Source organism: Centruroides vittatus, unplaced genomic scaffold (assembly GCF_030686945.1).
Source record: "Centruroides vittatus isolate TY-2023 unplaced genomic scaffold, ASM3068694v2 contig_1074, whole genome shotgun sequence".
Taxonomy (NCBI): Eukaryota; Metazoa; Arthropoda; class Arachnida; order Scorpiones; family Buthidae; genus Centruroides; species Centruroides vittatus.
Genome location: NW_027120692.1, coordinates 505,280 through 633,100, shown reverse-complemented (window position 1 = coordinate 633,100; position 127,821 = coordinate 505,280). Strand labels below are relative to the sequence as shown.

General features: G+C 29.2%; 1 protein-coding gene across 3 annotated transcripts; it reads right to left on the bottom strand.

Annotated features, from left to right (window-relative positions):
- Positions 1 to 9,616: 9,616 nt before the first annotated feature.
- Positions 9,617 to 110,041, bottom strand: LOC136973199 (ATP-binding cassette sub-family C member 5-like). Of its 3 annotated transcripts, none has more exons than XM_067267909.1 (30): positions 109,881 to 110,041; positions 105,920 to 106,174; positions 94,410 to 94,502; positions 94,159 to 94,315; positions 83,593 to 83,739; positions 78,121 to 78,268; positions 74,644 to 74,729; positions 72,450 to 72,623; positions 64,947 to 65,094; positions 62,537 to 62,793; positions 55,853 to 56,101; positions 55,156 to 55,227; positions 54,009 to 54,133; positions 53,251 to 53,323; positions 44,927 to 45,130; positions 41,556 to 41,706; positions 40,531 to 40,554; positions 31,069 to 31,116; positions 25,659 to 25,852; positions 25,386 to 25,580; positions 20,607 to 20,736; positions 16,945 to 17,227; positions 16,659 to 16,845; positions 13,749 to 13,838; positions 13,490 to 13,679; positions 13,009 to 13,168; positions 10,987 to 11,065; positions 10,794 to 10,907; positions 10,543 to 10,707; positions 9,617 to 10,471 (listed from the first exon to the last, which is right to left on the bottom strand). In XM_067267909.1, exons 2-30 carry the CDS (start codon positions 106,096 to 106,098, stop codon positions 10,379 to 10,381), a joined length of 4,215 nt encoding a protein of 1,404 aa, XP_067124010.1. In that variant the 5' UTR covers positions 106,099 to 106,174; positions 109,881 to 110,041; the 3' UTR covers positions 9,617 to 10,378. The 3 variants fall into 3 exon arrangements, with proteins under 3 accessions (XP_067124010.1, XP_067124004.1, XP_067124016.1); XM_067267903.1 differs by lacking the exon at positions 109,881 to 110,041 and adding an exon at positions 109,506 to 109,663; XM_067267915.1 differs by lacking the exons at positions 40,531 to 40,554; positions 109,881 to 110,041 and adding an exon at positions 109,506 to 109,663.
- Positions 110,042 to 127,821: the final 17,780 nt, after the last annotated feature.

The window sequence follows — 127,821 nt, the reverse complement described above, 5'->3', positions numbered from 1 at the left end:
TACTAGCACTGTTAACGAGTGGACTTATAGGAAAATCTTTAAAGAAGACTAATTTACATTTCTATCGGCTGCGAAGATACTTGCCAAAAATGCAATCTTTTAAGCAAAGTTGAGGCCAAAGTTTTAAATGCAAAAATGTGTACATTGGATATTTGGCACCGCTTTCCTGTAAGCCTAGAAGTTTGACAATGGTGTTTGGAAAGTCAATGGAATCATGCTCGACATTCCAAATGCCACTGTCAAACTTCTAGGCTTACAGGAAAGCGGCACCGAACGTCCGACGTACACGTTTTCGCGTTTAAAACTTCGGCCTCAACCTTGCTAATGATGAAGAAAACACAAACCTTATGGAAGAACATGATGCTCATTTAAGACAGGCAGAATTGGCAAGAAAATCATTAAAAAAGACCAAGATTTGGCATTAAATAATCCTGATCACTATTTTGGTTTTTCTTTTGACTTGCAAAAAGCATGCCTTACCAAAGTTAACTACTTCAGTTGTGTATTACAAGCATAGTTTGTACATTTTAAATCTGGACTTTCACAACTTCCATGACAATAATGTTTACATGTGTGCCTAGGATGAAACTGTCGCATCCAGAGGTTCACAGGAAGTAGCATCATGTATCCTGAAACATCTAAAAAATCTTACGAATGAAAAGCACATTATAGCTTACGGCGACATGTGTCCAGGACAAAACAGAAATATAAAAGTCGCTTTGACGTAGTTAAAAATTGTCCAATCTGCCGAACACAATGTAGATGTCATTGACCATAAAGTTCCTATTATCGGGGCATTCATTTCTACCTGATGATAGAGACTTTCAGATTTTTAGAAATGGCGTTAAGGAAAAACAATTTATTGTTTGTCCCTAAGGAATATTACAAAGACAAAAAAGTGTCCAAAAAATAAGTTCATTTTAAATGAAATGAAATGAGAAGATTTTATTTCAACTAAGCCTCTAGAGAATGCAATTTTTAGAAGGTTAAAAAATAGTGCATCGGGGGAGAGAGAAACTTTAATAATATTCAGTTGACACCATTGTACGAAAAAACAAGGCCAATCGCAATGCTAAAATACAACGGTTTAATGGATCTATTATACTATATACCACCTGTACACCATAATTATTTTAAATCTCTCCTGTATATGAAAATTTGAGAAGAATGAATAATTAGTTGCAAAATATTATTATTTGTAATGTAACATTTCTTAATTTTATAACATAAAATAGTATATATTTCTTTTTATTTCAAAGGAAATTTATTTTTTCCACGGACTTAACTTTTCTAATTGTTAAAAAGGCATATTCCATTAATTTTGAAAGTGGCTTAAGTCCATTTATAGCCATCAAAAACATACCATTTTAGTAAAGTAAAAATAAATAATAACATTCAAAATAGTTTGATTCCATATAAAAATTAGGAGTTATCAGTGATTTAATGATGTATTACTTGGGAAGTGAAAAATAGTTTCATATTTATAATTATTATGTCATATAGTGGAGAGAATATTAAAACATCTTTTGTTTTAAGAATAAATTTATAAGCTTTTAAAAAATTTCAATAAACTATAACAATTGACGATGTAGAAACTTAGAACTTACCTCTTCTTGTAGGCTATTGTCAGAGCCTGATTTTTATTCTCCCTGTACTTAATTTCTGAGAGAACTTAGTTATTAATTTACATAATAACAATTTACAAATATTGTAAAAGGACTTCATCACTTTACCAATATATTAAAACACTTGAAAATATATTTTAATTACAGTAGCCCCTAGTTATATGAGCAATATATCAGATAAATATATTGGTTATCACGCTATCTATTTTATTGGCTAAAGCATTTTTATATTTGGAAAAACCTCTGAAAAAGAAAAGCAATATATCTGAATGAGCAATGTAATAAGGGACTACTATAATAATCTTTTATATAGAAAACTAATTCCAAAATCCATTAGAAAGCATATTCAATTAAAAAATAACAATATAATGATTGTAATTTAGCTATTTACCTATTGATCGTCCTTTAACAAATGTGCTCATTAATAATATCAAACATTTTAAATGAATACCTGTAGCTATCTGATTATCATAACAGTCTGCTGCTACCACTAGTTTTTTTTGTCAAAAGGACACAACTCAGATTTGGCTATAAATTTCATTTACCTAATTTGCCAGAGGCCCACCAGTGGCCGAACGGTTCGGTCGTGGGTTCGCGCCACGCTCGGATGGGCTGGCCACTTGGAGTTTTCCGGGTTTTCTCCATGTTTGTAACACTTGAATAGGGGCGAGTTTCCCTTACAAGACCTCCCGGAAGGCATTTCTCCTCCCGTAACATCGTGCCCTAGAGAAGGCAATGGGAAACCACTCTGGATGTAACTTTCCCTAGATACACTTCGGCACATTACTAACCTACGCCAGATGTTGCCGACATCAGGAATCTGATATGGCGTACAAAGAAGAATTTGCCAGAAAGAAACTATATTTGTAATATAAAACTAAGTCTTTATTTTTAAAATAATAAGAATTTTAAAAACTGAAAAAATTATTTTATGCTATTTCAATTTAGCTAAACTTTTTGAGACCAATTAGCCAAATTAATACAATTTAAATTTGTAGCTTAATTGGATTGGATTTATTTATTTAGCATATGGCTACACATCTAGTTAGTAAAAAGAACAGAAAGCAAAAAAGAACACAAATCATAAATGTAAATATAAATATAAGTCAGAAACATAGTTTAGGACACTTTCAGACACAATCGGGAAGTCACTCTGTTGTCCTGGATAAGATCTTATTGGACAATCTTCCAAAATATGACATATAGTCTCTCTTTCAGCACCGCAATCACAGTGTGGGGATGCAACTTTTCCCCACCTAAAAAGACTCTCCCTACATATCCCACGTTTTGTCTGAATTCTATTTAACATACTCCAAAGATTTCTGGATTGGATATACAGTAGTACAGACTCGTAAATCGGACCCCGGTAATCGGCACGATTTTCAGTCGGACTGTGTCGTGCTGAATCGAACGTTTTTTGATACTAAATTTACTTCTAAAGTATAATTTTCATGTTTTTATATTCTTCAATATATTTATTTTGTTTGTACAAAATGCAGAAATAATTTTTAACGATACGATAGCCTCGATTATTATTATAAAAATTTTCGTTAGGCTTAAAATCGACGAAAATTCAACACAAAGCGACACGCAACGGAGAAAAATTTGAACATCGGACAGGTTAATATATTTTTTCGTACATAATCCGTAATCGGAACAAATCCCTAATCTGAACAACCCCAGTCCCCAATTGATTCCGATTTTCGGTTCACTACTGTATAACTAGGACATCGCACAACTCTGTTGTATCGTGATAGAATTGAAGTGGAGCTGAAAAGAAAGAAGTCATCCCTGCACCAGTTAGGCATAGAAGAGGTGATCATTGTACCTGACAGATGCAGATAGGTGAACTTTGCACTTGCCGACCATAGGAGACACGATCTTTGTACTTGCTGACACAAAGATGCGATGTTTTCATACCTATTTTCTGTTAGGCACACAATGCTGATTTTATTTTTGACCCCTAGGCCTAAATTCTGTTAGGTGCACTCAGTCTCATCAGAGAGCATGGACATTGTCACTTTAATACTTCTACAGTGGGGACCAAGGGGCCCTGGCACCATCCCAAAGTTAAAGGAAAACAACACTAATAAATTTTCCAAACACTTTTCTTAATTAATATAAATAGAAGACACAATATAAAATTCAATTTTTATTACATATCAATTAGCAGTCACATAAAAAAAATGTTTAATGTGAATTCAATAAACTTTTCACCTTATCTATTCAACTCTGCTTCTCCAAGATTAAGTTTTGAGTGCATCACCGTACCTCTGTATATGAAAAATGAAATCATGGACTCCTATGTTTTACATTTAAATGGACCCTTGTTACATTTTTGGATTCCTCATTGCAATTAATGGCAAATGGCAAAGTTTAGTCAAAATCAATCCAACAGATTTTGAGAATGAACACAGTTCTGTAAGTCACATAGAAGAGAAGAGGCTTTCCTAACACTTCACTTCAATTAATACCGGATTGCCAAGTGGTTACTATATATCCATGTATACATTATTCAGCACTGCTTCCAAGTCAGCTGTCAATCTTTAAAACAGTAAGGTGCAAGATTAGCCCTAAAAAACTAGTTAATTATAAACAAAATTGTATAGAATCAAAATGTTACACAAAATATAAATTAATTGCACCTTCTTAAGTTATATTTGTTTTAATACAACATAGAAAGACTTGCAAAGCTTTTCCACTTGCGCAAGTGGAAAATCTTCGGATGTATGGAAATGAAATATCACTTGTGCAATGATATCGTGTATTATTCTAACTTATCTATTAAATATTGTATGAAATAGATTGAAAAAGAAAATATATACTTACAGAATTGGAAGAATTAAAAAGATTTTATTGATACTATATGTATACATTTCATTAAATAATAAGATTACAAATATATTTGATGTTCTGATATTATTTCAAGAAAGAACAATTAAAACAATCATATAGAATTATTACTAATAAGCATTTAATAAATGGCAGGCATAACTTTCAATTCATTTTGATTACAAAATTCTTTTGCATATCTTTTGCTCGATTTTTATGCCGACGTGATTGTCTTTTAAGCACTAACAAAGACGTTTTCACAAAGCATTCGTCTTAACTTAAAAATTTGTTCAAAACACACCTTTGATTCTTTTAAAATTTAAATATTTTCATCAAATTTACACGAAGGAAACAATTTTTAACAATATTATCGGATATAACAACTTTCCAACTGTTTGGCTCGGATGGAAATGTTTAAACTAACGACGGAATGTGCAGTTTGCGGCAGTTTTAGCAGCGATAAAATAAAAAATTGCCACAATTTGACGGATGAAAACAATGCAATGCAAAAGTATTTGTTCTTTTTTTTTTTTAGGTAGAAGAATTTATAAAAATGTTTTAAACCAAAATGTTCTATATCTGAAAAAAGCTGTCTTTTGACAATTAGAATTTTGTTGTATAATTTTTTTTTATATGTATAAAAATAGTAATATGATAAGATTTCATTGTTATGATTGCAATTAACGTATAATGAGCAAGACAAGGGATTATTATTATTTGAAAATGCTACATTTAGTAATATTACTTTGTGAATAAAATGAAACATAAAAAATGTTAATAAATAGATAAGTTACACTGTTGCAATAAATTGTTTTAATTTGTGTTAATGGCAGTTTTATTTCATCTGATAATGATTTTATAATTTAATTTAATTGTAAATATATTAAAACAACAACAATAACTCGATATTTAATTAAAGATATAAAACTATCATCAACAAAGTTTTTGATTTTGATTATATGGAGTCATACACCATTTATAATTGTTAAAAAAAACCCATTTCCAATTAATAATGAAGATAATTTGTTCATTGGAAAGATAAAAATACAAGAAGGATGATCCGGCCACTGTAGTTATTCGGCCAAATTAATCAATGCACCTTTGACTTTTTTAGCTAACATTTTTAACTGGTTACTGGTTCTACAAAACAATAAAAATTCTTGGAATAATGTTTCATTCTAATTATACACACTGATGCTCAGTAAGAATTTGGGCAATACCCTCCCCTCTAGCTGCCGCACCACCAAGCGTCAGTGTGTATAGAAGATATGTTGACGACATCTTCATTCTAATTAAAAAGTTTTTTCTAATTGGGTCAAAAACATCATCGAAGTAAATGTTAATTCTCTTAATTTAAGAAAATAATATTAAATATACACTAATGTAACTAAACAGTAGGAAACTTATTACAATTCTGCTTTGAAACAATCAGTATAATTTATTTCCAGTTATTACGATCTTTTCCGATGCTTGATGACACAAAAGATAACAGAGTGTCGGAACAAAAATATTTAAATGCTTATTAACTGATATGTATTCTCTTACTGCATGTAAATTATAAGATTACCCAAACTATGTTTGTATTTATTATAAATTTACAAATTTTTAAGAAATGTTTATATTTATTCACTGACTAAATCAGATTTAGTTCTATATTTTAAAGTTTTTTCCAGTTTAAAGATCCGAAAATTTCCATAAATCATATTTATAACTGATAAATTTGAAACGCTTTGAAAAAATACACGATATTGCTTATTGTCAGAGAGAGTGAACCAAAAACGAGATTGTTGTCCACAAAAATACGTAGAAACACTTGAAAATTCAACAAATGTGATACATTTTTGTCGTATAAAAATTCATAAAGTTACAGATAATATATATTTCGAGAAGTAAAAATGCTTGCAAATGAATTTCCTTCTAATCAAAGATAATACTAATTAAAATGTTACTCACGAAAAACCCGTAACCAGTGCGTAACATACAATATCAGTCACTACGAACATTTTCAAAACCCCTCCTGGGTTCTTCTTCGGGTTAAAAAATTGACTGGAACGATTTTTAAAGATGAAAAAAGGAACCAAATCACGTGCCGAACAGCATCGAACGTGGAAATTTTACGTGTGGCCGAATATTAATTTTAAAAATTTATACCGAAAAAAAATTGAATTCTGTTCCATATGCTATTATTTTTCGTCCATATTTATATATTTTAATCTATGACAAAAAATAAGGACAAATTTTTATATTGAGTAAGTTCAAGTAACCTACTTAGTATAAAAATATATAGAATTTGCATTTATTAAAAAATACTGTTATTCAATTTGCTGGCAGTCTTTGATTTCAATGTCCCGTAGATATTCTACATCATTTTTATTTAAAGAGAACGAATTTATAATTATAGTTATTACGTGAAATAATTCTTTACAAATTGCAAAATTTTGATAAATTGTGTTTTAAATTTAACAGATTTTTATCGTAACTGATACAAAGACTTTAAATATCATTATGAGACTGTTATAATGATTTTTTTACGTGAAATAGACTTTCTAAAAATTGACAAATGCTTCAGCTGTTACCAAATTTTCAACATTATTATTAATACTGTGATAAATTTTGTTGTAACTTCATCTTCCAAAATGACTTACACTAGCTGTAATGGACATTGAAATTCGTTATCAGCATTATGGTAAAGAATTTTCGGTTAATGTTACCCTAGGTATACAAAATGGTGGTTCGTCTCCGATTCCAGCAATCAGAAGACAGGGAACGGTGGGGACGCACGTTATAACCTAACCTAACCTATTCTAATAATTTGGTTGCTAATAATTATGGTGATTTATTAGAATAGGTTAGGTTAGAACGTGCGTCCCCACTGTTCCCTGTCTTCTGATTGCTGGAATAGGAGACGAGCTGCCATTTTGTATACCTAGGGTAACATTAACCGAATTTTCATTATATAATTTTATATTAATCCAAAATATCAGTTTATTTGTATACAAAACAGAAATACAAAATTTCCGAATAATTTTCCTGTAAGCAATAAATGATAAGTTTTGTTATATAACTATTAATGATTCACTTTTCATTTAATAATTCAGTAATATCACAGGATTGTGTAACAGAAAGAATAAGTGTGCTGTTTTCTATTGAATAAATGAACCAAAACAGCAAAAAAAAATAATGAAAACAAACTTACAAAATGCTTTTCTAACTGCACGCTTCAAGAATATAAACATTCAACATTAATTAGTAAATAATGAATTAACAGATATTTATTGAAAGACAGAATAAAAGGTTTCAAATCAATAATGAATAATAATTCCCTAGTAAAAATTGCTCATTAATTTATAAATATTTTTCTCAAATATTATTTATTTTAATTATTTTGATTGATATTATAATTTTACTTCCATATGCAGAGAAGTTGTATGTGATAATATAACTAGATTTAAAACATTTTGTATGAGCATAGAAAAATAATTGTTTTTTTTCAAGTATTTTAGACATAGAACATATTGGTTTAGCTTCTGAAAACAGAATAATTGGACATTTTGTATTATAGATGCACATCTGATTATTTACACTGGAATATGAACTATTACATCATCAAGATTTTAAAAGATAAAAGTTAATAATAGCTTATGATTTGAGATCTGAGAAAAGATCTATCAAGGCACTAAATAAAGTAAACATTTTAACAATTCAACATTGAAAATGGACATGAATATAATTCAAATGTTGCTAATCTTTCTGTTTCACATCTTATATTCTGTTCTCTTATTATCAAATAAATCAATTTTATTACCAAAAATGCAGTGGCATGCCGTCCTTGGAAGCGGTGGAAGCGCCGCTTCCCTTGTATTTTCTAAAAAATGAAAATAATCGCACAATATGTATTTATATTTGAACCTATCTTATTACAAATTTCTATACTACATGTGAAAAAAACAATAAGATTGCTATTGTATATTCAAATATAAATTCGTTTATGGATATTCCCAATGGAAGCGCAATATTGTCGAATATGGGACAACTTCCACGGTGAAAATATTTGAATGGTGTAAAGCAGCCAGATTATAGGCATTCGCGCATGCGCTTTACAGAGCACCCAACCCTCACGTGATTTAGCTGGTGGAAGCTATACACCAAAATATCGTATAATGTTTCCAATGATTCTAACCAGGATCGGTTCTGGGCTATTAGCCACCTGCCTGCTAGATATTTGGCTGCCCTCACCCCATCATGTGAATCTCTAGTAGATTTATAATTTTCTTTAAAAGTATATTCATACAATTGAAGAATATTTTGTACCAGGTATGTATATTCACCACACATTTTATTTCACCGAGTAAGTTTTTATAATTTTATTTTTAATTTTAGCCCTTTTATCATGGCTAGCGACTCAGAATGTAATTGCGATATTAAAAAGTTTTGGCTCAAGACCATATAATGAAAAAGAAAACATTACTAAAAGAGAAAGACCAATGCATAGATTCAACACTTCAACAAAAAAATTTGTTCAGCATTTTCACAATAAAATTTATGAAGACATAAAATGGCTCTGTAGATGCATAAAAATGCAAAAATTGTTTTGTTGGCCTTTCTTACTATTTTCAAATGAAAGTAGTGTGTGGAATAAGAATGGCTTTGACAATTTGAATAATTTTAGTAAAGCTGGCAAAAGACACGAAAATCGTAAATGTCAAATCAATTCTTTTGATAAAATTGAAGCAATTTGGAAATCAAAGCAGAATAGAATTTAACATTAGTAAATAATATAAAATAAATACTGAAAATTATAACGAGATATATTATACCTATTAGCCATAACTATCTAAATTAATAGTTTAAATAAAATTGCCAGGACAAATAAAAAAAAAAAATATTCCTTTAGACTATACATACGACGACGAGTTGAAGTCCATTCATCCATATTCATCCTGGCAATTTTATTTAATGTAATTATTAATTTTATTGTTGTGCCACCGATAGAGGATTATTTTAACTTTTTTACATTTTATGGCGGACAAGTAGCCTACAATAAAAGGTTGACTCCGCCGATGGAATCGTTATTACCTCAAACAGTGTGTGAAAGGACTGAATGGACTTCGACTCATCTTTGTATGTATAGTCTAAAGAAATATTTTTTTCTGTAAATTAATAGATGTTATATGTTTTTTATCAAAGCAAGAATTGGCATTTAGAAGGCATAGGGAATCTATTGAATCTAATAATGGAGGTAATTATATTGAACTTGTTTATTTATTAAGTACGTCAAATAATCTATTAAAAATACATTTAGAGAAGTCTACGGTTTTTACTGGCTTATCGAACAAACGAATACGAATAACTCTAGACCATCATTGATGCAATTAACCGATTGCCCCTGGAAGTCTGCTTCTTATAGAAACACAGCTTCCCTCTCATCAAAAGTCACGGCACACCACTGCAAAAATTAATATCGGATGTATGGAAATAATCTACAATAAATAATCTTTTAGAACTTTAAAAGATTTAAAAAAAAAACTTGGATATAAAAAATATATGTATATACATATGCAAACACACACACACACACACACAGAAACAACTTTCTTCTTATCATTTTATAAACAATATGGAAATTTTTAAGGATTGCACTAACTGTTAAGATTTTATCACATAAATGATTATCACAGAATTATGTCTATAATAAATAAATGGTGGTAATATATTTGCAAAACTTCAGCACCAAAAAAGTAAATTTTCAAATATAACCATTACCTGTTTATAGTTGAACTAGATATTTATATGAGCAATCACAATGTTCGTAACATATTAATATTAAAAAAAAATCTAAAAAACATACTACTAATAATCTATAAAGATAGAGAAATATTATAATACTGTTATAGTTAATGGCAGAGTAATTTACATAATCTTTATTCATTTGATTTTCTCATTGCATTTATCATGGAACGAAATATTGATCCTTCCTGAGATAAAAGATTTGTTGGAGTATCAAATTCCACAACCTATAAAAATTTTTTAAATTTAATGTAATGCATTCTATAATAGAGTAAATAATCGTATTTGAAAGCCTTACTTTTCCAGAATCCATAACAATTACTTTATCACTGGACCAAATAGTGTTAAGTCTGTGTGCAATAGTTATAACTGTACATGCTTGAAACATTTCTTTGATCGTTGCCTGAATCAAATGATCTGTCTCTATATCCACTGATGCAGTGGCTTCGTCCAGCATTAAAATCTTTCAAAATAAAAAAAAAAGAGCTTTTATTACTATTACAAATTCATTTCACATCTTTTTAAAATTATAAGAAAAACAAAACATACTTTATTCTTCCTTAAAAGAGCTCTGGCTAAACATAGAAGCTGTCTTTCACCTATTGAAAAGTTTTCACCATTTTTCTCCACTGTAGCTTCCAACTGTTTTTCTTCTTGACTGATCTAGGTATAAATATATAAAATTATGATTAATGTTTAGACTGTCAAATGGCTAGAGACAGATAAGAATTTATTTTTATACTTTATACTTAAGATGTGCTCTGTCCAACACTTCCCATAATTGATTGTCTGTATGTTCTGAAAAAGGATCCAAGTTATACCTGAAAAAACAAATTGAATTTAGTAAGAGTTTGCAAGTTTTTCCCTTAAATAAGAAAAATTATCCTACAAAATTAAATTGTAAAAAATTATAGACTTAAGTTCAAAATCTTAGTTTAATAAACATCTACTGTGATTTGTGAATTTAATAAGCATTATTAACATGCTGTAAAATTACTGATAATTCTTGTTTCTTATATCTACGTCGCATTACTCAAAACTAATTTTATAACAGTTCTTTGTTAAACAAAAAATAATTTTTATCTGATTACTATTTTATCTGTTAACACAGCTCTGAAATCATTCATTCTCAACTATATTTTGCTTATATGTATGATCATACTTTTTACTTTGACACAGTGGGGTAGCTATGGTTCTCCGGGCCCAGTGAGGAACAAGATTTGCGGGCCCCCCAAAAAAAATTTTTTTGGCAGGAGTGTCCTTTTTCCGTAATGGTAATCGGGAACATCCAAACGAAAACAAGTAATTTTTTCTATAAATTTCGGCTTTTGAATTTATTTATTCCATTAAAAACATTGCATTTAGATGTTCAATTTCTTTTGTTTGATGAATGATGCATTAGGTATTTTTTTGTTTTGTTTATGTAAATGGACTAAAATATTTTTGTGTAGTGGTTTATATAGTGTATAACTAGATTACAGTTCAGTTGCTGGTTTTCCTGTGTTACAGGGGCTTCAACTTGAGCATCCACATGCCAAATTTTGTTTTGTTCTGATTGCCACAAAAAATTTTTCGGGTTTTTCTTTTCTTGTGATTTTGGGACCCAGTGCGGACCGCACCTACTGCACCCCCTAGCTACGCCACTGTTTTGACAGATTATTTCTCAATATTTTAATAGGGTGTTATCTCTTGGTAATGTCAGAATCCTCTTCCTATTTTCTATTTTCATCCTAACAATATTATGTCTCATCTTTATGCACATTTATTCTTAACTTGTTTCATCATTTTATTTACAAAAAAGCAAGATTAATTTATGATGTTGAAATCATCCTATATTTAAGTTTCTAAATATTTTTAAAATCTTTGTAAAAAATTTATAGCATACAGCTTAATTAGTTTTTATTGTTGTTATTATTCTGAAGGCATTTTGTACATTTTGAGATAGCCTTTCTTTCTATACAAGCATTACCAGATATACAAGCACTACCATTAAAGCCAGATGAGGTTTATTGAGTTGTTTATATACAGTATATATATACCGTATTTTACGGACTATAAGACGCACCTGAATTTTGGAGGCAATTTTTCGAAGAAAAAAGTGCGTCTTATAGTCCATAAAATACGGTATATATATACTGTATGTATATACACACACACACACACATATATATATATATATATGTGTGTGTGTGTGTGTGTGTGTGTGTGTGTGTGTGTGTGTGTGTCTGTATACAGTTTATGCATTTATAAAAAATGAATGAATAAGTAAATAAATACATTAATTTTCCAAAAATCCATTTTATTATTTTCATAATACTGCTTATATTACATACCTGATAATATCACACAGATTAATATGAACAATATTATAAAATGGAATAATTTCAAGCTTATACATTTACACTAACCCTAGACATATTTATTGGTGCAATGTCCAATTGAGTAAAAGATAATGAAAGAAAATATTATTTATTAATTATAATACTGAATATAATTTTAAGTAAAGATTTCATAGCAAAAAATAAATAATTAAAATGGTTTAATACTTGTTTTATTTGAAAAATAAAGCAAGTATTAAAAGTTGTCTGAATTTGTCCTATATACTAACAAAGAATGTATCAATAATACAATTTTATAATATAAACAATATAAGATAATGTTTTTAGTATATATTTATATACTTAAGAATTATCTATCTTAAGTCATTTGCAATACAAATATTTTTAATTAAATTTTAAATGCTAGTATTAGATTTTAAAGTTACCTGACAGTTCCTTCAAATAATACTGGATCTTGAGGTATGACTGCTAAAGAGGAGCGTAACTGTTTCAATCCTAAATTTTTTATATCTATACCATCAATATGTATACTTCCAGAATTTAATTCAACTAGTCTCAATAAAGATGACAACAATGATGATTTCCCTAAAATATAAAATACCTTTTGAACAAACTGAAAAACTTTATATGGAGAAACATTTGATATTTACTTGACAGATAAGGCAACACAACACAAAAGTGATCTACCAAGAAGGGTGCCTTCCAGGAAGATTTTCAAGTGGAAAAGTGGCCCCTATTTAGGTGTTAGACAGTGAAGAAAACACAGAAAACTCAACACAGCCATCTATTGGTCAGATACAAACCCAGGACCAATTACCATTGTTCAATGGTTTTATCCGTGAGCCTCAAGAGAAATATTAAATATATAGATATTATATACATTTACGTACATACATATGCACATACCCGCTCCAGTCCGACCTACAACTCCTATTTTTTGTCCAGCTTCTATTTTAAAATTAATGTTTTCCAATACTAATGGAAGATCTTCTCTGTATCGAAGACAAACATTTTTAAATTCAATTCTTCCCATTTGAGGCCAAGTACATGGGGCAGTGCAATGTACATTATATTCAGGAGCTTCTTCAGCTATTTCCTAAAAACGTCATTCAAATATATTATTTTAAAAAAATCTAGCTTAAAATATAATTAAAAATATTATTACCAAACAATAAGAAGAAATTCTTTCCATAGAAGTAAATCTTGCAAGTAACTCAGATTTCATTCTCATCACGTAGGGCAGAAAAGTGCAAACCTAAGATAAACATTTGCCATTAACGACATAGTAAAAATTTTTTTAAAATATACAGTAATTAAAAATATGTTTTCTATTGAACCTTTAAAACTATGAGATTTTATTTCAAATTAATTTATCGTCATCTACATCAGGTAAAAATGGAGACTAAGAAGACACATTTGTTAGGCTGTCAGTAGTATATTTTTAGTGAAATTTAAAATATTTGGTATGATAAAAAGCACCTATAGCTATAAGTTGAAAATTTTTTATTTTGTATGTTCCATATAATGCAGTAGCAATGAAAATAAAACATAAAAATACAAAGTGTTATATACACATTTTAACATATATTTATTATAATATGACAAGTGTTTAACATCAAATAAAAGCTACTTGAAGCTATGATTTTCAACTAAACTATGTTCTAATTATATAAATTTTAAAATTGTATTTAAAGATTAAAAAAAAACAGCTTTTTATTTATTTTAAAAACTCTCTAGTCAACACATTGAAAAAATTAGTTAATTAACCAATTCTAGGAGAAAGAAAAGCAAATTACTGAACAACTTTTAGATTTCTTTTTAGTGTAAACAGTCAATTTTCCATAAATTGTTTATAAAAGCAACAACAAGATTAAAATAATAGTATTATCAATTTTATTACTTAGCGATTAAGAACTTGGAGTGTGACTGGAGGGTCGGTACCTCCTTGGTACCTTGTCAGGACTGACATCACCGTGTCCCAGGTGACAAGGAAGCCGAGATAGCATGTTAATTCGGCCATGCAAGCAGCCGCATACACAGGTGATCTGGTTCAGGATGGAGATGAGATGAGAGACAGCGAACCGGAAGTGAATCACTTGGATACCAGGTTAACAACCAATAACGATTTAATTTCAACAGAAAGGAATACATGATACAATACAATAGACCTATCGGGATAGATATACAGTTTAACCTGATTATAACGTCATCGGATGTAATGACAACCCTAATATAACGTCAAATTTTTATCGGTCCCACGATTTTACTATACTAGATAATGTTAAAAAACCCACTTGTAATGACATAAAACCCTGTTTTAATGTCATATTTGAAGCACTCTCAAATTTACAAAATTAAATTACATATTTTATTTAACAAAGAAAAACTACGTGTTCAGTCCTAGGGTCAGAGTTCACTTCCTAGAATGACTGTGGGTGGTGCTTTCTCCATCTGACTTCAGTGGGGTGAAATTTGCCACTGTTAAATGATGTGACAATTGGTTATTACATACTCATTTTTAAATTACTTTATGCTAAATTGTTAAATATTCTATTGTTTTTAATATAATATATTATATCAAATAGTTTATAAAGAAATAATTGAATTATTTTTAATTGGCATACATAAATTTAACCTTTTGTTGCCTTTTGATTCAACATTATTCTCAAAACCGGAAGTTCTGCCATTATTGAAACTTAAGACAAATAGAAACGATAATAAATTATTACTATCATAATAGATACAGTATACTGCATTACCATTAAGAAATAATTTTACGATAATACATACGAAATTAAATTAGAATAGAGTTTATAATAGATTCTTAAACACACTTGGTACTTTTTATGGGACTGAAATTATGACCCAGCAGATAACGACACATGGTTATAATGCCGAAAAATTGCCGGTCCCGTGGATGACATTATAAATGGGTTAAACTGTATATAGATTTAGCCTATCAAACTAGCAGTTGCAAGAGAGAGCGTTTACATGAGGTTCGCATGGCGATAAACACCTGTCCAGTTGTAGTCTTCCTGTCGGAGAGGATGAGAACAGTTCTGGACACCGGGTTTGAAGATGAGGTTATTCCAATTTGGCAATGATAAGATATTCTGTTCGGAGGCACGACAGATTCGGGTCAGAGTAATATAATCTGTTTCAGAGGCAACAAAATTAACGTTATCTGGTGAGTGACCAGTGACGACTAAAAACGGTGGTTCGAACCCCACACAAACTATACAAATTGTGTTGATGATGACTCTCTCACTTGTCATCACCTCCTTCCTTTTATTAGGGGGCTTCTTTTAGGTTTTTCCGATGACTTTGCTAAAATTTTAGTACATCGGGGCCAATAGTTAAAATTTCACTCGTAGGTTCTGGGTGACACATTGAATGTGTCACCCAGAACCTTTGTTGGAGGTGACACATTCAATGTGTCACCTCCAACAAAGAAACAAGTCCTTGGGAAACAGTTTTAATTGTCTTTCACTAAATTTTTCCATTTTGTCTTCCTCTAAATTTTTTGTAGAAAAACAAACATCAAACAAAAGGGCCCTACACCACATTCGGCTCTCACAGGAATATGTAATGAAAGTTACACTATATACTACACTTGTTTATTACCTTAAAAATTAGATAATTAAATTTTTAAAAATCTGAAAAATAATGATCCATACCGAACTTGGATCTATGAATTTTATATGCAAACCAAATTATAAATTTAATTACATCAAATATAATTGATAACTTTTGATATATTATTCAAAAGCAAAAATCACCACATACGTTAATTTAACTTAATTTTTTTTAAAACTGTCTGAATTTTAATATTTAAAATGGTTTCATCTATAAACATGCAATTACAAAATGTTTTAGAATAATCAATTTTAAAAGAATGTTGATATTTTATAGCTAATATAGTATGAAAAATTAAAGTAACTGTCATACTAAAAGATGAAAATCTAAAAGTTTTTAAAAATTAAACTTTGAGAGGCAGTTTGAAGTGCATTAGAACATCTGTACAATATAATATGCAGTATATTAAAAAATCTTATATTATTAAAATAAAAGTTACCTGAAAAAGTGCAGCAAGAACTAAACCTGCAGATCCTGCAGATGTATGATCTTTCATAAAAACAACAGTTAATGCTGCAGCGCCCATAACAGAAATTCCGACAATTTCCATTCGAAACGTAAACCATCGATTGGCCAGATAAAATATTAAGTGAGACAAAGAATGCTGATTTATAAAAGAATAAAACCTGTCAAAATATTAATTTGTATATTTCACAATATCACCTTGTAAACATACAAAAAAAGAGATTAGTTTTACCAAATTATAAAAAAAGAAAATCATTTACCTTTCTATAAACCATGATTCACAGTTATATGATCTAATTATAGAGAGCCCTTGGAGAGTAGTGGTCAAATGAACAATGACAGTTGATCGTAAAATATTATCGAGCCGTTTAAATTCCTGTACTCCAGTATTTAACCACCAGTCCAAAAGTACAAATAAAGAAATAGCCAGCAATAGTGCAATTATAAACATGTGATAGATTGCCACTGATATAACAAATTGTAAGAAAATGAACAACAGGCTCTGAATTACTAATTCCAACAAGAATGGAATATGAACATCCACTACAGAAAAAATAAAAATAAATTAATTAACTTGTTAAAAATACTTCAGACAAATTGTATGCAATGCAATTCATACATAAAATAACATTTACTGAATTTTAAATTAAAAGAAACATTCCGAATTTATAAACTATTTTAAAATATAAAATACAAGTAATTCATTTAAATAACATTTAATATAATTGTTATGTAACAGTCATCTGCCATGAATTATATGTAAATATAGTTTAGTTATAGTTATTATTTGTAGACATTTCTGGAATGTTCTCTGTTTTTACTTTTTCTTGCTAGTTTATTGCTTACAGGGAATGAACCCAGTGGAAATTGTAGGGGAGCTGTAAAAAATGGGTGGATGGAAGAATGGGGACATTCTTTTTCTCTTGAAGGTGCTTGAGTGTGCAGAAGGAAAGCTCAATAAGAAGACAACTAAGTCATGGTGACTCCAAAGTATAGCAAAGATCAAGACAATGGAATCACAAAAAGAAAGGAAATTCAATGACATGATGGAGGATTGCTGACATTGCACTATCCCCATTTTATGTTTATAAAGACAATGATCTTGCCTTCATTCATTATTTTGGGCTTATGGCTATCTCTCTGACAATGAACCTTCTAATTTCTCCTCCTTTCTCATATTTCCATCTTCTTTAGTTTTAAGTAGTTTTGTAGGGATTGCAAAAACGCGTAAAAATGGTGAATAATTATAGAGTTCCAAAGTCGGGCAATTTCGAAGAGCAACTCAGGTCAGGAACAAGTGTTGGTGATGTAAACCAGACACGAAAGAAACTTTCCTAAAACTTATCTTGAAACAAACACGACACAATAATGAATGATTGAGGGGATGTCAACCGAAAGAGAGGGAGCTTTGTCCAGATGCTTATGTACGAGTGTCAGAAACGGGAAACAAAGAGGGGTAAATGGCCACAGAGACGTCTGGCAGACCACTTGGGGACAAAATGTCAGAGAGAGGGCCATAACAGCGGAAAATACGAGCACGAACTTCAAAGGCTCTGTCAACACCTCTCGGAACTCTCCCGACCCAGATCGGTTTCGGGTTTCGCATAGAAACAAAGAAATGACCAATCAGGGTAAGGGAGAGGATGAACAGGACAATCAAAAGGGTGAGATTCGGGGGGGAAAATCTTATAAAACTCCCGAGTTGCAAGGTCAAGGAATTTGCTCCTCCGGTCATTCTTGGAAAAAGTGCGGCTGTTCTCCTCTGGACCAGTGTCACCTCACGGATGCCAGGACCTACGTTTGCCAGCTGACCACACCATCCAAGCCTCCTGTCCAGTGCAGCAGACCTTTAGCCATCCAAGCCCCAGGCACGTATTTTCGAAACACGGACTGCAGCCAACCACGGACAACCCAAAACCATTGTCACCAAGTTGATCTAGATCGCATTGTGTAACAGTATTATGCAAGTTAACTTAGTTGTTAGAATAAACGGTTTTGTGTAAGACATTTGTCATCTTTGTCTCCTACCGCCACCACCCACATACGATTTCAACCCTAGGTTTTCCTGATGCGTGATTAACTGTTTTCCCCTGGAAATCGGCGACCTTACAGTTTTAACATAGGTTTTAAGATTGAAAGCTTATGCATTAAACATTTGTCACAATTATTAAAATTGTGTAACAGAAATCATAAAATAGATTTGTGTTTTTATATGACAATATTTTTGTTTCTTCAGCATGTGCTGAAAAAACAAAGTAAATAGGAAGACACGGTTTCAAATTTATTAAGTGACAATATTTGTTGAATTCACTTGAAAATCCGAACATATAAAATATCTCACAGTTACATGTATATGCCTTTAAAAAAAGACAAAAATTCACCATAACACAAAACTTATATAATAATTCTGTTATTAAAGTGATATACTGTAATGATAATCATACTTGATGCTAAAATTGTAAAAGCAATAAAAAGCACTGTCTTTCAGCATTACACTACTTTAATCCAAACAAAATAGATATGCAAGTAATTTCAACACTGCATTAATGTCATCTTCAGACAGGATAACATATTGTAACAGAGGAAGAGAAACTTTAAATTTTACATTCCTTATAATTAACTTGGCCAATAGGACAGAGAGAGAAAAGCCCATAGATACACCTTGTTTTTGCAGGTAAAATTGGTTGTTCAAACAGAAATAATAATGACCAAACAAACAATTTTGGGTCAATTAAATCTTTTATCTGATAAAAGTTGCCATACAAGTAAAATTTTCAAATTTAGAAAATTTTAATAAAAATATATTAGCTGGGACATAAACATACTTCAGAAAAAAGTCATAAAAGAATTCTTCTTTGGACATACCTGTATAAGTGTCTTTCATCCGTTGTCCCTTTGTATGCCTTTAGGATTAACAATTTCACCGGTGGAGATGACCTTTCTTTTGGGGCTACTATTCCCTGCCTCAATATGTAAAACATTAAAAAAGTTCCCTCTGGCAGCAGCTTGCACACTTTTAAAAAATAATATATTTAATAAAAATATTTAAATAGAAAAATATAACTTTTTCTAAAGTACGTTTATGACCCCACTAATATATTTTAATTAAACATATTATATTTTTTAAAGTGTGCAAGCCACCACCAGAAGGAACATTTTTTAACATTTTACATATCGAGGCAGAGAGAATAGTAACCTCAAAAGAAAGGTCATCTCCGCCAGTGAAATTGTTAATCCTAGAGGCGTATGAAGAGACAACAGATGAAGGACACTTATACAGTTATGTCCAAAGAAAAATTCTTTTGTAAATGTTTTCTAAAGATACAAAATTTCATTTGTCCTGGCAATTTTTTATCAAATGTATTTATTATTTTTTTAATTGCTGTTGCCAGAATGATGTTTTTTACGTTTTACATATTGAGGCAAACAAGTAGCCTCAAATGAAAAGTTGACTCCACTATGGAACTGTTAATTTCCTCATGTGCATGCAAAAGGACAAAGTGAGAAGACACTTTTATGTACAGGGTGTACAGAAACTCGCTGTGTACTTTTCTAATCTAATTTAATTGTCCCAAAACTGTTTGTTTGGTCATTATTTCAATAAGAAATAATTGTGCTTTTACTGCTGATATGCTATAAATTATCAGGAATATCTGACATTTCAAAAACATATGAATGACGGGAATCACAATAATTAGAAAACAAAAAATAACTTGAATTAATATGCTCAAATTTATAAACTAAAGAGGAATAGCACCTGAAATAGTCATTTTACAATAAAAGTAAATTTCACTGTAACAAAATAAAAACTGTTGTTTTGTTGCATATTAGAATAATTTGAATAAAATAATTTAAATTAAATTAAAATTAAAGTTAATAAAGATATGCAATTTACAGATAATAAACAAAAAAAAGGCATTACTTTCATCAATATCTTTAGAAAATCTGTTTAATATTCTTCCTGAGGGTGATGTTTCAAAAAAACTAATTGGAGATCTCATAATTCTTTGCAGCATTTGCTCATGAAGTTTACTGGCAGCTCTCAGAACAATCTAAAAAGTAATAATATTTTCTTGTATATTACAGTAATAGTTAAATAAAATGTTAATATAGAATACATTTCAGTTTTATATTTTTACAATTGCTTAGCATTATATCTTCATAAATTACTTACAAAAATTGTGTAGAAATTAAAATAAACAATTTATTAACACAAACTTCTAGTACGTCTAATGTAATGCTAGATTCAAAACTACCAGTGAAATTAATATTAATTTTACTTATTTTAGATGTTTAAGTACTGTATTTATAAAAAATAATAAATAATTCTCAGGGAGATAAGGTGTTGTGGAAATTAATTAATACCCAGCTAGATGCTTCTTAAGTATTAAGTAAAATGACTTGTTTATTAGAAAATGGTTTTTGTTAAGAATTACAAAACATTTATTTAAATGTTTTGTAATTCTTAACAAAAATTAAGTCTAATTACTGTATTTTTATTAAATGAAATATTTGTTGCACTTCAAATTCGCTGTTATTTTGTCATATTTACGAGCACCAAAGTCAAAGTTCATCTTCTTGGTCCGACATGTAAACTCAGGCCATCCAAGGCTTACATTGATTATTTCTTATCTTCACAATGTGTTTATTTTACAAAATTTCTTTCTCCAGTGAAAAACATTTAAACAACACAGTGAGAAATTTGGACCTCAAATGGAGCCTCATGCACACTTTCATATCCAAGCTTTCAGCCAGATTTCAATAAAACAAGAGATGTTGGATATCAACCATAAAGTGGACATTCAAGAGTCACCACACCTCAACAGGACTACTATTTGATTTCAGCAGTGCATTGTGACAGAAAAATATCTGGTAGGTAGTTCTCTGCAGAGCTGTTACAGCCACCACTTTCTTGACAAATTTCTACAGGAAACTTGACGCAAAAGGTCTTCTTTCTGGTTGTCCAAAACATTGTGTTCCATTAACTCCCGTAAAAAGATATTAGTTTATGGTAGTGGTATCATGGCTTGGAGTAGCAACAAGCTTAATGGCTGCACTGAGCTCTATGTTCTTGTAAGGGATGCTATTGCAAGAAGTTAGAGAGACAAGGTTTAGGAATCCCATATGAGACTTTACAGATGCTGAGGGTGAGATTTCATTTTCATGAACAATAATGCTTGGGCATACAGATTGTACTCATCAATGACTTTTTTGACAGTAAAGATATTCATTGCATAGAATAGTCAAAATCTTTGGACCTAAATCTTATATAGAATATGTAGGATAAACTTTGCTCTCAACTGAGTCAATAAAGGCCATGAGACACTAGGCAATTTCTTGCTTGAGAGACATGTCTCTGAACAACAAAAACTTGTTGATGTTCAGCAATGTTTGGGCACATGAAGAGACAAATTGTCAAAGTCATACAATCAACAATTTTTACCTGGTAATCCTAAATCTTCATTAACAGCGTGAAAGCATGTTTCTTTGAGTACCTTGTCATGATATTCTTTAATAATGTGGTTATAAATTGGTTCATACAACAGAATTAATAAAATGAAATGTCGTATCCTATCAACTGTCCATGACCAACTATCGTCCATTTTTATTTTTGTGTTGTAAACAAGAGCTGTACTCATGTGATAAATCTACATGTGCTTATTGGTTACAGCAAGTGACAGGACACTTTTTGTCTCCTGTCACTTGCTGGATCAAAGCAATTTGGCTTCCTGATAACCACTCCCTCACTGCCTGGGGGACACATTTTTCTATTGCCTGATGACATGTCTCTTACAAAAATTGCTTAGTCTGTCACAGCCTTAAACAACATTACAATAAATATGAGCAACCACTATACAGAATGTGTGCAAGAGACAACCATATATCATATGAATCATTTTCTGTACAAAAGGGTCTATGATAATGTTTAATATTTTCCTTGTTTTTGTTAAAGATATAGAATTCTGATGTGAACAAATATAAATTAAATATGACACAGAGAACAATATTATGAGCTTTTTATATTAAAGAGTACTTTTGTCTACTTTATTTTAGGGTTCTTCATTTACAAGATATTTGAAAAGAATAATCTGCAGCAGAGGTATTTAACCTTTTAGCTTCCTCAGATCACATTTGAAGAAAGAAAAAATTGTCTTGGGTTGCACAAACTATAAAACTACATGTAAAGATGACACGAGTAGATTTGCCATTCCACGCCAAAACAAACGATGAAATAATTTATGTAGCCAAGTCAAATTTTTGTATCCCAAAAAGTAGCCAATGCACTAAATGATCTTTTGGGTGCAAAACTAAAACATGGGCAGCCTATTTTGGTACAATGTAGCCAAATCTTTTCATTTGAGGTACAGTACAAGATATGCATATAATTTATGGTGGCAGCCATCTTAACTTCTGTCTTCAGTATTTGCGAAACTCATGCACTAGTAGTACAGTACTAACTTAAGATGGAAATAGCTTAACTGTCTTTTAACATAGAAGCTTTACTAGGAAACATGCCCAATATATATTTTTAAAAACTCTTTATGAGTGTATACTAAAGGCATCTTGTAATACTTATTAAAAAAAAATTGTCATAAGACCATGCAAATTTCAAAAAATTAAAAAACAAGTACATAAAGATCTCAATGTTTTAATGAAGTTTACAATTTTATTTTGGGCTGCATTCATCACAGCATTGAGCTGCATGCAGCCTGCAAGCCATGGGTTGAAAAGTCGTGGTCTACAGGGTAATAGAACAAACTTTAAAAACATTCAAGAGATTTTTTTAATACAATGTTTGAAAAAATAATGAAAAATGAAATTCCTTAAAACCAAACCTTCCAGTAGAGTTATTAAACTCCATCAAAAGTTACCTTTTTCTAATTCAAGGTACACAAATCAGACAAGCCTCTTTTCTCACTGCTAAATAAACATACAAATCCAACTTCAAATAATTCTGAAGATTTTTCTGGTGAAGTGCTTCCTCAAACATGCCAGATGGTCAGAGAAAACTACACATACAAAATATACTATGACTATGCCATAATCCCTGATAAAACAATCTATCAGAACAGACCAGACATTACATTCATTGACAAACAAGACAAAATTATACACATCACAGACTTAGCTGTACCAAACATCTACAACATACAAAATTTGTATGTTAAAAAAATTAGCAAATATTCAGAACTTGCCCATGAAATAAAACATCTAAGGGGAATGGATGACATGTATTGTGCTGGTAATCCTTTCTTACATGGGCCTCAGACCATAAACACTACACAAGTCTTAAAACACTAGGACTTCACAATAGCACATACATTGCTCGACAGAAGACTGCCAGACTAAACATATATCACGTAGGAAGGAAATTCTTAAGCAGAGATACATACATGAACAGCACATAAACATTTGGTTTTGGTAGTTATGCCATAACTTCTGGCATTGCACTAGACACTGCTTCACATACCTTGTAGAATATACTCCACTAATACAATAATAAAAATAATAACAACAAATGTGCTAAAAAAATTAAATAGATTTTAACATGGATGATATGTGCAGTATATTTGATATTTAAAAAGCTGTTGAGTCAATACGAATTTGGCAATGAGACCAGTGTGGCTCCTGGCAAGAATAATTGCAATATGCATGTAGAGTAAATAAGTGAAATAAATTAACTGACATTAAAAAGTCATTATTATTAATTTTACTAAGAAAGTTGTATATAAACTCTATAATATCCAACAATACAAGTTCAAAAGTTAATTGTTTAGCTCTTATTTACTTTAGAGAACTAACAAACCATTAATTAAAATCATCAGTTATCTTCTAAATAGTTCTCAGAGAGTCATTATATAGAAAAGGGTAAAATTATTGGAAATTCTTTAGCTTTTAAGATACAAGTTTAAATAGAAGTGTCTAATGTTATCAATTAAAATATGGATTGACTTACAGAAAATAAAGGCCAATTAAAGATCAAGCATAATATAAAAGCTTTTGGCAGTTTATGGATAATCGGGTTGCAATTTGAAAAAATTTTAGACCTAAAAACTCCCACTGTCATCTGTTGTCTGTTCTTCCTTCCATAATTTCTGTTGGTATGTAGTTAATTGGGCCTCCTTTACCTGCACTTTCATGTTATCTTATTTCATGTTATTTCAATTCAAAACTTTCCCTGAAAGCATTTAATAGATGACTGGCACGACTCTATTGATAACAGGAAAAGTATGATGTACAGGGGCAAGACATTACTAACTTGAAATGGACTGCACACATTTAAGATTAAATTAAAAAAATGATTAAAAATTGCAGCCTGGCATTGTGACGATGTCACAATAAATAATTGTTTGTTCATAATAAATAGGAATATGTATAGCATGAAAAAGATTTTTCATTATTTTTAAAAATGCTCTTAGTAAGTTTAAGCAAAGGAAAAGCTGTTAAACGAGGTAGTAATTGCAATTTAAAACTGACAGATAACCTGCAATGGCACATGTCCCACACTCCCTTTCAATCTGGCAGAGATAACCCATGGATTATTCATAGGAATTTACCATAATTATGTAAGCTTAGAGCAGCTAATATTTATTGTTTGACTGATGTTAAATCTATTTGCATATTACTATTTATATTTATATAAAAATGTAATAGTGTTCTATAGCAATAAAATAAATTAAATATTTTCATAAAAACTTACCTTTGCACAAAAGATTCCTTTTATTATTCCAAGAATTAATACAACAACAACAGACAAAGCATAGATTAACTGAAAATGATGTTCTTCTAAATGTACTGCATTATCATCTTTAAATTCAGAATTGTTGGACTGTAATGAAGGCAGAGACTCATTAAATGTAAAATTTTGTTTCCAATTTTTAGGAGAGCTCCGAAACTGAAATTGAAAGATTTTATTTTACAATAAAAAGTTATCATTTATAATTTGAGTTACTATGAAAAAACTATTACTTACTGTATCCATCCAATATCTCAACCAAACAAAACTAAATAACAGAGAAGAAACAAAAGCTAGGAAAAGAAATAATAATAATCCAACAACAAAAGGACCTCCTGAAGATCTTATATAATGACGATAGGATTTCCAAGAAACAGCACCTCTACCCATATCTTCAGCAATGACAAGTTTGTCTGTATCAAAATTATCATCTATGCAGAAAAATATATTCTTTCAATTATTTTGATTTTTCATATATGTAATGATTATTGTTATTTAAATTAATTATATTAGTAATATATGATTTCAGTCAATTTTTTCTATAATAATTTAAGAAAGAAATATTTCAATTTTTATTTCTAAATTACAACAAAAATAAATAAATATATATTTCAGAATAAAACTGCTTTTTACATAAAAGAGTACCAAATTTATTGTAATAAAATCTAACAATCTTAATAGAAAATCATAAATTTATGGCATAATTTCAAATACAAATACATCAAGCAAAAATGATCTAATAACAAAATATAATTTCTAAATAATTCTTAAGAAAATTTTGTGTTTTATATTGTTGATTACCACAGAATGTTAAATTTGGGCTGAGTTTCCAATTTTCAAAAAGTTTACTGGGCCTCTGTATTCTGACTCTTTCTAATATATATAGAAAACATATTTTATAAGGATATATTTAGAATATTTCTAACTATAAATTAGAAAATATTAATTGCTTACAATATATATGTCAGATCATGCTGTCTTTTTCATAGTGTATAAATAACACGAAGGTGTGTGAAACTAGTAAGTTTTTATTTTCTTAACACGAAGTTGAGTTTTCACGACAATTATGTATTAGTCTATTCCATGAATTTTCTTCACAATCCTACCATCAGTAGACAATCAAAAATACAGTCAAGAGGAGCAATAACAGGAGAAGTTCCTCAAATTTTCGTGTCACATATAAGCTTTCTCCTAATTGTTGAGTCAATTGGAGCAGAGTCCATTAACTTTTATAATTCTTCCCTTGCACACTCCCAACATCACTGGTTGCCTTCGTGTTCTTCCCATAATGGCACCAAAAATAAAAGAAAGTCCTTCTCTCAACCACAAGTTAATATATACCACCTCCTACTCCCCTGCCCCTCCGGGCAATAACAGGCAATGGAACATTCTAGAAGCTTATAAACAAAGGCTTTGTAACTGACAATATAATTTTTATATACGAAAATGACAAGCGATTGTCACATTATTGCTGTGATAATTAGTCCCTCTTTGGCAACTATTTTGTACATTTTTGTGTGTCTGTATCAGTTTTTAGTGAAATACATAATGTTATAGAGTTGTCTAAAGAATATATTCAGGCATATTATACTATATAAATATAAAGGAGGAAATAATGCAACTGTTGCAACTCAAAATATACAAAAAGTTCATGGAAACATTGTTATTAGTGTAGGCCAATATATATAATGGTTCACAAAATTTTCTTCTTGAAATTAGGATTTAAAATATGAGCAAAATTCAGAAATCTAAGCTATAGTCAAGCCATGAATCTTTAATAGTTATTATAAAACACAGAAGAAAAATCTAGCAATAACAATTGAAGAATTAGCCATAACACTCTAGTCAAGTCACTTGACCATCCACTTGACAGTTAAAAAGCATTGAAAAAACAGTCAAACTGGGAAACTCATTTTTATAGTTGCATGGTTTTTTCCATGGTTTTGTTAATTTCCATTAACAAAATCATCATAAAAAATCAGTATGTGTTTCCTTTTTTTGATTGAGCCATTCTAAACTGAAGAAAAAAAGTGAATACTAAGCCACAAACAAGTATTAATTAAGTACTGTAGACATTGGCTAGTCCAGGAAATGAGCTCAATCTCAACCAAAACAAGATTACATCTACAAAAGATTTTAGTGTCTGTTTGGTGAGATATGAGAGAATGATACACTGAGTTTTTACTTCCAGATTACTAATGAAAACAATTAAATTGAATTGACTGGTTAAACTACTGTTGAGTTTCTGATATATGTAGACACTCAGACTATGATTTATGACTGACAAATCACAGATCATGTAAACAATTGTGTCATATTGCAATACAAATGGCAGACAATCATAACAGCAGAAGGAAATATGCTATACTGAAGCTGTACTTAGAATTCTCCATAGTATATAAAATCTGAGTGATCAACTCTCCATTCCTTGTCATTGGATATTATAGATAATAAAATTACTTTTTATTTAAGTTTTTTTTTTTTTTTGAGTTTATTTTATCATTTATTATTAACCTGGCACTATTTGTGGTTGGATTTGTAATGCTTATACTTGAGGGTGAGGGCTGCATTCACTCTACATATTTTTGTATTCTTAATGAGAAATTTTACTTATTTCAGAAAGTTTTGTTATGAGTAATACACATTTTAATATTTTCCTTACTTTATTTCAGTTAGAATACATTATAAGTAATTTCAATATAGAAACAGAAAATTGAGAAAAATTCAGGAATCTAATCAGATCAATAAGATCAATAAAAACAGAAATTTGATATCTGAAATTATAGTTAAACTTAATTATAATTATAATTTCTATTTAAGTTCTGAATCTGTTTAGTCTGAATTTTTAAAATGGCATTGTTTGCAGATTTTTATCACTTGGTATCTGCAGATTGATGCAGTAGTCTACATGTTATACTCTTAGATGCTGTTTTCCTATTCTTCTTTTTTGGGGAATATGCACTTTTTATTGATACTGATGCCTGTGATGGATCTAGTTTCTTTCTCAACACTTCCAGGATTTTCATATGGAGATCCTAACTCTCATTGTTTGTGAGGAAAGAGCCTACATTTTCTTTTTGAAACTCCTCATCAAACCATTTCAGAAATATTTATTATGTTTTACGATAGTACATATATACAGTAGAGCCCCACTAGTCTGAACTAATTGGGAACAAGCCTTGTTCGGATTAGCCGAATAATTGAAATAATGCAAAAGCAAGCAGTAAAACAGGTCTGGTTTATATAGATCCAACACCATCAATGATCTCAGTGCCCCACTCTTTATTTCATCTGACTTGCACTCAATAAAGGGCACAAATAGTTAACAAAAACAAGTATTGTAACTTTATGCTTTAGGAACAACATCCCAGCACTTCACTCACAGACTGCATGTTTATGAGGTGGTTGCGAAACATAGCATCTTCTAGCTGACTTTCATCGATTCGTGAAAAGAAACAAACAGACTTTGTTATTTCTGAAAAATGACTTTCGTTCCTGTTTTTGTGTATAAGTACTGTATAGATCTGCCATTTTAATAGGCATGTCAAACACTGATTTATTAATTTTGTACAGTATTAATACAGTACTACAATAAAACAATTCATTTTGTGGAATTCTAAATGTTTTTGTAGCATTAATACCATTTAAATTTAACTGGTAAATACAAAAAAAAACGTATATTTTGTGAGCTAAAAAAATTTTTATCCACCAACTGAAACATGTTTGGATTAGGTGGACATTCAGATTAGCAGTGTTCAGACGCTACTGTACAATATCACTTTGCAATTAGAATTGTATCACCCAGAATGTGAAAAAAAAGACACAGGATTACTCATGAATGAGAGCTGAGCTAACAAAAACAGTATTAAGTGTTAGTGATGACTATTATTTACGATTCTGGTATATTGTTGAAGGGGGTACTTGGAAAGGAAAATAGACAAGAGTTTGTCCACAAAACTTCCAAGAAGCCCAAGTTACAAGTGCTTGAATATGAAAGGTGAGTGCAGCACTCACCCTCAACTAACAGTGGGTTAAGTCATCATTACTATATATTTTATGATTATTATATAAAAATAGAACGAAAATAAATTAATATAATTTTTAAAAATTTACATTTGATAGTTTTGTATATAACCCAAATATGAAATTTATGGAATTTCCATTCCATTTTTTCATTTTACTTATTTTAGAATTATATCTACAACAAAGTGTAATAGAAAAACATTTTAATGTTTGAGATAGCACTTTCTAAACTGCATATCAATAAGTGCCAGGCTTTCAACAGCTGTTCTGAAGACACAAGATATATGGTAAGGTGGATTATGCAATGATTTTATTTTCATTTTAGCAATTTTCTGTAAGATATATGCCATTGCAGGTTATACATACAAAAATGTGATAATGAGTAGATGGTCTTTACTCATTGTGAGATCCCGGGGGGAGGTAAGAGGAAGGCTTATTTCACTTTCCGGTGACAGGTCGAGGGCCCGCTCACTTGTCTAGGATGGCTGTTACGTTGATGGCGCATTAAGCGTTATGCGAGTGGAGGAGGAGGACGGATGGGGTCAACAATAAGGCGAACCTGACAGTCAAGAAAGACACCATTTTATAACAAAACAAGATTTATTAAAATCGAAACGAACAAAACTACACTTCTACCCTTATATACAAAAGGGGGACCGGAGAAAGAGAGTTTACAAATATTCGTTCATACCTTTATAAATTCCGTAATAGACAGAGTCTGGTGAATGTCCCAGTAGGTAAATATTCACTCAGAAGTGATAATAATCTTCGGGATGATGGAGAGTCAGTTAATTGGGCGGTGGAGAGCCCCTTGGGGGGGAAGGAAGCATCTTTTATAGATTCTTGATGAGAAAATCGGTCACGTGATCGACAGTGAATTACAATTAGGGACATAGGTGTTCTCGGGATTCAAAACAAAATGACAAATTCAGACGCCAACTGTAAATTATCATGCAAGTTGATCTACATGCTGCAAGGGAACAATGGCTTATTGACAGTTAGGGGACAATTGTTGCCAGTCAAGGGTCAACATTTTCTTGGTTATGGAATGTTGTCAATTAAGCCGTTGTATAAGAGGAGTGAAATAATTTAGAAATTTAGATTCTTAACTTCCAGATTTCACACTCATTATCACATTTTTGTACAATTCTATAGGTGTTAATTTATTAAAAATTTACTGTAACTTAACCTAACCTACACAGTTTTACAAAAGTTACAGTAACTTTCGTAAAAAAGTGTACGAGTTAGGTTAGGTTACATTTATTAATTCTTAATCTCCTACAGATATAAAAATCAATAAGCTATTAATTAATGTAAGAAATTACTAAGATAAATTTATTACTTTCTTATTTATTTCTATTTTTAGATTTGTGTTTATCATTAAATTAACACGTTCAGACAGATTATTTATTTTTTCCTTTATTTATTGCTTTAGTTATCATTTTTAAATTTCTAGTTAATTCTACTATTAATTAAACAATAGTAGTTTGATAAATAAATTCCGTAACTTAATTTTTAAAATAATTACTAAATATTTAATAAATTAACTTATTAAAAATTTGCTATGAATGATAATTATGTTCATTATATTAAAAAGAGAAAATTGTATTCTATTTTTACTAACCTGTTTTATCATCGTTAGCAACATTATCCTTCTGACCCGATTCTTTAGCTGTTTAATAATTGTCAAAATTATAAAATGTAATCAATGTTAAATTTTAGAATATTTAATATAATTTTTTAATTATTACTTAATATAATATTTATATATTAATGACTACTGTAACATATTTGCTTATGTTAATTATTATATTAATTATTTAAATTAAAAATAAGAAATCATGTTTCTGAATACAAATGGAATTAAAAGTACTTCAAAAATATTAAAGTTAACATTGTAAAGTAATTCTTGTTGCTACAAGACAGGTTAGTTTTATCTAAAAAGGACTGAGGTTAATTATCTAAGAAGAATTTTATTAAATCAAAAAAAAGAGAAATTTTTCCATCATAACGAATGAAATTTTTGATACCACAAATGTATACAGAGTGAGTAAAAAAAGGCATAAAATCCTTAAACATTCATAAAAAATAGAAGAATTATCAGAATTAAATGTGGTTTGTGTGGTAAGTATTGTTAACATTTTTGTCAATGGAAAAAATTAGTTCCAAAAATTATCAATAGGTGGCATTGACATACAAAATACAGTAGAGCGTCGTTTATCCGAATCAATTGGAGACTGTGGTTGTTCGAATAACCGATTATGTACGAAAAATATATTAACCTATCCGATGTTGTAATTTTTCTCTGTTGCGTGTCGCTTTGCGTCGAATTTTCATTGATTTTAAGCCTAACAAAAATTTTTATAATAATAATTGGGGCTATTGTATCGTTAAAAATTATTTCTTTATTTTGTACAAACAAAATAAACATATTGAAAAATATAAAAACAAAAAAATTATACTTTAGAAGTTAATCTAGTATCAAAAACGTTCGATTCAGCACGACACAGCCCGACTGGAACCCTTTCGATTAACCGACGTTTCGGTTGACCAGCTTTTGGACAAACGACGCTCTACTGTAAATTCAAATGACAATGACAACAGATATGACTTTCAATGTGTTTATTAGACAAGTGTTCAACTCCACCAGAAGATATAACACAATTTAGCCAAGTAACAATGCCCAAACCTGTAGAGTGCAGCATTTCCAGATGGATGTTGTCTCATGACAAATAGCATTTTTCAATTCCAACAATGTGGAAGGACCTAATGAAAACACTTGAGAATTTAAATACCCTCATAATCAGAAATCACATTGAAAGTCATTTTCATTGTCATCTGCATGTCTACTTGTTGTCTTTTGTATGTCAATGCTACATATCAGTGATTTTTGGAACTATTTTTTTCTTGCAAACTACCCTTCCATGCTCCCATATAAACCACATTTCATTCTGATAATTCTTCCATTTTTTTTGTTAATGCTTAAAGTTTTTGTGGACTTTTGCCTAACCTGTTGTTATGTTGTCTGTAAGCTGTAAGTTACTACAATTGTTTCGTGTTTAATAAACACATTATAAAAAGGATGTTAAAACAAAAATTCACACAATGGCAAAAATATAATTTTAAAAATGCTTTACATAAACAAGTTTTTGATTAAGTAAAAATATAGTTTATAAAAAAAATATTTATAACAATTTTCCAATAATAAAAATCACACTCCAAAACAAATTATCAATCAATCAATCAATACTTTATTAATATACACGTATATACATCATATAGTTTAGTACAGTATTAGTTAGTATTAACAATAGAGAACAATTTCTCTGTTTAGGGGGAGTTTTACAAATTATTTAAGAAAAATATAACTGGAAATAGTAAGTTTAAATTTAAAAATATAGATTACAAATTAGTTCTTATTTTGTTTAAACATCAATTATGTTTACAAATGTAGTGAGTTATCTGCTTTCCCATGACAGCAGATAATTGCACAGACATTAATTTTGATTTGACAAATAGTATCGTTCTGAAACTTTTACAAAATAATTGTAAATTTTATATAAATCCGTTTTATTAAGATTTGATTTAAATTCCAGTTCTGAATTTGTTTGACATATTTGGTTTATATTATAGTAATTGCGTAGTTTTAGAAGATCTTTACAGCTTTGAATTAAGTGGAGTAGTGAAAATTCTTTAGATTTGCATAAAGGACAATAGTTTCTCGTTAGGTCAATATATTTATTATTAATAAACACAGAATATTATTTAAGCGGAGTTGAATTATTAGACGCTTCACATTAAGATTTATTGGTAGAAACATATAAAGTTGTAAGGATGGAATTTGCAATAATTTAATATACCATGAATGCTAACTGCTTTGATATAATGAATCTTGATCTCTTTTTATTGCTTGTGAAATTGCAGAATCTATCAGAAGGGAGTAACCAACTTTCCAATCATTGATATTATCATTGAACAATAGTATTGATGTACCAGAACTATTTAAAATATGATTTAATTTGTATTGCCATAGTTGTTTGAATTTTTGGTCTTTACTATGAATAATATTTTGATGGTGAAGATATGTTATTGTACTATCGTTTTTAAATTTAATTCTATAGTAAAATTTAATAATACGTTTTAAAACAAAGGGAAAAAACCAAATTCTATTTACTTCATGTCTCACAGCGTAACCTGGAGTTGTTCTCTCCAATTGAAATAGTTTGCGTAAATAATAAACATGAAGCATTTCTAATTTATAAATATAATCTAAACACCATATTGGGCTTGCATAATATATTATTGGAACAATTGTTGTGTTAAATAGTTTAATGTGAATTTTCAAGTTTGTAGTTTTTAACCTAGAACATAGAAATAACAAATTATCAATAGCTTGTTTTGCTTTTATTTTTATTTTATTAAAATGTGCCCTAAAGGATAAATTCCACTCAAACCTGACTCCCAAATAATCTATTTCATTTACCGTATGTAGAAGGATATTTTCATGGTATATTTTAGTATTACTTTCAGATATCTTACAGTTGTTACGAAATATAATTATTTTCGTTTTGGAAGGATTTATTGTTAAATATAATGATTGTAGAAATTTATTAAGTTGATTTATTTTCCTTTGTAGTGAAATTTTTGTTGGAGCCAGGAGCACGAGGTCGTCCGCAAAAAGAATATAATGATAAGTTCTATTTCCTATTGTAATTCCATCGGTTAGTTCAGTAAATAGACGATCGATACCAATAAGATAGAAATTAAATAAATATGGAGATAAGGGATCACCTTGGAGGACTCCACGAAGTAAATGTAAATTTTGAAAAATATTGTTGTCTTGTTTTATCTTAATAATATAATTTAGATATAATTTTGAAATTACTGAAGTAAATTGAGTACTTGCACCACTGGATTTAAGATTGTGTATCAATAAAGGCACATATATTGAATCAAATGCTTTTTGGATGTCGATAAAGGCAGCATATATTTTCCTATGTTTTTTTAAAAGATAGAGTTGAATTATCATTAATAAAGTAAAAATTGCAAGTTCGGTTCCTTTATTAGTAGTAAATGCATATTGAAATTCAGCTTCCAGTCCCATTGTTCTAGTCCATAACTTAAATTTATTTGCAAGAAGTGAAGTAAAACATTTTCTCATTACTGGTAGTAATGCTATTGGTCTATAGTTGCTGGGAGAGAACGGATCACCCTTTTTATATATCATTGTTATAATGGCTGAATTCCAGGATTCAGGAAAATACGCAGATTTGTACATACTATTAAACAAATGTAGTATTATTATTCTAGAACTAGTTGATAACATTTTTAAGAAATCGATAGGAATATTATCACATCCTGGTGTTGTCTTGCTTTTTGATTTTCTAATAACATCCTCCAACTCAGTTATTGTAAATTCAGAATCCAGGATATCATCATAAACTTTTATGCTTGTGTTTAACGGTATTTCCATATTAATTTGTGGAAATCTATTATAAAATTGTTTCCAGGTATTAAAGTCTATTGTAGCAGTATTCCCATTTAGGTATGATTTGGGCCGAAATCTTCGTATTGTATTCCAGAATATGCTGCTGTTATTATTATTTTTAATTGAATTTTGTTCTATTTTCCGAAAATAATTTAATTTTTTAGTTTTAAGATTATTATACATTCATTTAGTTTTTTTTATAACTGTTGAGGTTAAATACTGTTGAATTTTTCCTGAATTTTTTCAATGTTGCTTGTTTTGTTAATTTCATTTTATAGCAATCTGAATCAAACCATCCTTGCTTAGGTCTAGTATTTTTATTTATACATTTGTATTCGTTTAATATAGTTATTATTAAATTATATATTTTTTCACTATTAGCAATTGTAATTTCTGGAATTGCTTTAAGTCGATTGTCAATCTCCCTCCGATATTTTGAGAATTTATATTTTATTTTTGAAGTATTTATATTTTGCTTATTAGTTCCTTTTGTTGAGGATATTCGAAATTTGGTTATTGTGGGAAAATGATCTGATGCATCCATTAATGTTGTCGTAAATTCCGTACAATAATCCAGAAGTAGTTCAGAACATATTGTAAAGTCAATTGTTGATTTCCCCAAATGAGTTAAACAAGTATATTCCGCAGGAAAATCAGGTTTAATACGATCATTCAATATATAGAGTTTATTTTCTTTTATGAAGTTTAGCAGCTTTTTCCCCAAATTATTAACCTGTTTATCCTTTGATACTCGATTGTTACTAATTAAATGATTTGGTCCCTTATATCTGGAATCCATTTCGTCACCAATTCGAGAATTAAAATCACCCAATATAATAATATATGGAGTTATATAGAACCATGATTCTATAACTTGAAAGATTTCATTTAGAGTATTTACATCCCCGGGAGGAATATAAGTTAGTAATATCATCATTATTTGATTATTCTTATTTAATTCTTTGTTTCCAATTATTGTGATGAGAAGTAATATATAGTTTCTTGATTTTTTAACTTGAATTATTTTACAGTATTCCCTTTCCATCAATAAACACAAGCTGCCGCTTGGTCTTACGGGGCCAACTGGTTTACTTGCAATTGAAGATTCAATTAAAAATTTATTCAAGAAATTTGTAGTATAAAATTTTTCCATTGTTATCCAAGTTTCCGTTATACCAATAATAGCCGGCCTATATCTAATATGCAAAGAATTGATAATTAAAGTTTTGTTTTTTAGACCTTGACAATTCCAATTTAATATATCAAAGGAGCAATCATTATTAGGTTTATTCAAACTTTGGGTTTGTGTTTGATTTGTGTTATATCAACTTCCCAAAACTATCGTTTTACGGTAAGGTAAAAAGTATCAGCATATACCAAACTTTTCAGATTAATGTTAAGTAATTTTCTCAGGTCCTGATATTAAGATATCATTATGTAGTTTAGCCTGTGCATTCTGTTTCTGTATTTCGTGTAACACTGGAAGTAGATTTTTTCGTCTTATTCTTGTATTTTTATTAAGATCTGGGGATATTTGAGAATCTCTCCAATCTTCTAACTGATTTTGCATTTTTTTCCGAATAAAAGCAGAAAAGATTCGATTACGAAGTTGAGTATTTTTAAAAATTACTTTAGTAGTAATTTTTGGTGATTTTGTTAACTGAATCACATCTAAAATGTCCTCTTGAACTATATCACAAATTTCCAATAAGGAGGTAATGAAGTTATAAATTACTTCTTTAGAAACAGGTTTCAAATTAGGATAGTTATATATTATAATATTACTACGATTATTGTCATTAACTAAAGAATCTAGTCTATAATACGTAAAGTCCTTCTCATTTTGCATAATGTTTATTTGTTGTCGTAAATTCGTAATTTGTTCTTCCAATTCTGCCTGTTTTTCCTTAGCTTCGTTCAAATTTTCATGAATTAAATTTATTTCCTCCTTAAAGTCTTTTATTTGCTTAAAAAGCTTATCATTAGATGTTTTTATTAGGTTAGATATCTTATTCCATAAAATGGCAGATGAAGTGTCCAATAACTCATCCGGATTATTTAGTAAAGAATCAAGTACATTTGGCTCACCTGAATCATCTTGAGTATTGCGTTGGTCTGATATTTCATTAGTTTTCTTAGCCTCCATATTCGTGTCTTGTAGATTTTTATCCGGTTGTAATTTATAGTCAGTAATTAATCGGGAACTTGTTGTAATATCGTCATTACGTTTACCTGCTGATTTGGTTCTGGTGAGCGGTGGTCTTTCACGTTTAACTGGAGAACGTTGCATTGCCGTTAGTATTAAACTTATTGTTAATTTTATAGTCCTATAGTTATTAGTTCCTTTTCAAAATCAAATTTGATTAAATTAATTATTTAACTCAAAAAATTTATCACAGATGAAGTGAGAAAAAATTTTCACCAGCAGCATCAAGAGACAAATACGCCCCCTTTCTCCAAAACAAATTATTTCTTACATGATAAATGATAAAAATGTAATATATAATTAACTAATTGTCTTATAATCAATTCTAATGGTTTTAAAATAAAAATAATGTCTTGAAGTTGTTGAATTTTAACAAGCAGTTTTTCACTAATAGAATACAGAAACATTTCATAGTTTTATAATTTCTAATGTTAAATTTAATATTTAGTAATTTGATGGATTTAAATTAAAAATTATTTTTTAATGTATGTTGTTATTTTTATTTCTTAAAATCATTACTGATATCAATAAATACAGTTAATGTTTATTATATAAACGTCTACTAGAACATATCGTATTAGTATGATTTACTATACTGGTGTCCAGGTTCTGCAAATTGAGGAAACTTATTTAGAAAAAACAATCTTTATTGTTCGCCTGTACACACTATTTTTGTGTTTCAGACCTCTTGGTCACTCATCAGCAGGTTTACAGCCTCTAGGTGCTAAAACAAGATTTTATAAAATTACAAAACATGTTATAATATTTTCCCGACAATAATATGATTAAAATAACTTAGTTTTTTGGTGGATGATTACATTGAAATTTAAAAAGAACAATATAAAAATTCATATCATTTTCAAACCATTTACTTGTATACAATAAACACAAATTTTAAAAATTTAAATATTTAAAAAAGGTGGTTAAAACTTATTTTCTCTAACTTACATATCCTTTTCTTTCCTTTGTTTGTACAATTATCATATCACTAAATTCGTTTCCTTTATAAATCTCTCCAGCTATTACTCCCCCTGTTGATGATACTGTTCCACGATTGGTAAATTTCTCTTAAGTTATTATTGATTCTATTGTTTTCTTATTATGTAAATATGTTCATATAGTTGCCTTTTAAAATTATTACTTTCTTTTTTCTTTATTTTAACAGTATTTAAATCTATTTTGCATCCTTTTTTATTACAGTGTTCTACTACAGCCAAATTTGCATAATTAATGGCTCTTAATTTTTAATGGCTTGAATATGTTCCTTTACATGTATTTTTAATTTTCTTTTTGTTTCTCCTATATATGTTTTTCTTTGTCTATAACTGCAATTAAACGAATATACCATGTCTTTTTCTTCTATTATTTCCTGTTTTTAGTATTTCTCTAATATAAATATTTTTTGGTTGAGTCCATTTTTTCTGATATTAAATTTATTTTATTAGCTAATATATTCTTAACTCTTTCAAATAATTTTGGTATATACATTAATTTCACAAAATATTTTTCCTTATCAAATTGTCTTTTTCCCTGTACAACATTACAATTTCTTCTATTTCCTATTGTAAAAATATTCATACTAAATGATTACACAAAGAAAATACTGGAAAAATGGATACAGAAGATAGTTTAGGAAATAACAGGAGAAAAAGAGGTGGTATATTCATTTAATTGCAATTATGGACAAAGAAAAACATATATAGGAGAAACAAAAAGAAAATTAAAAATACGTATAAAGGAACATATTTGAGCCATTAAAGGCAATTATGCAAATTCGGCTGTAGTAAAACATCGCAATAAAAAAGGATGCGAAATAGATTTAAATACTGTGAAAATAAAGAAAAAAGAAAGTAATATTTTAAAAGGCAACTATGTGAACATATTCACATAATAAGACAAAACAATAGAATCAATAATAACTTAAGAAGAGAAATTCACCAATCGTGGAACAGTATCATCAACAGGGGGAGTAATAGCTGGAGAGATTTATAAAGGAAATGAATTTAGTGATATGATAATTGTACGAGCAAAGGAAAGAGAAGGATATGTAAGTTAGAGAAAATAAGTTTTAACCACCTTTTTTAAATATTTAAATTTTTAAAATTTGTGTTTATTGTATACAAGTAAGTGGTTTGAAAATGATATGAATTTTTATATTGTTCTTTTTAAATTTCAATGTAATCATCCACCAAAAAAACTAAGTTATTTTAATCATATTATTGTCGGGAAAATATTATAATATGTTTTGTAATTTTATAAAATCTTGTTTTAGCACCTAGAGGCTGTAAACCTGCTGAGAGTGACCAAGAGGTCCGAAACACAAAAATAGTGTGTACAGGCGAACAATAAAGATTGTTTTATAAGTTTCCTCAATTCACAGAACCTGGACACAGTATAATAAGTCCTACTAATACAATATGTCCCAATAGACATTTATATAATAAATTGTATAATAAGGACACAAAGGAATATGAATTAATACAGTTAATGTGTTTGTCAAATCTTACTAATAGTTACTATAAAAAAAAATGAAGAGAATGATAATCTTAAATGGATTAAACTTCACAATTTTAAAAAATATTCAAAATTTATATTGAAAACATTTAAAATTAAAATATATTAACAAAATTTCAAAGCAAATTCATTTAAAATTTTTTTATTAGAAAATTGAAATTCAATAAATTTTAATTAAAATTCTTGGCCTTTAATAATACAATGAAAACTTTCAAAGATGGACAAAGTTGCAGCCATTTTTATAAAAACTGTATTCAACTAATGCAACATTTTATATTTCTAAAACTCCATTTTACTGAAATAAATCTTTTGCACATTGATGTGCAAAAGATTTATTTCAGTAACTTAGAAACTTAGAACATCAATGTGCAAAAGAAAATTTTCAATTTTAATTATATTTTATAGTATTCCTTTAAATTATGTAAACTCGGTACTACAGTAGGCTTATACTAGAGTGGTCAGATGTCCCCAGTTTCTGGGGACTGTCCCTAGTTTTGTCGGTTTTTTAATAAGAGATTGTAAAATCAATCTTTGAATAGAACAATTTTATTAACATGCTAATATAATATCATCAGTTTATAGATCAATAAATAAATAAATTTTAAAAAATAGTTCAATCAGTTTTTGACCTCATTGTCACTGTTTCTGAAATGTATCCCCGGTTGGATTGTAATTTGTAAATGTTACGGTCAGCCTACCTATACTATAAAATATTATTATTATTGATCAGTTCTTTATTTCAGTTTAAATAATTTACCATATAAAATAATAAAAGTAAGTGAACAATGTGTTAAAACAAAATTAATTTGTATTTATATTCTATGAGGTAATTATACCAAATAAACTATTTATTATAAATTTATATAATGATTACCTACCTAAAAGAATCCTTAGAAATAATGCTTTGCAATTAAAATCAAAATATTAATTTAACAAATAGTATTGATTAATTTTAATTTATAAAATAATTATACAAACTTTTATTTTATTCTTCTTTTTAAATAAAATATAAATGGGATAGAATGTATTATTAACTTATATTTTAATTATGAAATTTTGATATTAAATAAATATTGATAGATATAATTTATTAGAAAGAAATCACTAAGTTATAGATTAAAAATAAATTAATAAAATATATAATTAGGTTCAAAACTTAAATAAATAATATAAATTTCAGTTAATGTTACCCTAGGTATACAAAATGGTAGCTCGTCTCTGACTCCAGCATACAGAAGCGAGGAAACAGTGGAGACACATGTTTTCTAAACCTAACCCATTCTAATAAATTATCATAATTATTAGGAACTAAAATATTAGAATATTTAAGTTTAGAAAATGTGCGTCCCCACTGTTTCCTCGTTTCTGTATGCTGGTGTCAGATACGAGCCGCCATTTTGTATACCTAGGGTAACATTAACCTAAATTTCTAAATAAACTTTTAAAGATATATTTTTCCATGCTAAAATCTTATATTAACCATTTTGTGCAAAGCTTTAATACATTTTGCTGGAGAATTTATGCAAACACACTTTTGGACTCATAACTTGTGGAATGTTTCATATATTCAAATACAATTGAATATAAATATTAAAATTTATTTATAGAAATAAATTTGGTTATATATAGTGATTTTATTATGTTCATATTTTCATATAAAAAGTCATTTACATTTAAATAAATGATGAAACTTTGTTATTAACTGGCAGGACTTAACTTTTTCTAAACAGTTAAAAGTGAAATTTCCCACTAACATCATATCTTATTGCTGATGGTAATTAGAAAATAAAATTATAACTTTAGATCTTTAAAGAAAACAAGTAATTATGTTCACAATACAAACTATATAATTAACTTAACTTTAAAATATTTCCTTATGACAATAACTTTAAAAAAAAAATACCTTCTGTTCCAGCAGTATTTTGATATTTAGCTTTATCGAGATTAAACATACGAGCGTATTCTCCATTCTTGTTCATTAACTCTAAATGAGTTCCTCTTTCTGCAATGTGACCCCTTTTCATAAAAATAACTTCTTGACATTTTTCTAAAACCTTGTAAAAATGTTTCAGTTATAATTATTATTATTGCATTTCAAGAAAATATTAAAAAGACAGCTATTACCATATTTAGATAATAAAATATATTGATAAAATGTTAATTAATAAGCCAGTGGAAAATAGAATAATCTTACATTCAAGGCTATAGTCCATAAAAATTTGAAACAGTGTGTGAGGTTTGCCGACCAAGAAAAGGGGAGTTAGTTAAACTCGCATCAGCATGTATGAGGAGGTTTAGGACTGTTTGTGGGTAGTAGCATTGGGGATACTGATATTTACATTTACATTTACCAAAGGATTAGAAGGCCTTGCAAAAGGAAATATGAAGAGTTATAGCAGAAGTAAGAAGGATGAAGAAAAGAAAAAGAATGACAGGAAAGTGTGAAACATAAAGCTTCACAGTGCCTGGCCGAGAGCCAATTATTTAACACCAATGAATACAAATTACAAAAATACAGTTGTATACAGAATAACTGCCTCAAGTAAATGCTTATGAACAACCCCCTTGGGGGAAAAAACAAACAAAGCCCTCCATGGTTTAGGAAGTAACAAGATAAAATAACAAATTACTTTGTGCTAATCATTTAACTAGCCATATTGTAGCCCGATATTTAGGCAATTATTTGGTGATGTAAAATAAAATAAAACAAAACAAATTAAAATGGTTGCATATGTACAAAAGATAAGACCTCCATAGCTTTGGAGGTAACAAAAGAAAACAGTTGCATAAATACAATATAGCCAGTACATGAGAAGAGGCCCCCAACCTGACTTGCCATGGGACCAAAACAAAAAGCGTATGAAAAACCCCCTCTAATGAGAGGAATCACTGGATAGTTCACACATAGCTGGCAGTCCTGTAGCTCTGATGAAAGTTTCAAGAGCCTGTAGGGTCTTTTGTTTGGTGAAAAAGGCTTTCAACTAGCACAGCCAGTGAAAACCATGGTCATTCAGTGTGCTCACTAAAATTCGTTTTTCAGGTTTGTATTTAGTGCACAAAAAGATGATACGCTGCACATCTTGATCCTCAGCTAGAGCACAAGGGCATTTTCCATTCCCTTTGTTAAGGAAATGCTTCAGGTATGCCCTGAAGCTCCCATGCCCTGTAGATTTGAATAATAATGAAGTTTGGATGGTAAAAAGTCATGTGCCTCCTGTCCTGAATTCATGGAAAAAAATTGGAAGGCAAGTCTGCCTGTTTTTTCTGCTTCCTACCTCTGTTGCCAGAGTTGGGTCGGTCACAATGTTGTCTAGCTGGGACTTGACCAGGCTAGACAACATCATGACCGACAATGGAAGTTTGAATGCTCTTTGCCATTTGACCTAAAAATTGGTATTTCCAGTATATTTTTAAAACTTTTAGGTCTAGTGGTAGAACGTTTGAAATTACTTGCAATGCATTCTTTGAAGTTCTGTATGCTTTAGCTATCAATATTAAACTCATTCGTTGAATAGAGTTAAGACGTTTCTTAATGTTTTGCTTGTCAGCGGCTTCTCCCCAGATCTCCGCCCCATAAGTAATGGCCAGTTCGATTGCACATTTATAGATTGTCTGGCTGGTCTTAAAATTTATTCCCCATGTGTTCCAGGAGATGCAACGTAGGGAGTGGACCTGTAACTGTCTTGTTGTGGATGTGGCTGACATGTGATTTCCATGTTAAAGCCTCATCAACCTTCAGTCCTAAGTATTTGATGTCAGAGTTCAATCCTATGCCCAAACAGTTCAATTGCTGGTTTCTTATTAAGTGGGTGATGGCAAAGCAAACACAGGACAAAATCAGGAACTTCAGCAAGGAAGAAGGTCATGATTTTGTCCTGTTTGCTTTGCCAAGTCAAGTTCCTGATTAGTGTTTATTTACTATACTTCGAATTAAATCATAAGACATTTAAGATATACATATGACTAATGAGCAACGAGTGAATCTTGGTCATTACGTACTTAATAAAAGACCATGATCATAAACAGTGTTTAACCAACAGAAGAAGAGTGAGGAGATAAAAAAAAGAGAAATCTTGGTCAATAGGAAAAATTTATTAATCTTGTATAACAATGTAAAATTATTTTCATACTTTAATGCATTAGAAAACATCATAAAATATAAGTTACAACATTAGCACCAAAGTAACTTTCTCTTCAATAAAATAAACAATAAATATAATTTTTACAGTAAACATAAAATACAATCAAACACTGAAATATACCTCTATGCATTACATATAATCTAATAATGGTTGGAGTTCCAATAAACAGAATAATTAAAAAATTCAAATTTAAATATCAATTCTTTATGAAAATAATATATTTCTTATATTTAATATTTTTATAGAGAAAGCAAAAATTTATATATTTATGTATTAATGATTAACAATCACAAAAATAAAATAAAATTAGTTTTACTGAAACTTTTTGCTAATTCATTTGAGTTTTAGCAAAATGTCATCTTCTAAAAAGCCTATTTCTTGACAAAATCTCTTCCTTAAAAAATCATATTTGTTAATGAACTGAAAATTTAGTTTAGTATACAATGCTTTCTTTTAAAAACCATTATATAAACAAAGTAATTTCAAATATTAGAAGATATATACTGTAAAATTTCTCTAACACTAAGCTCCAAAATGCAGAAAAACTTCCAAGTTACAGATGATTCTAGTTAGAGAGCAATAGAGTGAAAAATGATAATTCTGAGTAGATTTATACTTTTACCTCTCTTGCATTATATAAAGAATCTTTGACAGATTTTTGTTTTAAATACACTATGTAATGCCTTTCAGCAAAGTTTATTTAATGTAGATAATGGAATTAAACAGTTTTAGAGGTACATCTTGTTCAGATAAAGCAAGAGGACTTCCTGCTTTGGACTGGAATGTTGTCTGCATATGGGTGTTGGATAGTAGATACAACTAACTATCTGAAAATTTCATGAAAATCCAATAATTAGGATCACTTTGGAAAGAATAAATATTGAAATTTGAGTCAGAAAAGTTGAAAGTAACATTAATCAGTGTAAGGGGACCATGAAAACCTTCAACTTGGAGAATGTTTGAATTAAGAAAATTCAAGTTGGAGACATTAAAGCCCTATTCCATTTAACCTACCAAGTGCTTCATCTTCTTCAAGTTAAAAAGATATTTGAGTTAGAGAAGTTTTACTGTAATTTATTAATTAATATATAATTATTATCTAAAAACAACTTCATATTAACAATTTACTTACTTGCATAGAATGAGTAACCAGAAGAACAGTCTTATTTGCCATTGAATTTTGAATGCAATGTTCAAATATATGACTAGCTACTTTTGTATCAACTGCAGAAAGTGGATCATCCAATAAATATACATCACGATTGCTGTACAGTGCTCGAGCAAGATTAATGCGTTGTCTTTGTCCACCACTTAAAGTTGTTCCTCTTTCTCCAATCTGAAATTTATTGAAAACACTTTATAAAAATATATTTACAGATGTTTGTTCATTTTTATGAAAATATATTTTTAATCTAGGAAAAAAACTAATGTTCAATTTTCTGATAAAAAATAAATAAAATATATTAGATATTAGTTTACAATATATCCTATAAAATCTATTAAAACTAGTAAAAGTTTATATATATACATATACACACATGCAGTCACATCCAAGAATAAGCATAATCATTGAAACCTTAGATAGAGAGATAGAGCAAAAAAATAAACAAACAGCAAAAATTTATGTGATCATTTCCAGTCAATAAAAATACTCAGGACGTACTTGAATGTTGCATTAAAAAGGACAAATTTATGCAAGATATTAGGGTCCATAAATACAGGAGTAATAAGAAATTGTTTCTTTTCCAGTTTAACTATCAAGACAGATTTTTGCTGTTTTACTGTACGATGCTGACTGTGATAACACTACACAGACATTATCACAATTTTATAAATGAAAGAATTATTGAAAGTCAGTCACAGACAGATTTGTCCAAGGCTCTGAATATGTTGCAGAGTGTCATATTCAGGCTTTGGGCCAGATTTCAACAAGAGATGCTGGTGCCCGAGTTACCACTTCAAAACAGGACTGCTATTTAATATTAACAGTACATTTTAACAAAAGAATGTCTAGTAAAGCAGTTCTTTGTAAAGCTGTCTATTTCCCCTGATGTTAGAATCACATGATAAATTATCTACAGGAAGCTTCACGTGAATGGTTTTTTTTACCAGATATTCAGTATATTGTTCCATTGACTTTATGCACAAGAAAAACCTGTTTGAGCTAGTGTTAAAAATACCAACATTAGACTATGAATGAATGGACAATGTTCTATTCACTGATATGTTCATGTACAGTCTACAAAATGATTCTCATTGGATTAGTATCTGAAGAGAACCCAATAGCTCCTTGAACAACGTTGAAACATGTAAGTTTACAGATGGTATCATCATTCAGAACTGGATTTTTAGGTGCTAAAAAGTGTATTTTAGGTGCATATTATATGCTCTAAAAACTTCAAAATATGCATTTCCTTTTCTACCACATATTCTTCATCACATCATCAATTCATTCATCATGATTCACAAATATTTCATATACAGTCAAACCTGTTTTTATGCGCTCTTTTTATGTGCGATTTTTATTTGTGCGATTTTTTTAATGCGAATTTTTAATTTGTGCAGTATAGTTGGCGACTAGTCTCGTGCGATTCGTCATGTCTCACATTGACTTATTATAGCTAAATAAACTTATTATAGCATAAATGCACTTATTATAGTAATATTATTGCATGAATATGCGAAAAATGAAATAATTTACTTTTTAAGTCAACAAAACACCACCTGGACAAAAATATGTAAAACAGACGATAGACCAGACGATGCAGTCAAGTGCTGACATCTGTTGTCAATAAATTCTATTTCGTACGGTTTTGAGTTATTTTCTATGTGAGACTTTTTTTATGCGGTCCCTGTTGACCGCATAAAAAAATTATTTTTTTAATTGTGTTGCGAAAACTATTATTTACAGCCATTTGTGAAGTTTCGTGAGATTTTTTTTAATGCGTTTTTTTTAATGCGGTCCCTATCCCCCGCATAAAAACAGGTTTGACTGTATATATATATATATATATATATATACAGATACATGTATATAAAAACTAAGTAACAATTTGAAATCTATTAACTGACTTAACTCGGGTTGAGCAAAATGGATGCAACACTCAAACCTGAGTTAACTTGGGCAAGCATGGCATGTTTCGATTAAAATGCAATTATTTCACTCCCTATGCTTATAACTTTTTCGAATACAGTTTACTCACCTTCCATAAACCATTGTCTATCTCCTTGTGTAACTTTCGTAGTTGTAAACCAATTAGAAAGTTTTCTATTGAACAAAGAAGTTTGTCACTCTCCTGGAGACATAGTAGTAATGACCGAATAGCACTTGTTCTAATTGGTCTACTCCTGGAATTACCACACACCCTGCTAGAACCCCTGACTCTTCTCAAAGTTTACATGAAGACATCCCACGAAAGTCAACCAAATAACTGTGCTCAAGGTCAAACACTTGTAAACACTGGAAACTGCAAGTGTCCCACTACAGCTTGTTTTTAAAGCAATAAAATGACAAATAAAACATCTCTAATGCTATATTTATTAAATAAAAACATTTATTTTAAAATATTTCATATAGTTTTAATTTTATTACTATAAAATTGCATTGGGAGTGGAATTTATCTTGGCTATTATTGTGTTCTAATTTTTTCTGTTTGGGATATGCATTCACTGGGACTTGAATATAAATAATCAATAATTTTTTAAAAAATGGTTATTTTGAGTGCATTTTCAAAAATTATTGCTTGGATTTATTGTAATTGCAAAACACAGTTTGGTACAGTTGCTTTATATTTGGCTTATTCTGAGCAAACTTCTCATAATTGAGAAAAGTCTCTCTACCTCAACCAATGTCAGAAGAGGTAAGCTACATCGTAGAATAATCCAATGGAGAAAACTGAGTCAGTTTTTCTGCTTCATCCATTGTTAGTTCAGACCCTTGCAATACTTCATTAATTATGCATATTTCCTTGTATGAAGGAATTTTTCTAAAACAACATTCAGATTTTCCACAGTATCTTTTATTTTTTGCACTGGATTAGATTGCAGGATGCTCCAACATTTTTCAATGATAGAAATACACTCATGCAGTTGAAGTCTTTGCTTCTCCAGTCGTGTAATGCTGGTCCTTAGAAATACCAGATATCTAAGGACCATTAGTTCTGGCAAACTGATGCATTTTGCAAAGGAGATGCAGCACTCTCTATAGCCAAGGTCTTATCTTTGTAAGTATGCAATAAAATTTTCTTCAGCTGGTCCATGTATTTTCCAATGTAAAACATGGAATCCAACCAGGTTCCCCAGTGTGTGACAACAGGCTCAGAGGGAGCAGAGTCCAGTTGAGTCTTTCCATAATTGTACGGTGCCTTTACAAACACTTTCTTAACATATGCCACTAACTTGTCAACTTTAGGATAAGTACAGCAGTGTACCCAGGATCTGAACTAGAGGGGGCAACTGGTATTAGTTTCGAGGAAGTGGAGAGGGAGAGTGAGATTTCACAGCAGATGGCTCTAGTCACAATATTCATTATTCAAACTGATATTAAATTGATACGTCTGTGCTGTGTCTGAGTGTCAATTACTACAGTTTAATTTTTCTTCTAAGGAGGGGCAGCTGCCCCTCCATGGGTATGCCCTTGGATAGGTATCTCAAATTTTTTTTGCTACTCTGCTTAATCCATGGGCTAAACATGTCAAAAGTAGAAATTTAGTAAACATTATGCTCAAATTCTGTCCTGCTTTGACTATATGTGCTGCTTGATCTGACAACAGTAAACACACATTGTTGTACTTTACATCCTCAGTCCATAGAATCTGCAGAGTTAAGCACCAGCTGAGTTATTGTAACATTGTTTGCTTTTTCAAGTATTTCCATATTCAAGAATTTAGGTGCCTTATATTTGTCTTCACAAAAAGCTCCAATTAGAATGACAGTAACCAATTTTGCTGCTCATCATCCAACATCAAGTATATCTGTTCATTTTCAAACTCATTTCGTAACTTTCCCAGCTTTGTCAGAAACACATCTTCCCTGTAGGACTTTCTCAACATTGATTCATCAGAAATTGTCCTACACATGTATTACTCCAGAAATGATTTAAGTATTGAGCATGATAGTTTGGAAAATGGAATTCCTGCTTCAGACATCACCTCACAAAATCCAAAACTGAAATTATTATTTGGCACAGAATCAATCCTGTTTTTCTGCAACTGATATAAATAATTGTTTACATTTATGCTCAGCATTTTCCCTTGGTTTTATGTTGTTCTTGCATTTAGCCATTTGCATGTGCTGTTGAATTTGAGATTTCCTGTTGCAAACAATATGTGCATTGCAGGCATCACAATGCAAAACCTTCTCATTAGTGCTAAATATTTCAGGCCCTCCAAATTCAGCAATATAGGATCACAAAAGAGACGATTTTGATGACAATTCTTTCGGCATTTTCAATCTGTATCCAATAATGTACACTTGACTCAAGTCTATAGCTGCTTGTTGCAAACTAACAAAATGAAAGTGACCCGCTGTATAAATAGTTTTTAGGAAGAAGAAGAAGAGGTGTGGCTTAGATAACAAAGTCCAAGGTTAAATACCTTCTGATATTTTTCTGTCAAAGTGTCCAATGGGTAGCAACAGGATGTTAATCAATCAATCATGAAACAAACTAATGAGAAACAGTTTGAAAAAGGAGACACAATCCCTGGGGATTGAAGAGGGAAGATTGGCTAAAGAAGTTTTTAGGAAATTGGCAAAATATGCCAAATTTAGGTTTTTTTATACCAAAATATTCTTCAAATATGCATTTTAGGCTTTATTACCAAAATATGCATTTTTAGGTTTTTATAATTCTGTCCCAGATACCCATATCAATAAAATAATTGCAGATTTGGAACTTTCAATGCAAGGCCATTGTGCAAAAAAAATATGTGAAAACCTAAAAACCTGGTTCTTAGTTATCACGTACTGAAGTGGAATTATGCTTAATTGCAACACTGAGTTCCATATCCTTGCAAGTGGTGCCATTACTGCAAGAAGGTGCAGACACAAAGTTTTGGAATTCCACATTGCTAAGATGCTAATAGCACAGATTTCATTTTCAAGGACAATACTGCCTGCACAAGTAGGAATGCATTCATCAATGATTTTCTTGATAGTAAAGATATTCGCTGCATGGAACAGTTAGCAAAATATTTTGACCTAAATCTTATAAAACATGTGGGATACTCTAGAAAGTTTAGTTGTTTCATGTCACTGAGAATACACTAGGTGTTTCATGATGTTGTTCTTCAAGAATAAACTTTGTTCCTGGCTGAGCTCTTAAATACTATAATTAGCATAACCATCTGCTATACAACATATATGCACACAAAGGGCAACCTCACACCATATTAAACCTTTTGTTATGACATGGTCGATTGTACTTTACCATTCAAAACAATGATCCACACAAGGACACAATAGGTCAGTGTTTCTCAAACTTTTTGGACCAAGACCCCCCTTCTGCACTTAAAAATTTCAAAGGACCCCGAAGAATAAGTATGTGTCGAAAAACATCCCAGAGGGAGGGGGTTAGGCTCGTATTTAAATATTATTTATATGTGCAATTTATTTAAGTAAAAATTATTTTATATATTTTTTATTTCTATTATTTCTAAACATGAATCCATAGTAAATTTATAAAATATTTGAAAAAATTGATCTGGCATCAATTTTTCAGCGACCCCCCAAATATTTTTCACGACCTCCTTGGGGGTCGCGACCCCCACTTTGAGAATCACTGCAATAGGTATTTTATTTTGAAAATTCACCAAAACTCAAATTTTTATCATAGAGATACAAAAAAATTCACATATACTTATTATATTATGTAGTTTTTGGCACAATAGTGTATTATCATTCAGAGTAAAAATTACTTACAAAATAAAATGTTAAATTATAACAAAAATTTTTGATGTTATAAATTGTTATTTTACAAACGTTATTTTGACAAAAAAATAAAATTGTTTGATTTCATTATTTATTCTTGGCACCAAGCTAGCACAAGAGAGAATATTGTTTTCTACATGATGATATAAGATTTATGCATATTGATTTATTTTTTAGTGAATAATATCACTTTACATGAAACCATATATATATATATATACACATATATACATATACATATATACTGCAGTAGTTTTCTCTCTCTTTGATAAACTCTCTTAGATTAGTAGGACGTTTTATTTTAAACATTAATATAGATTTCAATTTTTATCATAGACAATAGAAAATAATCACATTTAATTTTATTAATATTAAATTTATATTAATTTTCAATTAATTTTCAACTAATGTACTTTTATTATTAGCAATTTTTTAAAATTGCTAATAATAAAAGTTTTTAAAAGATTAAAGTGATTCAGAAAGAATGTTCAAATAATTATTATTATTATTATTATTATTATTCTGCCAAAATACAGAACAATAAACACACTACACAGAAAAAAATTGATTAGTGAATGTGTTTCTTTTGTTTGAAAAAATAAATAAATAAAATTTAGATGAAAAATAAGAACAGTAATAAATTAATTAAGAAAATACATCTTAATGATAACGAAATTGTAAAACAAAATTTATGGCACCAAGCCAGAAAAAAATCAATTGGTGCAGGTGTTTCCCTAGATTGAAAAAAATAAAAAAATAAATAAAATTAATACAGAAAATTAAAATAATAATTAATTAATTAATTGAATAGATACATATACCATATTTACTCACATATAAGATGAGGTTATTATTCATTTTTCACTGCTTCAAAAACCTAGGTCATCCTATATGCACGAGCAAAGGATTCTTTCTGATTTTGTATAATTTTTGTAAACTGTGTATTTGCATTTTTTACTGGATTCTCACCTTCTGGTATTTAATTAAAAACAAAGGTATTTTATCTGAGTCATTTGAATCATTCTTGTGAATTGTCAGGAGTAAAGATGAATAGCAATAGAAAAAGCAAAGGTTTTGAATTGAATTCCAAAATTACATGGGATCCCAATATAAGTTTTAATTCATTCCCATGTGAAAACAGATGATTATTTTGAAATCAGAATTCAGAGAAACTCATAAGTGTAATCGACTGTTAAGAATTGGCAAAAAAAAGGTTCCGGATTGTCCAGCTTTACATGAACAAATTATGTTGTCAATTTTACAAGATTTTTCCTTAAAGTTTAAAATGCCAGTAATTTTTGTGGGACAATGTGTGCATTTACATGCATTTGATATTTTGTTATTAAACAAAATAAAATTAGAACTGTATTAATAAATTTAATTTTCTTTATTTTGATCTTTAAAGTCACACCTCGTCCTATATGCGAGGTCATCTTATATTCGAGTAAATACGGTATATAACTTACTTACATTAAAAGAACTGCAAGCAAAAAAAAATTTTTTTGATTAAAATTAAACAATTTTAAAATGACAAAATTTCGTCAAGTCATATGTTTCAGCTGAGCAGAAGTGACTTTCTGCACAGTAAATAATTAACCCTTTCACTATGTTGAATCGTAGTGAAAGGGTTAATAATTTACTGTGCAGAAGGTTTTATGACAAAGCTTAGTAATTTTTCTTGTTTTGTTTTCCAAGGAACAAAGTCCTGATTTGTGTCATTCATACCTTTAATGATCAATTCAATGTCTGGGATGAAAGTCTCTGGTAGTGGCAAAGGGGTAGTTTTCTGTTGTTTTTGGTTTGAAGTAATTTATAATAAATTTTTTCTTTTCAATTATTTTGTTGCATAAAAAATACAATGTTCTGCTTGTCTATTAAGTTTCACACTGTTCTGATCAGTAGTTCTTGAAATATAAGCCAAATTAATAGTTATGCCTATTTTTAGGACTAGGCATATTGGAATATACTCAGTCCTAAAAATTATAGTGATATAGTGAGCAGAATTATGACATAAAGCACTCGGAAATTATTGCCCTGTCGAGGTGTGCCTCAAAAGGACATACAGAGGCTAAATTAAATCAGGCCTAGCTCATCAGATACAAATTAGGACCACATCACACTCTTAGCATCCAATGAAATATTTAAAGCCAGCTGTAATTCCAATTTTATCAACGCTACAGCTACCCAAAATATAGTGGGCGTGGTATGAAATATCGTTACAGCTTGGATGACATACTATGGTTCAGTGCATGTCTTATACCAGCTTGTTCAAATTTGAATTCTATAAACCTGAAGCTGGAATTGGGTAAATTCTGAAAAGGTTTGTGAATTGCTACATTTCACATGTTTTGCTGGAAGCTGAAGAGGTTTAGTGGTCTGAAAATATACTGGAAGAACATATTCTTCAAATCATGAAAAGTTTGTCTTCAAAATCAATATCAATTTGATATGTATTTTGTATGTAGTAAACTATGTAATTTTGCTTAGAGTATCCAAAATAGTTTTATTATAAGAGCAAATCATACTAACCTCTGTAAGATCACCATTTGGTAATAAATCTAAATCTTGTGACAAACAGCAAGCCCTAATTACATCATCATATCTATAAGAAATCGAAAATTATTTGAATATCACATATTTTATTAAAAAAAATGTAAGATTTTTCTAAAAATAGCTACTCAACCAAAATATAATTTGTTTATTTTTAAAATTAAAGTTATATTTCAAAATTAAGATCTTGTCAATGAAGAAGAGTAACAGACAGAAATAAAGTAAAATAGAAGTGTTCTTTTTTTCAGTTTCAAAGTTTAGTTTTCAAATTTATGAGTAACATTAGTACATACAAAATACATTACTAAAGATTCTGTATTGTCTGATACAAAGAAATGTATGGAGATGAAATCACAAGTACCATACTAGATGACACTAACCCTGTTGACACCACTAGAGTGTGTGTATGTGTGTATGTATTTCATATTGAATAGTTTTATATTCAAAATAAAAATTATATTACACATTTAAATTTAATGTAAATATTCAATAAAATATGAAAGACAGCATTTATACTTATGTATAATTTATTAAAAATTGATATAAAAAGTTAAAAATTCAAAGAATTGTGGTATGTACAGTATTAGAAATGTTATCATATGAAATGTTAAATTCATATTTTTCTATCAATATTTCATATTTTAAATGAACTATTTATTGTATTATTAAAATTATTTTAAAATTTTAAATTAACAGTATTTTAACTCAATTATGATAAAAATAATATGAGTACATACTTTTCTTTAACAAAGGGTAAACTAAAGAGAATATTTTCTCTTAAAGTGCTATTTAGAATCCATGCTTGCTGTGTAACAAAAGCAATTTTTCCTTTAACTGCAATATTTCCTTCCAGAAGAGTCAACTAAGAAAATAAAAATATATATGTAATAAATACAGTAATATATAAACAATATTAAATTGATCATTATGTTTATTACATTAACATTTATAAAATGTTCTCTGTTAATTCTCATTGTGGACAATTTGATCATTCATGCAAAAAACTAGATAAATAATTAAAATGAAACAATAAATAATTTAAACTATATCTTTTTTATCTTTGCAGTTTCAAAACATGAAAATAAAGTAATACATAATTTTAGCATTCATTATATATTTCTTAAAAATAATTTTAAAAATTTATTAGCAACCATGTTTCACTAGTTTTTGAGTTAAGTTTTAATAATTGTACAAACATATTTCAATTTTAGATTTTTAAAGCTGATTTTTCTTATAGCGAATTCAAGCATTAAAAAATTATTCATATCTACTGCTACCTCCAAAATCCACATCAATTGCTATTTACAATATAAATTTACCCATTATTTCAGCTAATATTATAAAATTCTTATCAAATTATTTCAAATGTTTTCTCTGAAGAAGAAAAAAAAAGGAATTGCATATCACTATGGTATTTTTTTAATTACACAATAAATTCTGATAGTCATGTATACAATCCAATATTAAAAAATTCATACACTAGTAAAGTATGACGACATAATTCAAAGTTGATTATAAAATTATAATCTAAATCTTCCAATCTATATCATCAAATTATAATCTGAAAAAGTTATATTTTAAATGGAAATATTATAAATTAAATTTGATAATTATTGCTCATATAAAAGCTACAAAGAATAATGTTATATCTAAAAATAATTATGAAATTGTTATTAGCAATAAGAAGTATTTCTATTCTTTTGAACTAAATAAATATGTAAAATTTATAAAAATCATTTATCTACACAGAATGTAACTTGTAAATAATATAAACAATATTCACATTACAATGGAAAGTTATTTTGATTGACCTTATGAAATTTCGATTAACAATTTGTTAATATCTGAAATGCAAAATGAAGAATAGTTTTTAACAATACTTACATCTCCACATACAGCTGAAAGCAATGACGATTTTCCACTTCCAACACTACCACATATTCCAATGAGTGCACCCTTATCAAATACAAAAAACTATTAATATAGAAAATTTATAAAATATTTTTGATTCCATTCTCATTTCTGTTAACTCAATAAATACTAAAAAATCTACAATGGAAATAATTGTCTAATTTCTGATCAATGATCATATCAATATCTAATACGCCACTGACAAATTACTTTCAGTTTTTCAATTACTTATTTTTTTATTTAAAATTTAATACCATTTAGAAATATTTCTAAAATTTCTTTTCATTTAGATATATAATTTTTCCAATATAATAAATCTAAAATATCAACACAGTGCCAAAATATGCTCTAATGAGGCAGCTTATCAGCCTTGACAATCAAAAATATTTATGAAAATTAATTTTTAGTCCCTTCCCTGTCTTCTATTTAATCCATGGGTTTAATGTTTTAAATAATGTTTTAGGCTTTGTAGGATATTCACTGTAAAATCTAAACTTATCTCTTTTAATCAGAGATTTTCTAATTTTCCTTTTTAGCTCTTTGAGAATGGAACTTTCTTTTTTGCATACAACTTCATTGTTCAACTTTTCTATTGAAATTGAAAACTACCTATATGAATAGAATGAAAAACTACTCTAATTTTGTATGAAACAAAAAGAATATCAATTACCTTTCTCACAATTAATTCTACTCCTTTCAGAACAGCTTCTCCAATTGAATCTAAATCTTTTGTTAAAGGATTGCACTCTTCATTTTTTGTTTCTAATTTAATTTTAACAATTTTATTGTTAGTTTCTGTTTCATTTTCCATTCCAGGAATATCCCAAGTACACGAAACATCTTTAAATTTAATAACAGTGTTAGTATCATCTTGAAATTGAGTGGTCCATTTATTTACTTCTGGTATTTGTAAAAATTTCTAAATAAATAAAAGATAAAGATATTAAGAATTCACTAACCCTGAAAATATTAAATCTAAACAAATATAATTGAATTTTTTGGGATATAAATCTGCTATATTTTAAATTTATTATTAAAGCCTATAAAACAGATGAGTTTATTATTACTTTTGTATATTTTTAGGCCAAACTGTCTTAATAATTTAAAATAAAACTAATTTGTATTCCAAAAATGAATCCAGTAATAATTGATTTAATAAAAGATAAATGTTCAATACACAAAACTTTTAATTTAAAAAATTTTTTCTATATATATATAAAATTAAATTGTCGATCACAAAACCTTTGTTTATAAGCTTCTAGAATATTTTATTGCCTGTTATTGCCTGAAGGGGCAATAAATCCAGTGGGGAAGCAGGAGAGGGTACATATTGACTTGTGGTTGAGATAGCAACTCTCTTTTATTTTCAGTGCCCTTATGGGAAGAACATGGAGACCAGTGATGATGGGACTGTGCAAAAGGAAGAGTTATGAAAGTCAACAGACTGCTCTAATCAATGAAATGACCAGGAGAAGATAGTGATTATTCAACATAAAAATTTGAGGAACTTCTCACATACTAGCATTGCCTCTCCCCTGTATTTCCGATTGTCTACTGACAGTAGTGTGAGACCACCAGGGAGGTAAGAGGAAGTCATATCTTCCTTTCTGGCGACAGGTCGGTGACCTACTCACTTGTCAAAAGGTGGCGGTTACGTTTTGTTATGCGTTACGTGAGTGGAGGAGGTTAGCAGGGCCGATGATAAGGGGTGGCCGACAGTCAAGTAAAAACACCATTTTATAACAAAACAAGGTTTATTAAAATTGAAACTAATTATAATACAATTCTACCCTCATATATGCAAAAAGGAAATCTGAGAGAGAGAGTTTACAAATACCAGTTCATACCTCTTGGCAAACTCTGTAGGAGACGAATTCCAATAAATACACTAGGTCCAATTATCCCTGTGAAAGTGGCAATAGATCAGTATATATATTCCAGGCAAAGGAGGCGAGGTGTTGAGTTAATTATCCCGAAGATGGCACTTGGAAACACTGCAGGATTTGGATGTTGGAGCCGTACACACAGTTGTGGCGTAGATTTGAGACTCCCCGAGGGGAGGAAGGAAGCATCTTATATAGCTTTTTGATGGGAAAATTGGTCATGTGACAAATGGCTGATTGCGATTAGGGTTATAGGTGTTCCTGGGATCCAAAACAAATGACGAAGTCAGATGCTAACTATAAACTTAAGTTGCAAGTTGATCTGCACACAGTGTACGAACAATAGATAGTTGACAGTTAGGGGACGAGGGTCTCATTTTTCTCAGCTAAGGAATTTTGTCGACTAAGCTGTTGTATAATAGAGGTGGAAATAATTAAAATTTCGGGCTATAAAAATCCAGATCTCACAGTAGGATTGTCATGTAAGAAAATCTGCAGATTAGACTAATATGCAATTGTCGCAAAAAGACGAAATGTCTAAGTGTAATGAGAACCTAAAGCGTTATAACATTTGATAATCATCTAATATCATGTATATCAAATTTGATGTTAATTCAACTTTGTGTTGAGAAAATAGAAACTTACATTATAAACTTATCAATGACAATCTTATATGTTAATTTTTTAATTACAAAAAACAATTATTTTTGTTTCAATGGTAATACTTATTTACAAAAGCAAGGAGTGCCTAAGGGCTCACTTCTCTCAGTATTTTGGCCGAATTAATTATATGTTAATTTTATTCCAAAAAGCAAACTGTTTGTTAAGACCAGCTGTTATGATATTAATTTTAAATTTTTTCTTTGCAACCTACAATATTCACATACAGTAATGGTGTTGCGTCACTAGTTACTACAGCATTTAATAAAAAATAATTACGAATGCTTAAATGCATTCGTAATTATTTTTTATTACTGTCATAAAAGTATATTATATTGACAAATCTATGATAAAAAATTCACTTAGTTTTAAATGTAAAGAAAATTGCATAAAAGAAAATTTCCCTATTCAACATTATATAAACAATAGTATTTTATATGAATTATTATTATTGTTACATTAACTTTACCTTTTGAGTCCACTAAAATAAATATTGATTTGAATTTTATTCATTTTTATTTCTATTGTTTTTTTTAATATTGTTTTTAAGTTTGTTTGACTTGTGTCTTAACAAGGAACTTGTAAGACGCAAGTCTTATTATTATTATTATTATTATATAATTAATTATGAACATATTACATTTTAAAATTGTTAAATTTTGTTTTCAATCAATATTATATAAAACAGTATAAGTTATTAAGTAAAAAAACATGTTTAAACAGCTAAGAGACATTGAGAATAAAAATTCCAAAATTCAATACACACTTCAATAAAATGCTAAAAAATCCTCTATTTTTATCAAAATTTTTAATAGAACTTTAAATTCTTTAAAAATAACTTTAATCACATTAATTTATTTAAAAAAAAAATGTATCTTAAAAAATAAATACTTTTAAAATTCTAATAAAGGAAAAGCTTCTATGATGCATACAAAGTATTTTAGTAACTTTTAAATAAAACATTTTTCCCCATTTAATGTATCAGTAAAAATATTTTTGTTGACAGATAATGTATAAGTTCTTACAAATAGCTTACTATACTAACATAGAAACTGACTACAAAGTAAAAGATCAAATAGATCAAATATATTTTTTCAATATCTCTCTCTTTAATGGCTCTTTTCAATTTAAAAGTTTGAAACATATTAAATAATAAAAAATTTCTTTCAAAGCTATCACAGACTTACTTATTGTTCTGTGCATCTTTTGCAGAAGTTAGAATTCAAATTTTTAATATAACCAACAAAGTGTGTGTCATTTCCATGTCAACTATTGATTGTATTAATATTCATTTCATGGCTGGATGGCCAAGTGGTTAAGGCAGTGTTTCCCAACCTGCGTGCCATGAGAGTGCTTCAGGTGTGTCATAGAAATATTAAATATTTTTTTAGAATTTTGAATATTCTCTTTTTTAAAATCTTCATTTAGCTTTCACCTTTATACAATAGCCAGTCAAAGAGAAAAAGAGGCAATCACTAAAATGTCAATTGTTACAAAATTTGCATCATCAGCCTACACCCTCACAAAAGTTGCATGCCTCTATGAACTCTTTGGAGCTTCTATAAATGTTGTGGTTTACAAGCTTAAAAACAGATACTAGCTCTTTACCCATTCATTCAAATAGTCTTTTTATTTTTATAGTATATCTGTAAAATTGTGAGTTTTTGTCTTGGTAAATTTAACTTCTGTAATATCAAATATTTTTTTAAAAAAATCAACCATAATTTATTTTAAATTTAAACAGTTTTTTTAAATCAACCATAAAATTATTTCACAGGCATCTTATTAAATTCAAAGTGTGTCATTAGTCCAAAAAGATTGGGAAACACTGGGTTAAGGCTGCGGTTTTCAATCCGTGGTCTGCAGAAAACGGGTGGTCCGTGAAGCCACTTCAAGTGTTCCGTGAAAAATCAAATATACAATTAAAAGTTGTTGCAAAAAAAATACAATACAATGTAAAATAATTTTTGTATGGGAATGTAATTAGCAAATGTCAATGTCGTCATCTACTTGACTGAGTGCCCTTTATTTCAAAAAGATTTGCCACCCTGCTGTAAAGCTTATATATTGTAAGTGTTCTGCAAAAAAAAAAAAAAATGTCAAAGTTTAGTGTTCCCTGACTTCAAAAAGATTGAGAATCACTGGGTTAAGATGATAGACTGCCATTCTGGGAAACTAAGACTGAATCTAGACGGGTTAAAAATCCTAGGAACATTTAGGGAATGGTCTGTCCAAATATGTTAGACCCCAACCCTCTCCACATGATCACCCCACTGTGGACATGGTCAGCCAGTAATGGACTTGCTAAAAAGGCCATTTTAATGGCCACAGGGAGGAAAGAATCTTACAAAAGAAAAACTCCTTATTTCAACTATTTCAGTTTCAAATCCATAAAAATCCTTTTATTTTATTCTATTATAAATACTCTTGCTATTTTTTCTCTATCTCTTTACAATTTCTTCTAATTTGAACAGACTATTAGAGCTTATTGTTAGAGAATGACAAGCTGCTAATCATAGAACTATAGATCTATTGAATATTGAATAAGGTGATTTTATAGATATTTCTGTATATATATAATTTTTTTTCTTATATAAATTACATTTGATTTTGTATATACAGGTATCCCTCATACAACATAGTACTCTACATAGGGTTACCAACTGTGTCATTTTCACCTGGAGACTCCAGTTTTGGTGACATTTATCCAGTCTCCAGTTTTAATAGTAATTTCACCAGGAATATCAATGTTTTATTTATTATTCTTTAATATGAAAATTTAAAATTGGTTTGTTAATTATTCTGTAACATTCACATTATTCCTCGTATTTCCAGATCGAAAACTTTGTTGAAAATTTGCATACAAAATCATTATTACGATAAGCGCCATCTACATTTCATTACTAAACACTCATGTCATCGAGATTACTGGAAGGGTCGCCATATTTCGCTACCATAGGCAGCGTTGCCAGATTTGGCTACTTTGTGCAAAATTTGGCTATCCTTTTATCAGTTTGGCATAAAAAATATCATTTGGTGCATTGGCTACTTTTTGGGCTACAGAAATTTGACTTGGCTGCATTTTTGACTACATATTATTTATAAATATATTATTTGAATAAAAATGCACTTTAAAATGGTGTTTCGTCGTTTTTTATTAATTAGAGACCCAAATAAAACAAATATTTGTGTTTTTCAAATAAATTTTTGTTTGTCTCCTTTAATAAATGAATTTATTTATTTCTAAGTAAAAATTGAAATTGTCTGTAGAAGTAATTTTTTAAAATATCCTTTTTTGTGATAAAGTTTTAATACTTATTACTATAATGAAGATATTCTATATGACAAAATAATTTTAATTCAAAATAACAATTTAGAAAAACTTTAAAATGAGGAGTTATCAACAGAAAAAATATGGGTGTCTATTTTTAAAACCCTTGATGTGACTGAAATCAAACAAATTGTTGGCAAAGTTCTAAGCGTACCTGTAAGCAATGCATTTGTGGAAAGAATTTTTTCTATAATGGAATCTGCTTGGAGAAATGATAGAAGTAGAATGCGAGTGGAGCTCGTTAAAGCAGAGTTAGGCATTCGAATTAATTTCGACATGAGCTGCGAAGCTTTTTATTCTTGTTTATTTCAACATGACCAAAAAAAATTATTGAAAGTAGCAAAATCAGAAAAAAATATATATAATTTTAAGAAATAAGAAGCATTACAATTATACTTACTATATAAAATAATGTTGGATTGTTAACTGTGTAATACTATATATAAATATATATACTGTACTCGTATATGATAATATAATTGTTGAATAAATAAAATATTGTGACTGTTTATTTTGGGGGGCAATCTTCCAGGCGAGTAGTTGGCAAATGTTTGCAACCCTAACTCTACAACACAGTTTGGGAAATCCTCCATACAAAATTTCACAATTTGTAAGTGTAAACTTTGTTATTCAATATTTTCTTTTATTCAAGTAACATGCATGTTGTCTCAAATTTGACCACAAATTTGAAAATATTGAAATTTTAAAATTATTTTGTGCTTTTTGTAAAGTTTACTTCAATGAAAACTGATAGAACAAGAAAACAAAAATTGCATTAACTTTCCTATCAACTAAGTGTCGTCATTGCTTTCAGACTTTAGCCCTTAAGATTGTCACTGTGGTTGTTTTTTTAATAGATTAATCTTCGTATTTAGTAAAGTTTATTTAAACATATTTAGGCAAAAAAAATGTAGGTAAGTGTTACTAAATTTTTTAAACTGTAGGTAAGCAATCATTTGTAAAATGATGAACAAAGTACAGTGCTATCTCAGTACTTGAACAATTCAGTATTCAAACACAAATTCTGGAAAAAAACTGCTTAGTACTCGACTAAACAAATATGTGCTAGAACAAATTTTCAATTAGTAACATATTTATATTGCTGATACTTCTGATCAAGATCAACAAAAAAGTTCAGATGATGAAGATACTTTGTAAAAAGAAAATGCCCTGGTTTAACTAAAACTAATATTAATGCATAATACAGTACATTTAATTACGATTGTAATTAATTATTGATTGCTTTAATAAACAAACTTCTCAGTAACAAAAAAGAATAGTATACTTTTGTTAACTTCTAGAACATAACCCCTTGTTTTGCAAGTCCTTTTTGTATAGCATGGATTTACATAACATAGCACTTTTTTGGAATGTAACTACTGTGTTATATGAGAGATACCTGTATAAAATTAAGTTTAATCATATGCCATCTGATATAATAGAGTAAATTATTTAAATATTGATAATGTAATATATTTACTTGTATTCTTTGTAACCCAACTCTTCCTTCAGAAATTCCTTTGACAGCATAAGGTAAAGTTCCAATAGAAAACTGCAAAGCTAAAAATACAGATAATACTGTAAAGGCAAGAGGAGCATTTAATGGATTACCACTTAATGTATGACCTAAAAATGTAGCTACTGTTGCAATTATAACAATGGATGGAGAAATGCTGGTGGAAAGGCTTTGTAAAAATGCTGATTTTTGAAGAATTTTCTTTTCTTTCTCACGCACATCTAAAAATAAAATATAATTTACATAAAGTTAATTTGTTTTTTTGATGACTGATACAATGGATAATCAAATTCTTAAATTATTTAATTAAATTCTTAAAATAATTTTCAAACTTATTTATAAATATTGATCTCTAATCATTTATAAATAAGCAAACTAACATTTATTTCAACAAAATGTAATGTGAAAAAATAAATGAAATATAACAATGCTATATACACTATATAAAATAATTTATAGAAAAATAAAAATTATAATGTATTTTCATTTATTACTAAATACAAAATGAGAAACAAATAATAGATAAATATAAATTTAATTATATATTTGACTTATGGATTTTTTGAAATCAAAAATTTGTCTTTTAAATTAAATAAATGATTTGTTTAAAAAAGACAAAATAGTTTACAATTTTTATTAGTATTAAGAAAGTATTAAACATTCATCTTCAGAAATAACACAAAATGTAAATATGATTTCTTGTACTTTTGAATGTATGAAATAATTAAATTATTAATAAGACTTAGATTGTTGGCAAACCCTATTATTATTATTATGCTGGGTTTTGTGAGTTATACTCAGTTGACACTGGTGACTGTGTACTATGCTGGACCAGAGTCAAGGCATAGTCACCAAAACAAAACACAAAAAATTAAAAAGTGTGTCAGTGTGTGTGTCTATATTCAGGAATTTCCTAATACAGTAGAGAGTCGTTAATCTGAACCCCAGTAATCGGAATTGCCAGTAATCGGAACGATTTTCAGTCGGACTGTGTCGTGCTGAATCGAACATTTTTGATACTAGATTTACTTCTAAAGTATAATTTTCATGTTTTTATATTCTTCAATATATTTATTTTGTTTGTACAAAATGCAGAAATAATTTTTAACGATACGATAGCCTCGATTATTATTATAAAAATTTTTGTTAGGCTTAAAATTGACGAAAATTCAACACAAAGCGACATGAAACGGAGAAAAATTTGAACATCGGACAGGTTAATGTATTTTTTCGTACATAATCGGTAATCGGAACAAATCACTAATCTGAACAACCCCAGTCCCCAATTGATTCCGATTAACGACTCTCTACTGTATCTAAAAATTTCAATTCATAGCAGATGTGTGTTAATAGATATGACTAGATTAATGTGCATTCAATTAAAGCTTCTTCTCTCAAATTGTATTCACTTTAGAATTTCTCAAACAAATATTTTGAGTTTTTATTGTGTGTAATTTTAAGCCATTTGTATATTTTTAGATTCAATGTTGCCTGGCATTGTGTGATTGCATAACATTATGCCAGATTTGTATAGTGATAGATCTTTTGCAATAGTAAAGAATGTTTTATTGTAGTGGTTAAATTTATAAATTTTAGCTTATTAAATGTTAATTAAATGTTTATAACTATTGTAGTTAGCATTATATTCAAGTATGGCTGAAGAGAGTCTTTGTAATAAAAATGCATTCCAGTAATAAAAGTTGCTTATCAAAGTGTCATTGTGATGTTCCTTATAACAGTGCAATAAGTCTCCATATATAACTCCAGAAATTGTTTCAGAAATCCTAAAGTGAATACATTTATGTGCATTATAACTGCCTCAATTTTTCATGATCATTCTTATGTTTTATGCCATCTTCACAATGAAACAAATACTGTACATAAAATGTTTTAAAATTTTATTAACTATTAGAATTAAAAAGGAATCTCTACTTTATAACAAAGATTACTGAAAATAAAAATATTAATGTGTATCAACAATTAAAAGGAGTAATTAAATATATTATCAATTATAAAAAATATAAAATACTAAATACTTAGCTATATTCTAATGTTTATATCCATATTTTATGGAAGTATTTTTTGAAATAATTTATAATAATAGAAACAGATAAATTGAATTAAACATACAGTATTAAGAGAAGGAAAAAAAGCAAATTTACTAAACTTAATATACTGCTCAATAATAAAAAGGAAATGTGAGAAACCAAGAGATAAAAGAATTCTGGTGGCAACAAATGAAAAAATTTAAAGTTGAACAGAAAGAAAATGTTTACAATACTAAATTAAGATTTCACAAATAAAAGATAGTACATTAAAATTACTTAATGTTACAATCAACATTTTAAACAATTAAAAAAACAATAAATAATACCAGTAATCTTTTTTGCAAAAGGAATTTCCCAAGCATACATTTTTATAAGTTTAATACTAGTAATAATTTCATTCATTAGCTGAACTCTTTCATCTGTATATTTCACTGCTTTTCGACGCAACATGGTAATTAATGCAGCCATACCACCCTGTAAAGTTATTTAAAAATAAAATTATAAAACAATAATAATATTTAATAATCTATTAGATTTTCTGTAGGAATAAAAGCATTACTAAAAACTAATCAATTATCATCATCTCAAAAAATAAATCACAACATAATGATGTATCAAATCATTTGTTTCATTTAAACTATAAAGAGTTTAATGCTATATAACATTCATTTTTTAAGCATATAATTCTTAAATTTTTGTAATCCACAAAGTATATATAAACATTATGTACTGATGCAATGCATGTTCCAGACTACTTACTGCATACTGTATATTAATATTAATACAGAGAGCAAATGTCAGATCAATAGAATTTTTATGGACAACCCTTCTTTGAAACTTTGCTTTCTGGTTGACACAGAGGCAGACACATCAGTCATATCAAAAAGATTTGTTGCATTCTCTATTCCTTACTGAAGAGACAATATAAAATAAAATAATCAACCATTCCAACTTCAGCAAAAATTCTTTAATCCTAAGAACGTTTTCAAACGCATTAAGCGTCCATCTTCAGTTACATCTTTAAATTAAATATGAAATTCGAACTAATATTAAATTCGAACAAATGTTACATAAATTAACGGTACGATTACAATAAATAAATAAATACATAAAAAATAAAAAATAAAAATAAAATAAAATAAAATAAACAGGATTATCGTAATTTACAAAATTATGTCAATATTTCATCAACAAATAAAAATAAAATAAAAATAAAACAAAAAATAAAAACGAAACTAAAAAACAACGTGCGGTTTAAACCAATCACGGATTATCGCTATATTTCTTTACAAATGCCTTCATCCGTCATTAAAGATTTAAAACAATATCAGCTCTAGGATTTATCGTACTTCTATGTTTAGCCCAAATCATCGCACAAAGATTTCCAAGCTGTGGAAAGCCCATCAGCGTCCCTATAATTAATGCATTGCGTACTTCTCTGCGCTCTGTGGATCTCCAATTTTTCGAAAAATTTTATTGCGTGTCTCGATCTAGTAGCCCTGATGATAGAGGCTTGGTCCCAAAAGACCGTGATGCCTTGCTGCTTAGCATAACTGGCCAGGACGGTACTATCAACTGATTTTTCCACCGATCGCTTGTGTTCATTAATCCTCTTTTTTAAATTTCTCAAAGTTGCCCCTATATATACTAATTTAGAATCGAACCTATGATCCCTTAATGGTATCGAATAAATTCCTGTTAGTGAGTTACGCTCATACTTCATCTTATCATTCCTTAAAAGCTTGTATATGGTCGGATTACGTCGATAAATAACCTGCAAATTCCTACTCTTGGAAATCCTTTTAACTAACGGCTTAAGAAAAGGAATGTAATCGAGGATCACTTTCTCTCTTGGTTGGTTTCTACTCCTCCCACTCGTTCGGTTATGGTGTTTCTTGATGAGAGCATCTATTTTTTCTGTTCTGTAGCCATGTTGCAAAGCCGTTGTTCGGATGTATTGTAGCTCTTTAATAGTATCTAAAACATTGGTGCAGTGTGTGTGCGCTCTCTGTATCCACGAGCGAAAAACTGCCATCTTGATATGCCCCGGGTCTGCAGAGTTCCTAGGGATAACGGTTGGGACTGATATCGGTTTCCGATAGACATTCGTGCAGATTTCCCCTCCTACACATGTTATAGTGAGATCCAAGAAATTAACACTATTATAACTTTGCTGATCTAACTCTAGAGTTAAACCATAGGGGTTTTGATTCATTAAATCTATAAACTAACAGACAAATTACGATAATCCTGTTTATTTTATTTTATTTTATTTTTATTTTTTATTTTTTATGTATTTATTTATTTATTGTAATCGTACCGTTAATTTATGTAACATTTGTTCGAATTTAATATTAGTTCGAATTTCATATTTAATTTAAAGATGTAACTGAAGATGGACGCTTAATGCGTTTGAAAACGTTCTTAGGATTAAAGAATTTTTGCTGAAGTTGGAATGGTTGATTATTTTATTTTATTTCTCTATTCCTCCAGAAAAACTTATCCTCTATGCAGAAAACGAGAGGCAAATTACAACTTATGGTACCAGGCTGCTTACAGTAGACTTAAATCTCCATTGACGTTTTTCTTGCCCTTTATTGTTGTCAACATCAACCAACCTATCCTGGGTATCAATTTTCTGATGCACTTCAACCTTCTCATTGACATAAAACAGAACTGCTCAACTGATGCACAACTAAACTTAGATCAAAAGGATTAACAACAATGAAGCTGCCAGCTCTCACCAATATCATGGTTCTGTTGGGGAATTCACCTTAGCACAAATTGCTAAGGTGAATTTCCCAACAATTCCCAAGCATCACTAACCTATCCAGACTAGACAAACCGAAGCTGGTAGTCCAGGTTTTCCACATAGAAACGCATGGTCTGAAAACCATGCCATCTATCACCAGACACCTTCCTTGTGGCTTGCAATGAATTTGACTTCATAATGGCCCAAGGGATTATTTTCCCATCAAAGGGTGCATGGACCAGCCATGCATGGTAAAAAAGCCAAATGGAGATTGGTGCCCATGTGGTGACTATCGCTGCCTGAATTTGATCACTCTTCCTGACAGGTATAGTACATAGTACCACACATATAGGATTGTACTCAGCTATTACATAATACAAAAAATATTCTCCACCCTAGACTTGACATGAACTTACCACTAAATATTTGTCAATCCAGCAGATGTCCCTAAGACAGCTGTGACCATACTATTTGGATTATTTGAATATCTATTCATGTTGGACAAATGTTCCAACAATTTATCCAAGTGTTGCATTGCCTCGATTACTGCATTCCATACTTCAATGACATCTTAGTAGCATCTGCAAATGAAGAGAAACATATGCAACACCTCCATCAGGTTTTCATGCAACTCCAAGAACATGGACTCACTATAAATCCTTTGAAATGTGCTCTTAGTCAGACTTCAGTTCCCTTCCTCAAATGCTTAATTTCTTCTTCCAGTATTCAACCCTTACCTGAGAAGGTACAGATCATTCAAAATTTTCCACAGCTGCAAACAATCTCTGAACTACAATGTTTTGTGGCAATGTTAAACTTCAACCACTATTTTCTTCCAAATGCTGCAGCCATTCAAGCACCTCTACACAATTTTTTGAAGGACACAAAACAGAATGATAAACACAATATTGCTTGGATTGCAGAAGTGATATCTGCCTTCAATCAATGCAAAGCTGACCTAGGAAAAGCTTCCACGCTGACATTCCAGCCAAGTAACAGCAAGTTCTCCTTAATGGTTTATGCTTCAGATCTCGCCATTGGATCTGTTCTTCAATCTCATAACAACCAAGGTCCACATCCCCTAGCCTTTTTCTCCTGTAAACTAACAGATGCAAAATGGAAGTATAGCACCTATAACAGACAACTTCTTAGTATGTATGCACCAATCAAACATTTTTGATATCAACTGGAAGGAAGACTCTTCATCATCTTCACTGACCACTGATTTTTGCTTTCAACAAAATGTTTACAGCCTGTTCTCCTCGCCAACTCTATCAACTCAACTTTATTGCTCAGTTTAGCATGGATCTGAGAACACCATAGCTGACACACTCTCTCAGATCAACAACATTCACCTACCCCCTCTCTGGACTTCACTGCAATAGCCCACGAGCAAAGTAAAAATGAAAAGCTTCAAAAACTAATATCCAACTAGCAATCCTCTCTACAGCTTCTTACACTCAGCTCTAAGTTGCAGATCATCTGTGACACTTCAAATAATAAATTCTGACTTTACATCCCAGTCAGCTTTCACCTGAAGTGTCTGAATGTGAATGTTGAGCAACTCACAAGTTAATCCAGGCACTTGAGCAACTCACAAGTTAATGCAGGAATGTTTTATACAATCATCAATGCACAAAGACATCAATCAGTGATGTTGAGCTTTGTCACCTGCCAATGTAGTAAAGTCGGCCATCATACACGAAGCCCTTCACAACACTTTGATCTACCATAACAATTTGACTATGCACAAATAGACATCTTGGGACCATTTCCCTCAGCTGAAGGATTCTCATACCTATGTACAGTACATGCATTGATCAATTCACCCATTGGCCTGAGGATACACTTATCTCAGACATAATGGCTGAAACAGTAGCAAGGGCCTTCGTTGCAACATGGATAGTCCAATTTGGAATCCCATCCTTCATAATAACCAATCAAGGTCGACAGTTTGAGTCCCAGCTCTTTACATCACTCATTTCCCTCCTGGGAATCAAGTGAATTCTCATGACTCCATACCATCCATCATCTAATGGGTTAGTGGAGGTAAGTGGAATGATTCCATAGCACACTCAAACAAACTCTCCAATGCCATGGTCACAATCACTGGACAGAGAGCCTACCTACTTTTCTCCTAGGGCTCGATTTCACATTTAAACCCAACATTGGAGGTACCTGCTTAGAACTAGTGTATGGAATGACACTACATTTACTGGCCAACTTTTTACAACCCACAGCTGCAAACAATACTGTCATTGAGTCAGCCATCTTTATCCAACAACTCCAGAATGCAATGAATAGTCCAAACATCTGCAACACCTACCATCTTTCTAGATTCATCCCTGATGGAATACTCGCACATAATCGTTAGAAATGATTTGGTAGGACACCCCTACAAACCCCACATGACAAGCCATTCCAAGTGCTGGCACATTCAAGTAAACACTTTACTTTATTAATGAAAGGCAGAGAATTTGTCATTAGTGTGAAACGCTTGAAGCCAGCATTTATCATTGCAGCAAGATGTAATATTACAAACAATGCATGCCTAGCATCAACCAACAACCCTCCAAACCTAATAACCAACCACCACAAGTCAGACCAGATGATGCATTCAGTTCAACCATAGATACCTTTGAGCTCTGCACTGTTGGCATAGGGGGAAGAACTGTGGCGCCCTCATGACATGCAACCAATGGTCTACAGGGGGCATGCAAAGTGATATAAAAGGATACAATGATCTCCTCACTAACACTTTTCCTTGCCCTTACACTTGGTAAAGAAACAACCAAACTTTTTTATGTACAGTGGGTGATCAATTAATAAACAGTTCAGACTATAAACAAATAGGACAATGAATACTTTCACAAAAGATTTTTTATGTTTGGACAACAAACACATGTTCAGATAATGAACCTCACAAAACAAACACAAGAAGAAGCAACGTAAAATAACGAATACCAATTGATCTTCCCTTGTCTCCAGGTAACAATTCAAAACATTTCAGAGTGTGGGAAATGTCAAAATCGACACTCAGCCCAATATATACTGATTGAATAGTATTTCTCCAAACTTTGAAACTCTTCCTTGTAATTCCAGTCTTTTGCTTATTTTCCTGACAGAAAGAATTTCTTATAGTCTTCTCGAGACTGTTGGGTAAGCACTCGTTAGGTTTTGCATCGATTTTTATTTTCAAAAAGTGAGAGTATAATAGCAAAGGTAGAAAATAGGCAGATGATGTCTGATGTTGCTGGATGCTATGGCTTGAACAGATCTACAGTAAGCCGCAGTTCAAGCTCATCTAAGAGTGCAGAGCTCAAAGGTATCTATGGTTGAACTGAATGCATCATCTGGTCTAACTTGTGGTGGTTGGTTATTAGGTTTGGAGGGTCAAAAGATCTTTAATAGCAGATGTCGGCATTAATTCTCGTTTTCAGAAGTGGGAGGATGTCAGAACAATGGTCTTAGAATGGCATCCAAACCAAGTTGAGGTTAATAGGCTTAGGGATCTTTACAATGACAATGCTATTAATTACTTCCGAAAAATTCTGAAGAAGAGAGGAAGGCAATCGACATTGGACAGATTCTTTAATGCCCCACAAACAGAAAAAAACATGACTGATAAAAATGCAAGACTGTGTATATATGTATTATTATTATTATTATTATTATTACTTGTAAGGACATAGTAAAAAAGTATATAATTTTTATTTATTTTTTCAGTCTCCAGAGCAAATAATCAAATTCCCATAAAAATCTATGGTAAATCCATAATCAGTTAATGAAGAATTTGGGTAGTGAACATAATCTTGGAATGGATTATGTTTGTTAACCATTCACCTACTGTACATAATTTTAAAAATTTTCATTACTTTTTGCATTTATAAATGTTTCACTTTTTAAAGATATGTTTAAAATTGTAAATGTTTATAATAATGTTGTTTTTTTGAATGTTTTGATATATTTTATAACTTTATTTAATATTAATAATGAAAATGAAACAAATTTTATACCAATAAAATGAAATTTTTGTAATACATGTAAAAAAAAAATTCTTAACTTTCTGTATTATACAACTATATTACAGCTGTGATTTGATTAGAACAATCTAGCAACACATTAAATATACCTCATCACTACAAAAAATATATATTTATTTATAAGTTAAGTATCCCTAATCTAAAATGCCTGGAATTGAAATGTTTCATATTTTTAAATTTTTCTGAATTTTGGAATACATAGGGTAGAGTTGAAAAAATTATTACTATCAAATCTTTATAACATTTTTAATGATATATAAACAACCCAACAGAAAACAAGTAATCATAGACACTCAGACAATGTTTGATGGTTTATTGAATCATGATGGTTCATTATAGTTGTGTATGCATTATTACATTATCTTTCACAGAAAAACACAGTAAATCATAGTTCTATCCCAAAGGGCTACCTTCTGTGAAAGCTGAGTTATAGATTTCACAATATCAGACTGGAAATACTCAATCTGTTCTACATATGTTGTCTTTGTACTCAGTAAGTTGTCTGAACCTAACATACAAATATATTACAGTATATATGTTTTCATTGATATTCTTAACATTAGATTTCTTATACTGATAACTTTCAAAGTAAATTTTTTTTCTTCTAAAAATCCCTTTCATTTGTTCTGAGAAATTATTCTAAAATTTTTATTTTCTGCCTTTATATTCAATTATAGACAATAATCAATAAAAAATTTAGTTATAACCATCAGCAATATGTCTATGATGCAGTAGAGTGCAAACAATTCATACAATATGATTTTTTCCTTGTAAATAGAATTTTGTGTGTTAAATTACAAAGTTTTGATCAAAAATCCTTTACAAAAGTAGCAGGTTGATATTAAACAAATTGCAGTTTTAAAAATCTAATGAACATTACAATAAATAAAATGTTGTAAGCAAAAACCTGCATTCACTACATTTAGACAAATCATATTTGGAAACCAAAATCGAGTAAAATTATACCTATAAATATAATATATATATATATATATATCATATGTAAATATCAGAGATAAATGAAATAAACTTACCATAAGAGGATAGAATAACAAAATTATTAAATGTCCCAATAAGGGCCATGGACCAAGCAGAACACAGGAATATGTAAGTGTTAAAATAAACATGATAGGTGTAGCAAGTGCAAGAACACCTGTAACCACAGATTCAAACAACCTTTCAATATCATTTGTGTAGAAATTTACAATCTGTAAAATATATTAATTATATTTTACTATTAAAACAGAAATTAATTATGATTGAATACTTATAATAGCTTTTCTCTTATTACTGATTAATTATTTAGTTGAATCCATTTCATTTTTTACTGAAACTTTTTCTATTTTCAATATTTTGATTTAAAATAAATTAATAGTATTTGATTAAAAAAAAAAATAAATAACAAATAAAATCTATTAATAAATAAATTAAATATTAAAGACAATAAATAAATTTACATTAAAATTTTAAGAGTTATTGTTTATTTTTATTGATAATTTCATTGCTACAAATGTCCAAAATTTATGAAATTATAATTATTCAAATTAAATTATTAGCATATTTCAGTTACCATATATTTCCACAGATAAGACAATAGTAGAATCATAAAAAAAGGCCCCCAAAATCCGGTGTCGTCTTATAGGACAGATACAAAAAAATTAGATTAAAATTTATATAAATTAAAACCATTATAAAAAAATGGACAAACCGTAATTATTTACTAGTAGAGGGTAGGGCATGTCCATAAAATAGAATAGTCCATACGACGTTTTTGTGAATAGTCAAGGTCATTACCCGAATGCCCGAATTAGTGCAAACGTTTGCAACAATAGCAAGACAGAAAATAAAAATTTGTTCATTTGAAAAATTACAAATAGGACATAATTCCGTATACGCTATACAGTATTATTATCCAGATGATGATCGCTGATCTAAACTAAATTCGCAGGCCATTGATACTTTGGGGGTTGTCTTATAAGACAGATATATGCTAAAACTATAAAACTTTGACGAAAATTTATATCTTGTCTTATCTGTGGAAATATACAGTAATTAAGTTTTGATATATCTGAAGGTTGTTTCAAAATTTAATTAAAGTAATTCAAATTTTTTAATTATTAATGACCATTTTCACAACCAAGAATCAAGAGTTAAAAATCAATCAATAAGAATTCACACACTAAAAGTAAAGTAAATACAGTAGAGCATCGATTTCCGACCCCCGATCAACCATCACATCGGTTAACCGACTGCATTCTAGTTGGCAAATTCAAATGTCCGCTAGTGATGTGGCGCTACAATATTTGGCTATGTCTTGGCTACTTTAATATTATTTTTGTTAAATTTTTGCGTTTTAGCTGGCAACATGGCTCGACCACGAAAGGGATGCCAGTATTTAAACGAGGCTTAATTTTATTTAATGATGCTATCCAATTGCTGTTTTTAAAACGTATGCGAGATTTAGTGGCAAAAAAACGGGTGTCAGCTGTGAAGCAAAAGAAAATTTCGGACATCTTTTTCTAATGTATAGGCCTACTTTATGTTAAATATGTAACTCGAATATATTTTTTAAAATATTTTTCAATACACAGTACAGTTCTATATTTTGTGCAAAATAAAGAAATAATTTTTAACAATACAATAGCGACGATTATTATTTTAAAAAATTTTGTTAGGCTTAACGTCGATGAAAATTCAACGCGAAGTAGATTAATAGCGATATACTAATTACATGGGATATACTAATATACTATATGAATATTTTTCCATACTTTTCGGTTATCCATTTTTTCAGTTATCCGACCAACCCCAGTCCCCAATTGAGTCGGATAATCGATGCTCTAGTGTAATAATTAGTTAACTCTTGATTATTGGTTATGAATACAGTCATAAATCATTTAATTAGTACAATTATACTTTTATGACTTTTAGCCATTTTTGAAAATTAATTAATTCACTCTAGAATGTTAAACTGCTGTTTACTAATCACTTTTATATTAAAATTGAAATAGGAATTTATAAAATCACTATATCTGTAATTTTTGTTTTGGAATAAATTTTCTTAGAAAAATCTGAAAAATAAAATTTTTATCTGATAATTAATTTAAATATGAATTACATGGAATTTTATTTATAAAATAAAAATACAATAAATGCTTAAAAATAACCTGATAACAGAAATTTGGACATAAATAGATTAGTTAATATATAATGGTCTAAAATCTTTACCTGTCCAGCTTGTTTTTCACCAACTACACGCATTCTAAGTAACTTTTTATACAACAGAATTTGTAAAGCACCTTGAAAGCGTGTACCTATAATTTATGTAAATATAAAGAACATGAAATTATTTACTCTATGTACATTACTTCACTCTATACAATATACCATATTTACTCACTTATAAGATGATCTCGCATATAGGACGAGGTGTGACTTTAAAGATCAAAATAAAGAAAATTAGATTCATTAATACAATTTAATTTTATTTAATTTAATCACAATGTCAAATGCATGTAAATGAACACATTGTCCCGCAAAAATTACTGGAATTTTAAACTTTAAGGAAAAATCTTGTAAAATCGACAACATAATTTGTTCATGTAAAGCTGGACAATCGAGAACCTCTTTTGCCAATTCTTAACAGTCAAATCCACTCTTTGTCAATTATACTTACGAGTTTCACTGAATTCTAATTTCTGAATAATCATCTGTTTTCACATGTGAATGGATTAAAACTTATATCGGGCTTCCGCGTGATTTTGGAATTTCAATCTGGAATTCAATTCAAAAGCTTGGCTTTTCCTATTGCTATTCATCTTTACTCCTGACAATACACAAGAATGATTGAAACGACCCAGGTAAAATACTTTTGTTTTTAAACACCAGAGGATGAGCATCCGGTAAAAAACGTGTTCACACGATTCACAAAAATTATTGTAAAAATGCAAAAAATTCTTTCCTCACGTGCATAGGACGACCTAGGTTTTTGAAGCAATGAAAAATGAATAAAAACCTCGTCTTATATGCGAGTAAATACAATATATATTTATGAATCATATATGTTTAAATCATCAAGAAAATCAATCAAATAAAATTTTTGATTTAAAATTCTTAACAGTCAAATTATTAATTAATTCTAAAATTATTATTTAAATTATTTAATTCATTTATAATTATTAAGTTTATCAAGAGATGGCACCTAACGCCTAACTCTAATGCCAAATTGTCTATTAAATTATTAGTATTATAGCCGTTTCTAGCTTGATAATATTTGGCTTTGGTTGTTGTATAGCTTTAAATGTATCGGGTGTAGTAAGGATGTTTGATTATTAATCAAATAAAAATTACAGCAAAACATTCTGAGTTCTAATTACATGTTTTGATATAAAATTTACATTTCAATCTATATTTCAGTATAATCTCACTGAAAATCTTTGTCATGAAAATAATTGTGTTAAAAAAATATCTTTAAAAATTTCTTATCTAGCAAAACGTATAAAATTCTATTTAATTAGTTAGTTTAATTAATTAGTTAGTCTTAATTTAATAGTTTGTTAAATAATACAAATATTAAATATTTGTATTATTTAACAAACTATTTGATTATAAACATTTATCACAATTTCTACTGCATGATCTAATTTCATTATACAGTATATATAAATAATATTTAAAATTAATAAAATTTTTAATATACCATATTTATTTGAATAATCTGCAGCTTCAAGGAATCTGCACACTCCATTTTTAAACATACTGTTTTTTTTTTTAAAAAAAACTTGACCAATTTAATTTCTTACATAATTAACAAATTCTACTAATTTAAGGTTGTAACGCAACTTTCATTCTTGGTGTTTTGTAGTATTCAATATGGCAGTGCTCAGTTTACAAGTTCACGTGGTATTAAAAGATAAAAATACTGAAGGAAAAAATTAATTACTTTTATGTTTGATAAAGATAAATTGTTTGCAATTTGTAGTAATTTATTTATAATAAATTATTTTACTAATTAAATGAAAGTAAGACTTCTTTAAGTTGTTTAATTTGAATCAAAAGTGAAAAACTGCTAATAGATCAATAGCTTAAACTAAAAGGTAATATATGTATGAATTGTTTACTGTCTTATAAATTATATTGCACTAGCAGGTAGGTCCGGCGTTGCTTGGGAAAAAGTAACGATAGCGAAGATTAAGATTATTACGTTATAGTCAACCTTACCCGTTTTCACAGAATGCAAGAATTTGGTTCCCCTGTTTCCAGGCTAATTAGAAAAATTTTAGATGGGTCTAAAAATATGTTCAATTTCCTGCAAAAACGAAAAAACTGCATCTGCATCTTGCACGTCACTTTCTCTTAACACTTCCATTGTTACATAACACTTCCATCGTTACTTAGCACTTCCATTGTTGATGGAAGTGTTAAGCCTTAATCATGTCCCTCTCCCCCATGGAGAGGAATTTCAAAAAATCCCTTCTTAGTGTGTGTTCTCGTGACATACCTTAACTGTGTACCAAATTTCAACTTTCAACTCCTAACCATTTGGGCTCTGCACTGATGATTATTATTATTATTATTATCAACTCGTCTCGATTATATATATAGATTATTATAATTACACTCTTGATATACTTATTTCAATGTTCAGTAAAACATCATTAATTAATTATTTTATTTAAAGTAACAATTTAGTGAAATTGAACTAAAGAATTATTGATAATTCGATAATATTAATCATAGTAATAGTTAAAGTAGTTATTAAAATCACAGGAAAAAATCTAAAACAAACAAATCCTAGAACACCAAGCTAATATTAGGATAGGTGACATCAATGATAAACTAATAATAGAAGTCTTAAACCAAAAGGAACAGTATAAAAATATTCATATAACTATACAAAAAATACATAATTATTAGACAAACTGAATTTAGACAATAATGCTAATGTTACTAAATTTCTGTGAATTTTTCAAGAAAAACAAAAATTAATGCAGACTCCAGAGATTCAGAAAACTTCAAATTCTTAAAAATGATTAATTTCTTATATAAGATCTGTTAGAAGTCTTTTACTTCCTGCCATCTTTAGGCTTTTTTTTTCTACTTTTTATTCCTAAAAGCTTTCTAAATTTATTCCTTTCATCTCCTTAAAATAAACAATTGATGAATTGCTGTATAAAAAAATATTCTCATTTGTTTTTTTGGTTACTGATATTTTTCCATTCTACTTATAATTTTATGTTTCAAATAAAGCAAGTTAATACAACTTTTTAATACAATTTTTGAAATTTCTCTGAATAATTATGCTTAATATTTTGCATATTTATCAATAATAAATTAATAATTGATACAGTGGACCCCTGATATAACGCGCATGTTGAATGGGAAACAACACCCACACCCGCATTATATCGAGCAGTGCAGTGTAACGCGGTTCACCTCTTTACTTTAGTAACAATGTCAAGCTTTTTTTTAACTCATCATGCATACCATAATTAAACACTATTCAAAATACATGCAGGAACTCAATACATACACAATTACTCAATACGCAATAACAATAAAATGTGCTACTCACTAAGGCCACACGGACCTGTATAAACGTGTTTGAGCTTATTGTGTTGCAAACATTGCCCGCGCTATAACCGAGTGCGCAGTATAGTGAGCAGCGCTATAACAAAGGTCCACTGTATAAGTTTATGTTCTTACCTGTATAAAATCCTAATACAAAAGATAAACTGAGAAATGTAGATCTTAATAACTGAGTAAAAAATAAACCAAATGCCAAAATTATTCCATTAAGAATTTTGGAGTCTTGAGAGTCAATATGTTGCAATAATAACCTTAATAATATCGCCTGTAAAATATAAAATATTTTCCAATCACCATCATTGAAATAACAAAAAATCTTAGATTTTTATTTGATTTAGTAAACATTTCTACTAAATCAAACAAATAACCTATTCTATAGTTTCATTTAATGAATTTTAGAATTTCAGCTTTAGACAAATAAATATAATAATATAAATGCTTACAAAGTTATTACTTGATTATATCTGCAAATTTTATATTCAAAGAAAGTATAAAAAATGAATAAATTTTTTTTAAGAAATTCTTTTCTGATATTTTGTAAATATATTCAATTTCTAGTCTATAACTGTTTTATTTATGCTCACATCTAATGTTTTTTCTTTATTTTAGAATAGTACAGATAGATTAATTTTCCATAAATGCCAATAAATTAAAGAAAATTATTAACAATTATTTTATAAGAATCTTTTTGTTTATATTCATTAAAATGTCATAATAATGAAAAAAGCTTTAAATCTAATAATTCCTCAACTTCAAGTGTTTTCAGATTATTATTCCCTTAAAGACTAAAATAATTTTTTACTATAATAATAAAGAACTGAATTAGCAAACAAAAATTAAATTGAAATTTCTGGTATTTACAGTAATGTTTGTTTTTAATGATTTGATTTTTTTATTATTATATTTCTTTATTTTTGTGTTAAATTATTTTAACCATTTGAAGATGGAGTAAAGTTCCAAAAACATTTAGAATTGTTAAACTTCTTGTTTTACATTCTTCAAAAGTGAAACTGCAACACCACAAAGGAATGCACATAGCCACGTTCAAATTGCAGGACCCAACGACATATTAACTACTAGACCACGATATTCACTTTAGTGGTCTTCATGGCACTACTGGCTGTCTCTGTAGATGCTGAGAAAAATCAAACTTTGTAGGAACCAATGTCTGATGCAAATAGGTGTATCCATTCCGTGTAGAGAAACAGTCTGGTTTAAAGTGCTGACTGCAAAGAACACTACTATTGCTTGGTTTCCATTTGTCATCACATATTGCTTTGTCAACTACCAACTGAAGTATTGCTTGTGTAACTGAGAAAAAATATTGACTCAACATAGATAGAATTTTGGATACTTAATGTTTGCTTTAAAGAAATTTTCTGACAAAATTTATCAAATTTACACTAATTTACTTGAGTATTGTTTATGGATGAATTCCACTTCTGTCTGTGGAGGAATGATGACAAGGAACGGATGAGGTGGTATCCTGGAGAACACTTCATGCCAGCCCTTTTTACCAATAGTCACACTAGTCCCACACTGAATATCATTGCTTGGGGAGGCATCACGTTCAATCAACATATAACCCTGGTATACATTTCCAGTACTCTGACAGCAGACCAGTTACACAAATTGTGGATCCTGTGGTTCAGCCATTATGCCGGCCATTCCCAACATGTTGTTCCAGCAAGACAATGCCTGATCACATGTTGAAACTCACCAGCGTGAACTGAATTCACATTCTTCCCTGGCTGGAAGCCTTTCCAGATCTCTCTCTCATCAAATACTTGTGAGATCTCATCTAATGTGAGATGCACCATTCTGTATCGCATTCTGTAGATAACATGTATACCACAGTGGATGCAGCTTGGCAAGGGATTAATTGCCTTGTTGATAGTATGACTCACCATGTAGGAGCATGTATAGTTGCCCTAGGAGGCCATATTCATCCTAAATAAACAGATGTCTGTTGCATATCTATGTTTGTTCTTTTAACCATTTGCATATATCTCTCACCATGCAATGTGCATGTAAAACTATGCATATTCTTTTGTTGTGTTGTGATTCCACTTTTGAGAAGTGTAAAACTAATTTCTACATTTTACAGATGACGAAAAATGGTATTTCCTACTAACAAAATACTAAGTGTTGCAAAAAAATGTTCTTCCTGGAAATTTGTTATAGAACTTGTTAACAAGATAAACAAAAAAATGCAGAGTAAACATATCTGCAAATTCATGATAGTTATTGAAATATTTGAGGTTAAAGTTTTGCCAAGCAATGCTAGAATAGACTGCTCTTGCAGACCTGCCAACTGTTGACCTACAACTGAAAATAAAAGAACAGAGAGAAAAGTAATCACAAAAAACTTGTCATTGCGGTTAATTTTTTCCCCTCTAAATTGGAATCACTGGAATTCTAAAATAATATGGAGATGTCTTTTTACTAGAAAGTTTTGTGCAAGATAAAGGGAGATTGCATTTTTTTCTTGCTTTAAAATGTTGTTCAGTTCAATAAATGTTTATCTTTAAAATGATAGTTTAAATAGTAATAACTATATCATAGGTCCTGAAAAAAAGTAAATTCAAATTTGTAACTTTAACCTGGAATATTTTGGTAACTATTGCAAATTTGCAAATACCAGGTTGTTCAATAAGTTTTGTCGTTCAATAAGTTTTGTCATTCAATAGGAGATGGCGCTATTAGGTTTGTCGTTTTATTACTCTAAAAATAGTACTACTTTTTTATTAACACGTGTGAAGTTTCATGTAGATCTGTCAACTCATTTCTATATTTGCAGCTGTTCAAAGTTGACGTGTCAGTGTATTTTTTTACAATGGAAAAAATTGAATATCGTGCAGTGATAAAATTCTTATTTTTGGAAGGTGTAGCACCAAAACAAATTCATAAACGAATGGTAAAAGTGTATAAGGACTCTTCACCTTCAATTAGAACAGTAGAAAGATGGGTTGCTGAATTTTAAACGTGGCCGTACAAGTCTTGAAGACGATCCACATGAAGGACATCCAAAAAGTGCATCAACACCAGAAATCGTAGCAAAAATACAGCATATGGTTTTGGAAGATCGTCGATTAACTGAGAGAGATTTAGTAGAAGCCCTAGGGATCTCATTAGGCAGTGTGAGCAATATTTTGGCTGATGTTTTGGGTTACAGAAAGCTGTGTGCACAATGGGTGCCGCATTCGCTAACTATGGAGCAAAAACACATTCGAATGCAACTTTCTCAGCAACATTTGGAGCATTTTAGAAAAAATAAAAAGGATTTTGTGCGTCGTTTCATTACTATGGATGAAACTTGGGTCTACCACCATGATCCTGAATCAAACCAAGAGGCTAAGGAGTGGTGTGAACCCGGTACTTCGGCTCCGAAGCGAGTTAGGGTCCAGAAATCGGCCAAGAAGGTGTTAGCATCAGTTTTTTGGGATGCAAAAGGAATTTTGTTCGTGGATTATCTCCAAACTGGTAAAACAATCAACTCAGACTATTATTGTAATCTTTTGGACCAGCTGGATGTAAAAATTCGTGAGAAAAGACCTGGTTTACATAAGAAAAAAATCATTTTTCATCAAGATAACGCACCCTCTCATACAGCTCAAAAAACCATCGCGAAAATCAGCGAATTAAAATACGAATTGTTGCAACATCCTCCCTATTCGCCAGATTTAGCTCCCTCTGACTTCTGGCTGTTCTCACATCTTAAAAAATTCATGCGTGGGAAACGATTTTCATCGAACGAAGAGGTAATAGCAGCCATGGAAGCGTATTTCGACAGTCTTCCGGATTCTCACTTCAGGGATGGAATCCATAAATTAGAAGATCACTGGAACAAGTGTATTGAAGTTCAGGGAAATTATATTGAATAATAAAATGTATTTCAAACCATAAAATTGTGTTTTTTTTATCGAACGACAAAACTTATTGAACAACCTGGTATGTTACCCCTACAGTTTCTACTTATTTCAATGAGTTCTATCACCAATTTCCAGGAAAAATACTTTTCTTTTGCAAACCTATATTAACAGCATGCAATAAGATCAAAATGAATAGATCTATTGCAGTTTGAAATATAATATTTGTAATTTTATAACTTGTTGACATAGTATTACATTAATATAAATAAAAAAACTAATAACACTCTCAACGTAATTTATTTTATCCAAGAATATGTTTAATGCAGTAATGTTTAATGCAGTAATTTGTTGTGCTTATTGTTGTGAAGAAATGTTTAATGCAGTAATTTGTTGTGCTTATTGCACAACAAATTACTGCATTAAACATTATTAACTTTCTGCAAACATTCCTTTCCAATTTTATTGAGACAGAGTTATTCTTTTGTAAACAAGACAATCAAAAAAAAACCAATTACAAGGGTAATCCCAAAAGTAAGGTCTCCTAATTTTTTAAATACAAAGAAAACTAAATGTTTATACAAAAATAAAGTTTATATCATTTTAAAGCTTGAACATTTATCTATTTTTCTACATAATCGCCATTTCGGTCAATACATTTTTATATGCCCATGAAGTGTGTGACGAGTTGTGCATAGATGTCAAAAACATCTTCAAGTGGTATAGGGAGTTTGCAGCTGATCATACTGAAATTCACAATGAAGAAAGAAGTGAGAGACCGACAATTTCCGAGACAGTCACAAAGGTTGAGCAAACTATGTGTGAAGATCGGCAAATCACTCTGAATGATCTCTGCATTTTGGTTATTGGGCTTTCCCCAAGCACAATTCATAGGATTTTAACAGAAAAGTTGCAATATTGGAAGGTGTGCACAAGATGGGACCCACAATGTGGAGGCGAGCAGGTATGACATGGGCATACAAAAATGCATTGATCAAAATGTTCAAGATTTAAAATGATATGAACTTTATTTTTGTATTTAAAAAATAGGAGACCTTACTTTTGGGATTACCCTTGTATTATTCTATTGTTCTTAAACTGTATACTTTTCAAAATAAAGGAGTCTATTTCTGCCTGCTAAATTTTCTAGTATTACATGCACATGTGCATAATTAATTAATTAATTAATAATATTGGAAGAAAACAGCTATTACATGTAACTTAAAACTTGCTAGATGGGTTAATAATATGCATTTATACAATCTATAAAGATAGTTGAAGTGGAGAAACACAACATATTAATTTCTGTTTATTAGTTTGTTTATTAATTTTGTTTCTAGTTTTGCATAATGTATTGATAAGTTTTGAAACATTTACAATTCTTTTATAAAATTTTACTAGGAATATATCTTATTATTGTTTCTAACCATTGTTTTAATATTTTTATTTATAATATCATCAATTATAAATTCTTTCTCTATAGATTTCTCTTTCTTTATAATTCACTCGATTTTTAGAGTTTAGTGATTCGAATAGAAACCAGGATTATTAATTTCAATAGGTATAAGTTAACATTATAATGAGCTTTAATGTGTTTAAAATTAAATAATTGTTATATGATAAGTAAATAAATTACATAAATCTAGATATTTTAGTTTTATGTATTTAGATATTTCATTGTGAATTTAAATAAAAAAATAAAAACAGATTAAATACTTACAGGACTAATAAACTGAAAAACCATTGCTAAACCTATCAACAAAGCAGAAATAATTGCTCGTGTCTGACAAAATTTAACAGCTACTTTTACAAAAGAAGCTTTGCTTCCATATTGTTTCATTTCATCTCTCCAAAGTCGTTCAAGTCTGTTGGTAAAAATAAAATTATAAACATTATACATTTTTGAATAAGTAAATATAAAAATAAAGAAGCAAAATTATTATTTTATCAATTTATGTTTATAAAAGAGCAAGTTAATAACCTGCAATACATATTGTTATGTCTGTAAAAATACTTGTAATGGATTCCATGTATTTATTACTAGAAAGACTGCCTACTAAAAATAATTAAAATTATTAAACTATTAAAAATAAATAAAAAACTACACAGTCAAAAAACAACAAAACAATAATCTATTATCAAATTGTTCACAACTTAAAAGCTTATTTTTTTTTTAAATTTTAATATTTTAAAAAATAGCTAAAAGCTAATTTTTTTAAAATCTGTAATTACAGGCATGTCATGACTTCCAAAACTGTTGGCACATTTTGTCTTAGACTCTAGATGACATGAAGGAAGTCTTTGCATTGATGTTTTTTAAACATTTTTTTAATAGGAAAACACATTATTATTAAATTAATTTTAATACTCTTACTTATTTCTGGAGTGGAATCTAATGCTGGTCCTTTACAAAGATCTCTGACAAAATGTGGAAGAAATGCATTTTTGAAATGCAGAAAACACAAACTCTGTTAAACATCTTTTACATTATGACTTTTTACATTTATAAACAAATGTGCCAACATATCTTATACAACCCTTAACTCATTTTTATATTAATTATATATACATATAATTTTTTTTCTTTTTTTCTTCATTACTTTTAACTATATATTATTTTTTACTTTTTTTTTTGGCATTTACTATGAATTATCTTCATTATTTATATGTTTCAGTTTGTCAGATTTTTATTTTATTATTATATATATCCATGTATTTATTTCTATTACATTCTATTACATTAGTTTTTTTTTGTAATTTTATTCACTGTGTATATCACAAATCTTTTATTAATTACTTATACTGTTACTGTTTTTATTTGTTATATTATCTTAATCTGTGGGTTAACTGTTATTTGCAGAATGGAAATCTTTTATCCAATGGCATTTTCATATATATGTAAAATAAATAAAATAAATAAATAAAGTCTTTAAAGCAATTGAATTATGGCAACATATTACATCATTAACTCTTCTATTGGGAGTCTAATTCTTGTATTGCTGAAATGAATTATTTGTGCTATAACAGTCCTAACAACTTAATTCTGAATACTCAAAAGATGAACACAATAATAAACTAGCTTGATAAATACAACAACAGATTTAAAAATGTAGAGGAAATCCTTGTTAATTCAAACATGAATAGTTTGAAATCCCATTAGTTCATAACTGCACTATTTGTCCTTGCTGGGGATGCAGAGATTTACATGGTAAAAAATCCAGTTAGTTCAAAATACGGTACTTCAAAATTCAAAGTAAAAATACTGTGCAAACTGTGATATATTTACATTAAGTTTTTTGTTTAGATTGAAATGCCTTCATATAAGAAAACAATAGACCAAGAACAACTCTAATCTGGTTAATATAGCTTTGCTTTTATAGCAACACATTTTTGGATGTCACCCTACCCATGGACTATCTCTTTTTCTTATCTCATAAAATACGGCAGGGTTTTTGGATTGCAAGATTAAGCTAATTTCAAACTAATACAGATTTTCAGTATATATTAAATGGTCATATAGTATTACTGTGAAAAATATACTTGCATAGAGCCTAATGGAAAATATATGATTGATTTTATTATCTGTTCTGAATTTTTCTGAACCCATGTGTGAACTTAAAAATATTAAGTTATGAAGCATTAGACCACTTTCCTTCTTTTGTTAGATTCTTGATGACAACAGAAAAAGGTAAACTTAAGAATAGTTATCAATGGGAAAATTACAATTTTTCAAGGTATCAGGAAATGATAATAAATAAATTTAACTGTATTCCTGACATAACTGATATTAATTATAGTGAAATCTACATTTTTATTGAACAATTAATGAAAGAATATATACATATTAAAAATGTGAAAAACAACCTGTCCATTTCAAAACCCTGGTTTGATTTTGATTGTTATAATTTGAAATTAATGAAACAACAAAATCTAAAATTATTTTAAAATTATTAGATTATTTACTCAAAAATCAAAATCTCAAATACAAAAAAGCTAATCAAATTTATAACAATTTACTTAAAGCTAAAAAGAAAAGAAACCTGGAAACTATTTTAATAAATGATAAAGTGAAAAGTAAACTTTTTCATCAACAATTCAAAAATTTCATATTAATATTGATCCCAGTAATAATTCTCCAAAAACAAGTTTTGAAACATGGTTAAGTACTTATGAGCATTTTTCAAAAATTTCTTCTGTCATCCAATTATCTTCAACTTTTAAATTACTTTAGACTTAAAATTTACATTGGAAGAATTAAATAATTGAATTAATAGGATGTGCAGTAACTCATCACAGAGTAGCAATCACATTCTCACTAACTTTCTTAAATTACTACCAAATCTGACAAGAATGAAGTTACTAAATTTATTTAACAAAATGTACAATGCACTTTTATGCCCAGTTTCATTAAACTCTGTTTGGCTTTACATGATATTTAAAAACAAGATAAACTTCTCCCCAAAAACTATTGACCAATATTCTCCTTTCCACCCCTTAAAAAAATGTTTTACAGCAATTCTAGCAAAAAAAATATCAACAATAAACCAAGGGAATTGATTTAGAATCTAAATTTTGATAGGAATATGTAAGAAACAGAGGTACACATGTGCAATATTTTTGCTTTTATTAATAATTCAGAAGAAGAAGACAGTATTAATAATAGCATTAACTACTTGGACGTTAGGATTACAAGGAATAGAAATAGTATCGAATTTGAACCTTTTAAAAAGCCTTGCACTATCAGTACGACTATCAAATATAACTCTAATATACCTTTATATATCAAATATAACGTCTTTGCAATGGAATATGAAAAAATTAAAAATAGAACCAGTAAGTTAAGTAATATGTCTAAATATATAAAAGAATTAAAAAATAAATTTGTATTAAATGGATACCCAAACTATATAATTACAAAATGGGAAAAAGAAATAAATGATAAAACAAATAGAAACGACAAACAAAGAATAGAAAAACAAGGCTCAGGAATAAGATATATTAGTTTTCCATATGTAAAAGGATTATATGAAGAAATTAATAAAGAATTAAGAAAGGTAGACATAAAACTCGCACCTAAATATGAGAAACTTAAATCCCGGCTAAAAAATAAAAAGAGTATACAGCAAACTAGAACAGAAGCGAAAGAAACAAAGAATGTCGTTTACGAAATTCCGTGTACTTGTAAGAATAATAGTATTTATATTGGAGAAACGAAACGTAAGTTAAATATCAGATTAAAGGAACATGTCGCCGACTTAAGATACAATCGAGTAAACTCTGTTTTTCATGATCATTGCCTACTTAATAATTGTAATATAGATCAAGATGGTACAAAAATTTTATATAAAGAAAAATACGCTTATAATAGAAAATTTAAAGAGAGCGTGGCCATCATAAAGTCCAGTAATTCTATAAATAAAAATTTAAGCATAAATATAAACAAGAATTGGTTAAGAATATTATAATCATATAAAAAATAAAAAATAAGCAACAGATCCAGCCTAACTTGGCTACTTTTGGCTATACAGTTAATTATGTAAATTCAGATCGTCATAACCAGCAGAATATGCAAATGGTCAACAAACAACTGCGTAATAATGAGCCAGTACTAGACGAAAAGTGAGTTTTTTAGTTAACACCAGGTCCAAACGTTTATTGCTTTATGTCAAGATAAAACAACAATGAAGAAAAGAAAAAAGTTAGTAAAAAGAAGATTAAAGATCTATTGCGTTCGATTTTAAAAAAGTAAGATACCGAATATGTTTAATATACCGATATGTATAAAATAAGCCTGTATGTTTATATATTTTAAAAGAAATTTTACAATTTAATTAGCCGTACGTAGAACATTTACATTTGTTGCTGTAACTTTGAGGTCCAAATTGTGCTATGCACGCGCACCCTTGAGTTCGAGGAACTAACGGTACGTTTTAAATTAATTTTTGTGGTATCTGTTAGTGTGTGTTATATTACTTGAAATGTTGTATATTGTTTTATTAGTTGACTGAAGAGGGGCGAAATGCCCGAAACGAGTGAAATAAAATCTCGTCTCAACTAATAGAAGTGGAAAAGTGCCAAGTGTTTAATAAATAACACGGTCTTGTGTTTGATGCTCAACATATAAGAAAACACGGTTTCAAGAATACCTAAATTCAGCTTCACTTGTCTAAAAAGCACAGAATACTATTTATGATTTTCATAGATAATGAAAAAGCTTTTGACACAGTTCATGTACCACTTTTAGTTCAAAACTTGAGAGATAAAGGAATCAGCAAAAAATTTTCCTCCACCATGTTTAAGTTATCCTCAGACAACAACACTAATATTATTCAAGGAAATAATACATCTCCCCATTTACATTATCACGTGGAACTTTTCAAGGCAATATGCTCTCTCCGTATTTGTTTAATTTTTATTTAATACAGATTGATCAACTCTTTTTAAACTCAGCTGATGGCATTGAAATTGTAAATAGATTTTTCATTATGTATTATTTGCAGATGACCTAGTTATTATGGCACTGACAAAAATTGCGTTATAAAGAAAAATTTATCAACTTAAAAAATAAACTAAGTCATTACATTTATCAATATATCTGAATAAAACAAAGATAATTCATCTTTTAAAATATTAGCAAAATTTCAGAAAAAAGAAATTAAATTATATCTAGAAAGTTCACCTCTTTAAAAAACTAAGGAAATTGATTATCTGGAAAAAATAGTACAGTAAGACCTCGCTTAATACTGCCTCGCTTAACACTGATTCGATATAACACAGTCTGTTCGAAGCCTAAAAAAAGCTCAAAATTTACGCTAATTTAAATTATCGTGGCATTTCATTGATTCATATATAATACGATTATTTACGAACATGAATCAATCAGAAAAAGGTAACAAAAAAAGGTGTACTTTCTTTAAATCTATGTTCGTTTGGTGCAATTTTGGAAAAAATATAACATCATGGATGCCATAGGCAATATCGGTTTTGCTTGCCAAGAACTAACTGGCAAGCAAATGCATGAACGAAGTGTGGAAGAAATTATGACTGAAGGTATCCAAGAATTCTCAATGAGAAGAGCCTATTGCTGTATCGATTAGGTTGACATTGGTCAACCTAATCGATACAGCAGGACTAGGAGATGTAGACGAGCAAGATATTGAGGAGTTACTGCAGGTTTCTGGTAAGAGTCTTACCAACGTCAACCTTCAACTAGCAGAACAAGGAATTCATGTAGAACTGGAAAATAGAAATTCTGAAAAAAAAGAACCCAAAAAATTTCTCAACAGATTTCCTTAGCAAAAGTTTGGTACGATAACTGAAATCATTGATCAAATTGTAGCGAATGATCCAGATTTTGAAAGGAGTGCAAAAGCAAAACGAGGCATTTTGGATGCAATCTTCTGCTACCGACATTTGCTTAAGGAAAGAAAATAGCAACAAATGAAACTTCACAGACTTTATTGCAAAAAAACAAGAATTTCAGAAAAGTCAGGACCTTCATCACAAAAAATGAACTTTACATTTCTGTGTGCATATGTTCATGTGTTAACATATATTATTATACAACTTAAAATTAAAGTAAAATTTATTTTTATACTAAGTTATTTTTCCCTATCCCTATTTACTCTATGTTAAAATGACCTCGTTTAACGCTGTTTTGTTTAGTGCTTTGTTGTCTAGAAACACATCCCCCACTTTAAGCAGGGTCTTACTGTACTATTAAAGCAATATTTATAATGATAAAGTTTCAATAAACTGAGAGTTAAATAAGCAACTTATAAAGAACGAAAAAGGATACTAATAAAAATTACAGAAAAATTGTTAATAAAGAGTGGACTAATGGAACTTTAGAATTGAATAGAGAGAATCAAAAACCATACTTAAGAACTTCGCAAAAATTTGACAAAAGAATTAAAAATTCTATATAAAAATTAGTCAAGAATCTTTGATAATTAAATTTAACAATAAAATTTAAGATTTAAACAAAATTTTTTACAACTTTTTTAGAATTAAATTAAATATTGTTTGAATGAAATAATTTATATAAATATATTAAACATTTATATTAAATTAAGCTTTCCTGTTCTAATATTGTTTAATAGCTTTTTAGTCTACCAATGAACTATTATTCCAGACTTATCAAACATTCAATGAGGACAAATGAATTAACTCAAAGAAACAGCTTTATTTTCCAGTATGGATGTTAAGTCTTCTAGACTAATCTTTAGCTGGAATTTACATAAAAATACACTGAAGGCAGCAGTCATCCATACTAAATATCATCACAACTGTTTTACTTATTAATCTATAGCATTCCTTATAAAAACCAAAACGTGCCACCAATCAAAGTAATAAGAATTTTAACTAGAATCCACACATCTAACAACATCACAATATAAAAAAACCATAAAAACCCATAAATACCTTAATACCAATCAGTTTCTTAATACTTCATTATTACATAACTTCACAAATCCAGAAAGTTTCTTCCTTGTTACCACGTTACTCTTCACCAAAACTGTGCAAATGTCCTACTGATGCCCTTGAAGTATTGTTAATTCCTCATTTTCATTTATCCTTTTATCTCTACACATTTTTTTAAATTTCAATATGCTCAAATAATCTTCTTTTATGCAGACTTTCTTCCTATGTAATATCCTCAATGCCATCTCACACCCATTTCCACTACAACACTTATTAACTGCTGATATACTATGATTTTTCACAATTGATTTGATATGTAGAAACAGGTCTGGACAGTCTTGCACTTTTTGCTGCTGTGGCTTAGTCAAGCCATGTTTCTTTAACTTCTTTCCTTTTCTTTTAAATATATTACTTCTGGCTGTTGTCTATCTAGCCTTGTCCTTATTGGTTAGTTTTAATGGCTCTTTCTGTTTGAAAGGGAAGCACCTGATTGGGGAATTAAGGGACAAAGGAGTATAACTAAGGGATACAGGAAAACTAGGGGACAAAGAAGTATATAAAGATGGAGATTGACAAAAGAAAAAATCTTTGGGATCAAGTTTTTGAAGAGAGAAGTGATACATGTGCAGCGAGAACAACAACTCGAAATTACCACCTTTCCGTTAAAGAAAAAACCCAGGTGTTATTTCTGCCAACCGTTTCTTTTTCTAAAGTCGTCTATCTTAATTTTTCTAATTATTTTAATTTCTTCTAAAACCCCCATCTTGGTCCAGGGCCAGATTAGTTGTAACACTAGTTAAGTTAAAAGTAAATTTAGGTTTTTTGTGTTTTGTTCTTGTGGGATGTTTCAGTCAAATTGTACTTTTCGTCCCAATTTTCTGTATACATATTAGCATTTTGGTCCAGTGGTATTGTTGGAATAATTTTCTCAACGAAATATTAAAATTCTTATTTTTCTTATATCAAGAGATCAATTAATTGAATGTATAAATTCAAAGAAGAGTTATATAAATCTTATTAAAGCTAAGAAAACGAAATACTTTAATTTAATAAATCAAAAACTATTGGCTGATAAAAGCAACAAATCTTTCTGGCTGACTGTGAAAAAATACAGATTGAGGAAAGGTAACGAAAAACAAGACCCTATTGGATTTGATAAATGGATCAATTTTTTTAAAAAAAAGACAGTTAACTAACATAAATATTCACCCAGATTTAGAACAGACAGGTTTGAACAGAGAGGAGAGGATAATAAACATGCCAATTCAGGCCTCAGAAATAATAAAAACTATTAACAAATTAAAAGAAACCACGGCCTCAGGTCCTGATTCAATTCCCACTTGTTTATTAAAAAGACTACCACCTGAAGCAATCGATTTAATAGTGCTTAGCTTTAATCACATGTACAAAAATAATATATACCCAGATTCGTGGCGTTCAGCATACTTCAGAATGATATATAAAAAAGGAGATGGTTCAGACCCAAGCAACTACAGACCCATTGCAATACTATCATCTTTAAGGAAGGTTTATACAGCTATCCTCGCAAAAAGATTTAATCAATGGCTAGAAGAAACACAGTTGACGTCCAATACCCAATTTGTTTTCTCTAAAAACGGTGGTACAGAAATAGCCATTTTTATATTGATTTCAATTATTCAAATACAGTTATCCAGGAAAAGGCATAAAGTTTATGCAGCTTTTTTAGATCTGGAGAAGGCTTTTGACTCAGTTTCAATAGAATTAATGTGTGAAAAACTAAAAACATATGGAGCAGATATCTTTTTCATAAATGCTATAAAATTTTTATTTGGTCACTATCATGTCACTATTAAATCTGGCAAAACTGTCTTCCCCCCTTTGATATTTTTGGGGGTCTTTTACAAGGTGACCCATTATTGCCATTTTTGTTTAACTTTTTCATATTTGATATAAACAAACAATTTGATAAAGCAGAGGATGGAATAAGGATTGGAAATTGTATGATTCACTCAATACAATATGCAGACGATATTGCTTTACTTTCGAATACAAAAATTGGTCTTCAGAGAAAAATTAATTTAATGCAGAAGTACTTTACACAACTTGGACTGAAAATTAACCCAAGCAAAACCTATATTCAGATTTTCAGAAGAGGAGGAAGACTGGCAAAACAAGACCATAATTTTTACCTTTTAAATGAGAAATTGAAGCTAACAGAGACCTCTTACTTGGGACTTAACATAACTTCAACACTATCCTTTGAAGCCCAGATTAAAAATATGCAGAATAAAGCTGATAAACTAATCAATAACCTTATATATCTATTGGTCAAAATAAAAACTAATTCAATTCAAAAACAAATGCAACTTTTTTCGGCAATAGTGACGAACTCAATATGTTATGCTTTTCCAATATCGGGAATTGATTGGATAACTCATTTTGAAATAATACAATTACAATATATAAGGAAAATATATGGGTTAGACAGAGCAGTCCCTGGATATGCCATACGTCATGACACAAACCGACTACAATTGGAGCAGATATCTTTTTGGTATTAAGAATACAAAAATTTTATAAAAGACTGATTACTAGTGAAAACCCTTGGATTAATACCATATTAAATAATCTGAAAAGTCTAACAGAAACAAAGAAAAATTATGTCAACAATTGTTCACTAAATTTAGTCAAATGTTGGCTAGATACAGAATTTCTCCCATTTTATTTGGAAACACAGAAGAAGACTGGCAATTTGATAACTCTGTATTAATAGAAAATTTGTTTAACAACTCTATCCATCAAGAAATAGTTAAATTACAGAGTTCAAAATTTCATCCCTGGTATATGGAGAACTTAAACTTTCCTCCTTCAAACGAATATATTAATTTTCACCTACAGTTTATGATTAAAAAATTTTATATGCAGCTCCGACTAAACAGTTTTTATATATTAGTGGATAAGAATTATATAAAGATCAGAAACGAAACATGCAAATTATGTCAAGAGCAAATTTCAATCTTCCATATAGGTTCATGCAGAGGCTGTACAGAGATTAGGGAAAAATATGATATTTCCACTCTATCCAAGAGTAAATCAATTAAAGAATTCTATAAAAAGTTGCTTCAAATGAGCCCAACTATAATAACAAGATTAATGAAAAAATTGTACAAATATGTTAAACTGTCCGAGAAGGCCAGCAACAAATCTGGTAACGAGATATAAACAATATTATTTTTTTGTAATTCAAGATATATACTATTATTAATGTAAAATTATCAAATGTTTAAATTATGTTCCCCATTGTAATGGGATAATCCCATATTACGAAAATAAACATTATTATTATTATAATAATTTTTCTTATATCTATGCTGAGTGATTCTTTGGAGTTCTTTCCTTGGTAACACTGCCAAAATACAAATCTAATTTCAAATACTCACTAGCATACGTAATGCTATTAGATCAAACCACTAGACTTTTCTATTGTGGAGTCAGGATGGTGTGGATCCAGGGTGATTTTTCTAATTACCTTGGATCCACACCATCAAAGTATTTAGAAAATTTGAAACAACTAGGCAAGTATTGAAAGTGAAATCTTTATGAAAAAAGTAGGAGACATTCTATAATCATGTCAACTGCATCACCATTTTTGAGCTGGACTACTTCCCCCCTTTTTAGAGCCCTGTTATAGATGATAACATCTTGTTAAGTTAATATCACAAATATTTCCAATTAATGATATTTTGTTAAATGATTTATTTCATATAATATAAAACAAATATGGTTTTGTATGTTATAAAAATGAAACATGTAAATTTTATTATTAATTATATAATTTATATATATACATATATAATATTTTTTGTAGCAACACTTAACTTTCAGCATTTTTTTCAGCAGCATCACTCGCTGGAAGATTCCATAAATCTTTTCTATTAATACCATGACGAAATGCTCTCCACATTAATTTTGATAACCATCCCACAGAAAGGAAAGAAAAGAAGCCAGAATGACTGCTAGGAAGCTCTGTTTTGCAACTACATTTGAAATATATATTTTAAAATTAATAATTTATAAAATAACTTTTTTAAAATTATTATTTTAAAATTATTTAAAATTAATTATTATTACCTTCCTGAGGATCTCCATGGATATAAAATTTTCAAAGCTTCTCTATATTTTGATTTCTTCTGTACTGATTTAGGCAGTAACATAAATCCATTTCTGTAAATAAATAAAATTATGTTTTGACGTGTTTCATGCAAACAAATTCCATATTAAATCCAATTAAACACAATCATAAAATGTGATTAATATAGTTTAGTTAACAAAATTATGTATCCTTTATAGCATAACTAAAGTTGCCTGAATGCAAAGAATGCAGAGTCATTATCCACGGCATAAAAGTTAACCAGATCTAATTGTATTCATTCTTAAAATGTCCGTGTTTTGTTTATACACTATAAGTTTTTAAATACAGTTGTTAATTTGATAGTTGTAGTATTTTATCCTGTTTTAAATTTAATTTTATATTTTATGATGTTTATTTGTCACTATTTATATTAACTATTTTGAATTCTGTAGTTTAAATATTATGTTGGAATGTTTTCTAATTTTCAAATGTTTGTGTATCTTGATATGGCGTATAAAGAGACCAAAAGCATTTCATTCCCATTAATCTGTCTCCTGTTCTGATGTTAATCTTAAATGCTCTTTTAAGATTATGTATTATATTTGTTTTTAAAACTATGTTAAATAATTTATATAAAATTTTAGAAACTTAGCAACCTTTATCATAAAATAATTACTGATTACTTTTAAGAAAGTTATAATCATTCAATTATTTTTGTTTCTATAGATACTTTGTTAATGAAAGTGATTAAAAATTTAAAATAAAGAAAAAAATGTGAGTCACATTCATTAGATGTAAACAGTTTGAGTCTAAAAATTTAAAATCAAGTAATTTATATGGAAGGGAAGAGAGTGATAGATAGCAACAAAGAATTCCTATAATAAAATATAATAAATAAAACAGTGATTTCTATTGATCATAGCTAGTAAAAAACTCATTCTTTTAAATGTCATAATTACCTGGAAAACATAAAACAGTATTCTATTTTAACAATTTATCATTTTACATACATAAAAACTGATCAATCAATCAATCCTTAGTCAATTTTAATACATAAAAAATAGTGCAGTACAATATTGCATTATCGTAGTAAAAAAAATTCTTTTTTGTTTTACTCTTTGAATATTCACATGATCTTGTAAGGTTTCACAACCATTTTCCCCTTTAAACCATAATAATGTAAGATCAGTGGGGGCATTACTGTCATTCGGTGCTGTTGGTGAACTTTTCTACGCACTTAGCTTCACTGGAAGACCGACTATCGTCAATCGCCACTTACTACTTTTTGTTTTTCAAAGTTAAATTTTAAATTGATAAGAATAGTTCACTAATAATAAGTAAGATGCAACGGTCTCCGGCAAAAAGGGGAAGGCCACCACTCAATCGTACCAAACTAGAAGGAAAAAAGGATTCATCTTCGTCTTCTACTGTTCGACTCATTACTGACTACAATGCTTATACCGAAAAATACTCTTCGGAACTTCCTTCTGCATCTACTGGTTTGAACCTCAGCACAGAACCTCAAAGTGCAGTTATTCCAGGTGAGCCAGTTGAACCTCTTTCTTCTCTTTCCCCTAACATGACGAATACATCCGACATTTCAACTACAACATTATGGAGTAAACTCTCCGATTTTATAACTTCCTCCAACGAAAAAATACTTAACCAAATGTCTACTATCAAAGAAGAATTAGATATAATCCATAAAAGTGTGCAGGAAACTAAAGACCAAAATAGAAAGATGAATTTTCAAATTAATAATCTCAAACAACAAATTGCAAAATTGAAGATAGAAAACGAAAATATGCAATTTAGAATGGTCTCATTGGTCAACGAACAGTATCGTAATAACGTAATATTCCTAGTAAAGAACCATTCAATAAAGTAGAAGTTTTTAACTTAATCAAGTCAATACTAAACATACAAGAATTCTCAATGGAGGATCTTCTCGCCGTAAATCCAATGTCCAAATCGGAATATCCACACATTAAGTTAACCTTTAAAAATATACAGATCCGAGATATATACATATACAGAGATATCGAACATATACAGAGATATCTTTTTTACGAACTTTATAAAAATGAAGCAAAAAAACTTATCGAATGAATGGAAAGACACTCAAATCGCCCAAGATCTTAATAAGGGATCCAGGTTACAGCGAAAAAAGCTGTTGCCGTTTCACTATGAGCTAAAGAAGGAGGGTCATCTCTCCAGACTACGAGGAGACAGTCTGTTATTCGATCATCACTCTTTGACCTATAGCTCTGTCTTGGAGAGACTGGTGTTTTCTGATTCCTTTACTCCGTTTACTTTACCCACATCACAATCAAAATGACAAATTACCTATCAAAATAACCCTCATCAAGAATTAAGAAAGATATCTGGTCATCCGACAATATCTTCAACTGCTATACATGTTAAAACAAAAGCTTTGAATAATATTTGTGATCTAAGTAATTCCCATTTTGTTATTGTCAATTGGAACTCTCAAGGGCTTACAAAGAAAATCTTCACCAGAGAATTTGTTTATCTATTAAAAAATACAGACATTCTAGCCATTACAAAGACTTGGTTGACTTCTCCACCTGATTCCCAGATTCAAGATAAAGAAAACTATTACATTGTTACGCAAATGGCTCAAAAACCTACGGGTCCGGAACGACCTTCAGGCGGACTTAATTTAATAATTAAAAAAAGGCTCGGCGATATTATACTCATTCAGCAAAGTAATAATTACATTATTGTTCATCTACTAATTTCCAATCCAATCATCAATAATCTGAAAAATAAAGTACTGATAATTATGGTAATATATATCCCTCCCAAACAGTTGCTGATCTTAAATGAAGTATTTCGTCAATACGAAAAGTTGAAAAACATTTCTCCATATGTAATCATAGTGGGAGATTTTAATGCCTGTATCGCACAAACCATGGACTTATTAGCTAAAGGGCTAGGCTATTAGCTAACTTATTAGCTAGGGCTATTATTAGGTAAAGGACCAAACTTAAAACTACTAAATATCCGTAAATCTAATGATGATAAATATAACAAATTGGGAAATCATCTCCTCAAGCTAATGAAACAAACAATTATTCATACTCAATGGAAAAATTGAAAAGGATTTCCCCTCAGAATATACTTGTGTTACTACTATCGGTAGGTCAACTATTGATCTAATAATCTACTCAGAACTGCTTGTGGACTTATGTTCTGAACTCCAAGTTCTAAACTCTGATTCATCGAACCATTTTCCAGTCAGATCTATATTTGGGTTAAAAGCCAATTTCAATAGTAGGCAAGTAAATACATACTACCAGACAACTGTTTATAATTACGATCGTTTTCAAGCTCAAGTTAGTAGTAAAATGAATAATTTAATATCTAAAGGATTGTTAGATGGTGAAGAGTATTATTCTAAATTCGAAGGCATTCTAAAAGAATTTATTCAAGTGTGGCCGTCGGCCATGATATTGTATATTTTGTATATTTTATATTGAATTAGTCTTAGATTTTCTTTGTTCCTTTGTCTAACTCTTTCTAGAACTTCCTTTGTCTAACTCTTTCTAGAACTTTCTTTTGTCTAACTCTTCCTAGAACTCTCTTTGTCTAACTCTTTGCCCTTGGGGGAGGATTATCTTTCCCTCAATAGTAAGAACAAAAGAGGGAGTGAGGCCCTGAAGCAAAACAGACAGAAAGAGTGCCAGTCTGGGTTGGAATCCCGAAGAGGTAGGAGCTGAAAAGGAGTGCTCCAGAAAGGGAGAAGGGTGATCTAAGAGGATAAAGTGCAGAGAGAGATCATCGAGGAAAGACGACTCAGTCTGAAAGAAAAAGATTATAGACGAAAGATCTATAAGGAAAAGGGCTACAAACGTAACAAAAGAGAGAGATCCGAAGTTGTTCCCCACCAAAAGACACATCGCAAAGAAACCCGGGTATTTCTACTACTTTTCTTATCTTTCCTTATTTCTTCTATTCTTCCAATTTCTTTTAGTTTTAAGTTAGTATAAGTTAGTATAAGTTAGTGTAAGTGAATACGGTCCTCGTCAGATTGTCGCGTGTGTGCAAGATAACTGTTTTTGAGGACAAATATTTAATGCCTATATATATATTAAATTCTGGAAGTTGTAAAGTTGGGATCCTATGTAAATAACCTGTTCAGAGAGAATAAAACTACTTTGTATTAAGTTTTATTTTGTACCATTTCGCTCGCGGGATCGTGTACCTCTTGTTACGAACACCACACAAGTCCAGAAGATCAAAAATCCAAAAATTCATGGTCCAAAAAACCCATGGTACGACATTGACTGTATCAAGTTAAAAAATAAAAAAATTAAAGCATTACACCAGTTTAGAAGACTATCTACAACCGATTCCTTTAAACAATACCGGCAATTTAAAATTACTTATTTCAATCTATTAAAAACCAAAAAACTAAATTACTTCAAAAAGTTACAACAAAAAATAATAGAAAATAAAAATAATGACGTATTCTGGTCAACGATACAGAAACTGAGACGGCCGAATACAGAACAATCAGTTCATATTGAATTTTCTGACTGGATCACTTTTTATAATAGATTTACAGAAAAAAGTATTTCTCCAATGATCAAAGTTACAAATTCAGTAAACGAAATATTCGATTTACAGATTACTGCCGAGGAGCTTGAAGTGTCGATCCGGAAGCTAAAATCGAAATCATCCCCCGGACCAGATCAAATCACAACTAAATTCATTAAATTACTTCCGCCATCCGGCAAGAAGGTTCTTCTTGACCTATTTAATTACTTTTATAACCACTCAAAATACCCAAAATCTTGGAGTACAGCAAAAATTTTAATGATTTATAAAAAAGGAACCGAAACAGATCCCAAAAATTACTGCCCTATTGCTTTATTATCCGTTTTAAGAAAATGTTTCACCTCAATATTAACCTCTCGATTTCAAAGCTGGTCTTTCAAACAAGGTTTAAATTCACAATATCAGTATGCTTTCACTAAATCAAAAGGAACCGAGTCAGCTATTTTTCTATTGTTGTTAATAATTCAAAATTATCTCCAGCGCAAGCGCAGAAAGATTTTTACTGCCTTTATTGACATTTCCAAAGCATATGACTCCATGCATATTTCCATCCTGATTGATATGCTAAGAAGGATGGGGGCCAGTACCAAATTCTGTAATGTAATTAAGTGTTTATTTTCATCTTATACGATTAATATAGCTCATAATAATCAAGTTTATCCAGATATAAAAATTCACCGGGGATTACTCCAAGGTGAACCTCTGTCACCTTATTTATTTAATTTATATATCAGTGAAATTGACCATCTATTTTCCAATGATAATGAAGGAATTTACATTAATGGCCGCACTTATCATTACATCCTATATGCTGACGATCTTGTGTTACTAGCTCCAACCCGATCTGCTTTGCAACGTAAAATCAATTTAGTCAATGATTACTTAAGTACCATCTGTTTAACTATTAACACTGAAAAATTTAAAATTCTCATAATTAGAAAAAATGTAAAAATATCAAACCAAGAAAAAAGTTTCTATTTAAATAACCAACCGATTGATGTAGTTAACCAAATTAAATACTTAGGAATTACTTTCAACTGGGACGGTGGATTTCACCCACATCTAGACCAACTCAATATCAAAATTAACCAACTCATTAATAATGTTATATATCTAGCATCAAGATTAAGAATTTTGAATTTAAAAATTCACTTGAAGATGTTTCATTCATTTGTAGTTCCAGCACTCTATTATGCTAGTCCCATTTGGGCTTTGGATTTTTATTCAGACTTGGAGAAATATCATATTATATTTTTACGCAAACTCCTTCATATTGAGCAGACGGTTCCTGGATATGCAATTAGATCAGAAATAAACCGATATCAACTTTTTCCTCTATTTCTTAATCGGTTACTAAAATTTTACTTCCGGATACTAAACACTGAAGATGAAAATATAAAATTTCTGTTTCTCGAAATGGCAAATCAAAGTAAAATCTCAATCAATAATTATCGTACATGGTATCAAAGATTCAATGAGATAATTCAGTCTTATAGTATTTCAAACTTGTTGCTTAACTCAAACGAAGTCAACTGTAAATATGCTTACTCCTTAATGATGAACAATGCTTTGTCACAATCTATTGCTAAAGATCAAGTCTCTATATTAAATTCAACTTATCACCATTGGTATCTGAATATGTTACATATTCCATCTCAATCGTGCATTGCTATAGCAAATTCTAACCTAAATGTAAAGCGTGCGCTACTCCAAATGCGGCTTAATTATAGTTCAATATTGATAGACAATGTATACATTGACTTTGCTAGGGAATGTTATTGGTGTAAATCTCGGCCTTTTTCTCTATATCATTTACTAACAGCGTGCTTAGCCATCGAAGATGCTCAATGTAAATTTCAAATAAAAGAAATTTTTGCATCTACTCACAAACAAAATTTTAGATCCTGTCTTGACAATTTATCGATAATTAGTATGTATAAGATCTACAATTTTTTCGCCTATATAACTAAAATGTTGTAAAATCAATTATAACATTAAAAGAAGTATTGTATAACTTAAGTTGTTTACGTATAAAAAGATGTTCAAGTTGAAACTAACGCGATAACGTTCAAAGTTTTTTTGTATATCCAAGAACTATGTAACTAATCTTCAGCAAAGTTAAAATCAAATTGTAATATTAACTACTAGATCCCCCTGTAACAAGGTAACCTTATTACAATAAAGTGATTGATAATAATAATAATAATAATAATGATGTAAGATCAGTAAAAGAAACAAAATAAAAGTTATAAGTGAAGTGACAGGTGTTTCTACTCCCTCCTTAGAGATCAGACCTGGTACTGTTCCCAAAATAAAAGCTGAAAAACCAATGTTTTTCATTGAATGCTGAAATTTAAGTTGCTTTGTAGGAATAGATCAAGGAAACATCAGAAAGTTTTTCAAGTATGGAATGTAAAAAATGGACTCAATGTTTGAAAAAAATATGTCATTTTAAAGATGGTTATGCTAAAAAAAAAAAAAATGATTTGTATAATCTTTGTAAAAATAAATTACAGAATCTTTTAAGTTCTATTTATCTTTATGTAATTGTATTTACATGTGTATTTTTCATGTCTACACCTATTTTTTTTTTTTTTTACTTTTTCATTTCTTGATGATAGTTTTTGTATTTTTATTTATTGTTTGGGAGTGAATAATTACTTGTTCTCAAGTACATTGCTATATGTAAAGTTTAAGTATAAAGAATAAAATAAATAATTTTTATCATTTTTTTAAAGCTGATCACATTATTCTATTTCTTCTCAAACTATTTTTATTAAAACAGGAGGTTATTTATCAAAAAACCTTCATAATTTTTATTGGATTTGGTTCTATCTTTACACTAAATATATGATAAATAATTTTCTGTTTACAAAAGTAACAGTTGAAATAGATAAGGTTAAAAATTTAGAAATTTTAACAATAAACCATTATGTTAAGACTGTTATCAAAATACAAAGCTACAAAAAACCAAATAGCCAGCAAAAAATTGGGGAGGCTGACATTTTTACCTGTGTTGAATGAGCATCCTCAGGCTAACTATTCCTACAACTGTTGAAACAATGGAGGATTGCTGTACATGTATGAAAAGGGGAGTAACATAAGACGGACGAGGGAGGGGAGAGGAAAGTAAGTTTACAGTTTGAAGAAAGACTTCCATGTTGTGGGTAAGGAGTCTACATGACAAAAGTTAACAGTTATATTTTTTCTGGCAGCCTTATAAATTTCAACTTGCTCTAGATATTTGAGAAAGAATTACCAGGAAAAGCTTCATATCCACATCTATGTTGGAGTCTAAGATAAAGATAGCTAGTACAGTGCTGGCCAATCCTTTTAGGATGGAATTCTGTTGTTCTTTGAGGCAAGTGTTTAAAGAGTGTATTGTAGCAACTATATATTCTAAGTTGTAATTGGATCTGTGTTCAGTAACAGGGATGATGTCGATGCCTGGTTGGTGGAAGTCTTTCTTCAAACTGTAAACTTACTTTCCTCTCCCCCCTCCCTCTTCCTTCTCATGTTACCTCCCCTTTTCACACATGTCAGCAATTCCCCATTGTTTCAACAGCTGGAGGATTAGTTAGCCTGAGGATGCCCATTCAACACAGGTGAAAATGTTAGCACTCCCCAATTTTTTTGCTGGTTATTTAGTTTTTTGTAGCTTTGTATCAAGTTTACCCAGTTTTTGAGTGGCTGTACATTATGAAAAATAATGATTTTTCAAATAAAATGATATTTCATAAACATAAAATTATATGATAATAAGATACAGTACATACAAATCAGATAATACAGTAAATAATTACATGTACCAAACACAGTTATCTATATTATTTCAGATAAAAGATATTGCAGCAATATATGACAAGAGAAGTAAACAAGTATATTTGTATGATATTCATATTATAGGAATAATAAAATAGTAAAGATTTCTACTGATAAATGATATATTTCAGAAGAACATAAAAGTGTAGAAATTAAAATATATTATACATAAAATATTCATAAAAAACTAATAAATTAATAAATACTAATCATATCTTCATATTATATTTATTGAAATAATTAAAAAAATAAAAATCACAAGTAAAAAACTGTCTAGATGAAACATATACTATCATAAATATTATTATGTTATAATCATAGATTCCATAACCAGATTTTCAAAAAATATTGTATTATTTTTTGAAAAGTAAATAGTAATGTAGTGTCCTGCAAACTGAACTTAATATGTACTGAGAAGGCAATGAGTTACTAAAAACAATGAATTTAGCAATGGTGTTAGTTTACATATCAGAATTTTCGTAGAGGTATTGTGTTTTCGTATCCTCTCATCTTCTGATTTTTTTATCTTTAACAGAACCATCTAGCCACTTAGCATCTTGCTCAAAAAAATTAACAGATTATCCATTGCAAATGGCATTATCAACAAAGTATTCTTTGAGAAACAATATAAACTGGAATGATGACATAAAATATAGTCAAACAACCAGCATTTGGTTAGCTGTTCATAAGCGTACCTCATAGTACCATTGAAGAAACACGATTTTATATTATTTTCCTGATTCATTTATTAATTTAACATTTAACTTGAAACTATTGTGTATTTCACTTACAAAGAAAGGCCATAAGTTGTTATGCACACTTTTTAAAAAAATGCTATGAATCTTGTACATCTTAGTGTCCTTTGTAAGTAGGTAAAGCCATTCACTTGATTGGCAATACATAAGGAAAAAACTTGAAAAGAAATACACACACTGTTAATAAGTACAGCACATTTCATGAATTATGTTTGGGCTGTAAAAATGCACAGCAGTGAAGGAAATATTGTTTGTTGAATCTGTATCAAGATCACTGTGTTACCAAAACAGGGCTCTTCAACTTTATAAAACTTTCAAAGCATCAACTAACTTGTGAGTACCATATATTGCCCATTCAAGATATATGAAATGATCTGTACTTTACCTGACAATCTTTGTGCTAACTGTGATGTATTATAGCTAGTTACATTTGAAGTTTTAAACTCATTGACTAAAGTTAGATCCTCTCTTGCTCTTTGTTTTATATATAAAAATAACTTTATTCAATTAAATATAATAAATAAAAATTTATTTATTTTTTTTTTTAGCAACTATTATAAATTGATATTTGTCTTTAGCTTGATGACCAGAATCTGACTTGTGAATTATCAAAAGTACTGTACATGTAAAAATATAATAACGATTGTTAAGTTATAAAATTAAACACAAAATGATCATTAAAAAAAATGTAACACCATAACACATTTTTGCACATCTAATCTTACAAGTTAAACTCATTGATCAAATTACAATTTGATTCATCAATTGTTCATTCATGTGCTAACTTCTGTGTTATTAAGGAAAATTTAACAATTGTTAGATTTTTATTTTGGATATGAAAAGTAGCAGTATGCTGATAGATCATCTATATAATGACAAATTCAATAAAATATTTTCATGATGAGTATAAATTTTTTTCATAATTAGTTTTCTAATACAAATATATAAAGCATGTTTTATTTCAATAATAAAAAACATATTTAATTGCAGATATATTACTGGAGATAAACATAATAAATCAAGAAACAGCTGAAGAAATTTCCCAAAAACCAAAATTAATAAGAAGTAAATTAGTTGAAAAATTCTTGGTTTTATTCAATGTTCTTGATAGAGATGTGTTATGTTTTCAATACTTTTACAACTCTTATTCTAAGAATTGTGGCAGAAATACATACTGTAGATTCTGCAATTAGAAAATAAACATCTTTATTTGTGTTTTTATTTTTATATTCAATTAAAAGGAATTAAGTTTTTGTATGTTTTATTGTTGTTTATCTCATTTTTCATTCTTTGTTCTTAAATTGTTTTTAATTAATAATAAAGAATAAATTGTCTAATATTAATGTTGATCGTAAGCAAAATAAATTACTGAATTGCTAAAAAAAATTATTTTATTTTGAAAGTTTAACATTTTACTTCACATATATAACAATCATTAAACTGCTTGTATTTCTTTTCACATTTTTTCCTTGTGCGTTGCTCATTCATGCAAATAGATTTACCTGCTTATAAAGGTTACCAAGATCTACAAGGTACATAACATGTTATTAAAAAGTGCACCTTCCCTTGTTAAATTTTATGTCCTGATTCATTTTTTATGCTATTATTTAAACGAGGTTTCTACTCAATGGTATGATTTTAGACTCTTTCAATATAATTTTAGAACAAAGAATACAGATAATGAATACACATTTCTATCATTAAAATAATGTTTTCATAAATTTTCAAATTAAAATTACAATTTTTAAATTTTAAAAAACTTATGTACTTTTTCAAATAGAATTTAAAAATGTTTATTTTAAGATAATTTTCATTATGTATAATATGAATTTTAAACATAAATTATGATAATTTTTAAAAAATTTTTAAAATATTTTCAAATATTGAAAAATTTTAAAAACAAAAACTTCTAATCTAAATTGAAAGTAAGAAATATTTTTTTAATGATAAATGTATAGAATGAAAGAGACAGCTTGAAATGTCCTATTTGTTATACACTTATATGTTGAAAAATATGTTCAATTCTTAAAATTATAGAGTTACACTATAAATTAAACTAAAGTCATGAAGTTGCATTTCTATTATTTTTAACAAAGAAAAATACCTAGTATTTAAGCCTATCAGACACACTTTTCTCCATTATATTTTTTACTTTAAAATTATTTGCGATAAAAAAATCAAAACATAAAAGATTATTATTTTTTTAAAATAAAAGTAACTAAAATAAATTTGTGATGATAATAATAAGTAATAACATGCTTACTAAAATATTTATACATATATAAAATATATTTTCTACTAACTATTTAAAGTAAAAACAATAGAATCAAATAGTTAGAAAATGTTACTTTTTTGAACTCCAAAAGTTATCTTTTTCAGAGATTTTGGTTTCTTTTTCATCATCGGTATCAATATAAGGAATATTTTCTGAATCATTTCCTTGTATCTCATGCGGCAAAAGAATTGATCCTGTTGATAACCATTTGTGCATAGGAACATCGTCTCTTCTTTTAGTAAGATTAAACATATTCTTTGGATAAATATCAGATGAAAGAAATAAACAACTTAGTAGAAAACAATTCTGAAAATGTTCTTATCAATCTCTGTTGAAAGAAAATGAAAAAGCAGATTATTATCATTATTGAACAGTATTCAAATATCAGATTTAAAAATATTACTAATTAATATAATAGATATAAATTATGATGTAATTTATGATTTGTTAAATCAATTCACTAACAGAAATTTGTTTTATAACAACATTATTAAACTTAAAATATAATTTACACATTCGATAATATATATTTAAATTCTAGAACTACATAAATACTTTTTCATTTGGTATTGTTTTATTTAAACATAAATAAATTATTCACAACAAATTATTAGATTATTAATTATTAAAATATTGTATACATTACTTTTTTAAAAAGCTAGTAAAATGTATAAACACATAAATATCCATAATAAATTTACCATTTGACTTTTGTAATATTACAAAAGTTTAATTTTGCAATGATATAAAACAAAAAAGTAGTATAATCATAAATTATTTTCAATATTTATATTTACTAATTCAAGTTAAAACATAAATAATTGCTGAAATACAAACATTTCATAAAATTCTTTAAATTAAGTAAAAACTTTGCTAAGGAAGTTGTTACCTAATACATTACATTAATTCTCGTGTATTATACTCAATTGCTGTATGTAATAACTGATGCAATTGTAAAACAATAAAGCAGAACAAGACACAACTAAAACAAAAAAAAAAAAAAAAAAAAAATCACTATTATTCTTGAACTTCCTAATTCATGTGTAATTTCAAAAAATTTAATATTTCTTTTCTAATATTCTTAAATATTTAAATCTTAATATGATTAAAAATAATTCAAACACGGTATCTTTCCTTATACCTGTTTATTTTAATAATATAATAAGAATATCTTAATTATATAGAAAGTTTAACTAATAATCAGACCAATTTTTAATTGATAAAAATAAATGTTTAAAAATTATTACAGTTTTCTTAAGATTCTATTGATTAAGTAGGTTTGAATTGTTTAAGTATATTTCAGTAAATCTGAAGTCTATTTTAGATTTTTCAGGCTTAAATAGTAAAAAATAAACACATCTTTTTTTTAAAATGCTTAATTATATTACTTTATATAATTTTTAAAAAATTATTTCAATATTTACTTTTAATTTTTACACATGGAGATGTCAAATACCATGCATAAAAATCCAATCACAAAAAAAAATTGGCATTATATTGGAATTATATTAAATTAAATACGCATATTATTTCTCAAGCATAACAGAATAAACTAAAATACTTTAAATATCTAAATTTAATAGTTTACAGTATACAGGTAATTCAAAAGTACTTAAAAAAAAACTTTAAAAATAGGTCAGGAATACAAAAACAAATTATTTTTACCTAGGAACATTTAGCCACAAATGCCACCCAAATGTTCTAATAAACATGTTACATACCTTATATATAATCCTTTCTGCATGTTTCTTCCTATAATTCAAGCAACCGGGTAGCATTTGTGGGCTATATGTTCCTAGGTAAAAATGATTTGTTTTTGAATTCCTGACCTACCTTTGAAGTTTGTCTAAGACTTTTTGAATCATCCTGTATACAGCAGAATTGATGAAAAAGTCAAAGAAGTATCATCAAACAAAATGTATACATCTTTATTAAGTGTTAATTTCCTAATTTTTAATATATTAATGGAATTTTTAGAAGAAATTAACTCACAGAGACTGTTAAGCATTTTTATGTCAATTCAAGAATACTGAAAATAATTTGTTTAAAAAAAATAAAATTAGTTATTATTTTTAATTCTTGTAATTTATTTTATTTTATATTATCTCCAATAAAAAGATGAAAGCTCTTAATAATAGCAAATATTTATCACAATTATAAAAATGATTATTAATTCTTAATAGATTAATGTATGCAAATAACTTTATTAATTAATTATATCTTAATTATAGACTTGTATAATTAGGAATAAACATATTAATTTTTAAATCAACAATAAATTATTTTCATTGCAGTATCGAAACTTAATATAAATTTATAATTAGTAAATTTCATACATGAGCAGTGTACAAAAAACGAGAAACATTAATTTTAAAATCTACATTTAAATACTAAATGTATGAATTACATAATAGCAATAAAAACATTCAGTTATAACAATAAATATTTTATAAAAAGCACAGTAAACATTAGTGATAATTATTTAAACGGTAAATACGTACATTATAATATGAAAGTCATGATTATAGACCTTATTATATAAAATGAAACAGAAAAAAAATAATAATAAAAAATTAAAAGTAAAGCTATTTCCAATTAAATATCTTATTAAACTTCTAATTGAAAATAGAAATGAATAAATTTATTTTAGTAATCTGCAAAAAAAGCAAAGTGAAACAGTTATATTGGAACAGTTGAATGAGAACAACTGAATGGGAACAATCATATTAAATACAATTAAATTAATATAATTTCACATTGTCAAACTCAGAATTATCCCAAATTTTTTAAAATTATCTATTTATTGTATATACATAATAACCATCTAAAACTAAAGAAGTTTCCCTACATGTTTTAATTTCTAAATTTTATATTTTGCAATCATTTTTTAAAATTTATAAACATTTTTTTTTTAAATTCTTTAAATTATGAATGGCAAAATACATAAATAATTGAAAGGTTAATGAAACTTTGTTTTGATTAAATATTGCAACACAATAATAATATTTTCAATATATTTACATGACTTACTTTAAATAAGAAATTGTTAAAAAACAGAAAAGAAAATAATCGTAAACAGTAATGGATCCCCTTGATTCCTTTACTGTTTATGATTATTTTCTTTACTACAGGGGTCTACAGGGGCCTGAATTCTCTCAATTATTTTTGTATGTGTGTCAACAAAGATATATTTCTTTGAACTTTGAAACATTGTTTTTTTTAAAAAAAAGCCCCTTATTAATTATTCAAATATTTTAAATTTTTGAGTTAGCCCCTTTAAATATTTGTGTATTGTCTATGAGAATACAGACCATACACAAGTATTTTTATACATCAGGTATAAATACATTAATTTCTCCAAGACTATTGTAAATTTATAATAAAATTTGATTAAGTACTACTTTCCAATTTATTAATTTATGGCTTAAATAAGGAAAATTAGAAAAATCATATGGAGTAATATGAAACTTGACTATCAACAGCTGTCCCTCTCAATACATTGAGTTGTTTATTTATAAATTTTTATCTGTAATTGTTTTGATTAGATTAAATTATATATATATATATCTGTTGAAACCTTAATACATTAAACTTTAAAGTAAATTTACGTAAGTTTTAAGGTCAATAAATTTTACTATAGATTTTACAAAGCTACATACTTATTTACTTTCTCCATTTAATCACATCTACCCTCGTGGTTCTGCTTTTGCATACTAGATATTGCGTCACAATATTTAAACATTTTATTATAGAAAAGTCTATGCTTCAGTAAGAAACACCAAAATTATTATAAGTTATATAGAAAAATGAAATAAAGTTTATTTCTGGAAATATATTTTGCTTTATTTACATAATTAGTTTCATCCATTTTTTTTACGTACGATCTATTAAACGACATATGTGTTATTTTAATCATAAATTATTTTAATATAATATCAAAATAATTATTAATTAATTTAAAATTATTAAGCGGAAACAATTTTGAAATAAATAATAGATAATAGGATTTTAAGCGAAGAAGTAATTTAGCTTACCGTAACGAATGGCATCCAAAACAATCTTGCTTGTAATTTTTAAAATAAATAATAATAATAATAATTTATATCTGTTAAATTAGATCGACAATGTAGATTATCTCGGCAAAGGAAACGTTAAGAAAACAACAGCTAATGAGGAAGTAAACGCATGGAATGAGGAGTGTAATCAATAGTAAAACCATTCTTACATGTTCGAAAAAAAATTTATATTAAAAAAAAAAAGAAAAGAAGAAGGAAAAGAATAAAATGCACAATGCACAATACAATAAAGAATGACGGGAAGTAGTTTAAAATTCTACGAAAAATAACTTTAATAAAGGCTTAATAACGTAACAAAAAAAAAGAATCGAATTATTCTGAACACGCTTTACGTCACATGGTATAGTTGTTAGCAAACACACGAAAGAAATTGAACAATATAATAAAGAGGAACTCATAATAATAATAAAATGAAATGACGCATTTCAATTCGTGTTATCACGGAAGCTTATTGGTCGTATAAATTGTACGTAACAATTCAATATATTTAAAAAATACTAATGATATTTAGATTAGGATGCTTTTCACGGGTCAAACTAACCTTTTTTTTCAATCTGATACTGTTGTGTACTTTCTTAACGGAAAAAAATTTAATAAACCAAATAGAAAGAAATCAAAATTCATTACTTTTACAGATTCGCAGAAACGATTTTAAAAAAGCATAGGTCTTATATATAAATATATGAAATGATTTTATAAATAATCAAAAGATAAGTATAAATAGTTTACATTACGTTCGGTACTATATATTTTTATATTAGGAAAAATAATAAGGTTATTTGGTTGGATGATTTTTGTTGAAAATCTAAGAAAGTTTAAAAAAGAAATAGATTTTTTATGTATTTAAACTAAAGATAAATATTAATCTGTATTGACAGATCAATATTTATTTTTAGTTTAAACAACGTTTGTCAAAACTGATTGATAAAGGAATGATAAGCAGAAAAGCTTATCCGAATAATACTTATCAATTTGATGACAATTCAAACAGAAAAGACGAGGATAATAAAACATCTTTTGTGTATATATATTATTTAATATTGCGGAAGATCTAATAAAATTCAAATACATAAATGAATAACATTTTAATCGAATCATTTACTTCATATGTAATTATTATAATACAATTTAAAAAAGCTTAATCATTCAGATTCTAAGCTATTTACTATTTACTATTGAAATCTTTAAGATGAAAATGCAATTTATAAATTGCATTTTCATCTTAAAGATTTCAGTAGATATATCACTCCAGGATAAAAATATTCTAAATTCTTTTAAAACAAAAATATATTCTAGGCCAGCAATAGCGAATTTGTGACCCGGGATACGATTTCAAAGCACTCGCATCGAGTGTTTAAAAATCTAAGAAACTAGTTGCTTAACTTTCCGGGCAATATCTAAAACTGCGTGTGTGACGCCGTTCTGTTATGATATTTTTATTATTAATTATTATAAAATGGCAAAAAGCTTAATTGTGATGGTAGGGATGGGTTTTATAAAAAAAAAAAAAAAAAAAAAATTTAAATGCTAATAACAATTAAAATCGAGATCCAAGCTTAATCGAGATACGACACACGACCCCCGTTTAGCTCCCACCCCGTCGACCTTTAATCATCAAATTTTAATAGCATCAATTCCTCTAACTCACAAACCTCCCTGCAAAATTTCAGAAATTTTCGATTAAAAGAATAGGAGCTATTAAGCTTCAAACAGGACAAACACAATCGTGCTCCCACACACATTAATTAACATTCACACATCCCTAAAAACCCCATTTTTTTTTTTTTTTTTTTTTTTTTTTTTTTTTTTTTGCATTTCTCGACGTTTAAAGGTCCCCTGAGTCCAAAAATGTAAAAATCTTGGGGGTCATTTTTTTGGCCGATCGCCATACTTCTTCCCCCTATCATGTATAACATAACAAGGAAAGTAAAACTTATTTGAATTTTTATAAAATTATTAAAAAAAGAAAATTATCTGTAGATTTCGAAACTTTTCATATACTCGTATAGGGTGAAAACAGTCCTAAAACTGAAAGTCAGCATTTGAGAAAGATATTCTAAAACTCTTTAAAATGAAAGCTGCAGTTACAAAATGAAGGAACCAATCTGTAACGATCGAACACATTGACGTACTGTTTCTCTTTTGTAAACAAAACACTCATAATGATAAATTAAAGTTATTGAAAGTGATAAAGAATGAATTTAATGAAAAAATACTTTACAAGATTATTATAAGGATTAAAGTTACGCTTATTCAATATGAATTAAAATTTTAATTGAAAACACATCCACGTTTACTAACAAAATTCTTATTACAGGTATACCTCGCCTTACGTCGGTAATAGGTTCCAGGAGAAGCGACGTAAGTCGAATTTACTTGTGTAGTTATGACGTAAGTCAAAACTACGGTTTAAAACGCCAATAATGAGCATTTAAAGACCGCTAAATAAGCCGACAACACAGAAACACAGATGTTTTCATGTTTCGATCTCTAGGATTTATGATGATTATATTAACATTTACTGTAAATGTGCATATTTTAATATGATTTTATGTGCTTTTAACGCTTTTCTAGTGATATTACGACTTTTCAATATTTGTGGCGGACGGATGTAAAGTCAAATAAAATGACTTAAACTTGATTTTTATTTTTCCATATACTTTTTTGACAAACGACGTATAATCGAGAACGACATAACTCGAAACGACGTAACTCGAGGTATACCTGTACTTAAAAAAAAATCTGTAAATAGATCCTATTATATTTTATGTACTAATTAAGAAAATTTTCAAAATATCAATATTTTGTAAAACTGTACTGTACGATGTTTATTTGAAAGTACCGTACGGCGGACGAGTATGGTGTGAAAGGACTGCATGGACTTTGACTCATCTTTGTATGTATAGTCAAGAGAAATATATATATTTTTTTTTTCTGTAAATTCATATTCGACCTGGCAATTTTATTTAATATCATCATTTATCGTCATCGCTTTGTATTATTTCAATAGATATTATACACCACATCACGTCTCATTGAAATTTCCGATGCATGGTTCACTCGGAAACAAAAGAATTCCTCAATACAGTACAAATTCCTTATAACTATGGTAGACTACCGGAATGTACTGACTATGTGTGTGTGTACTGTATATACATTATATATGTATTCTATTAAAGAATTCGTTTAATTCCAATCGAATTGTTGGGAATTTTACATTGGGTGATTTGGTGTGGATATGTCAGATTTCGTTTCGTACCAATCTAAAAAGAGTTTAGATAGCCGAACGGTTAAGGTTTCTGCCGCTCCGGAAACTCGGAAACAAATCTGAAAGGGGTCGAAAAACCCCAGGAATGTTTCGAGAGTGGTTCGTCCCGGATATGTAGAAACTCATCTCCCATTATCGAGCAACCTCATTGCTCCTAGCTTAACCCGCGGGCTTGATAAAAGGTCCGAATGCCCACGGATCGGAAAGAGTAAAACAAAAATTATTTGAGTAGATAGAATAACATAGATTAGCTATATATGCTTGTACAGTACATGCAGTACGCAACCATGGCTACTGTCCTCAGAACAGCATATTCACTTTCTTTTTTTTTTCTTTCTTTGCTTTTGCAATTAAAATTTTTTAATGTTTTATTGCTTAATGAATTTATTTCTTTATTTTAAAAAGAGATCGCCAAAAATTTAGTATTATAACCTATTTTTTCTCATAAGTCATAATTCTTTATTATTTGTATAATAGGCCAAGCGGTTTCGTTCCCTGAACACTGGGAGTCCGGTCGTGGGTTCGCGCCTCACCAATGGGCTGGTGACGTGGAGTCTTCCGGGTTTTCTTTCGCGAGTCTAGCATCTAAATAGGGACCAATTTCTCATAGTAAGTCCTCCCTGGAGGTATCACCTCTTGGCCATATGATGTGTTGGCGGATCGATCATCTGTTGTGTTAACTTCACCATTAATCCTATAAAACGTATAATAAATAACACATCATGGCTTTAAAAAATAATTATAATTAAGAAATAGCTAATATTCTAATAGTCAATCTAAATAGAAACAAGAATTATAACTTTGTGAGAAAAATGCAAAGGCCCTATGGCTGAAACAGTAAAGGCTTCAGAATTCCGTTCTGGAGGAGCTGGGGCGCGTCTGTTCTGGTCACTGTCTCTGGTCTCTCGTCCCTCACAAGCTGATCGCTGATTGGCTAATCATTTTAAATTAGCCAATCAGCGACCGACTTATGAGAGACGAGAAACGGTGACTAGAATACGGCCCCTGGACTCGAGCATCACAAAAATTTTTAGCCGACTATATCGGTTACTGTCTATTATATCCAGCCTCTTTGCCTGGCCGAACCATAACGAACCCTCTGTTTACTCTTTCCGCCTAGTGGGCATTATGAAAGCCATTTTTAACAAACCCATCATGGCCCACAATGGAATTGCCGGATGGTGAGAGCCGAGGTCCGACATATTCGGGACGGACCATACCAAATATTTCCTGGAGTTTTCCGATCCGTCCAGATTCGTTTCCGAGTCCTCCCCTCAGCGATTAACCGACAACTTAGCCGCTTGGTCATCAGCACAGCATGTAATAACGGATTAAGAAAGTTAGAAGCCATAAGTTTCAATTTAATTTCGAAGCCCTAGAAGATTTCATCTTACACAAAACCTTAAATAAAAAATAAGCAAAATTACAAGTTAATTAAATTTAATTGAAATGTACTGTACTATATTAAGTAATAATAAAATAAAAATAAAAGAATTACAAAAATCCACATAATTTTAGATGATATAAATATCTATTCATGACTTACTAAATTTCAAATTGATAAATGTATGCAGCTACTGTAAAATATAAAATAATATTAAAATAAGTTTAAGAACAAAACGAAAATTCTAAGAATAATAACCAAACTTATAAATAAAAGTATTTAATGAGGAAACAAACAATATTTAACTAATTACCTATAGATTAATTAACTTCCAATTCAAGTCGACATGTGCAATAAAATTAGAAGTATAAGTTAATCATAAAGCTTGCTTACTTAATTAACTTGCTTACTTAATAATAAATTAACTGTTTCGTCGCTGCATAAAAGCTTAAACTGAATAATCAATATATAAAATCCATGAGTACATTCACGGTTGAGCGAATGACAGAGGAAATTATTTTTTAAACTCTTTCCGCCCTGTGAGCACTAAGAACGCCTCTTTTTGCAAGCCAATCGTGGCTTCGGCCAGGCCCATAATGGGGCGGCCGGGTGGTGAGGGACGGGACTCGACATATCCGAACGGACCACCCCCCGGAAAATTCCTGGGGGGACCCTTCCAGATTTGATCCCTGGTTTCCCGGAGCGGTAGACTGCCACCTTAACCGCTCGGCCATCCGGCCGTCAAGACAATGGGAATTTATAGGTGTACAGTTTTTTCAAATTGCAGCCTAACAATTAAGATGTCTAGCAAAGAACAGATATTTTATCTAACTGTTTTGAAAACCAAATAACTAGATAAATATTTTTAGTGTACAGTATTTTCTAATATAACAATATTTTAATTTTTCCGGCTGTTATATATAACAGAGAGAAAATATGGCTATCGGTCAAAAATGATCACTTCCAAGATTTTTACATATTTGGGCTCAGGGGAACTTGAAACGTTGAGAAATGCAAAAGAAAGTGGGCTAATCAATATGTGTGGATGTTAGTATGTTGGAGGCATGCTTTTGTTCGCCCATTTTAAAGCTTAATAACGCTTGTGCTTTTGTCGAAATTTTCTGAAATTTTGCAGGGAGGATTTGTGCTATTAAATTTTAATGGTTAAAGTCGAGGAGGTGGGAGATAAAGGGTCATATGTCATATCTCGAGTGGAGTCAAACTTAATGAAGGTTTTCAAATAAAATCTCATAACAGATATTGCCACACACAATATTAAGTTTTTTTTGCCGAGAAAGTTACGTTTGCTGTTAAGTTTTTATCTTTGGGGACTGAACACGTACTTTGTTCAATACCTAATGATTGCACAGTCACATTTGAATAACATGTAAAACATATCTTGGTCAACTGCTTCGCCTTGAAATAAAATAATCATTCCGTTCTTATTTATAAATACTAAATTTATTATAATTTAACACAAGGTAATAATTTAAATTAAAGATAAATATGGCATATTAATTAATTAAAGATTTACCAATTAAGAACTATTGCAAAATATGAATATTTTTGCAATAGTACAGATGTCCCTAGTACATCGCGGTATTTCTACAACACGGTTTTGCTCTAAGATGGTTTGAAAATTGAGGATATCCCCCGTACAACACGACTTCCAATTTCACTTTAACACAGTTTCGGAAATTTTTACGGTAAAAATAAAAATAAAAGAAATGAAGATGCCGATATTTCTGATCAAGATCAACAATAAAGTTCAGAAGATGACGATACTTCGTTAAAAAACGCCCTGGTTTAACTAAAATTAATATTATCAGTACTTTTAATTATTTTATTAGTTAACTATTGATTGGAAATAAACTATTGATTGTTTTAATAAACATTTCTCTTAGTAACAAAAAGAATGGTGTATTTTTGTTAATTTCTGGAACGTAACCCTATGTTTTGCATTAGTTCTTTGTATCGCATAGCACGAATTTCGCGTAACACGTTACTTTTTCGGAACGTATCTATCGTGTTATACGAGGGATACCTGTATTTTAATTTGAAAGTTCATCATTTAAAATAAGAAATTTACGCATTTCAAATAGTCTTATTTACAATAAATATAAGAATCAAGAAAATCATTTGCTAATATTAAAAATAATATAATATTCTCTACTAAGTAAATAAGAGTATATTTTACACATAGCTTTATTATTATTGCCAAAGATGAATCTGAATAGCCTATATTTGCACACAATGGTACAGTTTATATAAGCACCATATAAAATCAGATTTAAAAAAAACAAAATTATTTTATACTTAATTCAAGATTTTAAAAATTATTTCATTTGAAATTTTTCTAATAAAACAATCTTCTCTTAACATTTTCCTCTGTTTTGACACCAAGAGGCCTTTTAATCAAGACCATCATGAGTTCTACCAGGCCCACAATGAGGCAGCCAGGTGGCCCAACGGTACCCGATATATCCCGGACAGACCATCTTCGAAAAATCCCTGGATTTATCGACTCTTTCGGATTCATTTCCAGGTTTCCCAGAGTAGTAGGCAACCATTCATAACACTATATTTGCTAATAACATTTCTATGTAAGACAATCGTAAAAACATTATTCAGCAAAATGAAGAAATATTTTATTTAATGACCCATCATCTGTAGTGTGTTGAGCGCAACGGTACAAGTAAAGATATTAGTCAAAGATTATTAGTTTTGCACTGCAATCGTTTCGTGATATTTTAAGCAATTTTCACATAAAAATATAGTGGAAATTGTATAAATTTATAGTGCTTTCAGTATTCTGTATATCCAAATTAAAAACCATGAAGCGTTGGCTGAGGAAAGGAGTTTTGAAGAAAAAGTAGCAAATACTTCAAATATTTCTAGCGACAAAGGAGACCGAAAGGACGGATAGAAACGAAGGTACAAATCCGGAAACTAGCGCTGTTTAGAATATTGAAAGAAAAGTTTCCCTTCACATTAATGACCAGTTTGAATTAAGTAATAACATTTGCTTTCCATTATTAATTTTTTTTTTTTTTGCAATTTCAATAAATTGTTTTTGGTGTTGTCTATGTGCTGTTTTATCTATAATCATAAAAACTTGCCAAGGTTCATTTATATTTTACTAAGGTGAAAAGGATTTCGCGATAAAAGTAAGTTGGGAACTGCTGATGTAACGATGTTTGCTTCGTACATTATCGAGCATGGGCTCGATGTGTACGAATGAATGCAATATTCATTCGTGCATTAGTGAATTCCCTCGACCCCAAAATAAAAGAGCAAAATTATCCCAGCTCCTATTGCAGATAATTATAATTTCAATTGTAAAGTTGTAGAGCAGGTCGAAATTAGTGTATTTCTTATTTGTTCAATGAAAAACGGATAAGGAAAGCGCTCCACTTAACAGTGATAGCAACAATATAAAGTCTAAAAGATATGTTACTTGATATTTTAATTATATTATATATATGTATGTATGTATGTATATATATATATATATATATTATATATATATAATAATTATTAAATTTTCAATACGACACAGAGTACACAATATTTATTTGATTCATTAATGATAAACAGTTTTTGGGATGTCATACACTTTTGTATTTTTGACATATGAAATTGCAGTTCTTATGACATTCGCATTGTGTCTACATATTTTAGTAGTTTATAAGATATTCTGTACCATTAAAAGTAGAATATGAAAGCAAATTTATAAAGAAAGAAAAATGTCGGTAGGCTATCAATAAATCTACACTCATATTCTACTTTTAATGCAGAGCAGAATATCTTATAAACTACTAAAATATGTAGACACAATGTGAATGTCATAAGAACTGCAATTTCATATATAAAAAATACAAGAGCGTATGACATCCCAAAAACTGTTTATCATTAATGAATCAAATAATATTGTGTACTTTATGTAGTATTAAAATTAATAAATTATTTAAAAAAATAAAGCTTGTCTTTATCTGAGTTAAATTTCCGTGGTTGTTTAAATGCATTAGAGGATAAGCGATGGTTTTCCCAATTATATTGTCATAGATATGGAATGAAATACAATACAGAAAATTGCAAATGAACCTATTTATTAAATAGATAAATTGTATGCAGAAAAATAAAATTATGTACAAAACTTACCTACACAATACGTAGTAATATAAAGTTTTAAACTGAGATATTTAAAAACCTATCTCAATTTACAACCGTAAATAAAAATTTAAAAATATTTAAAATTATTGCGATATTATATGTAAAAAAAATTTATTAAATTTCCTATAGTAACTGTATTATATGTTGATCTAGTAATAGTCTCTTTAATCCGAAAAATATATTGACGGTAGACTGTATTAATTATTTTAAATTTAATTTATCCACATCCGAAAAGTGGTTGATAATAATACTTAATAAGCTAATATTCTGCAAACAATTTTAATTAAATGTTGAGAATTTTAACGACAAATATAACGGAAAATTGGAAAAATTCGAACGATAAGCATCCTGTGTCAGTTACCATTTTCCATGGGGAATATCAACTCTTTTACCCTCAATTGTATGCACAATTCTTTATCAGAAATCTTTCATCAAAATGCATAAAAAATCAATTCTGATTTTCTTGATGTGAGTTATAGATCTTTTCGAGGAATTATACATTTCCAGTTATCTAACTGGTTCGAAAGTTTTGTAAAAACATGCCAATTCTCACTAGATTTACAGAAGCATCACCACTTCTCACCAACAGAAAACACTTATTCGGCATTCTGTTGTTTTTTTTTCCTCGCAAAAATTTACAAAAATGCTTGAAAACGGTAAAACTACCTACCAACCAAATGGATAAATCAACTTTTTCTCGCCGCAAAGCGACTCTAGCGCCAGCTATCGGCAATCTGACACATTAACTCTACTTTGGAACATGGCTGAGAGACCAGTATATCTATCGAATCTGATATAACTGTAACAGCATTTATTTTAAAAAGAAATAATCTTAGATTTTAAGCTTCGAACTCTTAATTAGTTTTTGTAAACATTAATTTAATTAATAGATAGGCGATCATAAGAGTGAAGGAAATAGATAAACAGTACATATTTCCTTTTACAGACATTAGTTATTTTTTATTATCTTATATTTAATACAATGGTTTCAGTTATATAATAAAATAATTAAATAACTTATCAGAATCTTTATATCCGATTCTATACAATTTATATTAATTATAAAAAAATAGGAAATAGAATCAATAACGAATAAGGAAATCGACCATAATGCTTAATTTTATAACAATGAACAATAACACAATTTCTGTTGAAAATAATAGCGAAAAGTATATGCGGAAAATTTTATTGTAATCATGATATAAATATTATGTATTAGAATAATAACATGTATATATACTGTATGCATATAATCTTGATGTAATTTATACGTACATCAAGCCAACAGAAGAGAGGTTTATACCCGAAACGCGTCTTGGCAATTATTAATAAAGTGGATGTATCGATAGTCTATTGCCTTATTATACGACTTCATTGCGTGTAAGAGAAAGTAACGAAGAAACGACACTATTTCATTATAAGAAAAAATAACTGAATCATTTATAAATGTCCTGGAGATCAAATAAAAAGGACCTGCACATTTTCTAAATTTTTAAGAAATATAAATATAGAAAAAATAATTTCGATGAAATCAAATTAAGCATAATTACATGTTTATTAAAAATTACTTTATTAATATAATTAATAGCATATAACAATTTTCGGTTTTGACAAACTATTTTGATCAGGAAAGATAAGCTTTTCTGACAGAGACATACACAAGCAACAACAAAAAAAAAGCAAATTATTTTTTATAAGCGTGAATTATAAATTAATTATATTTACTTAAGATCAATAAAACATCTTTACAATTATAATTTGCCTCATATTAAATAACTTTTAATTAACCATTAAAATAAACCCACTTAAACTTATAAAACCAAACATAAAAGCACATATTAAATATGAGCAATGCAGTAATTGTATAATACGTAGAGTAATGCTTTATATACTAAATCCTATCAAACATTATTAATTTCTAAACATAAACCAATAGTAATAATATAAATATATATATATATATATATACACTGTATATATTAATATTTTTAAATAGTATACAATTACAATAAAAACAAAGCTTACATTTACCGCTTAAACTCTAGATATCCCAAACATTTCTCCATTCAAACTAACTGAAAGTACCGCAAGTTAACTATTTATACTTGTTCTGTCTAAAAATAATAAGTAACCTTCGAGTGATGTATTTGTTATTATCCTTTGGGAATACTGTTATTCATTTAAATACAATAGTCAAGTCGATTATAAATTTAGGTGAGTGTATTGTTATTAAACATAGGTAGAACATCTAAATAAATGAATGTGTAAGGATATTTTTTGAAATAAAACTTATTAAAATATGTAGTAATCCAGAGATGATATTTTACTCGATATAAATATGCAGTTCTGAAGGTTGATTAGACCTGCAGAACTAGCCAAAGTATTCGGCGTTGCCTGGGATATGTTACGGATCTGGCACCGCCAGAGGGCGTGCAACACAGACGGCCCTGACTACTGTATAAAGGAGGAGATTGCCCGGACCAGGAAAGACCCCAAATAAAGTATTCAGAGTGTCTGTATTCCTGTCTCGTGGGGGGCTCCAAGTGCGTCACGAAGGGTGTATAAACACCAAGTAAACCACTTAAAACAGGCTATATAAAAAAATATTCTTTAATTGGATAAATTTTGTTATGACTGGATAATGACGAGTGATGTTCAATCATATAGTTTATACTTAGCCAGTGATAATACAGAAAATTTTGTTGGATGGTTACAACGCTATATGTAAATGGCTTCTCAGAAGTTTCAAGAAATTTCATACATATAGAAAATCAAAACTGTTACTGTTTTTTGCAAACTACCGAATTATTTTTTAAGCTATTATAAAGACTATTAACCAGAGCATAGAGTTGCTACTCGCATTTTCCACCGGATGCTCGCCCTCTGGTGTTTAAAAACAAAACTATTTTATCTGGGTCGTTTGATTAATTCTTGTGTATTATCAGCAGCAAAGATGAATAGCAATAGAAAAAGCAAAGCTTTCTGTTGCGTTTCAAATTGCAATTTCAAAGTCATACGGGAGCCTGATATAAGTTTTCGTCTATTCTCACATGAAAAACAGATGATTAATCGGAAATCAGTCGCTTATATTTGAGCTTCTCTGAATTCCGAGAGTGGATTAGACTTAATACACAATATTACATATATAAACAACATCGATAAACCCGATATATTATATATTATATTATATATTATATATATATTATATATAATATATTATATATATCGACTAGACACCAAACATCTAGTCTAGTCACACAATATTACGTAAATAGAAATGAATATTCAAGGGCATTCGATTATTTTAAATAATTATTTGTCTGTATTTTTCGAAACAAAAATTAAATTTCTTAAAATAATTACAAATTGCAGAAAAATACATATATAAGAGATTTTTATACTTGCAATTTACGTTTTACGTAATAATTAAATAGTAATTACTTTATAAATAATTGAAAAAATAAAAAATAAATTGATTTCATTCAATAATAAATTAAGAAATTTTTCTGTTTAATGATAATGACCTTCTTTCATTCTAATCCTTGCCTTAATCCTGTTTATATATTTTCTTCTCTCAAGACTCTTCCGAAAAGATTAGTAACACCATCCCAAATCTTAGACAAAAAACCAGGACTTTCACTAACAGACTCATTACCAGGTACAGTACACTATCAAACGTATTATTCTGACTACCAAGAGAGTTAGCATTTAACTTCGTTTGGAACTTCTTCGTTTTAAATTGATTGCGTTCTTCGATTTGCTCGTATCGACCTTCGCTACTTTCTAACAAAATAATTCCTGAAAAAATAAATTTATATTATTGAGCTACTTACAAATACAGTTAAACATCCGAACAACGGCCACTGAAGGAACGTTAAAAAATGGAAGATTTTGTTGATTATTTTAAACGTATTTTTGTCCCAAAAAAGTTTCGGAAAAAAAAACTTTTTAAAAATGTCCGTTTGCTGGAAAGTGACAGTTATTGCAGGTTCGAATATAATTGATTGATTTATTGATTTAAATTAATTCTTACAATGGAGGAACAAATTAGTTACATAATGTTATTAAATATACATAAAAAAGTAAATTATCACAAAAATTGTAAAGATTTAGAGAAAAGGAGAAAATCTTAAATAAAGTAAATTTTGACATGTCGTCATTTTTCAAATGATTATACTTGAAATCTTCTCCTAGTACAAAACACTTTAGTTGATATATCACTTGACAAGATCCAAACAAATGTATTAAAAGGTTCTCTTCCTCTTTACTACCGCAATAACTACAAGACTTCTCTCTTGATATATTTATCCGATAACCCTTTAACATAATCCGAAATCTATTAAGTCTAAGTTGCATAATAAGGCTTTTCGTGGAAAAATTAGTTTCACAGTTTAAGTAGTTTTTTGTACACCAACCCTGGCGCATTTCGAACAAGTTAACTCGTTTAGCTGAAGTAGACGATATATCCTGATTCCACAGTTGGTCTGACTTAGTTTGAATTATATCATTTAAGTGGGTTCTCAACAATGAAGCTGATCGTGTTGAAAACAAAAAGGAGTAGCCCAAGCTATCAAAAATATTCTTAACTGAAGCAGGCCAACTTTTCTTATCAGGTTTGACTGTTGTTAGCAAAACATTATAAGTAATTAGGCGCAAGTCATATGAGGGTAACTCCATAACTTTTGACCAAAACAGAAGAATAGTCTTGACAAATTTCAATTCCAATGGAGGTCTTCCCAATTCAAGACGAACTGCAGAGCTTGAAGCTGAACGCTCTATTTTAAAAAGTCTCTTAAAATATTTCATCTGTACTTTTTCTAGTTTAGACAGAAACTCCAGTCCCCAGACCGGGAATAAATAAGTCATCTTAGAACCAATAAAGGAGTCAAAAAGTTTAAAGATACTATTTATAGAACTTAGCTTCATTCGTTTTTGTAGAGTAAGCATATAGCCTGTTTTATTCTGTATGTCTTTGGCTATTAAATCGAAATGATGATTATACGCATGCAGGTTCGAATATACAATTTAAATGATTTTATAATGATTAAAAGAATACGTCAATAGATACTCTATAAAGTTTACTTACCGATAACGACGAATGTAAATAGGAATTTGTTCATCTTCTCTATGTGGCGTTCCGACTCGTTCTGGTTTTTCCGAAAGGAAATTTTCGCCCTGTGTACGCTGACAACACGCAATTGGCACCGCTTTATATAAGAGAAATGTGCAATTCGTCGTAATTTCATTGGTTGCGTGCTGTGGAATAAATTCGACGATATTGCGCGTGGGAATGTTAAAATGTCCAATCGCGTGAATACTTATTTAAATTTACATATTTTATTTCAGTAACTAATTGGATTCCATGCTGCAAACAGGTCTACTAGTAGAATATTTCTGTCCGTATTTGTGAGAAAATAGAAGACTTTTACCGATGCAGAAAACAAAAAATTCCCAAGCACAATGGTCAAAAATTTTTCGTACGCGTGTTTAAAACATCAAAAATTATTTAAAAATTGGAATTGCAACAAAATATTTCTTGTATGACGTAAGAAATTTGCCAGTGCTCTTAACAGAATTGCTTGCCCATCATTTTAATATAAAACTTCTTGTATTTTGAACTAAAATGATAGGCAAGCAGTTCTCACTGGGTTATCTGGTAATAAACTTCATTTTTTTATTTTTGATTTTTCGCGGGCGCCAATCAATTTTCTGGCGCAGTCGAGAGCACTTTTGGTTGGCTGTAGAGTTCTAACATGACCCTTCAAAAATTCTAATGAATCATTCAATGGAGGAATATCATCACCCTTAAGTGAGCGCTCCCACCAGCCTCTGGTTGTTGCATCCAATTTAAATTGAATAATGAACATTAATATGCTCGAGAACTCATCTATATTAAAATTTAGAGTTTCTAAGGATCGAATACACTGTAGTCTATTAAACAAAATTGTAACACGTGTCAGGTATGTTTATGTTATCTAGCATTGATGTACAGATGCTCATCAATGCTAGATAACATAAACACACCAGTCCACAGCTCTGTCACACGTACACAACATATACATTTGTTGCACATATGTCAGCATATACATATGTGCAACAAATTGAGAAGCAGACTTGGTGATGAGAACTAGATGCGTTGTTATTTCTCAGATCATATTTTTGCAATTCAAATTAGAATGTTCCTATTAGATTAGTTTTCTTTATATTTAAGAAAAATGTGACCGATTAATATTGTTTTTAAATATTTTTTGCTAAGAAAATTACTTTACTACTTACTTACTAGGTCGTTACATGAAAGTCGTCAATTTAGCGGATGTACACGTAACAAACATACTGCAGCGATTACTTACGTGTCTATCGCTGCAGTATGTTTGTTACGTGCACCTTTGCACATTCCTCACTAATTAATCGCCTGATTCTAAGCCTGTCCGAACCCACAATAAGTATGGAATAAAGAGCCTTTCGGTGGCCCGGGAAAATTAAAAAAGTTAAACCTAGTTTCGGGTGATAACTAGAAGACATTCGTGAGAAATCTACCTCAATTAGTGAATTTTATACGCTACTAATTTTAATTATGTGCTCCTTGTGTATGTAATTATATTTTTATTTATTTTTCAGCCACAATACATTATAATTGAATAAAATAATACAAGAAAGGATTAAAAATGATGGGATTTTAAATGTCTTAAAAAGATCAAACTCACCCAATATTAATTTACCAGTAAATAATTTTTATAATTGTTTACGAAATATATTTTTATTCTAATTCCATAATAATTTTAAGTAAAATTTATAAATATTTTGTCTCGGGACTTAAAATATATTCATTAAAATGAGAGAACGAAGGTAGAAAAGGGCAACGAGAGAAAAATAGAATTTTAAATAAATTCATAACTAGAACAAAAATTGATAAGTCTTGCATCTGTATTGACAGACCTTCGTTGTAATCCTACAATTGAATAATCCCACAGCTGCGTGATTATAGAAGATGAAATTTAGAGTAAAACACAAAAATTATTTTTTAATTGTAATTAATTTTTATAATTGTAATATTATTAGTAATACATTGTAATTTTTTTATATTGTAATATTTTTAATTGTAATTAATTTTAGATAATTTCATATTTTTCGTAATTATTCCTTAAATTATACCCACAAAACGCGATTTAAAAATACGATTATTGTCATTCTCAGAGGGAAGACTTCTTTCTGCAGACTCCAACGTCTTTATTTTAAATTATACAGTAGAGAGTCGTTAATCCGAATCAATTGGGGACTGGGGCTGTTCGGATTAGTGATTTGTTCGGATAACCGATTATGTACGAAAAAATATATTAACCTGTCCGATGTTCAAATTTTTTTCCGTTGCGTGTCGCTTCGTGTTGAATTTTCGTCGATTTTAAGCCCAACGAAAATTTTTATAATAATAAACGACGCTATTGTATCGTTAAAAATTGTTTTTTTTTTTATTTTGTACAAACAAAATAAAACTATATTGAAGAATATAAAAACACGAACATTATACTTTAGAAATAAATCTAGTATTAAAAACGTTTGATTCAGCACGACACAGTCCGACTGAAAATCGTTCGGATAACCGGCGATTCGGATTACCGGGGTTCGGATTAACGACTCTCTACTGTATTTTAACCCTCGGGGTGCCTGGTGGGGTCTGAGAGGCCCGACTCATTTTCAAAAGTTCATAACTATTTTAATATTTGCGTTAGCGACTTAAGGTTATTAGTAGCTTCAGTTCTCTTCATGCGCTTGCGATCCCCACAAAATTTTTAGTTCATCGCGCGATATTCTGCGAACAAGACGTGGTCGAATAAGTGCCGGGCCTCACAGACCCCACCAGGCGCTCCGCGTTGCAAAAGTGTAAGTAATATTTTTTGTGTAAAATTCGTATTTTTTGTGTTTGCTTGATTTATAACACGTTTACGTTGTCAGTAGATAAACGTTTAAGCAGCTACTGAGCGTCTGTAAAAAATGATCCATATATATTTGCACGGGACATGCGAAATTCCTATGGGAAAAATGCCTGAATTCTCAATCTCAAATTTTAACTGAAGAAGCTTAATTTTTATGCTTTAACAGATAATTATATTAAGTGCCATTAAAATGAACCCAGAAATACTTAAATCATAATGACATTACATCATGATTTCTAGAGAAACAAAGTTAATATTTTTATTACAACAAAAAAAGTTGATGTTTTTTATTATGTAGTCGTGTGAATAAATATTTCACGTAAATCAATGATTGTTTTATTCTAAATATGTCTTAATAAACCTATTGTATATATATATATTAACATAATATTAAAATTATCTTTACAAGCCATATAACGTAATGTTTTATTTTGGGGTCTGTGGGACCCCAACAGGCGCTCGGCGGAAATTTCTTCACCAGGCACCCCGAGGGTTAATTTGTATACATTCGGAAAAAAGCGATTCTTATAAAGCATTTAATTTTCTAGAGTTAAACAATAGTACAGTAGAGAGTCGTTAATCCAAACCCCGGTAATCCGAATCGCCGGTTATCCGAACGATTTCAGTCCGACTGTGTCGGGCTGAATCGAACGTTTTTGATACTAGATTAACTTCTAAAGTATAATTTTTTTCGTTTTTATATTTTTCAATATATTTATTTTGTTTGTACAAAATAAAGAAATAATTTTTAACGATACAATAGCGTCGATTGTTATTATAAAAATTTTCGTTAGGCTTAAAATCGACGAAAATTCAACACGAAGCGACACGCAACGGAGAAAAATTTGAAACGCTATCATTTATAAATGATGTCAAATATGTTCATGTGTTCTATACATTTGCAAAAGACTAATTTCTGTTTATCTCTATGTAAATAACAGATGATTGATTGATTAATTAAAATCTAACTAAAACAAAAAATAAATTTTTATTTTATCATTTGATAGAAGAGAACTTATAAATATTAAATTAATCATTATCCATTTCAACTGATACACGTGTACAGTACATTAAATTAATTAAGTTTTAAAAATTATATTAGTCTTTACTATTAAAAAAATATTAATTTTGTACCTTAATCCT

What these genes read in the sequence shown, in the direction of transcription:
- LOC136973199 (XM_067267909.1), bottom strand. Translation starts at nt 106,098, where the DNA reads ATGTTTAATCTTACTAAAAGAAGAGACGATGTTCCTATGCACAAATGG. An exon ending in TTTTGCAAAAAAGATTACTG is followed by an intron (nt 62,794 to 64,946) that starts GTATTATTTATT and finishes TTTTATTTTTAG; the next exon opens with ATGTGCGTGAGAAAGAAAAG. An exon ending in TTGTTATGGATTCTGGAAAA is followed by an intron (nt 10,472 to 10,542) that starts GTAAGGCTTTCA and finishes AAATTTTTATAG; the next exon opens with GTTGTGGAATTTGATACTCC.